A 144,179-nucleotide genomic window follows, 5' to 3' on the forward strand; every position below is an offset into this window, starting at 1 on the left:
TTAAGATTATGAACAATCGGGTTATAATTTGACAAAAATTTTGGTCCTAGATTTAATAATAATGATTTTAAGACGTATTTAGGTATGTCATCTTTGTCTTTGGCTTGGTCTTATTGTTCATATGCAAAAAAAAAGAAGACAAAGTCTTCTCAACTTCAAAAAAAAGTTTTATGTCTAATTTCAAGATTGCATTTGAGAGAGAGGTAGGGAGTCAAGCCCCAACCTCATTCTACCACAGTAGATAGCAGAACCTAGAGGGTTTTTGTTTTTTTTTTGTTTTTTTTTTTTTTTTTTTTTTTTTAAAGATTTACTTTTTTTTAATTTTTTTTTTTTTATTTATTTATGATAGTCACAGAGAGAGCGAGAGAGAGGCAGAGACACAGGCAGAGGGAGAAGCAGGCTCCATGCACCGGGAGCCTGATGTGGGATTCGATCCCGGGTCTCCAGGATCGCGCCCTGGGCCAAAGGCAGGCACCAAACCGCTGCGCCACCCAGGGATCCCCCTAGAGGGTTTTTGATATTGACAAAGGATTTCCAGAGAGTAACTAAAGTCATTATTACTCTATAGTGAAAATGAAATACTATTTATCTTACAGACTTATTTACAAAAAGGATTTTTTACCTGCATGAGAATATGGTAAATTTCAATATGTATTTTTCTCCCAATCTGTGATGACAGAGTCTTAGGCATGGCTGGCCTATATCAAGCTATGTGTCCACACTGCCCTCCTCCCATGCTGCTTGCCAAGGTTGTCCACTTCTTCCTTCAGAGCAATTCCTAATCCCTGTGAAATTTAATGTTTGCTTTTCCACTTGTTCAAAACCTGGTCTTTCCATCATAATCATCCAGTCATTTCTGGGAAAGCTGTGTCCCTTGCACTGTTCTATGAGCCCCTGACAAAGCTGCTCTTGCCCCTGCTTTTTTTATCTGAACTCTCTAGGCTGCAAGGGCACTTGTTCTTCTTTTCTCTCTATGCTATCAGCACTCCTTATAAATTTGTAGCAGTGACAGGGGCTGAAGAAGGGGCACCTTAGGTCCTTTGGCTGAAAATCATTTCCTGTGTGAACTGCAGCTTCAATGCAGAGCTGCACTGGCAAATGCTCCAGCTCCGTGAATGGGTTTCCCACACCCTCCACTACAGCAGACCCCCCGTCCCCTCCAAATCGCTCCAAACCCAATTTTTGGACCAAATTAAGATGCAAAAAAAAAAAATAAATAAATAAAGTTTAAATATGTTAATCAGATAATTAATTCATAAACACATTTTTATTCAAGAGACAATTTGTATATTTCAAGGCCCTCTATCGAAAACTTCATTATCTCGCTCCGAAGAAATAATACAGTACATCAGGAGAGAGGCCATCATGAAAATGCTAACTTTCTGTCTTGACTGTCCTTACTACATTTGCTTGTGTTGGAGTTTTGTTTTCTTTTCTAATCTATAGGGAGTATTTTTTCCTGCTTCTGGAATAATGCCCACCTGCACCCCCATTTCTTTAAGTCTATAGCTACCTGTGGTAACTGCATGGCAATCAATGGACAATTTAGGGCAGTCGGGGTGAGGGCCTGGTGTCTCTACAGGGCTGACTCACATGCAATTCATGAAAGATTGAAAGGGATCTCTCAGCCCCTTCTCCCAGTCCTTCCTGCTTTGCCAAGTCAAAACATAATCCAAACTCCAAGGGGGGTGTAAAAAGGCATTTGCTAATAGATTTGATGGATTTCAAAAGAACACCCTATGCATATATGCATATGTATATGCAAATCTATAACTATATAATTTTGGAGGGGGTGGGCAGCAAAGCAAGGTTTATTGAGCAATACCAAAGTGATACCACAAAGCTCCTGAGGAGGGAGGGGACCCAAGAGGGTTGCCCTACATTTTTTTTTTTTTTGCATCAAACAAGGAAAGGAATCTTCTAGACTTGGAAGGGAAAGTGTGTCCATGGGTCCTCTCCTTCTCCTTGCTCTCTCTCCAGCTCCTCTTTTTCTATGATCTCCCTGTTTCTATCCCTACCTCTCCACCCTCTCTTCCCCTTAATAACAAGCTACCTCCTTCTCCCATCTTGCACATGTCCAAATCTTGGGCCCATTCCAGATGCTAACAGCTAATGGCTCCTTCTGCTGGGTCTGTCACTGCCCATTCCCATTGCATTGGGAGGGAAGAGCGCACACAGTGAGATCAGGCAAGCGAGAAAGGAGAAAGCTGCTCCTGACAGCTGTTAGCCCAGAGCTCACAGCGAGGCCTGGTGTTCCATGGAACATAAATGATTTCACACAACACCAACATCAGGCAAGGTCACTCAGTGACTGTGATGAAGGGAGACAAAACAAAACCACTTCATAAACATGTCTGAGCACAGATAAAAACAAGAACACTGGGCAAACCACAAAATGTTTAAACATCTCCTTCATCTGGCTAACAGGAATGACTGCTTCTTTATGGACTCTAGCCCTAAAGGTCTGCTCCATTCCTCCTACCTCCTCTATAAAAAGTAAGATATTTTGTCATAGGATTTTCACCACTTTCTGACATCACCAGAGAAAAACCATGTGTCATTGATGCTTCACTCCGAAACACCAAACATAAGCCCTAAATCCACAAGGAGCCCCTGAGATGCCCCTGGAGTCCCCATAGCGTGGCTTTCTGCCCACCAGGACCAAGAACCCCTGTTGTTGAGGAAAGGTGTTCTGGGTGGCTTTTGGATGGAGCCACTGATGGTCATTCAGCTTCTCGCAGCAATGAGGGCTGTTGGAGCCTCCATATGATTCACCCAAGGAGCAAGTGCATCGCTAAGGTGAGCTTATATTTTCTTGGAGAAAACAGATTAGTTTCTTATGAGAAAATAATATTCATCCTATTAGTAGAACTTTGATCTTCCCCTTTATGAATCTACAATCATGGTATCACTGCATTAAGAGATGTTTAACTTTTTTTTTGGTATGTCTTACATTACAGTAGCTACCATATTGGCCATAACAGACTCTCTCAGAAACCCAAGATCATTAATATGTACTTCCATTAATTTGATTTTAAAAGATCTCATCTATCTTCCACTCGTCCCTGGTGGTGGAGAAAGGGTTATCTACAGTACATCTGATCATATAACAAACACTTGTTATACTCAAGTCATTCTTATACAGAATTATTTTCAAATGTTGAAGGCTGACCAAAAGCTTTGTATAATTTTTACCAATCTAGGGAGTTACCTTCATTCTAATATTGTTTTCAGAGTTGTTATTCTAAGCCAGTCATCCCCAAGGCACTGTTAGTATTACTTGAGAAGCACAAATAAAGATTTCCCAGCTGAAACATTTCCTTCCCACTAGGCTGCCACTGGGGAAAGAAAGAAATTAACATTTATTGAGTTTCTTCTAAATGTGAAGCACTCTCATAAAAATTTATCTCATTTAATCCTCACAACATGCTACAAGATGGGTACTATTATCCAAATTTTGACACTTGAAGAAACTAAAGGCTAATGGTTTTCTCTGCAGGGCAAGGACTCTGTCTTTTATCTGTAATTCCTCCAGGACAGTTTGGTGGGGAACCTCCTGTAGGTACTCGATAAAAGGTCAGTTGAATAAATGAGCCTTGAAAAGGTTGAGAAAACTGTTTGAGGTCAAAAACTTTCTAAGAACCAAAGTGAAAACTCAAACCCCATTCTGATTCCAAATTCCTAACATATATTAAGTCCCTAAATTATACTAGGCACTAATATTGTGCTGTCTAACAAGTAAACTGACACCATGGTATAAATATAAGCATGGTAGAGAAGTGAAATGTTTATAAATACCTTGCACTTTAATCAGTACCCTGGACACAGAAGGCATGCCATCATGTATTTCCCTTTTCCTAACTGAATAGATCTAACATGAGATTTTTCTGGAGCCATTGCTCTCCAGGATCATGCAGGCCACAGATATTCCTGAGATTTTACATAGTAGGACTAATTGTTGTCCACATATCTTCCTGGCTTGAAACTACAGCATGACTTTCTGAGACTGTAAATCATGTACCCATTGTGTGTCCATCCCTATGGCAGGTATGACCATAGAAGGACCAGAAAAAAAGCAACATTTATTTTATAGTCAGTATGTGCCAGCAGGCCCTGGGCCTGGTCACCTAGCTAGAAGATGAAGGATCTGGAATCCAATCCCACTTCACCCGACTTCCATACCATGTTTTGTAAAGAGTTGAAAAGCAAAACAAAGGTGAAGAGGTAGAGAGTAAAAAGATCAGCAGACAACTGAAGATGAGCCTTACTTCTATCTAAATCAATGAATTTAAGGGCAGAGGCAGGTGGAAAGGAGAGAGAGTAGAGTAAGCAGATGGAGGAGGAGAAATTTTTCTACCTTTTCACTTCCTGACTCCTTCACGGCATGAAGAAGCACCAGCCCACTGAGCTCTTTCAGCCCTGGCTTCCACTCAGCTGGGACAGTTCCAAAAAATCTTCCACATCCAAATATTCGTCACACAGCAAGCTGCTCAGGATCCTCTCACTCATCACACTAGGATGCTACTCAAACCACAGGGCATAACATGGATCCCTATTCTAATGGGCCCCAAGGAGTTTATTGAAATCCTTCATGCTTTTGGAGTGCTTGGGTGGCTCAGTTGGTTAAGTATCTGACTCTTGATTTTGGCTCAGGTCATGATTTCAGGGTCCTGGGATCGAGCCCCAAGTAAGGTTCCATGCTCAGTGGAGAGTCATCTTCTCTCCCTTTCCCTCTGCCCATTCTCTCTCTTTCTCTCTCTCTCTCAAATAAATAAATAAACAAATAAATCTTTAAAAAAAATCTTCAATGCTTTCAACTTTACTTGTAAACAATATCATTTTACTCATGGATAAGAGATATTTTGCCCATAGCAAGCCAAATACATCATCAACAGAGTCAGTAGGATGTGTCTCTTGGGCTATCCCCTGTGCCACTGGCTGTGACATTACCAGACAGCTCAGCCCTTGGAAACGTCTTCATCCTGGTCCGCAGCAAGGTCTGCTTTGGCCCCTGGAGCTAAGCTGGCACCTGGTGGGCACATGTGATTGTAATCTATACCTCAAATAAGAACCCAAGGTCTTTCCCTCTCCTCCCTCTTCCTCTCTGCCTCTATCCTCAATATGTATTTATTTTCTATTTTGGGCCAAATTATTGGACACAGTTATTTCTCTCATATTACCTTGAACTTACTGACTTAAAACAAATTTGTCATCTGGAAGTTCTGGAGATCAAAAGTTTAAAATGTTTTTTTCCCCTAGATTAAAATCAAGGTATAGGCAGGCCTGTGTTTCCTGCTGGAAAAAAATATCTGGTTTTTTTAGCCTTTTTCAGCCTTGAGAGGCCACCTACATCCCTTGGCTCATAGCCCCTTCCTCCATCCTGAGCTAGGAGACTAGTATCTTTCCTTTCTCCTGCCCAGTGAAACCTGACCAAATGGTTATTTCAAGCAGGATATGAAAAACTGAGTGTTGATCAATATATTTCAGATCACATCAGCCAGGCTGTAGGTTTTTTTCAGGCATAAGGCCAATGCCACCCCACTGTGTAATCACAAGCTCTGTGAAATCAGTGGAAGCTATCTAGGTGGCTTAAAGTCTCTCTTACCAGAGGTGGGAGGTGGACAGAGTTAGCTCTATCCTTTTCCCATAGAGGGTGGATTTAGGCTCCCTAGTGCATGGTCATTCTCCCCAAATAAAGCTTTCAACTTCCAAAGAAATGCCCAACTGCTTCAACTTTAACACTGACCCACCTAAAGCAAGAGTACATGAAAAGTGACTTTTTTTCCCCAACGCTTTTACAAGTTTGACATAGGAAAAAATGAGGAGGTTGGCACATAGATGATCTTGATCCTCAGTGGAACCCTAAAGAAAAGGAGTTCCATTTTCACATCCTGTCCTATATAGTCAGTTCTGCTAGAATGCTACACATGTGTTCTCAAATCACCACGTTATGCAAAACCATGCAATAAAACCATGGGGTTACGGGTTTATGGGCATAATACTTAAAGACTTTCCCAGTGACACATTACCAAAAAAGTGTATGTATGTGTGTATATATATATATATATATGACATAATGTTTATATATTATATATATTAAATGTGTATCTATATTTATTAGGCATATATATATATATGCAGCACAGTTTTACACTTGTTAAATGGTTAAGAAATTCATAAATGCTACAATAAATAATGACACTTTACCTTGAAAAAGACCTGCAGTCTGCATGGGGGACATGGGCATCAGAAAGACAGCAACTGGTGAGTTACCATGAACTGGTGAAAAAAAGTGTACCCTAGGTGGCATCTGCCTTTGGCTCAGGTCATGGTCCTGAGGTCCTAGGATTGAGTCCCTGCAGGAGCCTTCTCTCTCTGTCTATGTCTCTGCCTCTCTGTGTCTCTCATGAATAAATAAATAAAATTTAAGAAAGAAAGAAAGAAAGAAAGAAAGAAAGAAAGAAAGAAAGAAAGAAAGAAAGAAAGAAAGAGAAAGAAAGAAAGAAAGAAAGAAAGAAAGAAAGAAAGAAAGAAAGAAAGAAAGAAAGAAAGAAGAAAGAAAGAAAGAAAGAAAAAAAGAAAGAAAGGGTAATCTGAAGGGATAGGAAAAGGAGTGAAGTCAGGTCGGAGGTTGTCATGCCAAAGGTGAATGGGTGTGACTTGTAACACATGCCGTGAATTGGGGTAGCTGGCATGTTTGGGAGGTGTGTGTCTGTGTGCATATATACATGCACACACGTACTTTGTGCATTCCTGGGTGACTGAGTTCAACTAAATGCCGTTTTCTGTGTTCACCTAGTGTTTCTCGTGGATGAAATCATGTGTAAGCAAACATGAGATTCCTGTTATGCTCAAATTATCCTTTGATACATCAATTGTGCTGGAACAAATTTACATTTTCAAAACAAGCATTATAGCAAAACTGACTGTATTTTTATGTGAGTGTTCTGATCAGATCCTCCTGGGGGAGATGTGCTGAAGGAGAGTAGCTTATCAAGCTATTAAACATAAGTTGTTTTCAGTTGTCTGGCATCTTTGGGTATTACTAGACAGATGGTGAGAACTAGGATTCATTCCCTGATATTAAAGGCAAAATCAAGAAGAGATTGTAAAGATGTCTCACAGAGACACAGGAGATAATGTAGGTAAAGGAAAGTTCCAGTGAATTCTTGGTCCAAAAAAATTCCAGCTGCCTAGCATATAATTCCAAATGTCGAACATTCTGGCGATGGCAGAACTTTGGACCCAGCAGAAAGATCAGGGGTTGGCAGCATTCAGGAAGGGAGGGGTGAATAAGCAGAGCACAGATTTTTAGGGCTGGGAAATTATTCTGTATGATGCTACATTCGTGGATACATGCCATTATTTCTTTGTTCAAACCATATAACACCAAGAGTGAACACTAATGTAAACTATGAACTTTGGGTGATAATCATGTGTCAATGTAGTTCCATCAATTGTAGGAAATATACCACTCCAGTGGGGAGGGTGTTGATAATGGGGTAAATTGTGCATGTGTGGACTGCAAGGGACTTTTGGGAAATCTCTGTATTTTCTACTCAATTTTGCTGTGAGCCTAAAGCCTATGTTTTTCCCTTCTTTGATAAGAACTTTAATGTAGACATTACAGATACGTGTGCAGGCCAAGCTCAGACCCAACTCCCAGTTTTCATTAAAAAATCCTTAAGACTTCTTAAAGTGATGTTGTTCCTTGCATAGAGATTTTCTAACCCTCACTGCTCAGTCGTGGTGCCCTGAGAGAAGTTGAGAGCATCCAGAGGAGAGGTACCAGATTTGTATTTCTTACATTGCTCAGACACAAGCATCTCTTACAGGAGACTCTTGTGCCTGAACCAGTTTCTTCTGGAGAATAAACAAGACCTGGTAGTTTCTGTACCCTGCAGAGAAGCAGATGAGCACCCCAGCGTGAGTGCGCTAAGGGAGAGTTAGCAAGCCCAAGTGAAAGTGCATCTGGTGTGGGTTTCTTTTGTAAAAAACAACAACAACAACAACAAAAAGAACTGGAAAGAAGGAGAAGGAATGTGCAGTGCAGCACTTGAAGGCAGAGGACTAACCTAATAGGGAAAGATACTGGACTCAAGTTGCCGAGAGTCCATCCTTGATGAGAAGAAATGGGTTTTCTTAGTGCCATTCATTGATGACCTTCTCTGGCACTCATGCTGCCTTCTCTGTCTTTTGCCCATCATCTTCATAACCACAATGCCAATAGAGTCCCTTACTTTTTTAAAGGAGCCACTCTAGAAAATTTGTCCCAGAGAGCACAGGGACTCCCCCTTCTGGTCTCCCACCCAGTCTCCTTTCCTGTCATAGCCAACATCCCCAGCCTGTTGCTCTGGGCATGAGACCTGTTTTAGCTACTTTTTCCTAAACTTCTAAGCCATCCTGCCATTATTTTAGGTGTAGCTGTCACCAAAAAATAGATGTATCTAAAGGAACTATAATTTTAAAGGGTAGAATTTAAATAAGAATTCTTTGGCCTCTTACCATTATTGTTGTTTTTAAAACTTTGCTTTCAAATTACTTAAATCCTACGTAAACTACATGATCTTACTTATTATCAGTTCAGTTCCACAATTCTTTATCCACAATTTCAAAATTTAAAGCTAAAAGTAATTTCCTAATCTTGGCGCAAACTTACATGGAGGCAAAACCTGCCCAGTACTGCCAGGGAGATATTTTTAGTGTTCATTTCTCTCACTTAGTATGAACAATATTGCATTCTACTACAGAAATATTAATTGACTTGCTTAAGGGGTACTGCCTCAAACTCCACTGGCATGTTACACAACCCAGAGTATGTATAAAATTTTACTTGTTCTAAAGCAAAAATCTTGACTTCCAAAACATATTTAGCCCAAAAGTGATAAGGAATTGAAAATTGAAAACCTTCATGATTTTCAAAATGATTCCTGTAACCAAGAAGCATAAAGGTAAAGCTTTGGTAGAGTCACTGAAGAACCTGCTGCTTGAGTCGGTTGTGTTCTCTCTAAGCACTTGGTTACACAGAACTTCCACCAGACACAAATAACCACATGCCTAGAGGATTCTTTTTTTTTTTCTTTTAGATTTTATTTATTTATTCATGGGAGATGCAGAAAAGCAGAGACAGAGGCAGAGGGAGAAGCAGGTTCCTTGCAAGGAGCCTGATGTAGGACTGGATCCCAGGATCCCTGGGATCACGACCTAAGCCAAAGGTAGATACTCAATCACTGATCCACCCAGGTGCCCCACTAGGGAATTCTGAGATGAAGGCTATTTGAAGCTGCTGTGTCTTGTGATTCAAAGTAGACCTCTGGCTCTGGACTTCAACTTTTCCATACCCCAGGCTCCCATTAGCTTGAAATGGTCAAGGCTGAAACTCACTGGGAAGTCATGGGCTGGTGGTGGCAAAGACCACTCCTCTAGCCTCAATCCCTGAGTGACTCTCTAGGGTGAAGAGAGAGTCTTTATTACTAAGGACTGTTGCAGGAAAGAAAGGTAAAATTCTCTGCTATTTAACCCATTATATTTTGAGGGTGTCTTTGTTAGGACACTTGGCTTTTCTTTGAACTGCTACAACCACCTAGGCTTAGGAGATCACCAACTCGAAATTAGCCCATGCTGACTTAACAAGGTTTTTGGTTACTTTCTTTTTTTTTTTTTTTTTTGGTTTTTGGTTACTTTCAAAAGAGAAAATTTGTCCACAAACTTTTTTTTTTTTTTTAAATTTTTATTTATTTATGATAGTCACAGAGAGAGAGAGAGAGGCAGAGACATAGGCAGAGGGAGAAGCAGGCTCCATGCACCGGGAGCCCGACGTGGGACTCGATCCCGGGTCTCCAGGATCGCGCCCTGGGCCAAAGGCAGGCGCTAAACCGCTGCGCCACCCAGGGATCCCTGTCCACAAACTTTTGAGTAGGTTTCTTAATTTAAATAAGATGGCCTTTCAGTACATCGATTTTTTTTTTCCTCTCTCTCATTGAATCTTAATTAGCATGCAAAACAATTAGCTGGTCAGCCTTGACCCAAATTGACAAAATTGTTTTCCTTTCCTTTGTTTCCAGGCATTTAATAGTAAGTTTCTTAGCTACCAACCTTTCTCAGTTTTTTGTTGTTCGAGGTGTTTGTTTCCTTTCAGGTAAAGTACAGATGTTTGCATTCCTCATATCTGTTACTGTGTAATCTCAATAGAAGGCAAAGGCAAGAAATAATCTTGAATCTCTTTTTTTTTAGAAAACCTTTTTAAAGGATGATAAAAAAAATAAGCATGTACAAAATCCATTCTTATAAATTCTGGGGATTATTACTTTTTTGGTTGATTTCTTGTGAATCCCCATCAGTTCCTAATCAGGTTGGTCTTGATCCACTACCTGTTATTAATATTCTAAAGGCAAAAGTGCTTCCCAAGATGTTGACACTCTATTCAATTATATCAGATTGTCAGGGACATAGTGATGGACATTTTCATCTGCCAATCAGCAAATCCTCAGTCATATTGAGAAAACTATTGGTTGTTTCAGGATCCAGAGAACTGACACTTGGTTTGAAATTTTGTTGGTATGATCCCAGAGTCCTGAGATCAAGCCCCACATCAGGCTCCCTGTTCGGTGAGGGGGGGGGGGGGCTGCTTCTCCTTCTCCCTCTGCTGTTCCACCTGCTTGTGCTGTCTCTCTCTGCCAAATAAATAAATACTATCATAAAAAAAAAAAAAAAGGAAAGAAATATTGTTGGTACCTTCTAGTTGCCTAATAACAAAGAACATAAGATTTTACTATAATGATTCTCAGTTTTATAAGTACTTTGTTGTCATTTTAAGATCTTACATTTTGTTCCCCAAAAACATAAAAAACAATTTTTTTCACCTGTGCAGGTTAACCAAATGTAGAATAAAGAGGGAGAGGAAGAAAGCTCAAACTTGGGAAGGAAAAAAAAAATGAGTCAATTATAACATGTTAATCCTCCCTGCTTGTAATTTTATTCTCTTAGAAATTATTTGCAAATGAATTACATACCTTGCACTGCAGTCCCCAGTATTCCAGTGACCCCTCCTTGATCCCAACACTGTTTCAACAGAACGTTATTTGATATTTTTCCACCTTCCTGGTCCGCTGCTTCTTTAAGCTAAATGCAGAATTTCTTCTAAAGTTCAATACTTGACCCTATGTTCTTGATCCTCAGTCTTTACTAGAATTAAGAGTCGCTGTCTTACAATTTCAGGTGTAAACTATGTCTATGACAACAGTTATTATGTATATGACAATCACTATAAAAATCCTCCCTCAAGCCTCAACCTAGCAACAAAACCTATTTCTATACCTAAAAATCAAAGGATTCGCTACTGTTCTTGTCATATTCACGTACCACATTCTCCTTTAAACTCCAATGCCCAGTTAAACAAACTGGCTTCTTGGGGTGCCCAGGTGGCTCAGTTGGTTAAGTCATCTGCCTTCAGCTCAGACCATGATCCTGGGGTCCTGGAATTGAGCCCCATGTTGGGCTCCCTGCTCAGTGAGGAGTCTGCTTCTCCCTCTTTCCTTCCCCCTAGCTCATACTCTCTCTCAAATAAATAAATAAAATCTTTAAACACACACACACGCATAACTGGCTCCTTCACCTAGGTAATTTCTATTAAAGAATAATACAACCCAGTGGCTAAAAAATAGGTTCTGGAGTTAGACCTGGTTAAATATCTAGTTCTTCCACTTGACAGGTGAGTGGCATTGGCAACTTCTTTAACCTTTTAATGGCAGAGGAAATACTAGGCACAGAAGTTGGCCTGTAATAGGTGTTTAACAAATGGGAGAAACCATTTTCACCTGCGATACAGTAGCCAAGAGAATATCTTATTAGAGATAAAATCCATATGCACAGAAAATATCTCACAAGAGTTCTGGTCTTGATCTTATAAATATACTATACTCAAAGCAATGGCTCAGTGTATCTGAGTGGGCTTGTGTATCTAAGCACAAGTTGTGATGACTAACCATTGGGATAGAAAGCCAGGGCACAGCCCCCAGAGGGCCAAGCCTCCAGGGAAAGGATAAAGATCTGAATTCAAATATAGAACAAAGATATTGTCCTAAGTGAAAGGTCAAGGTGGTAAAGATGAGAAGAAGCATATAAAGTGGAATCTGATTTCCAGCAGCACAATGCTAAGGCCCTACTAAGTACATCATGTGTCTTCCACAGCTTGCTCTTTTTATTTATTTATTTATTTATTTATTTATTTATTTATTATTTATTTATTTATTATTTTGCATTTTTACATTTTTTTCATTCAATTAATTAACATATAGTATATTATTAGTTTCAGAGGTAGGGGTTAGTGATTCATTAGTCTTATTTAACACCCAGTGCTCACAGCATCACAAGCCCTCCTTTAATGCCCATCACCCAGTTGCCCCATCCCCCCACACCCCTCCTTTCCAGTAACTTTCAGTTTGTTTCCTATGATAAGAGTCTCTTATGGTTTGTCTCCCTCTCTGATTTCATCTTGTTTTATTTTTTTGGTTGCTCTTTTTAAAGACTTATTCTTAGCCTCTTCCCTATAGGAGATAATAGGAAAAAATAAATCAAATTGTCCAACTCCTGAAGAGTTAATAGGTATAGCTTTGTACATTCAGTAGGTGAAGGATTATTTTTTCTGCAATAAGATAATGGTTAAAAATTGCATATTTGGAACTAGACCACCTGAGAAAAAGGGAAACAAATATTGTGAATTGCCTTATAATGGATTCATGTTTAAAAAAGATTCTGCACCCCAATCAATGTTCACAACAGCAATGTCCAAGATTCTGCAGATTTTTAAGAGCAGCAAAGAGAAGTAGTAAGAATTTGGAAATAGAGTTTTAATTGAATAAACATTGGCCTATGATAATAAATGAACTGAGGAAAGTCAAAAATACATTTAAGGAAAAAATAATTCCCATCCCAGTGAAGAATTTGTAGACCAAAAGCCTGGAGGCCAGGCCAGCTTTGCAACATATCAGAGGCCCCAAAGCCAAAAGAGGTGTGCTACCTCAATCTTTGAAGTTATTTTTGCTGAAAACCTAGATCCTTAGCTTTAGTTCCTGTGAGCAACAACAGCCTTGGCTGATGATAATTTTCCTACTGGAGAAACCAGTCTTATTTTGATGGTCTTGGTGGGTCTCAAGATTCCTATCTGTAGTATCAACATGTCCAAAACTGATTTCATCTTTTCTCCTCAATCCTTTTGTGTTAATATGGGTACTTTAAGACACAGATACCAAAGGGAATTAAATTTGCAGGAATTTTATGAAGGCAAATGCTGATGAGGTCAATAGTGTGCAGATAATTGTTCAACAACTCGGTCTCAACAAAGAGAAGAGCTAATTTGTAATGTTTGTATATTGCTCATCATAATTACTCCACTTTAGCCCATTTCAAGCTATCAACATAGTGTCCTAGGCCCCAACTTGAGAAGAGATGCACATAAATACTCTTGAGCTGGTCCCAGCCCAGAGTGACCCAGCGCACCCTTTTGTAAGTGAAACAGGGAGGGAACATGCTAAGGTTGCACCCCAAAGTGAAGGAGAGAGGGAAGGAAGGTTGGATGGGAGTTTGAATGACTGCTTGGGCCAGCCAGAGTTGGCCATCAGAGAATTTCTGTCTGTGCCAGGAATGGGTCTGCACTAGTATTCCTTCTGCCCTGGGTCATACTCAAGAGACACCTGCAGGAAGCATGGCTCATGCACAGATGACGCGCTGGATTTCAAAACTCAGCAACTATGCTCTTGGTCAATTACACTCCCGGTAGTTAGAAGTCTTCCAGGTGCATTCTCATGGCTGCCATGCCTTTCAGACTTCTTTCTCCCACTGAAACTTGTTTCCACTTGACTGCTCTTACTTAATAAAGGCTAACCATGGGAACAATGAATTTGATAAAGTTGACCAAAAGCACATAATGAAGAACAAGTCAGTCCATCAATTTAAAAAAAGCTGATGTCCAAAATCAGATGAAAATTCATAAGTGGAAGTCAATCAGTAAAAAGTAGTAAATAAGCCAAATGCTGAATAAAATAAGAAATATAAAATCCAGGGAAAGAGCATTTTGTGGAAGACTCTCATTGAAATAAAGCGACATACACATGAGCACTTACATTTCAATTTAGAATAATAAGCCCTTATTTAAATTTCTGTGGGCAAAACAATATGTGCTATACATGATTTTAAAATAAGTAATTCTAGTGTGTGTACATGTCAAATACTACTTTCATTTATTTAATTAAAGGAATACACCCACATGGATTTGTTTTTTAAATAGATAATAGAGAGCTTTAAAATGAGAGTCCAACAGAACCCAGTTCCTCCCCTCTCCTATTTAGGTCCTGATCTCCAGTATTGTTGTGATGGACATTTTGATGTGTCTCTCAGATGCCCCAGCAAAGAAGGCCTTGCGGTCCTTGTTGCTGGGTGTACCATGGCCAGACTGCAGCTCTGAGCCCCTCCAAAAAATGCCTCAGTGGCAGAGAGCCACCCTGCTCAAGGGAAATCATATGCAGTGACACATCACATCGATGACAGTACATAAAGCCTGGGCCAACTCTGTCCAATTCTAGATGACTCTAGCCCATTTTAGCTCTAGAGCTCCTCTTCTATGTGGCCAGGGCAGTCTGTCACGAGGCTTGCATCCCAGCTAGACTTCACCCTCTGCATATTCCTGCTTCTTTCCCTTCCACTGAAAAGGCCTCAGTCAAACTCAGAGAAGCAGAGAGTAGAATTCTGGTTGCATGGGAGGGAGAGAGGGCGAAATGGGGAGTTGCTAGTCAGCAAGTATAAAGCTTCAGACAAGATGAATAAGTTCTAGAGGTCGGCTGCAACATCATGCCTGTGCTTAACAACACTATATCGTACACTTAAAAGTCTGTAAGACAGTAGATCTCTTGTTGTGTTCTTAACCATAACAAAAAAATAAAAAGAAAAGAGGAAAGAAAGAAAAGAACAGGGAAATACGGATATTTTACAAGAAAATTCATGAAAACATATTTAACAACTTGGAAAATATAAACCAGATTTTAATACGAGAAGAAAAAGAGAATGGAAGGAGAGAAGGAAGGAAGGAAGGAAGGAAGGAAGGAAGGAAGGAAGGAAGGAAGGAAGGAAGGAAGGAAGGAAGGAAAGAGGAAGGAAGAATCTTGATCTCCAGAGCATTCCTTAAAAAAATAAAGAACGTGCATGCAAATCTCCTAGCTGGCATCTGCTCCTGCAGACTGGGACCCAATCTGTGGTAAGAAGCAGCCACTTTTTGAAAGTATCTATTGAAGTACAATTTACATACAGAAATTGGACATATAAATTTCTGGCTCAATATATTTTCCCAAACCGACCGCAAGGTGTAATCAGGTAAGCACAGAATGTTTCCAGCACCTCAAAAGAGACAACACATTTCACAGCTACTCTTGAAAATGTCTAATAAAATTTTAACTGAGTGAACAGTTTTTCAGACGTATGCAAAGAGGAGAAAGAAAGGAGAGATCTTACGCTATTTCCTAAGATAGTGCCCAGAGCTCCAACCCAGATAGTGCCCAGAGCTCCAACCCACAGGAGGTTTAGGCCTTAGATGCAAAGCTTGGGGTATTATGCATAGCATAATATTGCTCTCAATATATTTATATTGCTTGAAACTGACCTGTGAGTGGTGCTCATTAACCTACAAGGTCTAGTTATAAAATAAGTAGGCGTATGGAAGGGCAGCAGGAATCCCTCCCGCGGAGCCTGCAGAGGCTCCATCCCTGCGCAGGGAGCCCGCTCCGTCGGGGCAGCAGCACCAAGCATCAGCCTGGCCCTGCTCCGTGTGCCCGCGGCCCTTCCTGCTCACCATTTACCTCCCCGACTCCAGAAACAGAGGCCAAGGAACCCCTGATGAGGTTCCCGGAGCCCAGGCTTCATTTCCCGGACACCAGAGGGAAGGAGAGTGGCAGCTAGGAGGGGAGGCTACAATCTGAAGCGACAAGAAGGGGCCCAGAGAGAAGACTGAGGAGAAACTTAGCTCCCTCCAGGACCCTCCCTTTACCACACCCCCCTCCCCACACATCACACGCTGCACACCTACGTAGCACATACCACAGACACACACATAGCATGCTACACACACATCACACACACCACACACATTCCACAGGCACATATCACACAACACACGCTACGTACCATATACACCACTTACCACATACCACACACGTGCCACAGACACACACATAGCATACTACACACACATCACACACATCATACATATACCACATACTACATACACCATACACATACCACATGCTGCACATCATACACACACCACATACTATACGTGTGTACACACACACTACATTCCATATGTACCACATACAACAGATACCACATACCACACACGTACCACAGACACACACATAGCATACTATACACACGTGACACACATCATACATACTACACACATTATACACACACCACATACCAGAGACACACACATTCCATACACACACCACATATCACAAACACATATCACACCACACATACACCACACATACTAAATATCAGACACATACACAATTACAAACATACACAACACAACACATACACACATACTACATATCACACAGCACACATACACACCATATTACACATATCACACACCACATCCCATATCCCACAAACACACACATATACCTATGAACACCCCCACACACATACATAGCACACCACACACACACACACCCAACACATACATACCTAACATGCCACATACAACATACCACACACACGCACACACACACAACACACCCATTCACATGCCTCACCCAGGGGGCAATCTGCCTCTCCTGAGCACCCTGGACATTTGTCTTCCATTTGGATGGTGAGCAGATGATTCAGATGCTCTATGAAGAGAGGCTCTCTCTCACCAAAATGAAACCAAACAGTCCTGGTGGAGGCAGAATTTCCCTTTGAACCAAGAATTTGTGAATCCACCATCACGCTTAAAAACACAACCCAAAGAGAAAATACCAGTTCTGGATATTGAAACTCATAAACTTATAATCCAGAAGAGTTTATTATTTGAATCATGAGCTGAAAGAGCCAATGAGTTAAATGGAAGGCAATAGTTGAAATGCTCAAGAATTTTTAGGAAAACTTCCTAAGGAATAAGGCGCAAGAACTAAAATTATGAATGCAGAAGGACCAGCAATATGCTTGGAGGTAGAGCTTCCATCAAGAATAGAAACCAGAACCTCAAGAGCAGGAATGCAAGTAGGAGAGGGCAGTGTTCTGAACTCAGATGAGTAAGTTCATGGTCAGAACGGTAGGAAACAGAGCCACAGAAGGCAGTATTTAAAAGTGCAAATAGAGTCTGGCTAAGGTAGATGCCAAAGCTCAGAAAGGACCTATAATGATTCACACCTATTTCATAGTTACACTTTAGTCAGTGTACTAAATGCAAGTGTTTGTCATTGTCATTTGCTGCAACAGACGCATGAGGCAGATGGGCTGTCAGCGTCATGTTGGTGATGGAGAAAGGGAGGTCCGGGAAGAGTACACACCTCACCCAGGGCTGTGCAGTTAGGAATTGGTGGAACCAGTACGTGAACCTAGGAGGTCTGGCTTTACTGCCTTTGCCCTTTATCTTGGCATCGGCCAACCCACAGGCAGATGCAGCTCGAAAACAGTAAACTGTAGCTCCGGGCCCACTATTGTCTGACACCCTCTAAGACCCTAGCCCTAGTGTTAAACTTTGTAATTTTTTATTTTGTCTTAAAAATGGCTCCCCTCATTTGTTTAAGCTTCAGACTTGCAAAGGTTGGTTCCTTCCTGCAAGCTGTCAGTAAGAAAGCTGTTAACAGGATGTCGCAGGTAAGTAGAGTTCGCGTTATTTACAGAGTCCTGTGGTGGGGGCAGAGGCAATACTTTCCAAACTTCATGTTGTGGCACGCATCTAACATGTTTTTATAAGGCTGTATATGTTTATAATAGGTTTTTGTATGCTTTTTAAGACACATCTAACATGTTTTAAAAGAAAGAAGACATTCACAGCTGGTGGTGACCATCCCAAGCCCCACCCAAAGGCTGATGGGCTCAGCGTCTCAGGACACCTGTAATCTACTGGAGCATCATTGCGTGAGGTGAGGTGAGTGAGGAAGGCTGCATCCCCCAGTGCTTTTAAGGGCTAGCAGAGCTAATGTTTAGCAGAGTTCTTACCAGGTCCTCAGAGCACAGAGCAAAGGTGTAAGGTTGCCAAGGAATGAAAATGAGATTACTACATTACCTTTATTTTTATTTACTGTCTATTAGTTTGCTTTCAGGTTTTTAAGCCCAGTTAACAGTGTTATATTAGTTCCAAGTGCACAATATAGTGATTCAACACTTCCATACATCACCCCCAACTCATTATGACAAGAGCCCTCCTTAATCCCCATCACGTATTTCATGTATCCCCCCACCTGCCTCCCCTCTGATAACCATTAGTTTGTTCTTTATAGTTAAGAGTCTGTTTTCGATTTGTCTCTTTTTTCCTCTTTGCTCATTTGTTTCTTAAATTCCACATATGAGTTTTTGAAATCATATGGTATTTATCTTCTGACTCACTTTGCTTAGCATTATACTCTCTAGCTCCATTCATGTTGTTGCAAATGGCAAGATCTCATTCTTTTTGATGGTTGAATAATATTCCATTATATATATAATAGATATATATTTTTATATATACATATATATTTATTCTTTATCCATTCATTAATCGATAGACACTTGGGCGGCTTCCATAATTTGGCAATTGTGAATAATGCTGCTATAAGCATAGGGGTGCATGTATACCTTTGAATTAGTGTTCTTGTATTATTTAGGTAAATACCTAGTAGTGCAATTGCTGGATTGTAGGGTAGTTTGAATTTTATAATTTTAATATTAATTTACTTTAAAATTAGGTAATATATGCTCACAAGTGTGAAGGTCAAAGGACTTCCATGAAAGATAAGAAAGCAATGACTAGAGGTTTTCTTTCCCTTCAACTGAATTTTATGCTAACACTTTTCCCTCTAAGATAGTGACACCTACCCTGGAAATATTTCAGATTTTGGTGCCAATGTTTTCCAAATTTCACACAAGCTTTCTATGGCTCTTCTGTCCCCTTTCTAACAAATTGCAAAATGGAGTCTAAGAGTGAGGGGCAGGGAGGGGAGGGGGCTAACAAAAATTCATCATGCATTGTGGATTAATTGCTTTCCTGTGTTCTCACATAATCATCATAACCCGTACCTATTTTCCACATTTTTTGAGAAGAGAAAACAAAGGCTCAGAGAGTTAAAAGATTTTGTCAAAGTGAAAACAGTTACCTTGCACTGAAGTTAAGTGTTCCAGCTAAGGGCTGTTTATTTCAAAGCCATAGCACTACTGCCCAATTCCTCCCAGGATAGTTTTTTTTTTTTTTTTTTTTTTTTTAAATAAATGCAGTGCTTCTGGCAAGACCATAGGGCAAGGGAAAACATGTTCTCTCACTTGTCTCAAAACTGTGTCTCTGCATCTTTAGTGTGGAAATGCCAGTGAGTAAAAGCTTTCAAACTACCTGCTGTGCACATAAAACTTTTGTAGGGGAATGTATAACCTGCAAACATGCCCACAGGATCCACAGGCAGCTTTCCTGCCTGCAGGAGACATATTGGTGAATAATTAGAGATACACCCAGAGGTTTATGTACATGCGCATTCATCACAGTGTCACTTATAATAGCTACCAATGGAAAACAATCTAAATGTCCCACAGTAGGAGAGTGATTAAATAAATTAGGGACACTCATATACTGAAATATTACTGCCATTAAAAATCATATTTTCCAAGACAATTACATTTAATCCATGATCCTATATTATTCCTGAATACTGAAAAGACTGAAAAAACAGCTACAAAAAACATTAGAAGGCTAATTGGGAATTTTTTTTAAGATTTATTTATTTATTTGTCAAAGACAGAAACAGAGAGAGAGAGAGAGAGAGCACAAGCAGGGGGAGTGGCAAGTAGAGGGAGAAGCAGGCTCTCTGCTGAGCAAGGAGCCCAGTGCGAGACTTGATCCCAGGACCCCAGGATCATGACCTGAGCTGAAGGCAGATGCTCACCCAGTTTGCCAAATAATATCATTTATTGAATGCAAAATATTTATATGATAAGTGTTATTTAACAAAATGGGCCAATTCTTAGAAAATATATGCTTATATATTTAGGGATAAAAAGTCATATTTTAAAGGACTATCTTATAAGAATGGAGCTCAAAATATAAAATTAAGATAATTTTCATGTTGCTTAAAATACACATGCATAGAAAAAAAAAAGACTAGAAAGACACACACCATAATAAGCATTGGTAATCTCTGTAGTATAACAGAGTGAGATCATACGCAATTTTTAAATTTTATCCTTTGTATATTTTATCATTCTTGAATTTTCCTACTGGGGCCTACTAGTAATCTGTTCCCACACCTTTAAGGTATATGCACAGGGAGAAATTCAAGAATAGAGAAAGGTTGATTGGGCACACTGCTGAGTCACATCACTAAAAGAGCATTGTAAAACCATCCAGAGTAAGATAAGGTGCCAAAGTAAGTACTGGAAGCATAATAGGTCAAAGTTACATTGTTGGAGGAAGGAGTAATTAGGGTAGGAAGGTAGATAAAGACCTCATCTGGATAGCTATTGGATTTTATTGGTTAATTCGATTTCAAGGCAAAAGATGTGTTATATTTTATTTTAATTTTTTAATTATTGTTTTTAACGAGGCTCCATAACCAGTATGGAGATCAATGTAGGGCTTGGACTCATGACTCTGAGATGAAGACCTGGTTTGAGATCAAGAGTCAGTTGCCCAACCAACTGAGCCACCCAGGTGCCCTATAACATTTTATTTTTAAGGTACTCTAGGACACGCAATTTTTTTTTTTTTAATGAAAATATCAAGTTGCAATCCTGTGTGAAAGATCACTCTTGTTGTCCTTTACCCTTGGGACTTGGCATATACCCTCTCTAGCCAAAAGGCAGAGAGGGAAATGGCCATGTTTCTGGATTCCATTTTGTAATGTGCACTACAAAAGGCTATTGTGACTGGCTATCTCCTGGGAAAATTTCCCACTAAGGAAAGGATAAAAAAAAAAGAGATTTGGGAAGGAGAGAGGGTGTTAATAAGAGAAAAAAGGTGTGTGTATATATATATATATATATATATATAAAAGAGAGAGAAAAAAAAGGTATAGCTTGAGTAATAGTTAGCACGTCCCATGTGGGGCACCAAAGACATGAAAATGTCTTTGTCAAATGTTCAAAGGCAGAGGCAAAGAGACCAGGCCCTGAAGCAAGAGGATGAGTTTGCCAAGCAAGGGAGTGCAACCCTCAATTGTTCATTCCAGCTACTCTACCTCCCATCCCCACCACCACATCTGCTTGGCTTAGAGTTTATGTCTGGAAGTCTAGGTGAAATTTTTCTTGCAATTTTTTCACGGTTGCTTATGCAAACTAAGCAGAGTAAAAATAGTGTGGATCCAATCTTCCCACACACACCTGATTGGTGGCAGGCCCAGGGCAGACAATGATCAGAACGGGATGACTTTGCCAGAGGAAAAAAATAGGCTGGTTTCCTTGATAATACCAACCCCTTTGGGACAAAGGAAAAGAAAAAGTAGTTATCACCTCAGTTACACCACAATTTAATACAATGCAAACTAAGTTAAAATGTATGTCCTTTATATTCGTTTATTAAAAATTTTTAAAATCAGTGTGGGTTTTTTTTTGTATATAAGAAAGACACAGTTCAAATATATTTAGTGTTTGCTGTTGATGATTTGTTTCTTAGCTTTTGAGGTGATAAATCAAGAAATAAAATTAAAGAGGCACCTGGTGACTCAGTTGTTGAGTGTCTGCCTTTGGCTCAGGATCATGATCCCAGGGTCTTGCGTTAGCGTCCTTAATCAGGCTCCCTACAGGGAGCCTGCTTCTCCCTCTGCCTATGTCTCTGCCTCTCTCTGTGTCTCTCATGAAAAAATAAATAAAATCTTTAAAAATAAATAAATTAAAAATGGGGAACAACTACAAATTGTTCAAAGAGAGTGTGATTGGTTCCCCTTTACAGTTCTCTAAGTATATGTGATGTCAGGGTGAAAATGCAAACAATGAACACAGAGAACAGAAGAGGGCGTGATTTGGGACCCAAAGTCTAGTTCAGATCTGCTCCCCTGCCTGTGAGAGCAAAAGATGAATATGCATAAGTTTGAAAGAGGAAGTAGACCTAGATTAACAAGGGTGAATACCATCCCTAAAATCAACCCAGTTAACCTCCCTCGGTTACTTACTTCCCTCCCTGTGATTTTCTATGCTCACTAACAGCTTCAATTATCCATTTCCCCCCAGCTTAGTCTCTAATTTAAAGACAAAAATCTGTGATAAACATTTTTCTTAATCTTGTAGTTGTAAATTAAATCCTATCAGTTTTCTTGTCCAAGATTGAAAACATAGACAGTGACTTCTGTGAGTGGGAAGAGGTGGTAAGGAGGGCCCTCTGTGATTGGTGCCATTCTGCAATGTAAGAAGGAATAATTAAACAAATCTGCAGAGAAAACAAAACAAAACTCTGCAGGGACAGAGCACTAAGAATCAGGAGCATAAGTGCAGGCCTCCAGCAGAAGGTTATCTGCGACCAGCCAAAAGAAGGTCTGCTCACAAAACTTCTTCACAAACCCTAGAATCTTGGGATGGAGAGTAGACTTGATTTCACCTTCTAGTGATGAAAAGCCTTCTGCTCATAGCAGTAGCAAAAGCACAGAAAATAACCTTATAAAAACATTCAGTGAAGTCATTTGGCACCCGCAGCCTCAATACATTTATTGAATAGAGACTTTGATCTGTGATCTTTGAACATACTCACAAAAGGTTCCAGCCTCTTGTGGTTATGGTAACGTGAATGATACGATGATACCCACACCAATATTGCAGCTTTCTGAACACATAAGCCTTCCTGAGTACAGATACTCCAGGCACCATGGGAGGGGAAGAAAAGCAACTTTTCAGTGGCACTGAGTTATTAATATCCCTCATGAGCCCTTAAAAAGGAGAACCCAGGCATCTGCTCCCTCTGAAACCCAGCCCCAGCCCCAGAGGAGTTAGGATTGCCCCAGATTGCACAGCTCTACACATAGAACAAAGACACATTCAAATTAGCAGAGTTCTTTAGAGTCAAATAAATAAATACACTCAAAAACATGACATATATTTATAAAACTGGCCTATGACAGTGGGGTCGGGGATAATAGGGGCAAGTTCTATCTCTACAGTTTTAGTGACCATCATATAGGTGGGACAGTCTAAATAATGAATTTGGTTAAAGACAGGATATGATCAGCCTTCTATGGTGTTGAAAGTTGGTTGTCCCATTTGGCTGTTGATTGTGGCTCAAGTTAATGGAAACTCTTTGGGGAGGCTTTCCTTTCAGATAGTCCAATGTTAATAGTGTTGATGCATTAATCACCTTAATTAATAATCATCTATTGCTCTTAGACCTCATCCTTAGTGAAGGCTCGGGGCATCTCCCTCAAATATAACTATTCGGTGAACAGATGATAAGAGGGCCTGTGTTCGTCCCTTCATTTGGGAGGCAAGGGGAGAAGATAGGCCTGAGAGCCTCTTGGAAAGAGGTGGGAGGGAAACTGTAGATGAGGGACTCATCTGTCACATTGTAGAATGCTATATGCCCAGACTCATAGTCTAAGAAAACACCAACCTTATGCACAGGCTCTCTGACATGTTGACCTTTTAAAGGTGATGAGACCCAAAGACTATAATCATCTCCAATTTTTAAGCCTATAAGTGAGAAGAGGTCCCCTGGTGGCTTTGGGAGATTGCCCTTTCTGCTCACTGAGTCCTTGCAGATGCCAACTTCCCACTCCGTCTTGTTGCCCACCTCCACCTCCCAGTAGTGTCTCCCACAGGTGAAGATCTGAGCGCCCAGCACAGTTGCAGACTGGTCAAATCGTTCTGGATTGTCAGGTAAGTGCTGTCGGATTCCTCCGTGTCTCACACTCTTCAGATCCTCAGACAAGACAAGGTAGGCATTGGCTGTAGCTGGGTCCAGAGTTATGTCCGCTGCAAGAGGAGAAAAGAATGAATCCTCCCTTGCATTCTGGAAAACCCTCTTAAATATGTGGAAGCTAAATTAAATTCTTAGTTTCCAACCCTATGTTAAAAATATAATCTAGGTGATTATGGTGAGGATTTGTATTTCACCCAGGACAGAATCTCTGAGCCCTTCCTGCACTATTTCGCAAATACTAAGAGAAAATTTCTAAAAAGACACAGAAGTGAGTCATGGGGATGGTGATGTTTAGCCTGCCTGAGAAGCGAGAGGAATCTCTGATGTAACGGCATGGAAGTTGTTCTGTTTACAGCATAGGTTTAAAATTCAGAGCTAATTAGCCACACAGGGCATACTCTGTCATTTGTATTCACTTGAGCCAGTGTTGGTTGTGGTTCTCCAGCTGGGGGGAGAGAGAGACAGAGGCACTCACCTTTTCTGAACTTCTACTTAGGTGCCAAGCATTTTCTGTACATGATCTCATTTAATCATGGCACTTCCCCCGCCCACATCTTTATAAAAGTGGAAACTGAGGCTCACAGAAGTTAGGGAACTTGACCAAGATTACAAAGTCACTGAGTGTTTGAACAGCAGTTCCCGATCAGCATGTTTCATTATGTCAGGCTTTTTTTTTTTTTTTTTTTTTTTTTAAGATTTTATCTATTTATTTGACAGAGAGAGGGGGAAAGAGAGTGCAGTCAGGAACAGCTGCAGAGGGAAAGGGAGAAGCAGGGTCCTCACCAAGCAGGGAGCCCAATGTGGGGCTCAATCCCATGGCCTGAACCAAAGGCAGATACTTAACTGACTGAGCTACCCAGGCATCCCCATTATGTCAGGCTTAGAAACAGCCTCATATGAGTTAGTGAGACCACCTGTGACCAGTGCCATATTCTGAGAGGTCACAAGAGAGGCCTCCAACCATCACTGACCACCGAGACAAAATTAAGTGCCCCTATTACATAATTTCATACTTTTATTTATAGATCAAATCCTAATCATCACTCATTATTTGAGATGAATGTCTGTCTCAATTCCACGGAAAGTTCTATAAAAGCAAAGGCAAACTTGTCTAATCCATCACTGTAGAAAAGCTCAGAGCTGAACATCACAGTGCAGGGCATTTAGTGGGCAATTATCAAATATGTACTGAATCGAAGCCCATTAGACCTTCTTCTGAAGGTCAGATCGCCAACAAGGTAAAAGTTGAAAATGAAAGCTAACCTCTCTTGGTCTTAGCAAGCCTAAATATCTAGAGCATTCTAAAAAAAATAGTTTGAGGGGTGCCTGGGCAGCACAGTTGGTTAAGCATCCAACTCTCAGTTTAGATTCAGGTCATGATCTCAGGGTCTTGTGATCAAGCTCTGCCTCTGGCTCCATGCTGGGCATGGAACCTGCTTGAGATTCTCTTTCTCCCTCTGCTCCTACCCCCTCCTGCTCTCTCTCTCTCTCTCTCTCTCAAATAAATCTTTAAAAAATGTTTTAAAGATAAAAAAGATAGCTTGAATGTTGCCTCATTAGGACTTAAAAGTAAGCTTAGGACTTAAGTAGCTTTTATGCTGACAAGAACAGAGGCAGAAATGCAGAACCCCCTGAGGATGTGTGTGTGTGTGTGTGTATGCAAGGGGATGAAATGGACAAAACAGAACAATAAAACAAACAAACGAAGAGCCAGGATCCCTTAGAGAGGAAGCAAAGGCAGATGAAACATCAGTCAAGTCTGCTCCAGACTGCTCCAGAACAGAGGGCTCTGTGCCCCCAGCCCTCCCTGAGGTTTCGTGCTGACTCAGGGTGCCTTTGCTGAGAGCCTGGCACCCAGATGGCGAATATTCTATGTCAGAGGAAACTGCCTAAAAGCTCAGTTTTGCGTTCCTTAGTATACCCTGAAGTTAACTCCACAAATCGCTGGAGGTTTGACAAATCGGGCTGACTTACTGCTGAATTTTTTTAGCATCTCCCTCATTCCAGTGATGCGGCACAGAGTCAGTCCCGTGGTGGTGGCCTCTGGACACTGAAGCAAGAGTGGCTCACTCCTACAAGAGGGCAAAAACAGTCACTCTGTCTCCCCTGCACAGACCACGTGACCTGCTCCAACATGAGAGTCCAGCTCATTTTACCCCAACAGCATGGACACCCTCATCCCCACGGTGACCACCTTATGTCAGCAGTAGGACCCCTTTATCTACAACACAGAATGCAAACCTACCTTTCCAGTGTTCCTTTCATATCCTGAGGGTGTAAAAGAAAGAGGGTTAGTATCTGTGCACTTTGACCTCTAGCAAAGACGGAATCCAAAGACAAAATCTAGTCCTTGGTAATCTCACAGAATCCCCTTTCCATGGCTCTAGAACACCTTGAGTGGGCCAAGCGTGTGGTAGGAAAACATCCCTAGCTTCCTCCAGGGGTGGGTTCCTGTGAACGGGAGAGGGTTCTCACAATGACTAGACTACTTTGTCCATTCCTCATGTCATCACTTCATCAGGAGAACCCGATACTGACAAAGGAGCCCAAGTACTGATCTTCCTATCCAACCTCGGGAAGTCAAGGCTCAGAAACAGGAAGTGGCTCTGGGAGTGCTGAGGTGCACCCTGTGTGCAGGTGGAGTGTGTTGCTGGAAACTCACCAAGTCAAATAGCAGCATTCTGTGGAGCCAATCTAGGAGAAGAACCAAAGCTCCACGTGGCTCCCACAGGCCCCAGAAAATGCAATAGTAGCCCAGGAAGGCCACAGAACAAGGATGGTGAAAAATACAGGCACGGAACTGAATTCCTCGTTCAGATCACCTATTAGCTACTTGACAGACAAATTACCACAAGTCTGAATTATGAAACAAGTGCTACGATAAACCCACACCATAAAGAACAATCACCTGTAGTGCATATACAGGTGTATATGTAAATAACTTCACCAGCTCTTTGTGAAGGTGAAATGTAATGTGCCAGCAGCACATAGTAAATGCTCATTAAACGTAAAATAATTGACAAAGCTGAAGTTGCAGACCGACAGGCACAGCAGAAATTGGAGTCATCATCAGGATTGGTTTGGTTAGGTATTCTACTGGTTTTTGTTTGTATTTTTTCCTCTGCCACTTTAAGACTTTATTTATACTATAGAATATTAATTCTTCAGGAAGATTATTTTGGGGCCAGAACTTAGTTTCTCAGGTAAATAAAGAAAAACTTATTTTGCATGGCTTGAAATATTATGGGTTACTACAGTGTTGTTGTTGTTATCCCATTGATTTTCCCAATATTCTTACCTCAAAAGATTCTATAATGGAGCTCTGACACGTAGACTCTATCTGTTCAATCATTTTGCTCAGGCTTCTTATTTGTTGGGTCAGCTTGATCTCATTATCCCTTAGTTTCTTCATGTTCTCTCTTTCTTCCTTTTCCAGTAACTGGAGCTGCAGCTGCTCCTCCTCCTTCAAAAACTGGTGCATTTTTGCATATTCTGACACAACAACCTGTTTACAGGCCTTCGTCTCTTCCTGCCATCAACCCACACACATGCATGCACACATACATACAGAAATGATATAATAAAGTTAGCACATAGATTTTTAATCCTTACAGTCCTAGAGTTCCTCTGCGACAAGTCTTGAAGCCTGACACACAACATATTTCCCATTAAGTAACTGGGTAGATACTGTGATACTTTAGAAGGTATGTACGCTATAGACAGAGTAGTACACAAAATCAAAATTTCTATTCCCAGAAGGCTGTCATTCTAGTGGGGAAAAAAATAAAAATAAACAACTATGACAGGTGGGGATCCACATCATGATAAAAAATAAATAAAGTAAGGACAAAAATATGAAAAAAGTATGTGTCCAGTTATTCAATAAATATCCAATGAAATTCGGCACTGAATCACACCCTAGAAACAGAGATGCACATCACATATACTCCCTTTAAGAACTCAGTTTATTGGGACAATCAGATGGACACACATATTTTTTAAAATATCTACACATTTAGCTCTTTGTTAGACCCTCAAGTTCCAATTTGTGACTAACTCAAGCATTAGTGCAGGTGTACTAATCCAAACTATTATTTGGTCTTTATTTCCCATTCCCATTGTCTTTATATTTTTATTTGCATTCTGTTTTTTCTGCAAAGCATTTGAAATATTCCTTTTTTGTAGATTTTCATCCTATGTTGTCTATAACTTATAATTTTAAATAATTATAATCAGAGCCATAATAGAGGTGGCCATCAAATTTCAGAGGTGGACTATGAATGGGGCGGGGAAGAAAGCAGGCCTGGGGATGGGGGAATTGTTTGAACTGAGTCTTGGGATAACCACGTGGACAAGCAGAGTAGGAAGCCCAAAATAAGGACATTGCATATTGTAGGATTGTGATTAGAAAAATTTGCCTTGGTATTTCCCCTGGTATTTCACTAAGTATCCCTTTAGCCCCTCTCATAGTATAATCTACAAAACCCAAAAGTGAGACAGATACTGACCTTGCACAGTATTACTCTCTCCTTCTCATGGGTTAATATAACCTGAGTTTCCTTTCTCTTTTTATGCAAAAGATTTAGGATTTCCTTGAGTTTCTCCTGAAATAGAAACAAATTCTCTGTGGCAGATGAGCAGAGCACCAGCTTGTGAAGAAACCTTGAGGACCAATAAAAACAAGATGAACAGGATCTAACACAAAGGGTGAAGCAGGATCCACGCCAAGTTTGTGGTCCAGTGCCTGGAGACCACCACCCATGGTTGTCACCAATAGAGAATATTATGGGAATAAGTGATGGAACATGAATTGTATTCTGTGGTTTATATTGAGCAGCCAATCTTACTTTGTGACGCTCCTCAGCCTCACTGGAGGGATGCAATCTGTTTATTCCATGACATTGACTTGAGAAAGCATTTACACCCTGCTCATCATCAGAGGACACCTTAGTGCCTGCCAGCATTCTCCCAGAGGCATCTAGTTCACCCTCACTCTGCAGCACCTGGGATCGGAGCTGCTTGCCGATGCCAGCCAACCTCCCCAAACGCTCATTGGGCTGGAAGTGTGGGCTCTCCAAGGTCCTCCAGCACTCGGGACAAGACAAAGGAGTGTTATGCTCCTCCCAGCTCCTCAGGAGACACAGGAGACAAAAGCTGTGCCCACACTCAGTGGTCACAGGGCTGGTGAAATAGTCCAAGCAGATGAAACAGGTCAGTTCTTCCCTGAGATTCTCCATCAAATCTGATGTAGACATTTTCACAAAGAAGGACATCAAGGCAAGGTCATGCCTCTATTCTGGGATTAGAGAAGTCCTCCCTGAGGTTTCTATTGCTTTGAGTAACAGGTGGGTGATCAGTTGCTATGTTGTTGATACAAGAAACTCTTACTCTCCTCTGTGCCTGATTTTACCAATTGACATATAGTCTCCCAACACAAAGCCAATTATGACTTAATGTGGAATCCTTGTACACTGGGTTCATCATCAACCCCAAACTTTTAAGGAATTCTCACTGTGCAAGCCACATGCTGAGGGTACTTGCTCCTGACAGAGTTCTCCTTCCAAGAATGGGCTATTGTGTGTGTGTGTGTGTGTGTGTGTGTGTGTGTGTGTGTAGCACCGGGAAAACATTTAAGTACGTTGATTTTAGGATGGAAGGTTAGGTAATTTGGTATAAGCCAGTACAAAGATTTAAGTTATGATAATTTCTAATAATATCTGAATTGGAAATATGGTCCAGATCTTTTAGAAAACCCCACTAATGGAATCTAGTTGAGAAATTGAAGGCAGAAAATTGTAATATATATTCCCTCTCTCATTAGGCCCTTTTAACGTGCTTGACCAAAGCCTAAAATCTTTTTTTGCTCCTTAATCAGGTACTGTGAGCTTTTATCTAATTTTATTCACCCCAACAAAAGAACGAGTCCATTGAAATATTCCCTGACTTTAAATGCACAAAGGATTACCAGAGTTATATTTATTGCTCTGCCCTACAGGACCAAGATACTCACCTCTCTGCCATCATAAAAACCACGTAAAACATCCTTCTTGTTTGAAGTTGCCTCAAGAGTCCACAACACTATGGACTGGATGGAAAAAAATTGCACTTTAGTATAAATATAATTTTGTTCACTTATTTTCACTCTTTAAAGTAGGTCTTCTTAAACCCCCTATTAGTTCTTACTGAACAGATATCCAATGTGCAGACATTTTTAGACCTAAGAAAAAATAAATGTATAGAGACTGTGGACCATGACCACTGAGATTATGAGTGCCTTAACCTATAAATTTGCATTGCCATATGCTCATGAGACAGTACTAGTCATGGCCCACCACCTGCTCACTGTCTGCCAGAAAGTACAAACTTAATAGCTCTTGCTTGGAGTCTAGCCAGTCTCACCCTCCCATGAAGTTCCTCATACCTTATTCCTGTTCTTACCCTGCCATGCTCCAGCACTGACAACCATCCATGGGTCTCCATTACCCACACTATTTCGCTAATTCTCTTCTAACTTTTATGGTTCCTACTAATTCTTCTTCCCCACTTATCTCCAGCAGGATGTTGGGTGTTTTCGTATCTTGAACTTTTGTAAAAATAAATTCTGGACTGAGAGGGTTTTCATCCATTTTCCTTTCTCCTAGTAAAAACTCATCTTCCTGAAGTTATTAATCCACTTGTTTTAATTATATGTCCTTTCTGTAGCATTTGTGATTTTTCTGGGATGAGAATTTACAAGAACAAACAACAACAACAAAGCACAGTAGACTTGTACTAATATAAAGATAGGTAGCACCAGATTGGGATCATGAAACCTCTACACCTTGGATGGCTTCTAGCCTAGTAACTGAGGTATAGCTTCACAATATTGTTTAGGAGTTAGTCTTAAGTAAGGGTCTTGCCAAAAAAAAAAATCTATAACAACACTAACTGCCTTCGCTGGAAAAAGGATATATGAGCTACTACCTACATTCAGTGTGTACACAAGCCTAGAAGAAGACTTTAACACTAACCAGGATTATTAGAATAAGCTTTACAATAGAGATATGGTACATCACAGATCCTGCATTCCAATTTGGAATGGGGAAACTGGCATGTTCTAAGTTCAAGTCATACTGATCTGCTGCTCCAACCCACATCCCTCTTCCAAGCAAACTCTTTACATAAACTACTTAATACAATAACCATGTCTTATTCATCAGTGACTAGAATAATTCTTCACATATAGCAAGGACTCAACTTCTTTGTAAATAAGTTTTACATGAAAAAAATAGAGGAACCATACTATTATTGAACCACAGTCCTTTAATTAGAAACCAAGAAATTTTATAGTCCAACTACCTTCTATAGATGGTGGAGAAAATTGAGATTCAAATAAATTGAGGTGGTCCTGACTAATTGCCTACTATACGAGTCAGGTCCAGACTAGGAAACTGGGCCTTTTACCTCCCAGTCATTCTCTTTTGTCCACATACTACATTACATCTCACTTATTGACTTGTAAAAGGTTGAAATTTTCCATTATCTCAATAAAATGAATATTGCTCCAATGTTTCAGAAGGACAGCTATTATTATGGTGTGATGCTGTGACTGGTATCTGAAATCATTGGCCACGCTCATTATTGGGGATGCAGACTTCTTTACCATCTCTCAAAACACACTGAGCTTAATTCATAGATGAAGAAGTTCGTGGATAACTCATAGATGAAGAGTGGGCCAGCCATCCCAAAATACATTACACCAATCCTCAGGGCACTACACTACCAGACATGATTTCTGAGACTGACGACTCAAAGAGCTTCTCCTCTGGCCTGTCTCCTGTTGAGGGGGTGATAGTAGGAATACCCTATGGTCTCCACAGTCACAACTGCCATCTATATGCTATTAGCATTGGAGCACAAAGAAAAGATTAATCTTAAAGACAGAGTGAGAGCTTATTTATTGGTAAAGGCAGTGGACTGGATGAGGACTTATTTGAAAAACAGATTGTTTGAAAGCCTGGTTTTAAAAATATGTCTGTCATTTCTTATCAGTGTGGAAAAGATAGATTATCCAACAACTGGTTTGGAACAACTGGGGGTAGCCATCTGGAAAAAAAAAAAAAAAAAAAAAGACAAAGTTGAATCTTTACCTAACAACTTATACCAATGTGTATTCCAGATGTGTGTGTGTGTGTGTGTATTTTCCCCACTCTAGTCATAAATTTATACTATTATTTCATTTTGTATTGCTTTTTTTAAACCTTATTTATTTATATTATTTTATTCTTGAATGTGTTTTTGTTCTAGAGTACCCCACATCTATTTAGCAAGTAAGGAGCATATTTGTTAAATATGTGGTCAATTATTGTGTCCAAAATATGAAGCACATCATAAGAGGAGATAATTGGTAACATAGAAATTTAAAATAGACTACTTAGAAAAGGCTTTTTAAAGCATGCTTCAGAGCTTAGACACCACTAAAGAAAAGATTAATAAATTTAAATAGAAATTAAACACTTTTATACAGCAAAGTAAATAAAGTAACTTTATTTTTTTAATGACAATCTGGGAAAGAGAACTTGGAACACATGCATAAAATATCTAATCACAAATTACAAAGAGGACTTACATGAATATATACTTAAAAATAATAGTTCTTCTTTTTTAAAAATAGCTCTTCTTATAACTATATAGCCATTTTAGAAATAACAGATCAGGGATCCCTGGGTGGCGCAGCGGTTTAGTGTCTGCCTTTGGCCCGGGGCGCGATCCTGGAGACCCGGGATCGAATCCCACGTCGGGCTCCCGGTGCATGGAGCCTGCTTCTCTCTCTGCCTCTCTCTCTCTCTGTGTGACTACCATAAATAAATAAAAAAATTAAAAAAAAAGAACAGATCAATATGCATACACTGCATGATATGATATCCATTATATGATATTAAGGGGAAATACATGTTTGCTCCCACAGATAGTTTATAAATAATTTAAAAATAGGTTATATATGTATTTTTCCCTATAAAAAATGAGGTCATGCTATAGGTATTGAAAATGTATCTGTGTACATGAAGGCATAGAAAGAGTATGGATTTGGGGGCACTTGGGTAATTTGGTTAAGCATCCGACTCAATGTCAGCTCAGGTTATAATCTCAGAGTGCTGAGATACAGCCCCACATCAGGCTCTGCACTGGGCATGGAGCCTGCTTAAGATTCTCTCTTTCCCCCTCTCCTCTCCTCCTGCTTGCACTTGTACATACTCTCTGTCTCTGAAAGAAAAAAAAAAAGAAAGAAAGAAAGAAAAGAAAAAGAAAGAAGAAAAGAAAGAAAGAAAGAAAGAAAGAAAGAAAGAAGAAAGAAAAGAAGAAAGAAAGAAAGAAAGAAAGAAAGAAAGAAAGAAAGAAAGAAAGAAAGAAAGAAAGAAAGAAAGCATTTCATGGATTTGACACCAAAAGCACAGGCAACGAGAGCCAAAAGCAACAATAGACAAATGGGACTACATCAAACTAAGAAGATTCTGCACTACATAGGAAACAGGAGAAAATATTTACAAGCCATACATCAGAATGGGTTAATTTCCAAAATATACAAGGAAGTCCTATAAAAAAAAAAACCCACAACCAATTACCCAATAAAAAAATATGGGCTAAAGACTTAAATAAACATTTCCCTAAAAAAGATACACAAAAGACCAATAGGTATATGGAAAGACACTCAATGTCACTCATCATCAGGGAAGCATAAATCAAAACCACAATGAGTTATTACCTCACATTTGTCAGGATGGCCATTATATATTTTTAAAAAGTGAAAAAAAAAAAAAGTATTGGTGAGGATGTGGAAAAACTGGTACTGTTGTACACTATTGGTGGGAACACAAAATGGTGAAGCTGTCATGGAAAATAATGTGGAGATGTCTCAAAAATTAATAATAGAACTACCATATGATCCAGCAATCCTGCTTCTAGGTATTCATCCAAAAGAATTAAAAATGAAGTTCTGGAAGAGGTATTGGCACTCTCATGTTTATTGTGGCCTTATTCACAAAAGCTAAGATGTGGAAACAACCTAAATGTCTATGTATGAAAGGATAAAGAAAACTGGGGGATATATGCACAGGGGATATTATTCAGCCTTTGAAAAGAAGAAAATCCTATCATATGTGACAACATTGGATGAACTGTACAGACATCATACTACATGAAAAGCCAATCGTGAAAAGATAAATACTGGATGTTCCACTTGCAATGAGGTGTGTTATTTTAAAACAGACTCAGGGGAGACTGGCTGGCTCAGAGTGGGTGGAATGTGTGACTCTCAATCTCGGGGTGAGCACCACATTGGGTGTGGAGATTACTTTAAAAAAATAAAAATCTTAAAAAAACAAAAATAGAAAAATAGACTCAGAATCAGAAAAGAAAATGGCAGTTGCCAGGGGCCAGGAAAAGGCAGAAATGGGGAGAGGTTAATCCAGGGCCATAGAGTCTCAATTATACATAATAAAGAAGTTCTAGAGATCTCTTGTATAACATTGTGCCTGTAGCTAACAAAATTATATGGTACACTTATACACTTATATAAATTTACATATATAAGTTTTTTTAAAAGAAGGTAGATCTCACGTTTAGATTCTTACCACATTAAAATGAAATTTAAAAGGAAACATATGGAAAGATACATACTGCCATAGTGGAATTGGAGAATTGGAATGCATCACTTTTACTTCTTTATTTTATAAATTTTTGTATAAAAGTATAGTTTCTTTCTTTTCTTTTTTAATTCTTAATGTGTTTTCAACACTTTGGCAGTAAAGGAATACTGGGAATAGGGTAGGAGCAAAGAAATGTGAGGTGTGACTTGCAGTAAACCAATTAATGAGGTGATTTTCTTCAGGTTAGGTATACAAATATCTCAGAGGATTGGTTTCAGCTGTAATATAATGAAATGTTTGTAGTGGTTTTATGATTTCAACATAGTTTTTATGTAACTAATACATACTGAACCTCTATTATATATAGACAAAGAGCTCAGTGCTCAGCAAGTGATATAAATATGACTAAAAATTATTTATCTTCTTTGGGAGCAGGAGATATGAGTGCAAAAAAGAAAAATATCAAAGGATTAAAAGATGTGTGCTTTAAGCACATGTGGTAGTATTTAAATTTATTAAATTTTTGGCATTTTCAAAAAAAAATGGCATTTTCGTGGAAGGAATATTTCCTTCTTGCTGGAACAATCAGGGAAAACTCCCTGGGAGAAATGGCATTTGATTCAAACCAAAGGCTTAAGTACCTTTCAAACCAAGGGATCGCTACTATTTAGAAGTGAGAAAACTCTTGGAAAATTTGAAGACTACATTCTGACATTGGGTCAAAATATTACAGTAACAAAAAGTCTAGATTGTAACATTCTTTTTGTCTCAGACATATTTTTTAAAGACCAGTTAAGGTTGGAAATATTCACCTTTCTTATTCTTTATAGGTAGCACGTTGGTCCTACCAGCAACACCTGGGAGCCAGCTCAGTCAGGGAAGGCGCCCTGGTGCTGAAACTTCATGCATTCAGTTAAAAGCTACAGCCAAGCCTTGCCTGCTGACTCACGCAGGTGGGGAGTTAGCTTCCAGAGTTTTGACCACAAACAAACAAAAATTTAAGGTGAGGTGGTTTTTGTTTGTTTGTTTCTGCGTGAGAGTAGAGCCTTTTTTGTTCAGCCCTTTGCTTTATGAAAAGGTAACTGTTGGAAATGTACTTTCTCTGGGCTTCATGCTGGGTGTTTTATGTATTTCGTCTCCAAAAGAGATAAAAAGGGAAGCCAAAGAGCAACTGTACGAGTTAGATAGGGAAGAAAACTTTATAAAAGCCGTTCAAACAAATATTGACAAATAATAATAAAAAGATGTAGTCTAAAGTGAAGATGGACTACTGAGAGAATCTAACTTCTTTTTAATGAGGATTGTGGGGCTTAGATTATTACAGATAATTTGAACTACCCTGTGAATAGGGTTCCTATTAGTAAAGGTTAAGACTAGATTTTTCTTAAAAAAAAAAAAAACAAAAAACAAAAACAAAAACAAAAAACTTGAGAGTGCAAAGTTTACTCACTTTTGTCCTACTTCTATCATAGACACCCTCTATGAGATGTCCATCACTTAATTCTTCAGGAATTATGAAACATCTTCACACTCCTGGTGGTGTACTAATATACCTGGTAGATTAGATAAATATGAACGACCATCCCATGCTAATCTAGTATTTTATGGGTAGGAAAGTGATGCCTTTGCGAATACATGTGGATATTCATCCTTTTAATGGGGAAACCTACTTTTCTCTTAAGAAAATCTTAACGTTTGTTTATAAGACTCTTAATCTCTCATCATAAACCAGTATTTTTATGGAGGGGGGAAAAAAACCCACGAGACTGGCTAATACAAATACAGTGTGCTGGCTCTGTGTCAGGCACCGTTCTCAATACTTTAATATATTTACTTATTTAATCCTCCAGCAGCCCTGTGACGTCGGTATTCTAGCACCATTTACAGATGAGAAAACAAACTGGTTGTGAACCTTGCCCTAGATCCACAGAGGTGGCCTGACTTTGGAGTCCATGCCAGTACCCACAGAGCAAGGCTGCCATTTCCACAGGATTGGACGAGCCACAGATATTAAACTTAAAGTGTTCATAACTGTGGCCAAAAACAGGTTTGCTGATGGCGCAAGGATCCGGTCAAGTCCAGCACTGAAGGTGGATCAGGCTTAGAGTCTCCTCCTCCCCCATCCATCTAATGTAATTGGCTCCAGATACTGCCAGGTGGCGCTCCTCACAAGTTTATGTGTCCTTTGCAGCCCCAGATGTTGGGGTCAGAGAGAGCACTTTGAGGCATCAAAGTTTAGGATATGGTTTATTTATTTTATCTGTTGCCAAAGCTATTACAATATTGATTATATTCCCTGCGATGTACTGAGACACAGCTTTCTCAGAGAGCGAGTGGGATTTATTGAGAAGAAACAAAATTGGCACCATCTTCACTGTCCTAGCCCTTCCTTGGCCTGAGGCCCGATCTAAAAACTACCTGTGGGACTAGGGTGCCAATAGAGTTGGAGAGAACCTGAAAAGGTGTTCCTCAACATGGGAACTCATGGACTATGGGAATTCATGCCATTTACCAGGCACTGTGTGTCACCGGGGGAAATTATTGCATGCCCAAGAATTAAGAGCTAAGTGCCTCTATGGAACTGTGACATTGGGAGTGGGTGGGGAGGCATCATTGCTGTGATCGTGGCTGAAAAAACTAAGGGGAGCTAAAGAAGGACTTTTAGGACTGAAGTCTTTGCTGGCAGGGCAGCTAGAGACACAAAGCCTATTTTGCTGTCACGGGGCTGAGCTAGGATTTAGGTTTCATATATGCTTCCTTCTAGGTACCCCATCATGCCTCCTTTAAAATCCTTCCAGTCAGGGAATCCCTGGGTGGATCACCGGTTTAGCGTCTGCCTTCAGCCCAGGGTGTGATCTTTGAGTCCCGAGATTGAGTCCCGCATCAGGCTCCCTGCATGGAGCCTGCTTCTCCCTCTGCCTGTGTCTCTGCCTCTCTCTCTCTCTCTCTCTCTCTCTGTCTCTCATGAATACATAAAATCTCAAAAAAAAAAAAAAAAAAAAATCCTTCCAGTCTTCTACTTCTCAAACTTAGCTGCATATGTGAATCACCTGAAGTTAAGCACCTGAAGCCAATGGCTGCCTCTCAGAGGTCCTGATTGAATTGCTAGTGCCCTGATTGGAATAGAGTAATTGGACACAGCATCACCTAAAACTTGTTAGAAATGTCAACTCCTGGGCCCCAACCCAAACTGACTGAATCAGAATCTTTGAGGCTAAGGCCCAGGAATCTGTGCCTTCACAAGATCTCCAGGTGATTCCAATGTTTGGATTTTAAAGTTTGGAAACCATAGACAAAGGTGTCACAGTGATTACAGTTCTCCAGGTAATTCTACTCTGAGAAGAGATTGGAGAACCAAAAGTTTAACAAAACTGTACTTCACAGATGAGGTTCCAGGGGCAGCTGCAAGTGAGTTCCCAGTATAATGTAGATGGTGAAGAGCTTCCAAGAGAAGTCTAGAGCAGGGCATTTGAAATCCCAGACAACTTTTCAACAGAAAAGAATGGCAATTAAAAACACAGCCGTGAGTGACTGAGAAGATGAAATAATGTGATCATGAGTTGATGTTGAAGACAAATCCCCGATCCTGTAAAATAATAGGTTGGAATGAGTGATTTTTTCCCTTCTTGATCTTTCTCTGCCTCACTGAAAAGGACAATGGCTGCCTCCAACCGACCAGATCTCCTGGAAGAGCTGACTTGTTCTGTTTACACTATTTGAACCACTTGCAATTGCAAGTGGATGCAAGTCTTGCTATGAATGTCTCTTAAGAAACTGGAAGGAAAGCCCCCGTAGCATCTACCTTAAGGTCAAGGAGATTTAAAAGTGAGAGATTAGAGGTGTAACCTGCAGCTAGGGATGATGGCTGAGATAACAAAGTCCTCATGAATTTAAAGACCAATATGTGATTCTAACCAAAAAAAATCTGAAGAGGTTCTGTGTGGCAGATCTGATGTTCCTTTGTGAGATTTGTTTTCTTTCTTGGAAATGTGAGTTTCACGATGTTTACCATTGAGAATGCCACAGGAATCTTCAAGGTAAGATTGCCTTGTCTTTCAAAATTCCAGAGGTTCTTTATCAATCTTAATACTTTGGGTCTTTGGTGTGATACACTTTTAAAATCTTTTTCTATCCCTGACCTTTCAATCATGGAGGTTTGGGGGCACCAAAGGATGCTTTCTGACTAGGAGTCAATGTCACCCTGTAATTCCTGCCTACGTTTGCTATAACATATATTTTTATATAGTTCAAGTCTAGCAACCTCCAAGAGGAGTGAATAATTATTATTATTATTTTTTTTTTTTCAGAATGAGGTCCAAGAAATCCTGAGTCTTTTATCAAGGCACTTGAGTCTGATAAGAAAGCAGGTCCCTTGGAAGAGAGGAATGAGCAGGTAAGTATGCATAGACTCTGCTAAATCAGAATGGACACACAATCAAGAAGTCTTTAGTGAATCCAAGTCTGTAGTTCCACTTTCACCAGAGCATTCAAACACCAGTTTGCTCAAATGCGAGGACCTGAACTGTAGTAAAGGCTGGAAAAGTTCTGTCTCAATGAGATGATCATAGAAGATGGGTGAAATTCAAAGTTAAACTAGCTTGCAGACATCCTTGGAATGACAGTAGGTCTGGAAATTGACTGTCAGGCTAGAAATTACATGCTCTACAATGCAAAATGAGAGGGTTGTAGCAAGAATCACATTGGTTCAAACAGGATTCTTTGCTAGCATGTTGAAAATTTGCTCCAAGTAAAATCATCTGAAGGCTAAGGATACTGACACAGAAAAGTGCAGCAAGCCACCAATGTGATGACCTGTCCACTGCCATGATGTCCTTTCACCTTATACTCTTCCTGGCTCAGTTTAACCAGATACTATCTTAGAGATGCTTATTTGGTGGTCCCTGTGTGCGTTTTGTCTTTGCTTCACCACCTCCTTTGCCTCAGCCCTTCCCAAAGCCTGGCAAATAATTTTATTCTTCGAAAAAGTTGTTGAGATTTTTTTGTTGTTGTTGTTATTGTTCATCATGTATTTTAATCTACTCCATGACTTTTTTCTTTTAAGGACTGTTAATATTTTTAAGAGCATCTGGTTCAAGTTGCATAGGGATTGAGTATCCTGCTCCAATACTTATAAAAGCACTATTAGTGTATGATTTGGCAGAGTGAGGGGTTATATATATATATTTTTTAGGAAAATATGTCACATAACAAATGCTTGTATATAGCAAATACAGCATTTCATCAAGATCAAGCTAGATTTATTTATTTATTTATTTATTTATTTATTTATTTATTTATTTTTAAGATCAAGCTAGATTTAAATGAAAAGGACACTTAAAGAGTCAAGGGAAAAAGTCGTGTAAAAATCTATCCAGTTATAGGTGTATGTTAAGAGCAGGGAGGTATGTCTTAGGCTTCAGCAGTAGAAAGCTAAGGGGTCAGTAACATAGTAAACATGAAAGTGCAGCCAGGGCCTCTAACAAGATCCCCGCAGGTATCCTGGCATACATATCTGACCGTTTTGCCACTTGAAGCAGGCTGCAAAGGAACTGCTAAATATAAATAAAAAACACACTTAGGATGAGATTTATCAGTTATCGTGTCATCTCTGGTTCCTAGGTGGCAATGGTGGAACTCTCTGGGTATCTAGCCTCTGTACTCACACGGAACTGAAGCTCTAGCCCAGTGTAACTTCACTTAATCAGGAAGCTAAGTATTCTCTAGTGGGTTAGCACCTTTTTAACCAAAGAAAACTATAACCAGACTCTTCACATTTTTGTATTGAACATGGGAAATCTACTCCATGTTCTTCATAATATGCAAGAGAATGTGGCTTGTAATAGTAGCCACGTCATTCCAGGAACAACCTACAACTGAGTCAATATTTTTATTCTAAGTAGAGATCTAAATATATACAAAGAATTGTAGTGTTTACAAACTTCAGGTTCACTGTTTTAAATAACTTTAAAAAAAAAAATTTATTCATGATAGACACAGAGCAAGCGAGAGAGAGGCAGAGACACAGAGAGCCCAATGTGGGACTTGATCACCGGTCTCCAGGATCACAGCCTAGGCCAAAGGCGGCGCTAAACCGTTGAGCCACCCAAGCTGCCCCATTAATAACTTTTTAAAAAAGATTTTATGTATTTCTTTGACAGAGGGAGAGAGAGAGAAAAAGAGAGAGAGAGAGAGAAAGCACAACCAGGAGGAGCACCAGGGAGAGGGAAAAGCAGGCTCTCATGGAAGAGGGAGCCCAATGTGGAGATCATTCCCATGCTTAACCAACAGAGACACTCAGTGCCCCAAATTCACTATTTCTATAAGCTAATTTACCACAAGAAATTCTAAATTCTCATGCCTAAGGAGGTTTTAAATCAAACCATTGAAGTAGTCAAAGATACTGACTAGATTAAATTGATAGTGATAGCCTGATTACATGAAATTGTTTAGCCCGACAAATGGGACCAAACATCAAGCCTTTTGTGTGGTAAAGTTTGCTAGAATCCTATAACAAGACTAAACTAAAAAGCAGATACTAAAAAGCAGAACTTCCTGAGTTTGGAAGTTTGGTATTTTTAAAACAAAATAGTCTAAGTGCCTTTGAGGCATACTCTACCCCCAGCTTGTGTTCTATTGGAAAGCCCATAGGCAACACCATGTGAAAGTCTAATAAATGGTTTGGGAAGATTGAGACCAAGCAAACTAGACGATAGGGGGGAAAAAACAAAGAATGTGTTTGTTCTGTACTTGATAATAGCTTTCCCTTCCAACTACCACTTTAAAGAAGAAATCAAGCTTCTGCTTAGCTGTTTGCCCAACAAGTACCTTAAAAATGAATCCAAGAGATCAATGAAAGCTACCTCAGCAGGCTACAGGGCATCTTCACTTTCCCTGCACCTCCTCTATTTCCTACCTTCTTAACTTCAGCTTCCTTGGGGGGAGCATTTCTAGACCTCCTTGGGTAACGAAATTCCTCCTTTCCTATAGAAGCCTCCCGGTCCTTGTAGCTCTCCTTTGGAGCCTTCGTGTTGCAGTTTATTATTTTCTTTAATTGTCTATCTCTTGCATTAGACTGTAATTTCCTTATGTCCATGTTTTTTCAAACTTTTGTCCAGACACGCTGACAGAAAGGCTTTTGATATGGGTGCTTCATAAGCTGTGTGTCCCAACTTTGCCAGGTGAAGGTATTCAGAGTCATTATTTTTTTAATTGTGGTTATCATTCAATAAACTGAGAGCAATGCATACACTAGACAAACTAACCCGTGACAGTAAGAAAATGCTTTCTTACACCATTGTATTGTAACAATTTCATGTATATGGAGCAGATAATTAAATAATTCGATCAAAAAAATGGCTGGATGAGAAGTGCAGCTTTCATCTGTAGGTTACAATTCTTTGTAAGACTCCCTTTGAAGAATTGTCACTTCTTAAACTGGACAACCATTGCTAAGAATATGTACTTGTTACTAGTTGTAAGATTGAGACCTGCTGCTAACTTCAACCAGCATAGATTTTACAATTGACTAATAATCAAATAAGAAATCTTTTTATAAATGGGTGAGAAGTAAAAGCTGTTACCAAAGGAAAAAAAAAAAGTTATGAGAATCTTAATATCTGTAGGAGACTTGTCAATAAGAGATATTTCTGCAGAAACTGGTTAGAGGATAAAGCTGCTGAAACCAATAGCAATTCACTCATTTTACTGAACATGTTAAGAAATTCAAGGAACTTTTAGGTGAACAGATAAAGTAGGGTGAATCCTTAGAAAATAAGAAATTAAGTCCTCTGACCTTTTGGTTCAGGGGAGGTTACTCCCCTCTAGGGGAAGTATAAATTTTACTGATCATGGAAAAAAAAAAAAAAAAATCCCAACTAAGAAAAAAATCCTAACTAAGAATTCTTTTTCCAGGTTAAAATCTGTCAAAGCTATTTTAGGTTTGTTTTTGAGGCTATCATTGTGATCTAATAAAACCTTGTTAAAACAGAATTCTTAATGTGTTCCTCATATCCAACATAAGCTGTAGAAGTCTCTTGAAAAATCCATTTCTAACCCTATTTCTCAGGCACCAAGTGGCAGTACACAGTGTCTCTATTAGTTTTATCTTGCTGTGTAACGAATTACCACAAATTTAGCAGCTTGAAAACACCCATTTATGAGCTCACAATTCTGTATGTCAGAAATCCAGCAAGCCATGGCTGGGTCCTCTCTTCAGGATCTCACTAGGTTGAAATTAAGGCGTTAGCAGGGACGTGCTCTCACCTGAAGTTCAAGATCTTGTTCCAAGCACATTTAGATTGTGGGCAGAATTCCATTCCTTGCTGTTGTAAGACTGAGGACCCCATTTTCTTATCAGGTGAGAGTGGCTCTCAGTTCCTAGAGGCCATTCTTAGATCAGTGACACATGTGCCTCATCTGTCTCCTAAGCCACACATCCCTCATGTAGAATCTTTCTCCCCATCAAGAGCCCGCCCCTATTTACTGGCTTACGTGATTAATTCAGACCCATTTAGGGTAGGCTCCTTCTCAGGGTCTGCTGATTTGGGGCCCCAATTACATGTGCAAAAATCCAGAGGAGTGTTTGAAAACCTGGGAGGTGAGGGGGGAATGGGTGAGAATCTTAGGGGCCAACTCAGAGTTCTTTCTACCACAGTGTCCATTTTGTATTGTTTCAGGCAGGATTTATTGAGGAGCCCAGTGAGGGAAGGGAATAAGGAAAAAATATTTTATTTGCATTGTCTAAACACAGTAACTCTATCTTTGTTCACAGACAACCCTTTTAAGATTACTAACTTTCCCAAGTTGGTTTTGAATCTTGACTTTACCACAAAGACAGTTAGGATGGATGAAAATTTTCAGGAGAGGTTCAGCAGTGGTGCAATTGGGCTATCTCAACAAGAACATAGGTAGTTCTGTCATTTTACTGCTTCGCCAAGATTGGAGCAATTAAGAAAGATCGAAGCTTATTCACATAGGACTAAGATCAAATGGAACTGTTCATGACATATAGGACCTAGATATAAATAGTGTTTTCTTTTCCTACTCTCTCTTTCTAGAACTGCCAGTTTTCAGAGAATTGTTTGGGTTTGCAGCTTACCAATATATTCTAGTCCTTTCTTAAAGCCAAGTGGTTTAAAAAGCACAGATGATCTGAGTTTTTCACCACTTTTCCTTGCCTAAGCTCCTCCTAGCATCCCTCTCTGGCAAGGGCAAATACTGAAGTCCTGTCTCATGCCCCTGGAGCTGACTGTAAGATCTGGTCTTTCACACTGGAGAAAATTCTTTGTCTGAGTCTCTGAAATGATGGGCATAAATGGCAAGTTTCACACATATTTTCTTGTAGTTCTTACATAGAGGTCTTTCCCCCCTAGCTTCCACCTTTCTTCCCTAGCTTCATCTCCTATACCCCAGCACTTCCCCTAAAAGTATACAAAAATAAAGATAACCAGAATGATCACCCTAAGTCCCATATCAAGCCATTTGTGCTGGGTCTTCCAGATCTTAACTTTGGCACAATCGATGTATTAAAGGAACCCTCAGCTCTTGATGAAGGATAATTGGAAGAAAGGCAGGCAGGGACGAGCACCCACCCCTCAAGAGTAAACCACTCTTAAGAGATTTTACACCGTCCTGGAAGGAGCCCTCTACCGTTTCCCTTGTGATAGATAGCAAAAAGTTGATTGAATGACAGGCTCATGGAAGGTTAATCAGAATAAAACAGTGGCCAACAAGCTCATAAAAGCCCCTAGATTTACAGGGCATCTGGGTGTCTAAGTTGGTTAAGCATCTGCCTTCAGCTCAGATCATGATCCCAGGGTCCTGGGATTGAGCCTCAAATTGGGTGCCCTGCTCAGTGGAGGGTTTGTTTCTCCCTCTCACTCTCCCCCTTCTTCCCACTTGTATGTTCTCTCCTCTCTCAAATAAAGAAATAAAAATCTTAAAAAAAAAAAAAAAGAATCCTAGACTTTGAAACCCCATGGCAACCTTCTCAGATCCCCTCCCTCTTGGGAGCATTGTTCAATAAACTTTGCTGTGTTTCCCATCACTCTTCTTCTGGTTTACCTCTTCATTCTTCAAAATGGCATGACCAAGAACCAAGGGCACTAAAGAAGAAATCCTGTAACACTAGGAGTAACAGGAAAAAACTAATGGCAGGTTAAGTAAGGTAGAAGTTCTTTTTACTCATCTACTATGTGGAAGGCACTATGGATTCAGAGACCTAGACTCCTATTTATTGTTTCTCTGACATGTATAGCTTTTCCCTTATAGGATATTTGACCCAAGATAGCTGCTAGAGCTCCTGCTATTATGTTCACCAGGCTCTGGTCAAGTCTATTTATAAGGTTGCCTTTTACTTAAAGCCAATAGTTTGGACAATCCTTTATAGCATTTGATGTCAGTCTTTTAACAAGTATACTTCCAGGTCCTGAAAGATGCCCTAGTTATCAGATGACTTTAAGGCATGGAACAGACTTTTTGAGTCCTTGTTTTATTTGAAGGCTTAAAGATGCATATCTAGTAGTGATAATATGCATGTACATCTTAATATCTTGATATGGGGATATTATTGAAAAAAAAATATTTCCTTCCTGAGTAGGGACAAGATAGAGACCAGTGGTTCTCTATCTTGAGCTTTTCTATCTTGAAGTTCTAAGATAAGCATCTCATTAATAAAAACACTAAGTGCCTCAATATAAATTAGTTACCCTATTGTGTACTAAAAGAAATTTAAGGGGCATAAAAATGCTCTATTTCTCATTTCCCTATAACTCCTCTGGACCTCCTCTACCACCTCAGTTGCACATTCCTTTTATAAGAAGGCAATGTTCTTGACTTGAGGAAAGAAAGGATATTCCTGCAGAGAGAAATTTCTTGTTACCACCTTGCTCTTGTGTTTCATACAACTTCTCATATAATGCACACATGTAAACAAAAGACAGTCATAATGATTCTCATTTTGCAAGTGATATTCAGTATTCAGTGGCATGATGAAGGTCATGGCAATGAAGTGGCACAGCCAGAACCGAAATCTACTTTAGTCTGACTTCATCAGTTAGACATGACACTCTTCTCAATGTGTGGCTTTTGGCAAAAATCCGACCTTCATTTGCTCAGGGTCCTAACTGACCCCAGCTATGGCCAGGCCCATTTGTTTTGTTGAAGATATTCTGTGGTTAGAGCAGAGAGGGCTGGTCCCTGTGTTGAACTAGAAGAGGTAAAGGTGACCTCTTCATCTTACCTAGGAGGACAATCTTCCTTTCCAGGAGTAAAAAACTGATAGGTTGGGTTTAGATAAGCACTGATCCACAACAGAAAGGCAACTGTACTATCAAAGCAGTTTGCCATGGGGCAGCCCGGGTAGCTCAGTGGTTTAGTGTGTGATCCTGGAGACCTGGGATGGAGTCCCCTGTATGGAATGGAGCCTGACTCTCCCTCTGCCTATGTCTCTGCCTCTCTCTCTCTCTCTCTCTCACTCTGTGTCTCTCATGAATAAAATTATGTCTTTAAAAAAAATAAGTAATTTTTTAAAAAAAGTTTGCCATGAATGTGTCTTCTTAAGTAATATTTTAAGAAAATAGTTGAATGGAGACTTCTGGACCTTTTGGAAGCAGGTCAATGAAAGCTAAGCCCTTGCTTCTGACAGAACCGCCTTGGAAAAGAAGGCAGAGAGCAGCTAGCCCTATCTGAAGAATAACAATGAAATGGCTGATCATGAAGCATATCTCCATTCCTTTCTGAAATGGGATGAGGTGGGTCTACTGCAGCAGAATGAGCCCAGAAGTAACTAATAATAACTTGTTTGGCACCAGTCATATTTGTCCTCCCCAGAAGCTAAGCATATGATACTTGGGGCCCGTGCTGAGGGAACCAGTGGCTAACAAATGTGAAAGGACTGAAATAAGTTGCAAGGACCATGACTCAATCATTTTATTCTCTGACAATGGAGAAAAAAATAATTTTTTAAAGATTTTTATTTATTTATTCATGAAAGACACACAGAGAGAGGCAGGCTCCCTACAGGGAGCCTGATGCAGAACTCCATCCCAGGACCCTGGGATCATGATCTCAGCCAAAGGCAGATACTCAACCACTGAGCCACCCAGGTGCCCTCTCAATTTTTTTTTTTTTTTTTTTTTAATCAAGAGCATGCCTGTGTAAAAAGTTAACACGTGAAATGATCTGTGCTCTCTATAATGTTGTTACCCTAGGCCTCCAGAAGAATCTTGTGATAAACTGTAATGCAAACTTGAGGCATTTTCTCTTTTAAACTGGCAAAGTACTTGATTAACGCTTAATAAAGGTAATGAAGTATCATGAAATTTGGCATCAGACAGTCTGTGACTCAAACCCTAGATCTGTAATTTTCTGTTAGGAGTACTTTGGGTCAATTACTTAACCTCTGAATCATCAGCTTTATCAGCTGTAAAATGTGTTCTGATACCACCTGTCTCACAGGACTGTGTGATATATAAATGTATAAAAATTGCTTAGTCCACTATATAACACAATTACTAGGATTAAGTTGAAATATTCTTCTAGAATTAATTACTCATTGCTTAAAAATCTAAAATAGGCTTTAAGAGACTATAAGATGTGAGAATTTTGCTTGATGTTTTGCCTTCTGATGTGAAGACTATGAAGGGTTCCTGTCAAAATGAAATCTTATGAATTATGAAGCTTGGGATCATGAGAATAAATGACAGAGTAATTGGTAAAATCTTCACAGTAGTTGGCTGCTTCAAAGCTTGGAAAAGACTGGGGAGAAAAAAAGAGTAAAAAGGAGGTTGTTCTGGCTGAGAAGGAGAGGGGCACAGAAAAATGAGTGTGGTGTATCTGAAAGAGCCTAGGGAATCTGGATTTAGGAGAGGGAGTGTGTAGGAGCGTTGAGATAAAGGGAAAAGATGTATTTAAAATTCTATAGGGTAGAGCAAGGTTTTGGAAAATCAGATAGCAAATGGTGGAATTTCTCATTGTCTTGTCAGCAGATTAAAAAAAAGAAAAAAAAATCACCGTAGTTTGATTAGCAGGAAGTTGACTGGTGTGGTGAAAATCTTCCAGAGGCAGAACTGTAAAATTTAGGAAGTTGTTCAGATTTCCTCTCCCATGAGGCCAACTATGAACCATTGGATTGTCCCCTGACCTCCCGTCTGTGACACATTCCTCAAGCTGTTATTTCTGTTCTTGACTTTTCTATCCACAGTTAATGTCATGATCACTTCCTTCAGTAAATATTGAAAACTAACAATGAATTTAGGTATTATTCTCTAACGAAAATACTTAATGATTTAAGATAAAATGGTATGGCTAAAGGGAAAACACAATGAGATTCTAGGGTAATGCCTTGTAGAAGGATTTCTTCCTGTGAAATTACATATATAGTTAATTTAAAAGGGGTGGGGGCTATTATATAGCAGGTACCGTTTAAGACCTTAGAGATAGAACAAAATATTGACCCACCCAAAGAGGTTAAACCTCCCAGCCAAGGTCACTGGCTATTCAGCATTTTCTAGAAGCTCATTAAAATGTAAATTAAGACTCCACCCAGATCTATCAAGTCAGACTAGGGGTGGAGCCCAGAAATCTAATTCAATAAACTCAAATGATTCTAATGCTCACTGAAATTTGATAACTGCTATCCCAGATTTATTATGTGGATAGAATTTGAAACTTCACAGATTTCCTACCTGATGGTGATTGAGGAGGACCAGAGAGCATCTGAACAGATGAAAGCCCTTGGGTCACCACTATTCTGGCTTTTTCCCTGAAGGGAAATAATCAAGATTACAAAAAAAGGTGAGCTTTTCTCTGAAGACCATTTTCTTGCTCATGGTTTTCTTTAAATGTTTAGACTTGATCTTAACGTTTATGGAAACTTTAATGTGTATATGCAATGTAACCGAATAAAAGAATAAATGAGAAAGCCAGATCAGAGAAAAAAAAATGAAATGAAGAAAAATGAGATAAGTGTTGGTAACCGTTTAGCACATAGTCAACATTCGAGAAAGACAAATTGTTCTCCAGCTTTTCTTTCTCTTGTTTTCTGTAAAAAATAATCTCTATTCTCTCTGTTCTCTGATTTCCCTTTAACTATGTGATGATTTGATTTAAAACATTTCTTAAAAAATATTTGTTGAGCATCTAGAATGTCAGGTGCAGATACATCTAAGGAACTCTGTAATTTCTTGTGGATGGAGAGTGAGCAACAAATACATTTGTTCATACATAAAATTAGATATGGAAGAAAACGAGAGAGGATATGAATGGTGGGAGGGTATTTCCATTTGGGTACTTCTAAAAGGGCCTCTCTAAAGTGGCATTTGAGCTGAGAACTGAAGAGAAGAAAAAAGGAACTAGAATTATAAAAATATGAGAAAAGCATTGCCAAGTTTAAAGAGCACAGATGAATTTATTATCATACCTGGAATGGACAATGGCCAGGGGAAGCTGGAGGTGACATTATATGTAAGTAGGGAGATCACAGAGGATTGGTCAGCCACTTGGATTTTATCCTAAATGTAATGGATAAAAAAGTTGTTAGAAACCTTAATTTAGGTTTAAAATAGTACTCTGGTTGAACCAAGGAGATGGAAGTGCGAGTGGGGGAGGGCTGAACATAGACTAGTTGAGCTGTTCTAAAGGAACACATTTTAAAGTGAGCTGGGGAAAGGAAGGTATTGTTTGAAACTCTGAATACTGTTTTGGATATGGGAATATGGGGCACTTATTTGACATTTAATTGCAAATGAGTTGGAAGTCTTGTATTTAGGTAGAAGATTAAATTGGAGGAAGTGATTTTTGGATAGGTGATCATCTGCAGAGACAACTGGAAATAGAATAAGGGATCAGAATTGACCCTTGAAGCACCCCAAAACATAGAGGTACAAAAGGATGTGAGGTCAAAAAGGGATGCTGAGAAGCAGACCAGTAAAGTGGGAGGGGTATCAGATCTCTAATCTTGATAGCAAAGAGAAGGAAATGTTCCAAGGAGAGGGTCATGGTCAACTTTATTAACTGCTGCTGAGAAAGTCAAGTAAGATAAAGCCAGGAGCAGCTGCTGAATTGTAAACGTGTTCATTTTACAACCGATCAGTCTTTTCAGTTGAGTTGTCTAGGACATGTTCAGGCAAAACACGGGAAACTACAAAGAAGGTTGAAGACTCAACTGGCAAAAAAAGGAAATTGGAGCAAATTCAAAGTGGATGGCAAGTAGAGAGAAAATATTTGCTATTTGTGTATTAACAAGGGAGTGATATTTTCAATGTATAAATATCTCTTAAAGGGAAAAACCTAGTGAAAGAAAATGAGTAAAAGGCTGAAACATGGTTCACAGAAAAAGAAATAAAAATGGTTCTTTAGCATATGAAAATAAAATGTAGGGGCTCCTGGGTGACACAGTCAGTTAAGCAGCCAACACTTGATTTTGGTCATGATCTCTGGGGTCAAGATATCGAGGTCCATGGTGGAAAGCGCAGATTTGGCTTGAGATTCTTTCTCTCTCAGTCTGCCCCTCCTGCTGCTGCTCAGACTCACACACTCTTTCTCTAAAATAAGTAAATAAATCTTAAAAAAAAAAAAAAAAAAAAATGAACTGAACGTATGTAAAAATACCATTTCTCACCTACCAAGTGGGCAAAAAGTTTGACATCTTTCTCATATGTTGCTTGGAATGCAAAATTGTGCAACCTTGTGGTTGGGACTCCAGCAAAATGTGCCAAAATTATAGATTAGGTATATTTTCATCAGGAATCCCATTTCTAAGGAATATACCCTTTAATACAAGAGTTCTGAACTTTGGTCTTTTGTGCTTTGCACTCAAATTATTGATGAAGACCCCAAAAAACATTTGTGTGTTGCACCAATCTGTAGTCACTGTATTTAGAAATTAAAACTGAGTTTTTAAAAACATGTGTTAATTTATTAAAAGTAAACATAACATTTTTTTAATGAGGAATCCCCTCTGAGCAGTTACTAAAAAGAATGGCCTGGTTTTACAATTTTGGAAATCTCTAATTTTTGGTTCATCAGATAGCTATTACTATCTGCTCCAGCATTTAATCTATTGCAATGCTATTTTACTTAAAATATATGAAGAGCATCTGTCCTCACACAAGTACATTGTTAAAAAAGGAGAACATATTCTAATAGCCTTTCTCCAATAATTGTGACTTTTCTTCCTGAAGTCATCAATGAATGTTTCCTTATATTAAAATCCATTGGTGTATCTTATACTCTGCATCCACATTTTACCCTTGCATAATCTTATAACATCATGTGTTGGTCTTTCAGAAAATATTGGTTCACTGAGTTTTCAGACTTTCCAAATGTTGACATATTTCAATATTCAATATCCAAGTCACATTTGTTAATATCACCACCAATTTTATCAGAAAAGAAGCTATCAAAGTCTTGGGGAGCTGTCAAGCTTACAATAGTGGATACAAGTTTTCCAAAGCCAGAATTTTATCATTGACAAGATGCTCAGTTGGTTTCCTTGAAATGACGAGGTCACTCTGTTAGTGTTATCTTCCAAATTGCTACAATCCTGAATAACCACATTTGTCTCATTTGTTCTTTCAACAAAAAATGTGCTATGAAAAAACATGGCTAGTATGGTGTATAATTCAGTTAATAGAAAGTGTGTTTTCTCTGGATAACCACTGTAATCCCGTATGCATCCTAAGTGCTTTATGCATAATTTTCCATTTTGTCACCCAGAACGGTAACTAAATCCTGTACTCCAAAGTTGAATTGTCTTGCTTCATCAAGAAATTAAGAATACCCCTAAGTAGAAAAAAAAATTTGCAAGTGTGTAGAAATTGAAAAATACAATACATGACAACAGTTGGTATTACTTCCTTGACTAATGTTAAGATGCCAACGGTTTTATCTACTATCAGTGTAAATGTCAGTAAAAAAAAAAAAAGTGAATCAGGTCTTGGGAACTGCATTTTGAAAACTGCTGCTTTAGTATCCTAACAAATAAAGTCATCCTATATATACAATTAATTAGCTTCAGAATCATAAAATGTTGCATATTCCTAAAAATAAGGTGTGAAAGGGGCAGCAGGTGTAGTCGGAGGCCGGGTTTCAGGGGTAGTGAGAGCATGAGGGGGGCGAGAAGCTAGTGAATCCACAAAGGCAAGTCTGGGGGTCCTGAGGCCTGCCAGGGTCATGTGCTTCCGGAGACACTGTCTGAGGAGCTGGTCAATGAGATGGAACCGGAACAAACGGAAATAGGAATGAGGAGATACATAGATGCTATTAGTACTCCGTGCTGTGGTGTGAATGGCCGCTGCGGCAACAGCTGGAGATGGGATTAGAAAGAACGAGGGCAAGGCCAATTCACTGGGGGAACAGTTTCCCCAATTCCCCTTTTAAGATAATTACAGTGTTTCTGGAGAAGAGAGATTTTATTTTTTTATTTTTTTATTTTTTTTTGCTCAAGGGTTATCGGGATTGTCGGGAAATGGGGATGCAGGAGATTAAGGATGCCTTGTTCTGTTTCTCTAATTTGGAAAAAAAAAAAAAAGGAAGAAGAAAAAGAGAAGGCAGTTTCCCGTTAGTATTTTTGGAAGTGTTTTTTTTTTTTTAATATATTTTATTTATTTATTCATGAGAGAGAGAGAGAGAGGCAAAGACACAGGCAGAGGGACAAGCAGGCCCCATGCAGGGAGCCCGACGTGGGACTCGCTCCCGGGACTCCAGGATCACGCCCTGGGCCGAAGGCAGGCTCTAGACCGCTGAGCCACCTGGGCTGCCCTTTGGAAAGTTTTTATTTGGGGGGGTTGCCTTTATATATTTTTAACCGATTATCTTTTTTTTTTTTTTTTTTTCCGATCATCTTTATTCACGGGCCTACTCTCAGTCAACACGTGCCCTGGGCTGTGCGCACCACACTCCCGAGTCGCCCCCACCTGAGGGGCTGCACCCTAACAGGAGCTGGAAAATGGACGCCTCCTTAGACTTGGCCCCCGGGTGCCGCTCCCCCTTAAGGAGGCACTGGAGAGCGGCCGGCATATAATGGTCGGTGCAAGCCCCCAGAGAGGGCGTGCGTCCTTAAATGCTTAAGGCCTGGCTTTGCCTCCCTTGAGGTCCCGGATGTGCCTCCCAAGCTTATCCTTTAAGGGAGTACCTTTCCTTCTTTCTTTTTTTCTTTTCCTGTCTTTTTCCTTTTTTCAACGCCTTATAGGAAAATGGTGTGCTGTGTGCTCACTCGTGACCATATTCTCCGCCATTGGCTCTAAATTCTCAGGAAACTTGAGAGCCCCTCCAGTCTGCGGCTGAGCACCTGGTGGCTGCGGACCTGCCAGTCGGGGTGGGCGTCAGGGGTCAGGGGTCAGGGGTCGGGGGTCGGGGGTGGGGGGGCGGAAAGCGCCCACCTGCTCTGGTGCTTGGCTGCTGTGGACGCGCAGTGAGGCAGGCCTGTGCGACTGCCCCCAAGTCCGCGGCCCTCGTTTCCGGTCCCAGTGCACGTGGGCGTTCGCGGCCTGGAGGCCCGGGCCATGTCCCGAAGGCTCAGCGCCCAGCGAGGGCAGAACATCCCAGAGGATGCCTGCTGTGAGGAGCACCGGGAGCCGCTGCGGCTGTTCTGTGAGGATGACCAAGCCCTGCTCTGCGGCCGGTGCTTCCGCCCCGAGGAGCACGAGAATCACGTGGTGAACGGAGTGCGGGAGGCTGCAGACCGTTACAGGGTGAGCTTCCGGCGGGCCCGCGGGGAGCCTCCTGCGGCCCCGAGCGCCCGGCCCCGACAGGGTGAGCCTCCTGCAGGCCCCGGAGTGCCCGGATGTCACAGGGTGAGCCTCCTGCAGGCCCCGAGCGCCCGGATGTCACAGGGTGAGCCTCCTGCAGGCCCCGAGCGCCCAGCCCCGACAGGGTGAGCCTCCTGCAGGCCCCAGAGTGCCCGGATGTCACAGGGTGAGCCTCCTGCAGGCCCCGAGCGCCCGGCCCCGAGCGCCCGGCCCCGACAGGGTGAGCCTCCTGCGGCCCCGGAGTGCCCGGATGTCACAGGGTGAGCCTCCTGCGGCCCCGGAGTGCCCGGATGTCACAGGGTGAGCCTCCTGCAGGCCCCAGAGTGCCCGGATGTCACAGGGTGAGCCTCCTGCAGGCCCCAGAGTGCCCGGATGTCACAGGGTGAGCCTCCTGCAGGCCCCGAGCGCCCGGATGTCACAGGGTGAGCCTCCTGCAGGCCCCGAGCGCCCAGCCCCGACAGGGTGAGCCTCCTGCAGGCCCCAGAGTGCCCGGATGTCACAGGGTGAGCCTCCTGCGGCCCCGGAGTGCCCGGATGTCACAGGGTGAGCCTCCTGCAGGCCCCGAGCGCCCGGCCCCGACAGGGTGAGCCTCCTGCAGGCCCCAGAGTGCCCGGATGTCACAGGGTGAGCCTCCTGCGGCCCCGGAGTGCCCGGATGTCACAGGGTGAGCCTCCTGCAGGCCCCGAGCGCCCGGCCCCGACAGGGTGAGCCTCCTGCAGGCCCCAGAGTGCCCGGATGTCACAGGGTGAGCCTCCTGCAGGCCCCGGAGCGCCCGGCCCCGACAGGGTGAGCCTCCTGCAGGCCCGGAAGCGCCTGGATGTCACAGGGTGAGCCTCCTGCAGGCCCGGGAGCGCCCGGATGTCACAGGATGAGCCTCCTGCGGCCGGAGCGCATGACCGTCACACGGTGAGGCTCCTGCGGGCCCCAGGTTGAGCCTCCTGCAGCCAGAGTGCATGGCCGTCACACGGTGAGCCTCCTGCAGGCCCGGGAGTGCCCGGATGTCACAGGGGGAGCCTCCTGTGGGCCCTGGAGCGCCCGGATGTCACAGGGTGAGCCTCCTGCAAGCCTGGGAGCGACCGGCTTTCACAGGGTGAGCCTCCTGCGGCCGGAGCGCATGGCCGTCACAGGGTGAGCCTCCTGCAGGCCCCAGGTTGAGCCTTCTGCAGCCAGAGTGCATGGCCGTCACAGGGTGAGCCTCCTGCAGGCCCGGGAGCGCCTGGATGTCACAGGGGGAGCCTCCTGTGGGCCCTGGAGCGCCCGGTCGTCACATGGTCAGCCTCCTGCGGCCCGAGAGACTCGTCGCCGTAGGGTGAGCCTCTTGCGGGCCCTAGAGCGCCCAGCTGTCGCAAGGTGAGCTTCTTCTGAATCCCAGAGCTCCAGGCCGTCACAGGGTGAACCTCCTGCAGGCTCAAGAGTGCCTGGCCGTCACAGTGTGGGCATCTTGCGGACCTCAGAGCGCCTGGCCGTCACAGGGTGAGCCTCCTGCGGGCCCCAGAGCGCCCGCCCGTCGCAGGGTGAGCCACCTGTGGACTCCAGAGCCCCCAGCCGTCATAGGGCAGCCTCCTGCGGGCTCCGGAGCTCCCTGCCGTCACAGGGTGAGCGTCTTGCGGGCCCCCGAGCGCCCGGCGGTCACAGGGTGAGTGTCCTGTGGGGCCCGGAGCGCTCGGACCCTGGCTGCCTCCTCTTATTAGCTGATCTGGAGGACAGAGCTTGCCTTTGCCATTCCCATTCCTCCCAGCAGTGTCCTATCAGAGAATGTTAAATGAATACCATATTTAGACAAACTACAGAGCAAAGCCGACCTCGGGCTATTGGCCTTTCAGCTTCTAAGATTAAAAATCTAAAGTTTGGGGGTGCCTGGGTGGCTCAGCGGTTCAGTGCCTGCCTTTTGCCCAGGAGATCCTGGAGACCTGCCATGGATCCCACATCCGGCTCCCTGCGGGGAGCCTGCTTCTCCCTCTGCCTGTGTCTGCCACTCTCTCTCTGTGTCTATCATGAGTAAATAGAATTTTTTTTTTTTTAAGATTTTTTATATAAGAGTTCTTGCTGCCCCTGGGCGGCTCAGTCGGTAAAGCATCTGATTTCAGCTTGGGCATGCTCTCAGGCTCCTGGGATCAAGACCTAGGTAGGCCTCCTTGCTCAGTGAGGAATCTGCTTGTCCCTCTGCCTCTTCCTTCTCCTCTGTCTCGTGTGTCAGTGCACTCTCTCTCAAATAAGTAAAATCTGAAAAAAAAAAAAAATCTAACTGTTCTAAAGCAATTACTTTACCTGGAATTCTGTGATCTATTTCTCTGCAGAAATTATTCCAGGGGATATTGAACACATTGAAGAAGAAACTTGAAGTAGCGAAAAGCATATTGGCTGACGAACAGGAAAGAATGGTGATGATTCAGGTCAGTGCTTATTTCTAGTCTGAGCAGGGAATTACCTATAACGTTGGGCAGCAAATAACATAAAGTCAGAAGATAAATAACAAAGCAGGGAAAAAAATACTTGAAATCCATAGGTGCAAACAGTGTTCCTTTCTTTACGAATAAAGAGTTGTTGAAAGTCAATAAGGAAAGACTAGACACTCGATAGAAAAATGATCGGAGAAAGGAGATTTCACAGAAGAGAAAATGCTACTGTCTTTTGAACTATAAAAAGATCCTGAACTTTGCTTATGGTAAGAGAAATACAGATTAATTCTTAAATGTGTGAGATGTCATTTGCAACCCTTGATTGACAGGTAAAAAAGATTGATAACACCATTTATACCAATGCCACGGGGGAATGAGCATTCTGAGTACCATTGGTGGCCACATAAACCCTGAAACCATTTAAAAGGCAGTTTGAGAATTACTATCCAAAATAGGGCTAGTCATCTGTTATGCCCACATTTCACTTCTGATTTTACACCTTTTCTTCCTGTTTAGCTCTATTCTGTGCCGGTATCCCAGCTTCTGGGTCTTCATCTTTTCCATTTTTAAAGAAAGTAAATGGCCACATGAGAATGGTAGAGGAGGAGAATTGACTGGCTTTCCAAGAATTTTTCAACTAATCCTCATTTTTTCAGCCTGAAGCACCATATATTCAACAGATTTTGGGGTCCCACTGTTTGCCAGGAACTATACTAGGTGCAGGGGATTTAGCAACAGGAGAGGAAAAAAAAATTCTGCCCTTGTGCAACTGAAGGTGAATAAAACAAGGAAAATTGGGATCCCTGGGTGGCACAGCGGTTTAGCGCCTGCCTTTGGCCCAGGGCATGATCCTGGAGACCTGGGATCGAATCCCATGTCGGGCTCCTGGTGCATGGAGCCTGCTTCTCCCTCTGCCTGTGTCTCAGCCTCTCTCTCTCTCACTGTGTGCCTATCATAAATAAATAAAAATTTAAAAAAAAACAAGGAAAATTAATGTTATATGGTAAATATTATATGTTCTTCAAAAAAAAAAATGATGGGATGTGCTTTGAAATGAAGTGACCTTGTTCAGAAAGTGGCATTTGAGAAAACTCAAGCTGGTCAGGAATTCAGTTACGCAGCTTTGGGAAGGATCTGGTGTGTACTCAGTTGGGGCTGGAAAGGGTATAGAAGCTGGTAGATGAGCTCAGGAGATAAAGGGGCCAATTCATATAGGGCAACTTGAATAGGTTTTTTGTTTTTGTTTTTAGATTTTATTTACTTATTTGAGGTGAGAGAGCATGAGCTGGGAGGAGGGAGGAGAGGTAGAAGCAGACTCCTTGCCCAGGACCCCGGGATCATGATCTGAGCTGAAGGCAGATGCTTAACCGGCTCAGCCACCCAGGTGCCCCAGGGCAGCTGACTTTATTTATTTATTTATTTATTTATTTATTTATTTATTTATTTATTTATTTATTTCACTTTTTTTTCATGACACAGAAATAGAGACATAGGCAGAGGGAAAAGCAGGCTGTCTTTGGGGAGCCCATGTAGGGCTTGATCCCAGGACCCTGAGATCACTATCTGAGCCAAAGGCAGATGCCCAACTACTGAGCCATCCAGGCGTCCCAGGGTAGACTTAAGTGAAATAGAGAAGAAACCTGGGGAAAGTTCTGAACACGGATAGCTTGGTCGAATTTCCATTTTCACAGAAGCACTCTGGTAGCTGAAGTTAGGACTAGACTATTGAAGAATGAGAACAGAGGTGAGAATACCTGCCAGGGGACTGTTGCAGTAACCAGGGGCAGGGGCAGGGGCACGGTGAAGGTGGGGGTAGTGGGCAGCCCGGGTGGCTCAGAGGTTTAGCTCTGCCTTCAGCCCAGGGCCTGATCCTGGAGACCCAGGATTGAGTTCCATGTCAGGCTCCGTGCATAGAGCCTGCTTCTCCCTCTGCCTGTGTCTCTGCCTCTTTGTCTCTCTGTATCTCATGAATAAATAAATAAAATATTAAAAAAGAAAAAGAAGGCGGGGTAGTGGTAGAGGTGGTGTGCAGTGGTCAAGTTCTTGATAAATCTCAATTCCATGGAGTCTCGTGAGATGAAGTATTAAGCTGGCTACTCCCAACAAACATCTCTAGCTCAGATTACGAAGTGATAAGCTTGCAGTCCATCTTCCTACTCAGCATTTCTCTATCATTGTCTTTCACTTGTCTAAATGACAACTCAGAATCTGCATATCCATAAACGAGCTGCTAATACACTCTCCACCTGTGGGACCCATCCCTTATTTATTTCATTTTCTCTGTTTTGGCTACTTCGTTCTTCCAGTTGCTTTGTCTAAAAACCTTGGAGTCACCCTTTCATGCCTGTTTTCTCACACTCTCCATTCAAAGTATCAGCAAAAGCCATTTGCCCCATCTTCTAATTTTCCTTGTCTCCTCATCTTTGTCACTGTGATTGTAGATTTCTCAGGTTTTTTTTTTTTAAGATTTTATTTATTTATTCATGAGAGACACAGGCAGAAGGAGAAGCAGGCTCCATGCAACGTGGGACTCGATCCGGGGTCTCCAGGATCACGCCCTGGGCTGAAGGCGGCGCTAAACCGCCGAGCCACCTGGGCTGCCTGATTTCTCAGTTTTTAAGTCAATTAACATTTCCCCATCTTCATTTGTCCTCTAAGATTATGTTGATGGGTTAGTTGATCTTGACTTGAAACTTTCTCTGTCCTTTGTATTTATTCCTCTTATTTCTTCCCCTGTACCTTATATTTCCTTGTGTTTATATTGGAATTGGAGATGGAAAGTGACCATAAATATTTATCTGTGGGGTTGAACTTGAAGTCTATCATATCTGTGTTTGATGAAGGGAGAAGAGCAGGATTTTAAAGAGATGATTGAGTCTGAATATAGGATAAGGTTCCGGTTGATGGTTGAAGAGGAGATGAATGTTCAGAGCCAGCAAGGGTGCATATTCAACCCCAGCATGAGGGAAGACAATCAGAATCAGCTGATGGAGTTTGCCACGGAGTTGAAGGAGAAGTCCCAGGAAACACTACAGGTGAGATAGGGAAAACTGCATGCCCATAGTGTTTGGGAAATGAGAGAAAGAAGAGCTGAGCATTATGCTGATTCTAGAATGAGACATCCATTGACAACCACACATGCATTGAAAGAATGTATATATTCTCCCAGCCGTTCTATATCTGATCATTGATCTTATAAATACACTTATGTGCATATAAAAAGATGTAAGAATAAGGGAATGCTGTAGTCTTTGAAGCCAGACTGATGAGGTTCCTATCTGGCTTCTGCTATTTTACGAGTATCTATCTGGCTACTTTAACTTGTACACGCGTTTAACCTGTGACTTCATTTCCTTAGCTATAAAATGGGGATAACACCCCTAGTTTATAATACTGTTGTGAGGATTGAGTGTGATAATCTACATGAAGCTCTTTAAACAGTGTTTGTATGTATTATGTAGTCAATACTATTAGGCATTATTATTAACATTACGATAGCAAGAGATTAAATGCAACCTATATCCATCAGTAAAGGACTCTCAAATTAGATTATGTATTTTCAGTGGAATGCTTTACAGCATTTAGTAAAGATAACAAAGCTTTATGTGTACAGATAAGAAAATTGTCTCCGAAAGCATATTTATTAAGAAAAAAAAAAACAAGCTGTGATACCAGCAATAGGGTATAATGTGCATCATTTGTGTTCTTGAAAAAACAGCTTTTGTGCTTACATGGAACATCTTTGTACGGATAAAAAAACATCAGTGGCTTGATTATTTCTTACTAAGTTATTAAATTATTAGATTCAAATCTTAAGGATATAGGAAACTTCTTAACAAAATGGCACAGGAAAATAATGTGATCTGTTTTAGTGTCGTTTTCTGAATAAGTGGACTGCATGACACTCCTTTCATGTCAACATAAATATATTGTGTCAAAGAATCAAGTTTCAGTTGAGGTGTCTTAACACAGGGGGTATTGGGCCTTATCTAATCATATGTATTTCTGGAGTGGCAGGCAGCAAAGTGGGTTTAGGAGGTGGTTGAATTAGTGAATAAAAGAAATTACCACTTGTTAAATACTAATAAGGAGATGCTTTTGCAGAGACTGAATGATTTGGGGAAAGAGAACATGAATAAACTGAAGGAGAGTGAAGTCAGGCTTTCTGAACAGATCTGCAGCCTCCAAAGAATCACTGCAGAGCTAGAAAAGAAGTGTGGGGAATACACCCTAGCATTGCTCCAGGTAAGATTCCAGAAATCTTCACTACAGGATTTGAGAAATAAGAAGTGGACAGTATCCATTAGGGATCAGTTCTAGAATAGTCAAGGGTTTTCAAACATACATGGAGGCTGTATAGTTATTTTCCAGGCATCAAAAGCATTATAAATTGTCTAAAATTTTAGTGTAGTGGAGAGCTAATTTAATATGAATTCTCGCCTTGAGGCTATCAATAATGAGTTTGAATTAAGGTGTCCCTTGATAGGGTAAAAAATTGGTTAGTCGAATTATGTGTGATACATCAGTACAGTAGAATATTTGCAACCAGAAAAAAAGAATGAAGCAACTCCATAGTGGTAAAAGTTATTTTCAGGATCTTTAGTTAAAGTAAAGCATGCGGAACTGCTTTTTGTTTGGTTTTGGTGAATATGTGTCTATGTATAGACATATGCTCGTTAACATTCACAGACTGCCTTTGGCAAAATAAACATGAAGATTAGAACACAAACATTGAGCGGTAACCTTGGAAAAACAAGGGTGAAATTTATTTGTATAGTATTGCATATTTTAAGCCTTGTAACATGCATTACCTTCCAACAAGTAAATTATTATCTTTTTAAGACTCTATCCATCTCCCCCTGCCGCTGTGCTCATGTTTATAAAGTGAGGGCTCTTATTTTAGAAGCACTTACACATAAATCATTAGGTTCTCTACTAGGGCCAGACATACTACCAGACAGGTAAGGTAGGTGTGATTCAGTTATGCTCAGCTTCTGACCTAGCGCCATCCACCATCCCCAGTTTATTAGCAGGCTTCTTCACCTCCTCAACTCTTGTTATCCACAGCATAAAAAGCAAGTAAAGGGGCAGAGTTTGATTGATGACCATTCTGGGTAAGATGGCTGAGGTGAGGTATGGACAATATGTCCCTTGGGAAATGGAGATCAAAACCACAGTGAGATAGATCCTCTCAACTGTTAAAATGGCTATCAGCAATAAGAGACGGTGGGTGCTGCTGAAGATGTGGTATGAAGGGAGCACTTGATACCAAGTACCAAGGGATTCCTACTTGGTAAGAATATAGATTGGTCCGACCCCTACGGAAAGTGATAATAGAGATACCTCAAAAAATTAAAAATAGATTTACCATATGATCCAGCAATTCCGCTTCTGGGCATATGCTCAAAGGAAACAAAAACAGGATTTCAGAGAGATGGATGCACTCCCAATTTTGGAAATAACCCAAATGCCCATTAACAGAATGAATGGAAAAATGTAGTATATATACACAGTGGAATATTTTTCAGCTATGAGAAAGGAAAATATCCTCCCATCTGTGACAACGTGGGTAGACCTTGAGCAACTATGCTTTAAGCAAGATAAGTCAGAAAGACAGCTATTATGTGATGTCACTTACATGTGGAGTCTAAAAAAGTTAAACCTGTTTAAAAAAAACGGAAGTAAAATGGTACTTAATGGGGTAGTGGTGGAGGGGCATTGGTAAGCAAAATGGTGTTTCTGGGTAAAACCTTATAATGAATAGTAGTAAACCATAGAGATGTAATGCATGGTATAAGGGATATATCAAATGATATAGTATTATGATTGTATGATATAGATATTGCCATGTCAGCAATCATTATAATATTACAAGTGTATCAGAATAACACACTATACACCTTAAACTTAATAGCACATGTCAAATTTCTACAATAAAAGAAGGAAAAAAAGACATCCGGGTTAAATATAAAAGTTGCCAGCATATCATTGGATTCATCAGGTGTCAGATTCCATATTAAATGACTATGTAGTCCATGACTATAATAAAATGAAAAAAAAGAACCAGACATTTCCTTTGGGAATACAACAATGAATTCAACCATTTTTCTGCCTTCTATTCAGTGTTAAAATTTGATATCTGAGAATTAGCACCACAAAGCTGGGGAAATTACATACAAATCAAGTTTCATTATTAGAAGATAGTTTTCAGGAGCGCAGCTCGTAAGAGGTGTGGCTTGAATAGTGTAACCTTATCTCTTTTTCATCCTGTAGAATGCGAGATGCTCTGTGGAAAGGTAAGTTTTCCTTTTGGAAACATTGGGATGGGATTTAGGGTTTGATATGTGAGCATACGGGAATACAGATGTTGGCCTAAGTGAGGATCAGGAGGTCATGTAATGACATCCATCCTCTGAATGTGGGGGCTCAGGGTCTGCACAGGTAACTGAGATTGTCCTTTCTTTAATAGGAGCGAGTCACTACTGCTTCAGTGTCTGGAGCCTGCCCAAATCACAGACCTGAGTTTATGCCAAGTGACAGGAATGAGTGGAATGCTCAAAGTTCTCCAAAGTAAGTTGACACACATTCATGATTACAAGGCATTTGATTTTGTATTTGAGAACCAAGTGAACATCCTACCATAAATAGAAATAGATTCCAGAGAACTTAAGGATTTAAAAAGACTGGAGAGTTTAATATACTATACACATTGGATAACTATCAAGAAAATAATTGTACAATCTTTTGTTGAAAGGCTTTCCTTTGCATATCCTTTCCCACTTTCCCAAGCCTGAAATATCCCGAGCAGAGTCTAATAGGGGGAAAAAAAAATTCTAGGGAAAAAATGTTGGCGCCTGGGTGGCTCAGTCAGTCAAGCATCCAACTCTTGATTTTTGACTCAGGTCATGATCTCAGGATGCTAGGATGAGTCTGTTGAGCTCTGTGCTCAGCAGGGAGTTGGCTTGAGGATTCTCTCTCTCCCTCTTCCTCTGCACACCCCCCCCCCCCACATGATCATGCTCTGTCTCTCTGTCTCTCTCTCTCTCTGTCTCAAATAAGCAAATAAGTCTTTTAAAAAATGGCAGCATGTATAATGAAAGACTTCCTACCCCATAGTTCTGCCTTTTCTGGAATGTCCTGTCGCTGGATCCATACAATGTGTGGCCTTTTGTGTCTGGCTTTTTCCACGTAGCCTAAAGCATTTGAGGCACATCCAGGTTTGTTGTGTGTATCAGTAGTTTATTCCTTTTTGTTATTGTGTGGTACTCCATTGTATGAATATACCACAGTTTATTCTTTTGCAATTCCAAGGCCACTGAGTGTTTCCAAATTTATGCTGTAAATAAATTTGCAGTCTTATGGACATGACTTCATTTCTTTTGGTTGCATATATAGGAAAGAGATTATAAAATTTGTTTTCCAAACTGGCTGTGTCATTTTGCATTCCCACTGGTAATGCATCAGATTCAGTTGCTCTGCATCCTCACTAGCATTTGGTATTGTCATTCATTCATTCATTCATTCATTTAAAGCAGACGTAATAGATATGTAGTTGTATATCACTTTAAATTTTAATGAACTTCTGAAATAACTAGTGATGTTGAGCATATTTTCATGTGTTTATTTGCACTTTATTGTCTCTTTGAAGTGTATCTATAAACATTTTCACTATTTTTAAATTTTCTCTTGTATTTAGTGTTGTGATTTCTTTATATATTCTAATTACCAGTCTTTTATCCTATATTTTTTGCATATGTTATCTCCCACTCTGTGATTTATATTTTTTTTTCTTAAGGTCTTAAATTTTAATTCTAGTATTGCCATCATACGGTGTTACATGCTCTATTTCCAACCATGTTGTTGCACAATGGCAAGATTTCATTATTTTGTATGGTTGAGTAATACCCCCTCTTTATCCATTCATCAGTCAATGGATGCTTGGGCTGCTTCCATCTTTGCTACTTTAAAAAAGGGATGCATTTGTCCCTTAGAATTAGTGTGTTTGTTTGTTTTTTTTATTTTGAGGGGCAAATACCCAGTAGTGTGATTATTAGATTGTAGGTAGTTCTATTCTTAAGTTTTTGAAGAACTTCGATATTGTTTTCCACAGTGGCTGCACCAGTTTGCATTCCTACCCACAGTGCACAAATGTTCCTTCTCCATATCCTCACCAATACCTCTTGTTTCTTGTGTCGTTGATTTTAGCCATTCTGATAGGTGTGAGGTGATAATCTTGTAGTTGGGATATGCATTTCCCTGATGGTAAGTGATGTTGAACATCTTTTCACGTGTCCGTTGGCCATCTGTATGTCTGATTTGGAGAATGTCTGTTCTTGTCTTTGGCCCATTTTTTAATTGGATTTTTTGGTTTTTGGGTGTTGAGTTGTATCAGTTTATATATTTTGGATCCTAACCCTTTATCATATTTGTCATTTGTAAATATCTTCTCCCATTCAGTAGGTTGTCTTTTATTTTGTTGATTGTTTCTTTCACCGTGCAGAAACATTTTATTCTTTTTTTTTTTTTGAAACATTTTATTCTTGATAATAGTCCCAATAGTTTATTTTTGCTTTTCTTTCCTTCGCCTCAGGAGACCTATCTAGAAAATATTGCTATGGCCAATGTCAGAGAAATTGCTGCCTCTGTTCCCTACTAGGATTTTTATGGTTTCTTCTCTCACATTTAGGTCTTTTATCTGTTTTGAGTTTTTTTATATAGTGTAAGAAGGTGGTCCAGTTTCATTCTTTTGCATGTAGCTGTTGAATTTTCCCAAAACGATTTGTTGAAGAGTCTGTCTTTATCCCATTGCATATTCTTTTCTGCTTTGTTGAAAATTAATTGGCCATATAATTCTGGGTTTATTTCTGGGTTTTCTATTCTGTTCCATTGATCTATGTATCTGTTTTTGTGCCAGTACCATACTGTTTTGATTACTATAGCTTTGTAATATAACTTGAAGCCTGGAATTGTGACACCTCCAGTTCTGTTTTTCTTTTTCAAGATTGCTTTAGCCATTTGGGGTCTTTTGTGGTTCCATACAAATTTTAGGTTTGATTGTTCTAGTTCTTTGAAAAATGCGATTGGTATTTTAAAAGAGGTTGCTTGGAGTAGTATATATATTTTAACAATATTTGTTCATCCAATTCATGAGCATGGCATATTTTTCCATTTCCTTGTGTCATCTTCAATTTGTTTGATCTGTGATTCCTATTTTCATTTACCTAATATTGTCTTTTGAAGATGTTTGCATTTTTTATATCCTAACAAATCCTTTACTACCCAAACAAAGATTTTTCTTCTAGAAGTTTTGGTTTTTACATTTAGGTCTGTTACACTTTTGGAATTATATATGACTCAAAATCTGGTGCAACTCCCCACCCCTGCCTTTTTTGTGCATGTGTATATCCAGTTGTTCCAGCATAATTTGGCAAAAACACTGTTCCTCATTGAATTTACTTGTTAACACTTTTGTTGAAAATCAGTTGGCATGTACAAGCCAGGTCTACATTGACTCTAATAGGTCCATTGATCATTGTGTTTATCCTGTTGCTAGTACCACACTGGCTTGAATTTTACTCATAGGAAGTCGTAAAATTGGCATGAGAGTTCTCCAAATTTGTTCTTTTAAAAATAATTTTGGTGAGGGACACCTGAGTGGCTCAGCAGTTGAGCCCAGGGTGTGATCCTGGAGTCCCGGGATCGAGTCCCACATCCGGCTCCTGCATGGAGCCTGCTTCTCTCTTTGCCTGTGTCTCTGCCTCTCTCTGTGTGTGTCTCTCATGAATAAGTAAATAAAATCTTAAAAAAATAATAATTTTGGCTAAAATCAGCTTATTGGCTTCTATAAGAAAATTGGAGACTTCAACTGGTATTGCATTATATGTATAGATTAATTTGGGATAAAATGATATATTTTTATTTAGGTCTTTGATCTCACTTATCAGTGTTTTGAACTTTTCAGCAAACCCATATTGGGCATACTAGATGGATCCCTAAGTATTTTATTTTTATTAGTGCTAATATCCATTTCTAATTGAAATTGTATTCATTTCTAATTTATTGCTAGTATATAAAAATATTTGTATATATTTACATTGCATCTTATGACAATGCTAAATTCATTAGATCTAGTGGCTTTTTTATAGATGCTTTGGGATTTTCTACAAAGATACTCAGGTAATCTATTAATACAGGCAGTTTTATTTCTTTCCAATATGTAAGCCTTTTCTACATATTTCTCACCTTGTTGTACTGGTTGTAGGACTTCTAATGTTGAATAGAAGCAGTGAGAAACATTTGTCTCATTGTTGATCTTATAGTACAAGAAAGCATTAAGTCTTTCACCTTGAACTTTGATTTTGGCTATAGGTTTTTTATAGTTGCCTTCCATCAGGTTAAGGAAGTTCTCCTTCTATTCCTGGTTTGTTCAAACTTTTTATCATGAACAGATGTTGAATATTAGATGATATTTCTGTATCTACCAAAATATTCCTAATTTTTCCTTATGTATTAATATGGTAAAATATATTTTTTCTTATGTTGGCCCAGCCTTGCATTCCCAGAATAAACTCTTGGTAATGATGTTTTATCCATTTTACATATTACTGGGTTCAATGTGCTAATTCTGTAAGAATTTTTGCATTTATGTTTTTAAAGATTTTTTTAATATTTATTAATGAGAGGCACAGAGACAGAGAGGCAGAGACACAGGCAGAGGGAGAAGCAGGCATCACGCAGGGAGCCTGACGTGGGACTTGATCCCAGGTCTCCAGGATCAGGCCCTGGGCTGAAGGCGGCAGTAAACCACTGAGCCACTGGGGCATTTATGTTAATGAGGCATTGATATGTAGCTTTCTTTTAATCATCCACAGACACTTTAATTTTATTTTCATTTCTAGATAATCTGTTCTTTGTCAAATCCATTTGGTCTTGCTTTTTTAGCTTCTTATATCCTATAGACATTTTTTAAAAATAAATTTATTTTTTATTGGTGTTCAATTTGCAAACATATTTTTTAAGCTTTCTTTTTCCTTAAAACATGTATGCAAAAATTATTTTAGCTCTGTGCCTAGTAATTCCAATATCTAAAGTTATTCAGATTTATTTCTGCTAGTGTCACTCAGTAGTGCCTTCTCACTCTGGGTGGGGGTTTGATTTTTTAACAGCAAGCTTTGCTTTTTTCCTTGGATATTCTTTTTAGAAATTGAGTCCAAGAATGAATCTATGCATTATTCCAGAGAGAATTTGCATTTGTTTCTGCTGATCTTCTGGAAATACTAAAAGCCTGGGACAACTCAAATTTAAATTTCAGGGCTTATGGCTTTTAAGACCACCCTAATAATGATAAGAATTGGGCTTGAAGTCCAGAAATTGAAGTTCATTTGGCAACAAAACTTGCCGTATTAGATATTAAAGTGGGAAATAACAGACTACTCTGGGCTTTATGGTTTAGCAACTGAAGAAATTAAGCATGCTATTAACTGATGTAGAAACCAGAAAGGGGTAGTTTGGAAGTTCCATTTTGGACATAGTATGTGTGAAATGCCTGTGTTATTTCTAACTGGTATTTGGTAACATCTTTATGAAGTAAGCCTTAAATATATAGAAGGTATTGAAAACTGAGGCTAGGCGAAGTCACCTAGGGAGAAAGGAGTACAAGTTGTAAAAAGGAAGAGCTAGTCTTAAGCCCTGAGAAATCACAATATTTAATGGTTGAGGAGAAAGAGAGAAGAGAAGGAACAGTTCGAGATATGAAGGCAACTGTCACTTTCATTCAAGTGTAAGAAATCACATTGAGCTTCCTTGTTCTCAGCTTGATTTTTTTTTTTTTTTTTTTCTGGAGGATTCCCACAGGTTTTTCCAGCCTCTACTAATATGTTCTTTTGATTTACCCAATATCAAGAGCCTGCTGGCAACAATTTCTAGGCATCTGTGTCATACTCTGGTAATATTTAAGGTGAGAGCATTTCAGTCCCAGGGAAAAGCCAGGAATCCCAGGGAATCAAGGCCAGTAACAGGGAAAAGCCTGCTCTGTTAGGAGATTTTAATAAATCTTTAGGGGAACAAAGCCTGGAGTTCAGGCTTGGAGATCTTTATGGGGAGTAGAACTGGCCCCCAGCTGGTACATGATGAGGATTGGATACTGTTTTTACAGCCTGCCAAAGTTCCTATCTGGTCTGACAGGTACTTGTAAACCTTTGTGTAGTTCGTTACTCTTCCTCCTCAGATTGCATCTCCTTCCATTCTCCTATCCACCTTTTCTTCTGTGATGTCCAGTTCTTGAAACAAAGCTCAGAAGTTCCCTTTCCTGAACTAGTAGATAGCCTCTTCCTTTTCTGTGCCTGTGACTTGTACCCATTTGTTGGCATGCCTCTTCATGTTAGAAATCCTCAGTCTTTGGTGGTGGCATGGATGACTTACTGAATGCAACTGAGTTTCTCTCTCCCTGCAGGAGCTGTCACTTTGGATCCTAATACAGCTCATCCCTGTCTGGTCTTATCTGAGGATCGGAGAAGTATATGTCTCAGGAATGTCCAGCAGGATGTGCCTGACGGCCCCGGGAGGTTCATCTTCGAGGCCACCGTGTTGGGGGTGGAGAGCTTCACTTCAGGGAGGCACTACTGGGAGGTGGATGTGGAAAAGGCAACCAGGTGGCTGTTGGGGATATCTGAAGACTCTGGCAGTGGACACAGTGACCTACCCACTGCTGCCAGAGATAAAGTCTTACTCATAGGTTCTAGGATGGGAACTAATTACACGTTCTGGGTCTTTCCCCCTCTGAAGAAGGTCTCCTTGAGGGGAGAGCAGATGCACAAAGTTGGAGTCTTCCTAGACTGCAAGTATGGGCAGTTATCCTTCTATGATGTGACAGATAGATCTCTCATTTATAATTTCTCTTCTCTTACCTTCCGGGGAGCTGTCAGACCCATATTTTCTCTTTGTATCCCAACTGGAGGCACAAATTCTGACTCACTCAGTATTTGCTGTCCTCATGTTGCGTCTTGTGATGTTACTGTTAGCCCACAGGCTTCCTCAGCATGAAATCTAAGACTACTAGGGGCCAGGAAGTGAAGAGCTTGACTTTGTAAAAGGATCTATATAAAGTAATCCAATAAAAGTTTCTAACACTTGATTGAGTTGGAATACAGTTCATTACCCCAGAGCTTTTACATTCAAGAGGCTTTCAACACCTATTTAGTGAAAGAGGTTACATTGAACCTGAGTCATGAATGATAATAATGGAAACACCCTACACTAATTTGAACAATAAATGCATATGCAGCATAAAATTGGGAGCTTACAAAATAATATAGTCTGGAAGTTCTAGCACTAAGTTAAGTACTCTTGCAATTTCTGAAAACATGATTAAATATAATCAAGACTAGGTTTGAGGATATCCTCTCAGTGACATATGAAATGAAGACATCTTATGACTGATCCTATTACTGATGGTGTCAAGACTTCCTAATATCATTCCAGAGAACTTCATTTCCCTGGGTACTCTATCTGGGTGGGGAGGAGGTGTCACAGAAAATACAAATATTTTAAAATTATTTTTTTCAACGTATTCTACTCCTGTCTTACAAGGAAAATTAGATTTCTTAAAAGAAGCCTGATAATTCAATGCTTTGATACAAGCAGTATGTGTATTGTACTTTCTCTCATCTTTCTCTGTTTGATGATCCACTGAAAAGTTTTTTCCTGCAGCCTTGCTTGGGTGGTTCTACAATGCTGAGAAGATGACAATGTTTAAAGAGGGACTTTTATGTAAAAGATTTGTCCTACTTTATTTCCCTTAATATTTTTAACAACCTATAAGTATATATTAATCTTATTCCTCATGTAGAAGTAGACACAGAGGTGATTTAATGTTCCTAAAGTCACACAGCTATTAGTGTTCAGTAAGTAACCAGGATAAGGAATTAAGTCTAGATCATGGAATCAGAAAGCCAGCTCTGTCTCAGGTCCTGTTTCTTAAACAGTAGGTTCCTGTGTATGATAAGGTAGGTCGGTGGTCTCATTCAAGTTTCCTAAAAAATGCAAGCTGGTTTCTACAGGAAGTGGTGGAAACATTTATATTTGTTTATATATATATATATTTATATTTATTAGAGTATGAAGGCACCTGGGTGGCTCAGTTGGTTAAACATCTGCCTTAGGCTCAGGTCCTGATCCCAGGATCCTGGGATGGATCCCCATATTGGGCTCCCTGCTCAGGGACCCTGCTTCTCCCTCCTCTGCAGCTCCCCCTGATTGTGCTCTTTCTTTCTTTCTCAAGTAAATAAATAAGATCTTAAGAACAAACAAACAAAAAAACAAGTCAGGGAGGAGCAGAGGAACATGGATGAGCAGACTGCTGAGTGTAGGGCCAGGAGTGGGACTCGATCCCACAACCTGAGCTGAAATCAAAAGTCTAAAATCAAGAATCGGAGGCTCAACCATCTGAGCCACCCAGGTACCCCTGGAACTGATTTTTAATTGACTATTTAGAATTTTCAAAATTTGCTTTTACTGTATCATACGGATAATTTGTGTGTGGGTAAAGATGTAAGTTTAGAAGAAATATTTGCACATCTTCACAGCAAATCACAAGAAGCCTTGGGGGAAAAATAGCCCTGATCTGAGAAGTAGGGGGTTAGGTTAGGTGAGTGATTGAAAGTAAAACAATTATTGGAAACACTGAGATTAAGGACTTGGAGTAGTGGCTCTCAAGCCTCTTTACAATTTCCTGAGTGAAATGATGCATCATGTAGGCAAATGTGAGAATTAATGTCTCTAAGTCTCTACTGTCATCTTCAAATTTCTCCTGCTTCTGCAACTTAACTATTAAGAACTATTTCAAAAACTTAGAAACCAGGAGAATACAGTATGTCCTTTCAGTGCTGCTCTGGGACATCAACAAGCACAAAAACATTATTTAAATTCTCTAGAAAAATGTATCTGCATTTGACTTTGGTACTTACCATTAGACGAGAACCCAGATACTGAAGTTTAGGACTTTATTTTTTATTTTTATTTTTATTTTATTTATTTATTCATTTATTTTTATTAATATTTTATTTTATTTTTATTTTTATTTAATATGTATTTTTATTTTAATTTTATTAATATTAATAAATAATATTTATTATTATTTATTTTATTTATTTTATTTTTATTTTTATTTATTTTAGTAATCTCTCCACTCAAGAGGGGGCTTGAGCTCACTACCCCAAGATCAAGAATCATGCTCCTGGGGCAGCCCGGGTGGCTCAGTGTTTAAGTGCTACCTTCAGCTCGGCCTGATCCTGGAGACCCAGGATCGAGTCCCATGTCAGGCTCCCTGCATGGAGCCTGCTTCTCTGTTTGCCTGTGTCTCTGCCTCTCTCTCTCTCTCTCTCTCTCTCTCTGTGTATGTGTGTGTGTCTCATGAATAAATAAATAAAATCTTAAAAAAAAAAAAAATCCTGTTCCTCTGGACCAGCCAGGTACCCCTGAACTTACATGTTATATGAGGATTTGTCTGGTAGGAAAACGACCCCCTGGTTTTATTGCCCTGTAGAATACTAACCAGTTTTGTATCTAACCTAAACAATCTTACTTTAACATCCTTTTCGTAGTTTTGATGATCTGTAAATTGCTTCTCATTCCTCTTGGAACCAACTTTTTCTGATTCCCTAACAAATTGCTGAGTTGAACAAAATTTTGACCTGTTTCTGTGTATATTTGTATGAGAATCATGTGATTAAGCATTTGAAAGAACAGCTTTGACACAGCCTACTGACCCTCTGAACAGAGATGCCCCAAGCACCCTTGCAGCCACAAGGACTGCACGTGCAAAACTCTATACTTTAGTTACCACTGCTCCATCCCCATTTTTTGCAAACTCTGGCTCATTCTTCACATCTTAGTATAAGTGTTACTCTTAAAGGAGCCTTCCTTAGCATCCTTAACAAGAATGAATCCTGGGGCATCCCTTGTACCAGGTTCTTGTTATGGAAAGCCCAGTTGCAATTTTTAGATTTGGGCAATTCTTCGATTGCCTTCCCCATGAGACTGTAAACTCCTTGAGAGTAAGAACTATGTCTGTTTCTGTTCATCCTTCTAATATTCTGGTGGTAAATACCCCTGAGCATGTAAATTCTCAAATATATACTGAAAGAGAGGAAAAAAGCACTGAGTAGTATGGTAGCTTGTGGGGCTGTTGGGTGATGCCAGAATGTCAGAGTCCTGGAGTGGAGAGATGTACCTGTGTCAAAACTAAAAAATGAGTAAAGAATATTCATATGAAGTGACTTAGTTGGCTGAGGCAGCCATAATAAGTACCACAAAATGGGTAGCCGGAACAACAGGTGTATTACCTCCTAGTTCTGGAGGCTAGCCATCTAAAAATCATGGTGTTTTTAGAGTTAGGTCCTTCTGATGACAGTTGCATGTCACTTTCCTAGCTTCTGGTGGTTTGCTGAGAGTCTTTGGTGTTTCTTGGCTTATTGATAACACCCCCTTCTCTGTCTATATCTTCACTTGGCATTCTCCCTATGGCTCTGTCTCTTCACATGACTTTTTCTTTTTAATGAGGGAATGAACCATTTATATTGGATTAGGGCCCACACTACAGTATGTCTTCATTTTAACTTAATGACCCTATTTATAAACAAGGTCACACTCAGGTACAGGGAGTTAGGACATCTTGTGCATATGGCAGGGGAAGTAGAGACAATGACAGTTCAACCCATAGTAAATTGGTTTGTCTAGAAATTTTTAATGTGCAGTAGCAGGTTTGCAAATTCGGTTTATCCTAAAATCACCTGAGGAGCTCTTAAAAATCTGAATATTTAAGCCACCCCTCTTGACACACGCCAATTACCTTCAAGTTTTGGGTTGGAACCCAGGCATCATTTTTCCAAAGCTCCCTTGGTGGTTACAATATGCAGACAAGATTAAGAAGAAAATTAGTAGAGACAAGAAACAAAACTGGTTTGGTCAGGGTCAAAGCCTTTTGTGTGGCTTGCAATTGCATGTCTTAAAACTTAAGGACATGGTGATAATACTGGGGAGGTGGACTATTTGGTTTTCAGATGAGAGGAAGTTATACATAGTCTCTAGTGATGAGCAAGTGTGCGTAGTTCACATGACTGGGACTACCAATCAGACTGCTGTTTAAGGAAAATTGTTGGTAACGTATAATTAGAAATTGCTTTAGGAGACCATATGTCTTGGAACTCTGGGCTAAGTAAGAGAGCCTCAGAGCCTCCAGTGGTTGGGAACACCTGGATTATCCAACCACGCTGGGGAGCTACTGCTACCCTTAAAACACTTTACATATGGCAAGGGTTTTTTTTTGGTTGGGGTACTTTTAAGTTAAAAACCCAGTTTCATTCTCTGGTTATAACTTGGAAATAGTGCTCTACAAATGTGTAGCAAAGTCCAGCTGTGAGGCTCTTTATAGCTGAACTACTGATACCTTTCTGGGTTAAGAATAAGGGAAGGCTCACAGCTGCTGCCAATCTAGACCTACTCCTACCTTCAGTTGAGAGTCAGGGCAGGCTGCTTGAAATCATCTGTCTGGGAATAAAAGAAGGAAAGGTAAGTGACCTCACTGCAGTTAATTTTCTTGATCTTGTATAAAGCAAGGAAAAGATAAAGAGAAGATAAAGAATTCATGGAGAAGTCATTTGAGGTTCTGATTTCTTGGCTTTTCTGATTAGAGTGTGATAAACATCATCCATCAGTGGTCCATGGAAGTTAAAAAGCACATAGGGAATGTGAAAAGATGGAGAAGGTTACAATTTAGTTGTGTCTTGACAAATTGGAAAGTTGAGAGAATGGGAAATTTGCCCTGAAAAGAACCTAGTGTCAGGTTGGAAACTTATACCCACAAGAGAAGAAGAATTCTCTGCAGCAGATGAATGGGGTAGGATGACAAAAAGGATATTTAATTTAAATATTACATATTAAGGTAATTTAAGTTTGTAATCTATTGTCTGCAAGGTAAAGTTCTAAATACTTTATATGTATCATCTCATTCTTTTAACTCTAAGAGGTAGATTTTTTACTTCTAATTTACAGAGACAGACATGCTAAAAATCACCAAATAGTAATACAGACTTAAACTGGCAATTTAATCTTTCCACCCACACAGATTGTATCTCCCTAAAGGTATTCAGTCAGATAACTGGGATTGACTGGAAGGAAAGGTGGGGGAAGTAAAAGCCTGATAAGATGTAAAGGTGAAATTCACATTTCTCAAAAGTGGTTGATGGAGAGTTAAATGAATTTTGTGAAAACAGTTTTACATTATGTATTTGTAGAGTAAAATTTTTAATTAAAAAGATTACAACTGAGGTGAATTTTTTTCTGAATATTTTAACGAGTTTGTGTTTATTCTAATGAACAGTCTCTAGTCAGCTAGTCTGCATTGTGTTTCTTTTTTCAGATAGAACTATGTGGTCATTCCAGATACTTGAGATACTAGTGGATTTTTCTCTGAGAAGGTGGGTGGATCTGAGGGTGGAAGAGTACTTGTTATAACCTCCTGAGCTTTTGTTCTTTGGCCTATGAAATTTCTGAAGCTAAAAGCTATTCCTACATTTGATGTTGAAATTTAGAACTTCAGAGATGAGGAACTGTAAGTGTAATTTTTCTCTGAAAATATACTATCCTTTTTGCCATTGTGGAGTTAGGTGGCTTGCTTTGGAGGGAAAGGCAGAGACACTAGTTTCCTGGGGCGAGTAATTTGAGGAATTGGAAAAGGTGTATGATATGCTTCACCTCTTTAGGACCAAAGCCTCTTTAAAAACCTATGAAAAAAACATGTGAAAATCCATCAAGAATATCTTCCCCACCCTCAGAGCCCACAAGGTTCCCAAATGTGCCAACCTCTCAGGCATCCCATGCTTTATGTAAGCTTCAGGGTTCACTTTGTTTTGATTTACTCTGGAGTCATCACTGGCTCCTCTATTTCACTCCCATTCTACATTCAGTCTGTCAGCAAGTGCTGTTAGCTCTTTCATATATATCACAATTCAAAGTTGTTTTTTTTTAAACAACTTTCGTCTTACCACACTAGTCCAAACTAGACGGCTGTGGTGGCTTTCCACTCTTGTCTTCGTTAATCTACTCTCCACAAGGAAGACCTCCCCTGAACGTTCTATCTCATTCTCTTCCTCTTTCATTATTTCCTTTATAGCATCAGTAATTACCTGGATTCATATTTATCTATCTTCTCTCTCAGGAATGTAAACCGTGATAGCAAGGGTTTTGAATGAATGGTGAACAATACAATCAACAAATATCAACTGATCGGTATATGCCCTGTACTTTACTTAAGCGAACAAAACAAAGATCCCTGACATCAGTGGACAGATAAGACAGCTTGACATTGGAACTTTGGAGTATTATTTTGTCTAAGGAACTCTCTAAGAATTGTTTGTTTTGTCCATAGATCACTACTAATGAAATAGAGTTCTCTAATATCCTTTTATCATGATCCAGTGGACCATCAGGTTTTCCCAAGCATGTCTCTGAATATGACTTAAAAAAATCAGAGCTTAGTTTTTTTCTGATCCAATAGACCAGCTTTCTGGCTCAGATCTAAAGCCTGAGATAAATACGGGGCCTGGGGGGAGGGGGCAGGGGAGAGATGGATGCCTAATTGACTTGCTTCAAATAATAGAATTTACTGTGAGGAGGGGTTAAATCTTTTCTGTCGTTAAGAACAGATATTTGTTTATACATGCACAACAGTTTATTCTTACTGCATAGATGGAATAGAGCAATTCAGGCCTTGGAGGCAAAGATCACAAAAAGTGTCTACTAAAGAGAAGGCTATAGCTACTCATAAAAATGGATCACTGTAGGTTAAGATTTTGTACCAACTAGAAATCCCAAGAGCTATTACCCTGTTAGTTCATGATGGTTGCTCTGGGAAATACCCCAGTGGCTTTCACATGAGTATCAAAGTCCCAGGTGTTCTGTTTGGCTAATGGTTTTTCAGTCCTGAAGCATTTAGTGTTCCTCTCTTTGGTTACTTTTCTCTAAACTCATTTCTACACAAGATTTAAAACTTCAGTATCTAAGAGAAGATACTACATATCATTAGGTGTCATAAGTATCCATACATATATGCACACATACAAACCTATATAATACCAGTAGCTAGTTGAGAACGTGTTGGGGTTTATTCTCCCAGTGAAGGGTTAGTGGCGTATTCTTTTTGACAATACAGCCTTACTTTTATAGCATATAACACAAATCATGCATTTTCTCTTTGGAAAATATGTCTTATTTACCTCTGTCCCACCTTAAACACTGTGGAAGTCCACAATAGCTATTCATTAAGTATTGGTGAATGGTGGACGTTTTGTTAAAAAATAAATGGACTTTTAATGTGTTGGTTGATGTTATGTTACAGAAAAGAGAGAAAAAAAAACTTTTAAAAGTTAAGGCTTGCAAACTGGACAATGAAACATAGGCCCCTAGATGGTTTCTAGAATGCTGGCAATCAGGTTTATCCCTTGCCCCAAGGCAGACTTGAAAACCAAAAGGGAAGACCTGATATTCGGTGTTTCTTATGGTTTCCCAGCTACTTTTTAACTACCCTACTCATAGATAAAAATGAACAACAGGGGCACCTGCTTGGCTCAGTCGATTAAGCATTGGACTCTTCATTTCGGCTCAGGTCATGATCTTGGAGTGGTGGTCTGGCCCAGGGTGGGCTCCATGCTGAGTCTGCTTGGGATTCCCTCTCTCCCTCCCCTGTTACCCCTCTCCCCTTCCTGTTTGCACATACTGTCTCTCAAATACATAAATAAAATCTTTTTTTAAAAATACCAACAAATGAGTTAAGAAAAATATGGAATGTATAGACAAAGACGAATAGTAGGAAGTAGAATTTGAAGGAAAACCTCAAAACCATTAATTTCCTCAGAGAAATGAAAAGATATTCTAGAGATACTGTGTACATATAAACAAGAAATAAAGAACTCTTCTATATAAAAAACAGCAGTAATGAAATTCAGTAAAAAAGGTTGGAAGAAAAAAAAAGGAAATATCCTAGAGAGAAAAGCAAGAAGATGAAAAACATTTGAAAAAGGTAAATCTAATCCAGGGAGTTTACTTCTGATCCATGGGAATTACAAGGAGAACTGAGAAAGTGGAGGGAGCAGAGGAAAATTATATACACATTTTAAATTGATGGATTTTACATTGAAAGGGTCCCTCACGTGCCAGTGCAATGAGTGAAAACATCCATACCAAGTTAGAACATTATCAGGGATCAGGAGGATAGAGAATAGGTCACGCATACAAAATCCAATTTCAGAATGGCTTTGGACTTACCAATATCAGTACAAGAAAAGTCAAAGGAGTCCTGCCTTTCCCAGTTCTGGGGAGAAATGCTTCCAAGCTTACATCCCATTCCTAGCCAAGCAATCAATTTAGTGATGCAATATCTCTGCTCGCAAAGCCGTAACAGAATGCTCTATTAACAGTGAGGGAGGGGAGTACCACGGTAAAAAAGAATCTCAGAAGTGGTAAGTAGAACACAGCAAAGAGGGAAGGGAATTACCAAAATGATGGGGAAGGACAGAATTCCCAGAATGTCAGCAAGTGCTTGCCCAAAGTAGAACAAAGACTCACAGAAGGATGTGGAAAAAATAAATAGAACTTGATGGATGTCTGACCATCAAGAGCTTGATTGCTCCAGAGGAAAGTTGAAGGGATGAGTGACTAGTACATTTGAAAACATAAGGAAAGAAAACATAGGGAAAAATGAGGCAATTGTTAACTCTACAGAAAACAATGTTGATTATTGAAGAGTATTTATATTTGCTCAGCTGAAGGATATTTCTTAGGTCCAAAAGTTCACAGTGAAAAGTGATTTAACCAAATGTTAGCATGACTGTATTGGAATGATGGGGCAGGGAGAGTTTATCTGGGAGGAGTAGGGGATAATATCATTCTGATTTCTTAGAGTAGGGAGCTACTGATAATGCCTAAAAAAGAAGCATAAAGAAATCTGTTGATTCTGCAAGTACTGAGGTGTTTGTGGCTGGGTTGCAGGCATGGAGGGAGGTGGAAGGTTTGCAGCTGTAGTTTTCATTGTGATTTTTAAAAAATTATAAACCTTAATAGCATGTCTTGATCTTATGAACTAAGGTATTTATCTGTAAAAAGTAAATGCAAAACACCGGAGAATAAGGGGTGTACTGTAACCACAAATTTAATCCCAGAGGTTCCCTGGGGTATCAGATTATTTCTATGACAATTAGAATATTAAAGTATTCTAACTGAGGTGTTATCAAGACCTTCGGAGCTCGTGAGAAAATGTATTTAATTCCAAAGAAAAGGAAAACATACATACTTCAAATTCACCAATTTAAAGAGGGAAATTAGAAAAAAAACAAGCTAATGGAAGGCAAGGAGGCAAGGCACTGAATGCCCAGGGAGCTCCTCAGACAAGCTTGAATGCTGGCAAATAACGTGAAAATTTGTAAAGATAAACTATCCACCACTGTAGAGTTGCAGAAGTTCACACTTGTGAGAAACTTAATAATAGGAAGGTCTAATACAAAAAAAGTATTCTTATAAGAACATATCTAAAGAAAAATAAAACACATGGAGATGTTCTAGTGAGGATTTGGTACAGAGACCCAGTGTTCAGCTACTGGCTATTTTGTAGTGATTTTGGTCTCCACCAATAGTACAGTGTTGCCTTAAATGTGGGTCTAACAAAAGACTTGTGCTTTTTAGGCTAATGGTTTCCAAGTTTGATAGCTGTAAGTGAGTAGTAAGCACTGGTTTGAATCCTGGATGGATGAGAATTGTTTTAAATATTTAAAACTAATAAAATAAATGTATTACTCTTAATTAATATTTGACAAGTTGATATGATGTGATGTAATTTATATTAAGTTAATAGTGACAATTAATATGTCCTAAATTAATAAAATTACAATTGTGGGAATACAGTGATCTGCCAGGAACTCAGAATAATAGGAGATTGGGAATAATAAACTTCGGGGCTGACTGACTTTTCTACCCCTCCTTTTGCAGGCTAACTATGTGTTCTGACACTAGATCCCAACATTTGTAGAATTTCTAGAAGTGGAAATGTGAACAAATCGTGTCTGTATTTTTGAATGGTAACTTAAGCACTGCATATAAGGTTTATGATTCAGCTTAAAACTGCACTTTGGGATCTATCATGAGACTTGTACAAAGAATGTCAATAGCAGCTGGAAGATGCACCATGTCTGCCCTTGCTCTTCGTGGCTGCCTTCCTCCAGTGAAGTTTCTCTAGTACTGACAAAAATAATTGGGGAATGTCCTGTGACCTTACTAGGGGTTTGTGCATCTATTTCTGCGTGTGCTCCTGCCAGTGTGTAGCTCACTGAACATGGTCTCCCTTTGCCATAACTGCATCAAGTAACAGGCAGCACCAAATGTGCTACAACTCCCATAAAGAGGGGCGGTGAGTTGGAGTCTGTTCCAACAGCCCCACCATCTATCTGAAGGCTGGTCTCTGTTCTCTGTTCTCTCCACCCTCTGCCACACTCCATCCATCCTCCCCTCCCTTCCTTTCTCCACCTTGACCAGGGCAGGGTCTTTCATTGACCACAGATGGTGCTTATAGTTCTAGGTACTCATCCAAACAAGAGCACCCGAAGTGGGGTGAGGGGAGAGGAGATATCTGTTTTTTAGATCCTTACAGGACTATGACCACTGCCTACCCTCACAATTAGACTGCCAGAAAGCAAAATTATGTTTATTATATTTAATGCAGTAATGGAAGATACATGGGAGTGTGGAGCTGAATAAAGGAAACCATTTGAAATGGAACCATAAGGCCAGAAAAGGCACTCTCATGCCATACTACTCCTTGCAGCCCACCGCAGATCCCTCAGGAAGAAGCCTACAGTACCCCAACTTACAGAAGGAAGGTTTTCTCTTCGCCAGGCAACAGCTTAGCCAATTAGAGACTGTCACATTAAGCAAATGAAAAGCCATTATACTTCATACTCCCAGTTCACTTGAATGAATTTTTTGTGTATAACAGCCCCACCCAACTCCACTCTTTCCTCTTTTTAAAGAGTGCCCTCCTTTATTCTACAGAATAGTGTATAGTTTTGTGGGGGTTTTCGTGGCCCGAATTGCAGTTCTCTCCTCCCAAATAAACTCATTTTGCTAGTAAAATAAGCGGTAGTTTTATTTTTAAGGTTAACAGGCTACAAGTAGGGTCTCAAGGGGGGGGGGGATTAGAGAATAATATTTATAGGGTTTTAAGGGCCTGTGTCAGGTAATTTCTAAGGTGGGTTTTGCAAGGCAGAGAGTTAATAGAGTTTGAGCCTAGATTGTGACATCACCGCATTGGATCACAGTGAGGCTAGGGGTTTAAGCAAATATTGATGAGCATGCTGTTGTTCTTGCTACTCAAGTCATTTTAGGTGGTTCATAGTCTTATCTTTCAGGAGTAAATTGCCTAAGGTCAGTTGCTTTGGTCTTAGTAATGTTTAACATAGGGGTGGGACATTATGTTGTTTTCAGTTCTCATCTCTTAAGCATAAATTTTCATAGTAGTTTTCAGAAGACTGCCCTTACCTAAACTGGGTCATGCACAGACTTAGATAAAATAACTTAATGTGCTTCTCTGTATATCTCTGGGTGTGTGGAAAGATAAGTGTCATAAAAATTAGATCACATTAGAGATGCTTTTTTTCTTCCTTGTTTTTATTTGCTTAGTTTGAAAGCATTATCAGCCTCTTCCAGTTCCTGTTTCTCCCACTTGAAGCCAGTAGACTTCTTTAATCCTAACCCTGATAGTTTCACTAGTAGCCCCCAATGCGAGAGCCAATTGTTGCATTCTCAGGAATTGTGCCAGCCAGTTGACATCACACTCAGACCTTATAATCAGTCATGCTGAATGTGTATGTACATGCTGAAAATTAGTGCTGCTCACCCTCAGCTGGTTGTTAAACATTTACCACTACAGCACTGCCTATAGGTGCCACTCTTTAACCAAGTATTTGATTTTCTAATTACTATAATTAATTTTTCAGAAAAAAATCAAAGAATTGTTAAACTTAAATATTCATTTGCTATAAAGAACAGCATTTCCTGTATGCCCTTGAAGGTTATGAGGGAGGGGAAAATTATGAAAAACATAGAGGTGCTTCCGTTTTCATACATTTAGAAATGGAGCTCAATTAGGTTTTGGTATTCTTTGGCACTTTGACCCATCTATCTGGTAGGTGTTCTTTTTTTTCAATATTCAAACAATATTATTGTTTTCAAGATTTCATGGGACTTTGAGCACGCTGACTGGCTGGTGAAAAAAGCTAATGAACTCCTACAGGTGGATCATCTTCTCCAATTGATTATTAAAAACTTCATCTGAGGGTGCCTGGGTGGCTCAGTCAGTTAAGCAGCCAACTCTTGATTTCTGCTCAGGTCATGAGCTCAGGTCTTGGAATTGAGCCCCAAGCAGGCTCTGTCCTCAGTAGAGCGACTTTTTTAAGATTCTCTCTCTCCCTCTGCTCCTCCCCCTACTTGCTTGTGTGCACAATCTCTCTCTCTCTCTCTCATATAAGTAATCTTTTATTTTTTAAATTTCATCTATATTCCAGTTTTTTAAATGAGGATGTGTATGATAACACTCCTCCTCTGAGCACCTTCTGAATTGTACATTGCATGCCCTTTTCCCATTCTTCCATCCATCCTGCAGTTTATCTTTCAAAATAATTGAAAAGCACCTGAAAAAAAAATGCTTGGTAGCTCATAGGAGCTCAATATTGGCAGCTATTGTTATGCAATTAGAAAATTATTAAATATATTAGGCACTTAGCTTACCTAGGATTGCCTGCTGTAACAGATGATTTCCAACTGATTGGCTTTAAACCCTAGAAATGTAGTCTCCCAAATTTCTGGAGGCCAGAAGTCTGAAATCAAGGTGGTATTGGGGCTGTATTCCTTCTGAAGGCTCTAGAAAAGAATCTTTCCATGCTTTTTCCAACTCCTGGCAGATCTAGGTGTTCTTGTCTTCTGTCTGCATCATTCCAATCTCCACCTCCATCTTCATATCTTCATATGGCCTTCTCTTCTTTCTCTCTGTGTCCCTTATAAGGACACTTGTTACTGGATTTACTGCCCATAGGATAACCCATTATAATCTCGTTTCAAGATCCTTAACTTACTTCAGGGTTCTTATATGCACTGGCAAAGACCCTTTTACCAAATAAGGTCACAGTCACAGGTCTTCAGGGAATTAGAGCACAAAGATATCAATTTGAGGGCCACTGTTTGACCTACATGTAGGACCTAGACCTAGAAACTGAAAAAAATTCATTGAGCTCAATAGAAGTTTACAATTTAGACAACCACATATCTAGACAGTTACAATCTTGAAGAATCATATACAGGTATTAGCAGGACACAGAGAAGAAATGCCTTACCTCATTAGAGTTGGGGTGGGGATGGGTTGCTGAAAAATCTTAGAGGCAAGTAGCCTCTAAGCAGAAATTTCAAGATGAGTCTGAATTTTCTAGGGCAATGTGAGTGACTTGGAGAAGGCCATTTAGGCCAAACAAAGAGTACCATAAAGTCAAGAAGAAGAAAAGTAATTGAGTAGGAATTGTTTGAGTAGGAAAATCACTAGGAGCTCATATTGCTGGCATATAAAATTGTACATTAGTAGGTGGTGAGTGAAGGGAAAACAGGAAGTGATGTGGCCCCTCAAACATTAATGTGCAATGAAATCATCTAGGCTTGTTAAAATGCAGACTCTAAGTAGATTTGAAATGGTCCTGAAATTCTGCATTTCTGGAAGTTCTGGGTAATGCTTGTGCTGCTTAGCTACAGAGCACACTGAGTAGCACAGATTTAGACCAGTGAATTGAAATCCTACAATTTCAAGTGCAAAGAAGAAAAGGAGGAAACAGGGCAGTACTAACAAGGGTGACCTAGAGAGGCTTTCCATTCCACAGAAATATTGCTAGTTGGAAACAAAGGGTCCATTGCTGCCAGATCTTCCCAGAGAAATACAAATCAGTATTTCTATTTGAAGTCAAATAAAATTCTAACAACCAAAAAACAAAAAAAAAAAAAAAAAAAAAAGTTGGTCTACTAGTTTTTGACCCTGTGAGGAACTTTGGTTTCTTTTAGGAACCCTTATGGGGGAAGCTGAGATAGGGATGGCCTGAGGGCACTGAGATCTATTATTAACTCTTGGGACACCTGGGGTTATCCCAACAAAAGGGCAGAATTAGCAGGTATCCTAAAGCAAATTCCAGTTAATGAAAAGAATGACTTTAGTCTGAGGAGATAGAATGACCTCTGGACATTGTAGGATCAAAAAAAGAGGAGTGAGAAAGGACCCTCTTGATTTTATCATAAACTGTAGAAAAATGGGATTTTAGCGCGGCCAGTGTGGGGGGTGGGTGGGGTGGGGGTAAAGGTTTACCCCAGGCATAACTTGGCTTTGGAAGGTTCTTGACAGATGGTTTTTCTTCTACATGATAATCCTAGTGAAGAAAGCACCAGAGAAGGGTTTAAGTGTAAATCCTTCAAAATCAAGAGCAGCTGTACCCAATTTTAATTGGACTCTGAACATTCTCAATGATAGAATGTGTGTCTGGCAAAGAAAGGCAAGCATTACTTTCTTCACTTAAAGGGGGAACCATTCTGGAGTGTCCAAGCTCTGCCGTTGGCATAATCAGGCCCCCACTCTTTCGCACATCCCATTTCCATTCTGAGGAGTAGGGAGCTAGGGAATTGAGACCAAAATGTGCAGAAGAATATTAGATTAGATTGCCTGCTTGGTCCTGAGTCTACTACATCCTCTTCATTAGATATGAATCCTTGAGGGAATTATATAACCTCTCTTGTACCTCAATTTCCTCATCTATAAAATAGAGAGTAATAATATATCTCTCCTTGGGTTGTTAGAAAGTATTAAATGAGTCAATAAGTCTAAAGCTCTATGTGCTTGGCACATCACAAGTGGAAACCCATGCAGGCCCTGGCGTGATGGATACCAACTGCTGATTGAGTTTTGACAGCCCAACATGCATTGGGCGATTTTCAAGGGTTGAAGCCATAGAGAGGACACGTATTTCATTTTCAGGAGATTGAGGATATTCTGGGTCATTTTAAGAAGGGATTTGAGGACCAGAGACTGACTCATAAGGGGAAGAGTTTCCCTCAAAGGAAGTTCCCAAGTCTTGCTTCATCTTTTTCTCTGATGTACATATAGGTTTACACCCACACACAAAAAAACAATAGCCAGAAGCTGCATCTTCATATAATTGGCTACATCATAGAGAAGGATGGTCTTCTTATCACTGAATATGTGTTCCTAGGTCAGTCTGTGTCCCAAAAACATTCCAGTGCCTGGCATCTGGGAAGTATTTAGTAAAAATGCCTGGATTAAAGATTGACCTATAGTTTCTGCAAACCCCTTTCATTTAAGGTTTATCTCTGTTTACTCAGAATATAAAATGCTTTTACAAATACATTGTAATCAGTGACTTGAAGGAAGTTTTGGGCCTCATTCCATTTTCAGTATCTATGGATAGTTTAAGAAAATCTTTGACTTTCAGGAAGGAGTGAAAAAATGTAGAACATTTTTGAAATTAAGACATTGGGAATAGTACCTGTTCTTGGTACAGCATAAGCAGTGTAATAAGAGAAAATACCATGGACTATAGATATCACTGCAAAAATATGGTCCATGGAAAATGATGTAAAATTTCAGAAAGCTTTCCAGATTATAATTTATAAAGTTATACCAATTTCTTTTTTTTTAAGTTATACCAATTTCTAAAGATATTTTTAAGTTGGCCTCTATTCTGTGATGATTATATAAACATAAGAACAGTATAAAATAGGATAAAGGATTCTTTCAGGATATTTAATATCCTTTATTTGGAAATATCCAAACTAGAAACAAATGGTACAAATATTGTAGATATCCTCTAGGTGAGACTTAGCTTCAACTGTTTAAAATGGGAAAGGGGGAGTGGCTCACTGATGATGACAATGCACATGATCTCTGAAACAATAAGGAAGAGCAGTTTGAACATTCTTAAAAAAAAAAAAAAAAAGCTTTCTCTTGTTAAGGTGGTGTGGTGGACAGTCTGTAAAGGGACCTCATGACCCCACCTCCTGGTATTCATGTGTGTGTGTAATCATCCCCTTCAAGTAGAGGCAAGACCTGGGATTTGGTTTCTAACCCACAGAATACAGTGAAGGTGACAAAATGTTGTATCTGTCATTATGTGATGTAAGATTGTAACATTTATCTTTCTCAGAGGCTTTCTCCCTTGCTGGCTTTGATGAAGCAAGTGGGCTTTGTGTGGTCAATAAGACCAGGAACCACGGGAAGCCTCTGGCCAACAGTCAGCAAGAAACTGAGTCTCTCAGAGCAAGACCCATCCAGGAAGTAAATGCTTCCAATAATCACAAGAGTTTGGAAGTGAATCTTTCTCTAGTAAAGGTTTCAAAAAATAACTGAGCTCTAGTTGACATCTTGATTATAGCATTGCAGAGCCCTGAGCTGAGCCATTTCCAACTCCTGACTTGTGAGATGACAAATGTTTTAAGATACTAAGTTTATAGTAAAATTGTTATACTGCAATAAATAACGAATGTAGGTATATGTTGTTATGACTGTTCTTAAAGACCATGATGATATTAATGTGTTAAAGGAAAGATGAAGGTGAGGAATAGTAGTGTCTTTTATATAAGAAGACTAGCCCTGTGTCCAAAGGCTCAGATACTGCCACTCAATCATACTCCAATCCTCCACTTTTATGCCTCCCATATTAGAAACTGGCTGAGACTAGAGAACTTTCTAGGTTAAGTTTTCAGTGTTAGGAGAGGCTTCCTAGCCAAAATTTTCTTTCCTTTTTCCCTCAACTTAAAATAAAACCTATAGCAAAGTTGAAAAGAATCTCAGTGAACATCTACATACTTCGTATTTTGCCACATTTGGTTTATCACATTCTCTCTCCACTGAGACAACATACACATTGAGGCTCTAGTTTTCATTTGGCAAAATCAAACAACTCTGTGTAGTCCTTAGGGGACTGCATTGTATTCTCACGGGCATTGTCACAAACTAGCCTAGATCTAGGCGTTGACTAGGAGAATAATTCTAACCCCTTCTCCTTCTCACCCCTTCCCTCTCCCCAAGAAAGAAAGGAATTCACCTGGGAAGTTTCCATTTATTCTGTTCTCTCAGAAAGGGTTTGGAGTAGAATTGTGTGGTTCCAGTTAAGCTGAGGAGGTATCTTTTTGTTAACAATGTGCTATGAACTGTTACTCCAGCCTTTGTTGAATGGGTAAGAGGGTAACAAAACTTTCCCCACACAGGAGGAAGGAACTAATATTTCATCTTTTTTCATACTTTGTCAGGACCAACTCCTTATGGTAGCTCATAAAAAACACTGGAAGTTTGTGGTGTTAAATGTCTGCGAGCTGTCCTTATGAAAAAAGAGAAACGAGAACTAGCCCCTGAGCTCTGCCAAACCAATGCAACCATCATTAATTTGCTATAGAGTGTTTCTTGCATTTCTCTTTCCTCTGTTAAGGTCTGTTTATGTAACTGGAAACATACTATGTATAAAGTACATTTAATTTCTTTTGATGACTAATTACAAAGCTATGTGGAAACTTTTTAAAATATAGTTTTTAGATGGGTAATACATTTTCCTACATCTGCTTTTTCATCCAATCAAGTATCCCTCTCCAGAGAGTCTGTAAATAACAAGCATGTAGTATTTCTTTTTAATAAACCAATTATAGCATACCTTTCCACATAATTTTTCACAAAATAGTATATCATGGAATTCCTCTTATCTATCTATCTACCTATTTTTCTTTATTCTTTGGTACAACTGCTTGTGTATTAAAAACATATTTACAGTGTTTTATATACTAGGCTCCCTGTCAATAAATTGTTTTCACATTTTTATTATAACTCACAATGTTACAATAGTCTTGTATGATGTAATTTCATATAATACATGTTCAAGTATATATTTAGAGTGAATTTCCTAGAAGTAGAAATATTGAGTCAAAAGTACATACCTTGGGGGATCCCTGGGTGGCTCAGGTTTAGCGCCTGCCTTTGGCCCAGGCCTGCCTTTGGCCCGGGGCGCGATCCTGGAGTCCTGGGATCGAGTCCCGCGTCGAGCTCCCTGCATGGAACCTGCTTCTCCATTTCTGCCTCTCTCTCTCTCTCTCTCTCTCTCTCTCTCTCTCTATGTCTATCATAAATAAATAAAAAATTTTTAAAAAAGTACATACCTTATAATTCTTATATATGTCATAGTTCTCTGTAGAAATACCAATGTACATTTTCATTCACAATTGTCTCTTTCCCTTTATTCTGACCCATAGTATAATCTAATCTTGTTGACACATTTATTTATTTATTTTTTTTTGGAAATACACATACAGAATATAAGTGTGTAGATAGGTAAGCGATACACACACAAACACATATATATCCACACAGATGACTATAGAACAATGAAACACTTGGGAACGCATCACTGATGCGTTGAAAGAAAAAAATAGATTTCAAGTATCTTAGAAGCTATCTATGGGCTTCTCTCTATTTTTCTCTTCCTCCTTTCCCAAAATAATGACAATTTTAAATCTTGCATTTATATCTCATGTATATTTTTGTTCCCTTTTTTTCTGGATTTATAGATGGTATCTATGTACTAAGGAAGTTTCCCCTGTGTCAGACTATTTGCAGACTTTTCTTAGTTTTGCTTTTTGTGTTTTTTTTTGCCATGCAGCTGAATTGTCTATAGTATGTGGCTTGTGTGCTATGTTTAGAAAAATCCTCTCTACTATGACATTATGTTTTTTAAAATCCCTTTTCAATTATTGATTTTCCTTTCCTATTTTCAATTGATATCTTTGAATAGATACTTTTCCAAATTTTGGAATTGGTAAGCATTTCTTAGAATACTGCTTCCAGCATGGAATTATATTTGACACTGTTTGGGGCTATATATGGAGTCCTTTCCAGAATCTCCATTAGTAGAGACTCATTGTTGAATAATTTAAAAAGCTAACCTCGGGATTTCTGTTTGCCTGATATTGTAGCTGGATTTTCCGGAAAATGGTTACTAACTCAGAAATTACATCTGGCCTGGAAATATCCTGCTGGATTTGAATATGCTGTTTTCATTTTTAAAGAGTGTTAATACCAATTAGCATAGAAAATTTTGATTGACTACAACAAATTCTACCACCTGGAGATAAACCACTGCTAACATTTTAATGTATTTCCTTTCAATTTATTCCTCTGTGAATGTATACATATTTTTATATTAAAAATAAATTAAGATTGGGATGTTTTCTATTTGATATCCTGATTTTATATTATAATTTGATATAAATATCTTTCTGTGTCAGTACAAATCTAAATCATTTTCATAGCTATATGGTTATATCCTATTGGTTTGCCATAAGTGAATTACCCAAGTTTTGATTGGATCCAATTAAGTTGTTCATGATTTTTGCTTATCTGTCCATATACTAGACAATACAGCCTAGCTTCAGTCACACATAGTTCATTTGAGATGGAGGCTACAATAAAATGCTTTTCAAGGGTGCCTGGGTGGCTCAGTCAGTTAAGCGTCTGCCTTCAGCTCAGGTCCTGATCCCAGGGTTCTGGGATCCAGTCCCAAGTTGGACTCCCTGCTCAGTGGGGAGTCGGCTTCTTACTCTCCATCTGCCTCTCCCCCTGCTTGTGTTCTCTTTCTGTCTATCTGTTTCTCTCTCTCTCTCTCTCTCTCAAATAAATAAATAAAGACTTTTTAAAAAATGCTTTTCAGTTGGGGATGATAAGTAGAAACTTTTTGGCAGATATTCAGAACAGAGTCAGACAATTTAAAAATAATCTAGCATTTATGGTCAGTGTTAAGAAGAGCTCTTACATTAAAAAATGTTCCTACTCAATTACTCAAGCCATATTAAAAGAACAAATCCAGCCCGGAGAAGTTCACCATGTTGAATGACTTGTTTGTTTTTGACGAGGAGGAACATCTGAACTGGTTCAGGAACTACTCAGGCCTACGGTCAGTGAACGTGTAAAACCCAATCCCATTTGTGGAGCTGTGCCTCTAGAACTGCACTATGCAACACACAAGGCACTAGCCACATCTGGCAATTAAAATTTAAATTAATTGAAATGAAATAAAAAGTTTAGTTTTTCAGCCAAACTGGCCACATTTCAAGTGCCCAGTTTGTGGCTAGTGACTAACACAGTAGATGGTGCCATCATGGCAGAAGACATTGTTCTAGAAAATTAAACAGAGCATTTTGCAAAATACAATGGGACCAGAGATTGTATGGGGAATATCCCATCAGAAGGCTATTTTTGTAGTCCATTTGAAGATAGTGTTAGTAAAAAGGTGAAAAGAGATTTATATGAGATGATGTTCAGTTATTATAGGGTATAAAACATGATGCTGTAACTTTTAACTTGGGAGACTGGGAGATAGAAATGTCATGAAGAGAAATATAGGACACATAAGGAGCAGCAGGTGTAGGAGGAAAGATCCTCCAGGAGCATGCTTCACTGAATATCGGGGGCTATCCAGATAAAGCAGATCAAAGCATCAGTGCTCAGAATGAGTCTTACAGTCATGAGTGGATTTTTCAGGCAGATCAGACAATTATTTTCTTTTTTTTTGTTTGTTTTTCAATTTGATTTTTATTTTACTGACTGGATAGGCACAATCTAGTAGGAAGCTTACTTTAAAAAATGTAGGTAAAATTTATGTTGAGTACACTAAACAAATATTAAACGTATGACTCAATTGTTTTTTATACATTTGTGTACCAGTGATACTACCACTTAGTTTTAGATTCAGAAAATTTCCATCATACCCCAGGGTTGTTAGCACACCTTCCTAGACAATACCTAACATCCCCCAAAGTAACCACTATCCTGACTTCTGTTATAAGATTAGTTTTTTTTTTTTAATGTTATAAGATTAGTTTTGCAGGTTCTTGAACTTCACATAAATAGAATGACTTCACAATATTGTTCATGAGATTTTCCATGCTGTTTTTTGTATCAGTAATTTTATTCTTGTTGGTTTGCTGTGTAATACCCCATAGCATAAACGAATCACAATTTATTCTCTATTGGTAGACATTTGGATTGTTTCCAGTTTTTACCTGTTGTGAACAAAACTGCTATAAATGCTTGTACACACATTTTTTGGTGGACAACGTGCATTGATTTCACTTAGCTATATACCTGAGAGTGTAACTGCTGGGCCATAGAGTCCTGAAACATGTGCAAAAAGAATGATGCACCCAAAGGTTCATATCCATCTCACATCTTGACACTTATTATTAATCTCATGACACCTGTGTGTGTGTATGTGTATGCATGCACACATGCATGCAAAGATCCATAGTATTTTGTAGATGTAACATTAGCAATAACTAAAATAATGGAAGGCAAAAATAATCTCACTGAAAGCCACAAACCCTCAAAATAATACAATATATAGGAATTAACAAGAAATTAAAAGACTTATGGAGAAGTTAATGATAAATTTTATCTAAAGATCTTAGAAGTGGGAAGACACACTATGTCACACAAATGGCAATTCTCACCTAATTTCTTTTTTTATAATGATTTTATTATTTATTTATTTATTCATGAGAGACTCGGAGAGAGAAGCAGAGACATAGGCAGAGGGAGAAGCAGGCTCCTTGTGGGAGCTTGATGTGGGACTCGATCCCAGGACTCCAGGATCACCACCTAAGCTGAAGGCAGATGTTCAACCACTAGCCCACCCATGTGTCCTTCACCTAATTTCTAAAGTGATTTCAAATATAGTCCTTTCAGGATGTTCTTGAAGCACAACAAATGGTTCTAAATGTATGGGGAATAGCAAATGTGTAAAAAGAGCTGATCAATAGTAACCAAAAAATAATAATAATGAGATGGGAACTTCCAGCTGGGTATAAACAAGAACTTAATCAGTAAACAATTTAGAACAGTTGGCTCTGCATTTAGGAATAAAGTACATATCCTTACCTCAAACTCAATAACAAATTCCAGATGGATTAAAGATACAAATGCAAACAAATTAGTCCAAGAGTGTGAACGACTACTGAAAAAAATAGCTTCATAATTTTGGAATAGAAAAGGCTTTTCTAAGCATGCCATACATCCTGGATTCCATAAAATAAAGGTTAAAATATTTAAAACTACATAAAGACAAATGGCAAACTAGGGAAAATGTTCTGCAACACATATGACAAAGTATTAATAGTCTTAATATAAAGAGCTCCAACAAATCAATAAAGACAGAGGTACTTGGGTGGCTCAGTTGATTAAACATCTGCCTTTGGCTCAGGTCATGACCCTGGGGTCCTTTGATTGAGCCCTGCACTGAGCTCCCTGCTCAGTGGGGAGCCTGCTTCTCCCTCTGCCTCCCTACCCACCCTCCCACCCTACTCGTTCTCTCTCTCTTGCTCTATCTCAAATAAATAAATAAAATATTTTTAAAAATCAATAAAGACAAAAAAATCCAATAGAAAAATAAGTAAAACAAAAAAAAACTAACATAAAAAGTTATTTTACAATGACAGAAATAAAAGTAGACAAATAAATATACATTTACCCTCAGTAATAATGCATGGAATACAAATCCAGTATTAAGAAGACAATGATTTTTTTTTTACATGTACAAATATTTATAGTGCCTTCTTGCCAAGGTTATGGGGAAACAGATAGTCTCATAATTACTTGGAGATAATGTATTTGAGTACAATCTCTTTATAGGGTAACCTGGAAAAATCTACTTAAATGCATTGGTTTAGATCCAGCAAATCCACTTCTGGGACTTACCCCATGGAGATAATTGGACAGGTGCATAAATGTGTTAGAAGACATTCATTGTAACACAGTTATAAGAGGAGGGAATGTCAATGGGGAAGAGCCAAATAAATATTATGTGATGGTTAAACAGAAGATGGATGGATAGATGGAAAAGATTACTGAAATATATTTTGAGTGATGAAAGCAACTTCCAGAAAAACTTCTAGCTCTCTATGTATTGCAAATCCTGAGCTAAACAATTTACATGGGTCATCTCATTTAAACCTCACTGAGGATTCCCTGGGTGGCGCAGCGGTTTGGCGCCTGCCTTTGGCCCAGGGCGCGATCCTGGAGACTCGGGATCGAATCCCACGTCGGGCTCCCTGCATGGAGCCTGCTTCTCCCTCTGCCTGTGTCTCTGCCTCTCTCTCTCTCTGTGACTATCATGAATAAATAAATAAAATCTTTAAAAAATAAAAAAAAATAAAAAAAATAAACCTCACTGATTGTCTAGTGTTTCAAAACACTTTGTACAAATACATCTTAATAAAAACCTGCCTTAAATGTAAAAGAACAGCCAAGGCTTTCGTGGAATAGTTTCCTGACTTTTATGCTTCAGTGATGTTTTAATTCTTAATGAGTTGATATTCCTTTTAAAGTATTTTTTTTTTTACTTTTATGGAATTTCCCAAACATACTCAAAGTGAGAGAAAAATGAAATTAATCCTCATATGCCAGCAACTTAACCTCAGTAAGTGCCAGCTCACTGCTAATCTTGTTTCACCTATCCACCTACTCCTGCCCTACTGGAGGACTCTGAACCAGATCCCAGATGTCCCATCACTTCATCCACTGACACATCCAATTGAATCTCCATAAGACAAGGCTGTTCTTCCCTCATTATGCCATTTTGCCCTTGAGATAATGGCTCTATCATTTTTTTTCCTGTGCTTTCAAATCTACTCCATGCATGTAACAGCTTCCTAGTGTTCTATAGTATGTATATAGCATGGAATTTTTATAACCATTTCCCTCTTGTGATATTTCAGTTGTCAGCTTTTTCACTGTAACAAACAGTGCCGCAATAAATATCTTTGTACAATGCTTTTTCTTTTTCTCTTTTTCCCTGTATATGTTTGAATCTCTTTCAGATACCTAGAAATGAACTTGTTGGACACCTAGCATTTACCAAAAATTTTAAAAATTTGTATATGATACTTCTCTGCTCTTCTATGCTTCATATGTCCTCAGTCGGCTGGTGACTTTTCTCCTATTCAGACTAGCAGCGGAAATCTTTATAATGACCTATAAGGACCAGTGTGGTTCTGTCCCTCATATTCCACACCCTTACCACCATGACTTCTCTGATCTTGTCTCTGATCTTGACTCAGCTCCTCATTCTGCTGCAGCAATACCAGTTTCCTTATTCTTCAAACATGAGGCAGGCTCCCACTCTAGGCTCTGACACATTGTATCTCTTTGGCCTAGAATGTTCTTCCTACAATAGTTCCATGGCTCCTTTCCTTATTTCCTTCAATCTAATTCTCAGTAAAAATTTTATTTTATTTTTTATTTTATTTTACTTTTTTTTTTAATTTTTATTTACTTATGATAGGCACACAGTGAGAGAGAGAGGCAGAGACACAGGCAGAGGGAGAAGCAGGCTCCATGCACCGGGAGCCCGACGTGGGATTCGATCCTGAATCTACAGGATCGTGCCCTGGGCCAAAGGCAGGTGCCAAACCGCGCGGCCCCACCCAGGGATCCCTCAGTAAAAATTTTAATTAATTTTTTTAAAAGCAGAAATCCAATTCTACAATATATATATATGAATTTTTTAAAATAAAAGCCAGAAAAATTATAAAACAGATGAATACTCCATACACGTGAATGCCTTACAAAATAATAAAACAATCTAAATGATAGTAATTACATCATAGCATTACTGGTATATAAATATATAGATTCATCAATGCAATAGAATAGAGTCCAGTAAAGAACTCAGATACTTACAAGAATCTAGTATTGGATAAAATTAATGTTCAAATCAATAGTGAAAAGATAGATCATTCAACAAATGGGGTTGCAACAAGTGAAAATACTTCAGGAAAAATCTAATTGTATCCATACATCACACTTTGTGCCAAAATAAATTCCAGTGATCACATATTCACACTTGAAAACTGATGTCATAGAAAAACTAAAAGAAGACACAGAAGAATACGTTTGTAATCTTGGATTATAACTTCTCAATATGATTCCAAACTCAAAATCAATAGAAAATACAGACTGACTTGGCTTAAAAAATAATTGAGACTTTCTTCATCATCAAAACATGAAAATAGTAAAAATGAAAGGTATGTGTCAAATTAGGAAACAAATACATACCTCACATCATAGACAAAAGGTGAATTTACTTAATATATAGAAAAATATGCCAATAATACGTTTCTAGAAAAAGAAATGTCAATAGTTCTTAAGCTTAAGAAAAAGAGGTTCAAAAAAAAAAAAAAAGAGGTTCATAATAAGGGAAATGGAAGCTAACTCTATTGACATACCATTTGACATACTATTTCTTACTCATGAGACTGGCAAAAATCCAAAACTTTGAGAATTGTTTTTGGCAGGGCTGTGGAAACATAGGCACTCTTCTGTCACTGTTTGTAGGGCTGTGAAGTTCCTTGTACCCAACCACACTGGACTTCTTTCATATCCATCCTTAGGCTCTTCCTCCGACGTTTTCTTCATGTGGTGCTCAGGAACTATTTCATTTGTGAGAGCCAAATTTAACATCACCTGTTGAAGGAAATCTCTGTCCTTACCTCCCACCCCTAATTGTTCTGCCATAAGTGCTCATAGTTCTCTTTCATAGCATTTCTCATAAATGGCATTTATTAATCTAGTATTTTTTTCCTCTCAAATCCAAAATTTATAAGGTCAGATTAATAAACATAACTCTCATTTCTTCGAATACTCAGCACCTAGTAGGTACAATTGAATGGGAATTAAAGAATACACTTTTGCTCACATGTGCCATTTAATTCACTTCTCTTAGCCTCTGTTTCCTCGAGAAAATACATAGGTCTTGGGGATATTGTGACTATTGATGGATACCATAATTTACATAACTCTGGATACATAGTAAACCCTCAAAAAAGGAAAGCTATTCTAATATTTAATTATGATCATCATTACCAAGGCAGCATGTTACTTGTTGGCATGTGATTGATCAACATTTGTCAAACATCAAACCTCATCCTTATCTCTGCTTCACTAGTGTTGCAAGAGCTATGTTCTCTCTAAACTCTTATTTACTTAATTTTTCTTTACTGTGACTGACTTCTTAAAATTAACTGTCTGCTGTAACCTCATACTAAATTAATCTCCACAAATTATGAGTTTTTGTAATATATTTTTTGCAATAAATCATTATCTAATAAAAAAAGTGTTTCTGGTGACCAACTAAAATCATCATGAGAAGGAGCTACTTGACTCAATCTCTGGAGATTGCTGAGATAGATAATGCCTCATGTTTATTATTTTCTTTCTTTGCATGTCTCAATTGCACCTATTAAAGTTATTTATCTCTGTGTTTATCTTCGTCATTAACTGGGATCTCTAAGGGCAAGGATTGTGACTGTAAATCCTATTGCCAGTGATTACCAAGATACTTTCCCAGAACAGCAGCTCAATAAATGTTTGCTAAATGAATTAAACAGCTTTTGAGTACCTACATTGATTAAAGAATGTGCTAGGCATGTTGGCAGAATTCAAAGAATATATTATACGTATACAGTTAATTTTCATGAGTGTTAATTACAGTAAAGATAAATAACTTTCAGCTCAAAATTACACTCCAGCTATATCTTAAAAAACAAGGATATGAATTATTAACAGGTGTATGTTAATGTTTGTGTTTGCTCATGTAGAGATTACATGTAAGCATTGTATAACATTTAGACATTCTTGCAATGAGAAATCTAATCTCTGTTTCCATTCATCCGGTTTGTTTATCTGGAAATGGTCTGGTACCAGTTTCTCCATTGCACAACTCCCTGGAGATATTCTGTGCATATGAAATTAAGATTTTGATTTAAGATTTAGGGAAACTAGGACACCTGGTGGCTCAGCGGTTGAGGGTCTGCCTTCAGCCCAGGGTGTGATCCCAGGGTCCCAGGATCAAGTCCCACATCGGGCTCCCTGCACGGAGCCTGCTTCTCCCTCTGCCTGTGTCTCTGCCTGCCTCTCTCTCTTTCTGTTTCTCTCATGGATAAATAAATAAAAATCTTACAAAAAATTAGATTTAAGGAAATGGTGGTAAAAAGCATTTTAGGAAGAGAGAATTTCAAATGCAAAGGCAGTAAGTAAGTTGGGAAAGTGAGAAAAAAGGTAATGACTTAAATTACAATAGAATAGAAAATAGTAAAAATAAGTCGATGATATATAATATTCCTGGAAATTCATAGAAATGAAAGTACAAATGTCTTTAAAATGTGAGAATAATTAATAAGACATGTTTATTAACATACTTTATATGTTATTTGCATTAATTTTTTGAACTTGAACATCATATAATTCTTTTCTGGTATCAGGAAGAAGACAATTATTTTATCAAATTTGTATGCACATTAAAAATACTTTGTTATGGCAAATTTCAAACATCCACAAATTTGATAGGGAACATAAGCAGTCTTCCTGCACCCTTCAACCATCTTCGTTTCTGGCTAATCCTGTTTTATCTAAACTCATATCTGCTTCCCCTCTTCTCATTATTTTGCTGCAAATCTCAGCCATTATACAATTATATTTGTGTTTCTGTAGATCTCTGTAAAAGGTAAGGACTCTTAAACAGAGAATATTTCACTTATATTTAAAAGGAACATGAAAGTTGCAATCTGCTACCATTTTTCAACTCATTAATGGTAATGATCTCAAAGTCTAATGACCTTGTTAGATGAATGGATAAAGATGTGGTTAGATATATGCAAGAGAATATTACTCAGCCATAAATAAGAACAAAATCATGCCATTTGCAACAACATGGATAGATCTGGAGAGTTGTAATGCTAAGTGAAATAAGCCAGTCAGAGAAAGACAAATATCATATGATTTCACTCATTTGTGGAATTTAAGAAACAAAACAAAGGAAAAAAGAAAAGAGAGAGAGAAACAAACCAAAAACCAGATTCTTAACTATAGAAAACAGATGGTTACCAGAGTGGAGGTAGTAGAGGATGGGTGAAATAGGTGATGGACATTATGAACACACTTATGATGAGCACTGAGTAATGCATAAAGTTGTTGAATCACTGTATTGTACACCTGAAACAAATATTACACTGTATGTTAACCACACTGAAATTAAAATTTTAAAAAATTACTCAGATTCTAAAAAAGACGTTTAAAAAAAAAGTAAAAACTCATGGTCTTCTTTTGGCAACTATGAAGGAAAATGGTGCTCTTAAAGATTTTCAGTGGAAGTATAAATTGGTATGTCTATGAAAGGAAACTTGCTAATATCAATGAGAATTTTAATGCATTTACTCTGGCCCAGCAATTCCACTTCTAGGACATTATTGTCCAGATACTGGCACATAGGAGCAATGATAACCCTACAAGAACATGTATTGCAACATTGTTTAAAAATCACATAATCCTGGTAGCCTAAATGCCCCTTGTAGGCTGTTCAAATCAATTGAATACATGTTCATTCAAGGTATGTTTTCTCATCTTTATAAAGACAAGAGAGTTTTCCAAAAATTAATATGAAATGACCCTAAAATATATAAATACAAAAGGTAAGATAAAGGAAATTTATATAGATTGTTCCCATTTGAGAAAAAAGGATGATTATGGTGTGTACAAACACACATGTATCTGCCTGTCTGCAAACACACAACATGTTTAGCTGGACTTATGATACCTCTGAAAAAAAACACAAAAGAAATTGCTAAAGTGGTAATTGCCTCTGGGATTAGAAACTAAGTATATGGAGAGATAGAAGGGAAAATTACCTTACACTTTCTACCTGCTTGTAGCTGTTGAAATTTATACTTACTGAGTCAATAAATATTTATTGAGTACCTACTAAATGCCTGGCACTTAGGTAGTTGCTGGAGATAGAGTACCTACTCTCAGCGAGTTTACATTTTACATGTATGTATTATAAAACCATTTAAAGCTCATATAACAAGAGTGCCTGGGTGGATAAAGCTGTTAAGCATCTGCCTTTGGCTCAAGTCATGAGTCTAGGATACCAGGATCACCTGGGGTGGCTCAGCGGTTTGGCGCCTGCCTTTGGCCCAGGGCATGGTCCTGGAGTCCCGGGATCGGGCTCCCTGCAGAGAGCCTGCTTCTCCTTCTGCCTCTCTCTCTCTCTCTCTCTCTCTCTCTCTCTGTCTATCATGAATAAATAAATAAAATCTTAAAAAAAAAAAAAGAATGATCTAGGATCCTGGGATCAAGCCCTCTCTCTGTCCCTCCCCCTGCTCATGTGCTCTCTCTCTCTCTCTTTCAAATAAAATCTTAAAAAAAAAAAGCTCATAGGACAAATTTGATCAATTTGGTTAAAATAAATAATATTTTTATTTCATCTATGTACATATATAAAATAATAAAAAATAAAATAAAAGAGCCCTTGATCTTTTTCAAAGATGTATCTATTTGTTAGAGAGAAAGAAAGGGAGAGAGTGTTCTTATGCATGCATCGGGGTAGGCAGTGGCAAAGGGGGAGAGAAACTTAAGCAGACTCCGTGCTGAACACCAAGCCTGACTCAGGGCTTAATCTCACCACTCTAGAGATCATGACCTGAGCCAAAACTAAGAGCCAAGGCTTAACTGACTGCACTACCCAGGTACCCCATACCTTGCTCTTTTTCAAATCTAAAACTACTCTAGTTTTTATAATAAAACACAAGCATTAAAAACAAAGTTGTTTTTACATCAATTTTAAATGCAAGTAAGACTGCATATTTTAAATTATTTTTATTGTAAATAAATAATAATTTAAAAAAAACTTAGAAAGCCAAACCTTAAAGTTAAGAAGTTAGGGCTCGGATAAAGGTTGCTGGAGTTTGGATACTAGACTTAGAAATTTAAGAATGAAAATCTCAAATATAGTGAATTAATTCAAGGATTATCACAGTGGATTTTTTTAACAGCTTTTTTTGGGGGAGCTGAATAAACAAAGGAGATAGTGTAGATGAAGTAGAATCTAAGAGAGATAGGGTCAAGAGATTTCAAGGGTAAGATCTCAATCATGATCCTAAAGATATAAGTCTTCTTGACTCTGTGGTAGGATGTGCCAGAATGAGAGGGAGAATAAAATGTAGAGCTCCATTTGGAATATGTTCAGTTTCAGATGATTTCAAGACTTAGAAATAGCTAAGAATGGGGATAAAAATGACTGGGGGGAAGCAGACAGGTTGGGGTTTGAGATTTGGTTGGGGTTTTAGTCATACACAAGGTAACCATGGTTTGACGAAGGTCAGGCCCACAGAAAGAAGATACACTTTTTGGTGTAAAAACTACAAGAGAAGCCATTGAAGATAGAGGGGCAACAAATGGATTAAGGAGAAAATAAGATGTTGAGGGACAAAGCAATCAAGGAAGTGCGTTTTATAAGGATAATATAGTTAATGGAGGTCATTGTGCAGGGGCAGAGGGGATAGATAAAAGAAAATCAGCCACTAGTTGTGCCATCTGAGGTATTTGCTTTAGAAAGGCACATTTTGGAAGTGTTCTGAGATGGGAAGGCATTAAGCTAGAAGTTAAATAGTAAGCTACCAGGGAAGACAGGAGCCCGCTTCTCCCTCTGCCTGTGTCTCTGCCTCTCTCTCTCTCTCTGTATGTGTGTGTATGTATGAATAAATAAATTTAAAAAAATCTTAAAAAAAAAGAAATATAGATTATTATGAGGTCAAAATAGAAATGACCGAGGGAATGTTTGTTTCATACATTTCTTGCCCGTCAGTTAGCTAAGAGAAAGTATCTTAACTTAAATGTGCTTTGTGGTGTATCAGGAGGCTCATAATTACTGGGATAATATTCCACACACTATACACTAGTACTGTATTTAATGTGATTGTTCTCCTTGTTCAGTTGATTGAATTAAATTCCTTTTTATTTTATTGAGCTGTCTAATTGCTCCATTATACTTTCTATGTATTCCCCAAAAGACCAGTTTCCCTATGATAGAATACAGTGCAATAGCCCACGGAGATGAGCAAAGCATAGGCATATTATCCTTCCTTTACTTGAAGTAGAAATGTATTTGTTTTTGTGTTAAAATTAGATTGGATAGGGAGGTGAATTCTATTAAATTAAACCACAGAGAACTTACATAAATATGGATGGAGGGAATGTTTGTGAGGTGACTTTCCAGTCGTGTGCTGACATCTGAGAAGGAGAGATGCTTAGCAAAACTTATTTGGGGAAGTCTAGGAAGTGGCCTGAGCCATTACAGTGCCCTTGAACATAATGTTTTTGGACAGCTTGGGGGCATTGGATCCCTATGCCATTGAACTGATGTAACATAAAAGAAGGGTACAGTTTGTCTCTTGCTAGCTTTAAGGATCATATCTACAAGCAAGAAAGATGGATTTGTTAGCCATATCTGAAGATGACCAAAGATTATCTAGTTCAGGTTTTTGTTTGTTTGTTTGTTTGTTTGTTTGTTTCAACAATATAATTAAGGGAAACTGGGTGGCTCAGTGGTTAAGCGTCGGCCTTTGGCTCAGGTTGTGATCCTAGGGCCCTGGGATCAAGTCCTGCCTCAGGCTCCTTGCAGGGAGCCTGCTTCTCCCTCTACTTATGTTTCTGCCTCTCTCTCTGTGTCTCTTGTGAATAAATAAATAAAATCTTAAAAAAGCAAACCAATATAATTAAATCCACAATCTTTGAATGTGGGTGCAGATCTTTCTGAATACTTCAAGAATACCTGAAAAAAAAAAAAATTAAAAAAGCTTACCCCCACATTCCTGACTTAAATGAATGTTAACTTTCTATTTGAGAGACAGAGCTTCAAGTTAATTTGGGAAAGATGACCAAAATGAAAAGGAAACAAAGAAACCAGCTCACTTTCTATATAATTAAAGGTGGAGTCAATACAATGTGAAAACCAAAAACCATCAGGAATAGCTGAAACTACTCTGTCAGCAGAACCAGAGCCCTTGTGTGATAAGAGTTTTTCACTTCCAGGAGTACATGGCTCATTAAGTGCTTCCCAAAGAGAAGGGGACAGGCTGTTGCTGGGAAATACAAAGAGCTAGTAGTTCTTGCAGGCTAGCAGAACATGTCATTTACAAGAATGTACAAACCGGAAAGTGTAGTCTCCTGAAATCGAGAGTTGTCAGTCAGTATGTGCATATATATAATTTTAAGTTAGAGAATCTCCAAAATAGAATAAACCAGCAAAACAAACAGCAAATGTCATAGACAGACCTAGATCTATCTATATAAATGGTGTCTACAGATTTTTTTTAAATTTTTTTTTAAAGATTTATTTATTTATTCATGAGAGACACACACACACAGAGAGAGAGAGAGAGAGAGAGAGAGAGGGGCAGAGACACAGGCAGAGGGAGAAGCAGGCTCCATGCAGGGAGCCCGATGTGGGACTGGATTCCGGGTCTCCAGGATCAGGCCCTGAGCCGAAGGCGGTGCTAAACCGCGGAGCCACCCAGGGTTCCCCTGGTGTTTTGTTTTGTTTTTAAATCAGAACCTTCCTTTTAGCCGGAGGTGCACTGTTAAATTTCTAAATTAGTTAAACTAACTAGTTTTACTGTTGTTGATAATGATCATTCAATACAAACTTTAAGGAAGTGCAGTGATTTGGTTACAATGGTCTGCTTGTTTTCTCTTCTGTTTATCAAGTGGATGGTTCCTAGGTTCCTAGTATTTGCTCTGGTTGTTATTATTGTGATTTTTATCTTTATGGAATCCCAAGTTTTCAGATCTATAAAGTTTCTGATTTCTGGGCTTCAGTTTTTCCGTAACAAGATCAGAGATCTTTGGTCAATCTTCAATTTTGAAGTCATATTTATGGTTAGATAGGTTAGCCAGAGAATGCCTTAAAGTTGACCCGTTCAGATATAAACTCAATACAACTTGTTTGCTTTTCTCATAATGAGTAAATAATATTGAATTCTGCAAAAGACAGTTCTTTATTCTTAAAATTTTGAGGAGTGTTAGGTATAGAGACTTTAGGCAAAATATACTTGAAGAGTAATCTGGAAAAATTTAAAGACTCAGGAGTAGGTCTTAACTTGAATAAATCTTTATTCAAAATGTATTTTTTTTTAAAAAAAGCAATCCTTGTCTGACTTTATCAAAGTTATCACCTAACATTTTCTTGTAAATGTTCCTTGCAGGTGTTTTCAGATATTCTCCAATCATTTAATTAGTTATTTAAAAAATTTTAAACATAAATAGAATTGCACTATATACAGGGTTCTGAAACTTGCCTTCTTCACTAAATAAATCTTGCCCAGCATTCTGTATGCATACAAAGAGATCTACTTAATTGACTTTAATGGCTCCCTAGTATATATATTCTGAATGTTCCACATTAAGTTGAGCAAATCTCCTCTTGATAAACCCTTGGTTATTTTTACGTTTTTGTGACTATAAATATTCCTGTCTTGATTATCCTTCTATATTATATTTATTAACTTGTAGAGTCTGTAGAACATCTCTCGTTGTAGAATTGGTGGGGCCAAAAGAAAATTTCAGTTTTAGAATCTAATTTTTAAAATGTGTTGATGTTTCACTCTTCTTGCAATTTTCTGATATTTAAAGGTATATTCTCAAGAAGCTATTAAATACATTTATTGAAATCAGTAAAATCTCATTTACAATCATTAAGTAATAAACTCTTATTTGAATAAAAAATAACATAAGTTTAGTGAATGTGGTAAAAACATTTTATTATATATACAGATGATGAAATTACATCTCAGTTTAATAGTAGAGAGACTATTAAATTTAATGGCAGGGCAACTAAATATTATATGGCTCCTAATGTGCTATTATATATATATAGTAAAACTTATAAAGTACACTAGCCAAAAATGTTTACCCTATAGCTTATGAAATCCTACCATCTCATTTTCATATTACAGGGAATATAGGTGATAAAGAAAGTTAAATGATATCATGAGGAGACAATTGGACAGATCTAGAAAGTGAGACACTATAGCAACTAGACCAGATTCTTCAGTATGTCGATATGATTTTAAAACAAAGAGGGGGGAATTATTCTAGATTAAAAAACATCCTAAGAGACAGTAACAAAATGGGAAAACTTGATATTTATTGCATTTTGGTTTAAACAAATATCTCTTGTGCCAGGAAACAAAGACATGCTCAAAAACCAAGGAGACAGGAGTCAACATGAAGATACTCTTACTTGTGAAATTTGGGACAATTTCACATAATGACAGAAATGGATTAGAAAAAGTTAATAAAATGGGGCTCCTGAGTGGCTCAGTTGGTTAAATACCTGACCATTGGTTTAGGCTCAGGTCTTGATCTCATGGGTCCTGAGATTGAGCCCCAGATGGAACCCTACATCAGGCTCTGTGCTCAGTGGGGAGTCTACTTGAAGATTCTCTCCCTCTGCCCCTCCCTCTATTCTCATGCACACACGTTCTCTCCCTCTTTCTAAAATAAGTAAATCTAAAAAAAAAAAGTGAATAAAATAAATTCAGATCAAGGGGATTAAGATATATAAACACCTAGTTATAAAATAAGTCACAGAGATGAAAAGTACAGCACAGGGAATATAGTCAGTAATATTGTAATAATGCTTTGTGACAGATGGTGACTATACTTATGGTGAGCGCTGAGTAATATATAGAACTGTTAAATCACTATCTTGTACACCTGCAACTAATATAACTTGTATATTAGTTATACTTAAATTTTTAAAATGAATAAAATAAATAAATCAATGAGTCCACTGTGGCAGAAAAAATATTTTTTAAAAGATTTGCTTATTTATTTGAGAGAGAGAGAGAGAGACAGAGAGAGTGCACACAGGATGGAGGGCAGAGGGAGAGGGAGAAAGAGAATCCCAAACAGACTCCCTGCTGAGCACAGAGCCTGATGGCAGGCTCAGCTTCACAACCCTGAGGTCATGACCTGAGCTGAAATCAAGAGCCAGTGGCATAACTGAGGACCTGCCCAGGAGCCCTGGGGGGGAAAAAATGTTTTTAAATAGGAAGAGGGGAAAGAGTTCTCTTTTGAAGAAAAATACCAACTAATAGATATTCTTTAATTACCATATTGTAACTGCCATCATAATAATTTCTTCTGACAAGGATCATCAATGAGCTAAAACCAATGAGTGAAAGATTACTGGGGAACACAATAGTCACCTAGTATCAAATTATCAGCCAAAAGATAGGTTATTAATTATAAAGATAAAAGAATACTTTTCAGTGATGAAATCTAGAAAACATCATTTTAACCAAATAGTCAAAGTTAACATCCTCAATAGTAGGACAAGATGGTATAAGCTTCCTAATGTGACACCCTGAGAAAGACACAATCACATGAGTGGTATTCCTGCTAGAAATGTTTCACTGGAATCTAATTAACATCAGACAAATTCAAACTGAGGGACATTTTACAAAACAACTGCTCTTTTAAAATATTAATGTCATAAAAGAGCTTAAAAAAAAAGCCTAAAAATTCTAGATTAAAGAGACCTGACAACTAAATATAATGTGTGTATCTTGATTAAATTTTGGGTTGGAGAGAACAACAACAAAAAACCTTAGCTATGTTAGGGCAAATGGGAAAATTTAAATATAACAGTATATTTAATAATTATGTTACATTTATATTTCCTGAATGTGAAATTGGTGATGTAGTTACATCAGAAAATGTACTAGTCCTTGGGAAGTGCCCACTGATGTATTTAGAGATATGTCTTATGATGCCTGCAGTTAACACTCAAATAGTTCATCCCTTCCTCTGGCCCTACCAAAAGTGTGATTAAATATTTGTGTGTGTATATATATATATATTTTTTTCAGTGTGTGTGTGTGTGTGTGTGTGTGTGGGTGTGCAGAGAGAGAATGAGCATGCAAATGTAGCAAAATGTTACCAATTATTTCTATATGAAAAGTATATATGGATATTTGTTTGCTAGGGGTTCCATAATAAAATACCACCAGCTGGTTGGCTCAAACACACCAATTTATTTTCTCACAGTTCTGGAGGCTGTAATGCAAGATCAAGCTGCCAGTGGAATTGGCTTCCTCTGAGGCCTTTCCTTGGCTTGTAGGTGGCTGTTCCTTTTCCCTCTTCACACGGTTGTCCTTCTGTGCATTTAGTGTCTGTTTGTCCAAATTTCCTCTTCTTATGAAGATACCAATAAGATACGATTAGGGCCGAACCCAATGGCCTTATTTTAACCTGATCACTAATTTAAAGCCCTATCTTGAGAAACAATCACATTCTGAGGTGCTAGGAGTAAAGGCTCCAACACATAAATTTTGGAGGGATACAATTCAGCCCATAGAAATAGGTATTCGCTGGATTGTTCTGGCAACTTTCCTGTAGATTTGAACATTTTCAAAATAAAAAGCTGGGGGGGAAATGAGGACCCAGCTGGTTCCCATATACTTCTCTAAAATCAAATTACTTTGAGAATCAGAAACATTTTGGTATGTACTTGTGGCTAAATTAGTTAGACAAACCTTAAAAGATACTATAGAAAGGAATTTTTTTTTTTTTTTTTTTGTTTTTTAGAAAAAAGAGAACAGAAGCTGGACTATGTTAGTCAATTTCTGTCAGTATAGTGTAGGAAAGGAAAATAACTCATACCAACAATCTTTCTAACCCCCATCCTCTAAATAAAAACATTCTAGAAAGTGAAGCACAGGTTTGAAATTCAAAATGAAAAACTCTCCTATGACTTTTTCTGAAAAGTAATTTCTTTACTAACTTATTACATTTAACATCTCAGTGAAAAGGGATATTCTTAATATACAACAGGTCGATATTATGATACTGCTAATGGTTATAATCAGTCTTCAGATTTAAAAAAATTCTATTTGGGTTTTTTTCCCTATTATAATTTAGTGATAAAATAAATGAATATAATTGCATTCACCTTTCATTTCTAATTCCTCTTGATATTTTTCAGTCCTAAAGCTTTTTCACCTCAAGCTGTGATTTGTCAGGTTTTATAACCTCTGAGTATTGTCAGTGTTGCGTATGTGTGGATAGGAAACCTCTAGGGAAAATCAACGTTCTGTAGAAAAAGGCATTGGTGATTCAGGAAGTGCTGTTCATTCTTCTAAGTGAGTATTGAACTGATGCCCCTGCCCAAGAGGTGCTATCTTTTTGAAAATGACATAAAACAGAGGTCTTAACTTTAGTATGAGACTCTTTCATAAAAAACATCCAGAAACGACCTCAGGTTCAGATTTCATGAGAAGTCTTAAATTTTTTTAAATGTGTATACTGAAGTTTTAATACTTCAGAAGAGGAAAGGAATTTTACTGAGTTGCAAAGATATCTTTATTGCCTGATTGCTTTTTCAAAAGGAATGCTTTTCCCCCCCCGATTTTATGGTTAGACCTTTTTCATTTAAAAAAAATCTCAGAAATCAAGGTATAAATGAAATAAAAATTCATTCATAATTCCACCATCCTGAGATGAGAATCATTCATTAATTAATGTATTGTTCTATAGCTTAGTAAATTAAGAAAAATAATAAATGAAATAAAAATTCATTCATAATTCCACCATCCTGAGATGAGAATCATTCATTAATTAATCAATGTATTGTTCTATAGCTTAGTAAATTAAGAAAAATAATAAAGCACTTATTCTTTTTTTTTCTTTTGTATGAACTGTACTTCTGGATAACTAAAAAGTTAATTCTCTATCTGTTGTCAAGATTTCTTATTTCTTGATTAATATATTTTAAAGTTACTTCTCTGTGGATACTGCTTTAGTAGTGTTCTACAAATACTAACACAGGATGCTTTTGTTGTTTGATTCTAAATTGTTTAAAATTATTCTTATTTTGTTCAGAACAACAACAACAAAAAACCAGCTCAGCATTATTCTTTCAAGGGCAATTGGATGTGATCCTCTGGTTTTGTGTATCAACCAGGAGCAAGTCTTGGCTTTGAAACTTGAAGACTCAAGCCCTGTACATGTTACTGTCTTCTGGTATACAGTTTTTGCTTTGCTTCCTTTCCCTTTTTAGATTATTGGACTCATTTCCAGAGTCCCTATTTTTCCTGTTTCCTTGTCCAATTCTTCCTTCCAATGTATCTCATTTATGCTCATTATAGTTGGATAGTACCAGATGTTCCAAATTTATTTGACTTCTTATACTGTCAAAATTCCCAGTTGCTTAAGCACCTACATTTGAGTTAACTGGTGTCCCCAAAAGTGATCAGAAAAAGTATTTATATAGGGTATGAAAGACTTACCATTGAAATAATTTTCCTAGGCATCACCCTTTGTGTTAGCAAGGCTACTTAGCTACTTAGTTACTGTCATAAAAGTTGTGAAAAGGATGTTATTTGATTTTTGTGAAATACTCAGGTAATATTTGACTTCCAAATGTATATACTTTTCCATAAAGGGTATTAGTGTAATAGTATTAATTTAAATTGTGTCATTTTCTTCCTGTAGGTAAGGAAGGTTTAAGTTAACCTTACCATATGAGCCAATGGATAGAGCCAATAACTTTGTGGTGTCTCAGTTTGTGTTCTCCAATTTCAGGGATCCAGCCTCTTTTTGCTTTCTTTTGTGTATGTGTATGTGTGTGCTCTTTTCTTATCTTTTGCATCTAGTATGATGGGAAACTTCTTCATAATGGTCACTGTGACCTGTGACCCCCATGTATTTTATTTTAGCCAATCTCTCCATCACTGACCTTATATTTTGCTCCATTGCAGTACCCAGGATAATTTGTGATCTTTTCAGGAAGTGTAAAGTCATCTCCTTTGGGGGTTATATTAGCTCAATGATGGTGTTGGAGGCAACAAGATTTGCTGCTCATAGCCATGGCCTTTGACAGTCATAGGGCCATATGTAAGCCTCTCCACCACCTGACCATCAAAAGGCCATGAATGTGCATTTTGATCTTAGTGGTTGCCTGGACCATTGGTCTCATTGGCTCATTGGCCTCCTTGGCTTCTGTGGTAAACTTGCCCTTCTGTAGCCTTTAATGTATTGACAGCTTTAACTGTGACATACTGTGGTTCATCAAATTTGCCTTCACAGAGACTTACAACGTAAGCTCATTGTCACTGGTTCAATGGGTTCAATTCCTTGGTTGCTTTCTTCTTGCTCATCCTCTCTCACCTTCATCCTGGCCACTCTTCAGAAACACCCCTCAGGTGGTTATCCAAAGCTCCTTTTACTCTTTCAGGTCACATTATTGTGTGATTTTATTTCTTTGCCCACTGATTTTTTTCTATATGTGGCCCTCTCCTTCAAAACATCTGGATATTTGATATAGTTTTTAGCTCCTTTTCTAAATCCAGTCATCTACACCTTCTGGAACAGAAAGATGAAGATGGCAAAGAGGGGAGTACTCAGTCAGCTTATGGGTTTTGGGAAAAAAAATCATTCGATGGCTTTACAGAAATTTCCAGGTGACTATTGATAATTTTTTAAAAAAGATTTCATTTATTTCTTCATGACAGACACAGAGAGAGAGAGAGGCAGAGACACAGGCAGAGGGAGAAGCAGGCTACATGCAGGGAACCTGACGTAGGACTTGATCCCGGGTCTCCAGGATCACACCCCAGGCTGAAGGTGGCGCTAAACCGCTGGGCCACCAGGGCTGCCCTAATAATTTCTTTGATCCCTGATGGCCTATCTTCATGCAGAAGAAAATATCTTTCCAAGATCTTACTTTATTCTTTCATTTGGATCATATCTTTCTCTTTCTTCATTTTGCTTAACTTTCTCTGTTGGTTTCTATGCATTAGATAAATTATCCACTTCTTCCAATCTTGAAGGAGTGGCCTCATGTAGGAGATGAATTGTTCAACTTTATGTTCAACTTTGCCCTAGCTCCTGGTGGTCTCTCAGAACTTTGTGATTATTCAAACAGCCTATTTTATTTTTGTTGCCCCCCAAGCGTTGAGGATGTACCAAAACCTGCCAGTGTCCCAAACAGGACCACCTAGAGTCAGCCTGATTGGGAGCCAGATCCTTAGGCAGCATCTTTAAAGTTTGCAAATATAGTCTAGTGGGACTGCAAGCCTAAGCCCAGCAAACCACCAATGTCAGGCAATCTAGAGTTGTCCCCAGGGGGTAGTCACAAATATCAGGGATCCAGATGAGTGTATAAGCTCCTGTGTCTGGAACATACTGGTAAGCTGCAGCAAGGCAGTGGGGGAGTGGAAAGATGGAATGCACCAGCCTATATTCCCTGAGAGCATGAGAGCAGGGAGATCTGTAGATACTTACCTGTTAGTCAAATCTAATGCCTGCCACTCAGACATCATCAGCCTTAGGATAGGCAAATAAGCTATATTTTTCTTTTCTTTCTTTCTCTCTCTCTCTCTCTCTTTTTTTTTTTTACAGAGAAGATGGGTATGTCAGTCTGGTGCAGTGCCCTGGGGTTGGTAGCCTGCCAAGAACAGTTTCTCTTTTACAGCCCCATGGGACCTAGGAGCCTAGCACCCCTCCCACCTCTAACCTTACTCATAAAGAAAAACAAAAACAGTATCATCTCTGAAACTTGGAATACTTACCAGGTTTCTGTCAACATTGTAGTTGACTATCAATTATCTATGGCTGTAATAAACCATTTTGAACCTTGGTGTCCTAACATAATCATTTTTTTGACTTATTATCCTTTGGATCATCAGTTTGGGCTAGGCTGATTGGGACAGTTTTTCTACTGTTCTTGGAAGGGCTTATTCATGTATGTGAGGTCAGTTGCCCATTTTCTGGCAAGTCACTGGACTACTTTGGTCTTGATTTACCCAGATGGCCTCACCCATCTTTCCTCTGTTCGGCACTGGTCTTGTCCTTTAGCAGGAAAATCTGAATTTGTTCACATGCCACAGGTCTCCAGAAACAGTAAAGAAGTGACTGCCCCCCCTCGAATTCTCTTAAAGCCTGTGCATCATGTTTGCTAATTTTTCAAAGTTAAAAGACAAGTCCTAAGAGGCTAAGCCCAGATTCAAGGGTAGAAAGATAGTCTTCATTTTTTGATGACAGAAGATGCAAAATCACATTGCAAAGAGGCATACATAAAGAATGGGGAAAATATGTAGTCATTTTTGCTAGGTTAGCTTGAATATTTACAACAACCTTGAAAAAATAAGGAAAGAAAGTTCAGGGAGTTAAAGTTATTAATCTAAAATTAGACAATATCTGGGGGGACACTGATGTCAAAAAATAATGTATGTCAGTCACCACAGACTATATTTTTATTTTCTTTTTTCTTTTGTTCTATACCATGTCACCAAACCACACAGCTACAGCCACCACTAATCTTTAAATGCACACATGTACACACACACATGTAAACAATTGACAATTTTGCAATGTGTAAAGATCTACACAAACATAACTTAAATTACCTGGGATCCCCTTCCTTCCAAGATGTTTGATGACCCTAAGTTCCCTCTGAATAGATGTCCTTAGTGTCTTCTGTCTAAACATTTATTCAGCAGTAACTAATAACACTGTATTGCAAATTTCTATTAGACTGTAAGCTCCATTGCAAGCATTTGGTGTGCTCTGTTGTATTTATCAGGTGCCTAAGAGAGAAGCTTGTCTAAAGGTATTCAGCATATGTTGGTTGGATAAATGAAATTAACTCTTGAAATGTAACTTTCTTCACTTAAAGATATAAGAGAAATAGCTTAGATACTAATGTTTAGTTGTAGCTGGTGTTTTCTCATAAATATATATGAAGAACCCTGTAATGCACATAAAATAGTGGAAAAGGACAAATCTCCCATAGAAAAGAATTCCACATAACTTACATAAATACCTCCACCCCATTAATGAGGCAGAGCTTAATTCCTCTCTTCCTTGAATGGCTTCTGCTTAGTGACTTGTTTTCAAAAACTAGAGTATGGAAAAGAAATAAGAGAAAGAATCATTTGATAGGAAAGAAACCTGGCAAACATTTCTCAGGCAGGTGCTTAAGGCTGACTGACATCTTCAGCAATGTCATGTTGATAGCAAGTACTCTGATATGATATGCTAAGAATGGCCCTTCATCTTGATCTTCATCCCAAAAACACATAACTCCAGTCTAATCATGAAAAAAGCACCAAATCGAGAGTGGGGGCTTTCTACAAAATACCTGGTCTGTACATCTCTAAACCATCAAGGTCATCAAAAACAAAGGAAGTCTGGGAAATTGTCACAGACCAGAGAAGACTCAGGAGACTTGACAATTAATCAGACATTAGGGAAAAACTAATTTCTTAGTCATTTCGGGGTGCTTTAACAAATTACTATAGACTGGGTGGCTTAAACCACATTCATTTCTCATTGTTCTGAAGGATGGAAATCTAAAATCAGGGTGCCAGTGTGGTCAGGTTCCTGGTGAAAGTCCTTCCTCTGTCTGGTTTACCACAGCCACCTTCTTGCTGTGTTTGCACATGATGGAGAGAGAGAGAAGTCATCTTTCTTGTGTCACTTTTTATAAGGGCACCAATCCCATTCATCAGAGCTCCACCCTCATGACCCCATCACCTCTCAAAGATTCCCACCTCAAATATCATCAAAGGGAAGATCAATGCTTCAACATACGAATTTGAGAAGTAGAGGACACAAACATTCAGTCCATAAACTAGTGAAATGCCAGAAACAGTGTATAGTTAATAGTTAATAGTATGAATATTGGTGCTTAGTTGTGACAAATGTACCATTATATTGTAAGATGTTAGCAATAAGGGAAATTGAAGACAGGGTATGTGAGATCTCTGTGTAGTATCTTTCTAAGTTTTCTGTAAATCTATAACTATTGTAAAATAAAAGTTTACTGAAATTTAAAAAGCTACATCAGCTAACAACAACAAAAAAAGAATATATTCACTTTCAATTCTGAAACAGTTAATTTTCTGAAGAAATGGAGGAGTTTATTGAAATAATATATAGCACCTTGAGCCTTTCTTATAAAGTGCTACATAAGCCCATCTTAAATTAATAAAAGTCATAAAACATTAGAAGTTATGATTTGTTTAGAGAACAGATCATAGTTGAAAATGCTGTCTCTTTTTCCAGTTAATAATGACTTTTCCAAGAGATGACAAAACAATAAAGAATTGTGAGCTGATCTCAATCTGCCAAAATTATGTTAGCTGGTAGGAGACTGGGTGGCTGGGAAATTGGTATGAGAGGGAGACTTTCCATTGTAAATCATTTTGTATATTTCAAATTTTGTACAGTATGCACACATGTATTACTACTTACTCTTAAAAAGTTAATTAACAGTTGGCTCTGTTTGAAAATCACAAATATTACAACTGAAACCTTGTATGTAGGTGAAAATCGGCCTCTCTCAGCCAAAGATGACAAGGTTGAGCCTGATAAGCTATAAAGTCAGTGGCCATGTAAATTAAGCCAGTGAGTAGAATGCCTTTTGATGCCTGGCGGAATTTCAGGATTGACACTACCCCAAAATTTGACTCATGCCAAATAATACAGCCAGGGTTTAAAAAAAAAAAAATCAAAAAAACAAACAACAAAAAAGTCTAAAGTCTGGAAACTTTTTACTGTGAGAATTAAATATTAGCAGAATAAAAAGTCGATTTGATGGTATTAGCATGGTCCTTTAGCAATTAAGTAAGACTTTTAAAATGCAGTTTTATATTTGCAAGATAGAACCTATCCAAAAATATCACCCTAATGCTGGTGGTCTTTGAACAGAAGATTAATGTATATTCAGGCTTCATGTGTTTTATAATCATAGGTTTGGCAATTTTCATTAGCTTTTAAATTAACAAGGCAAGTTATGAATCAGAAGATTTTTCAAATTACTGTGCATGTGATCTTATTTACACAAAGGTTTTTCAAGACCCTGCAGAAAATCTAATGTATGAAACTTCAGTTCTATTTTTGAGCAGTTGCTAATCACATGGTTACTGTATCTCAGTAGTTTAGGAAGTTCTTATGATGATGATGATAAGGAAGACACTATTCTTTCATGACTATTGGCCCATGAACAAACAAAGAGAATCTTGTAGAAATCTGACTCCCAAAGAACTAAGAGTTTTTAAGGACTCACAGGATTTTAGAGTAAGATTAAATTTTAGGGATCAATTTGGTCAAATCCCTTTGTTTCACAGATGAAAAAATCCAAGGGTCATAGAAATTAGATGACTTTTTCATGGTCATCCATTAAACACTTGCTGAAGAGGACTAATATCTACCGTTTCCCCCCAAGTTCTCTTGCAAGGAACGTATATATGCCTATCACTAAATACACATATGTCATTCACTGATATTCTCAGTACAAACTGTGACATAAAAACATTGGGAAAGAGAAGAGGTATGGAGGAAGTGAATAGTTCATTACAAATGAAGTCATAGGAGAAATTTTGAGTCCCATGAGAAAGGAACAGGAATTAAGCAAGGGAGAAAGAAGATGTCTATCTAATGTCTCATAAAATAAGCCTCTATTCCTTGATTCCATGACAAATATTCTCTAAATAATACATTCTAAATGTGGGTTTTCATTTCCAGTGAAGTATCTCTATCTAAAATCCAGGATAGGCTCTATCATTTTCAAGACCTTTCCTCATTCAAGTTAATTTCATCCTTGCTCCCCTCTTACATCAACACTGGATGGGGAAGTCAAGTGTGGAAATCAGGGAAAGGGGCATGAAGCTGAGCTGAGAGTATCAAGAGCCCATTCTAGGAGTAATGGCAGTAAGGGAAGTTCTAATTAATAAGAACCCAGGTAATACCAAATAGTGGACTGAGCATTCCAGTTCTTAAATGGCTGGTATAAGAACATCTGTTCTCCATATCACAATTTGCTTGATGCACTGGTGTACCTGGAGTCGTGCTTTTATTAGCTGTAACTAAAATAATTCTTTGCTCTCTGCAATTATTAACACTATTTATAAGCCGCTTCTCTTCCGTGCAGTCTTGCCACAATCATCCTCAATTATGTGGCTTTATTTTGATCACTTATGCAAAATTATCCTTGGACTCTGTATTTAAAAATGCAAATCATGCATCCTACTAATTCTACTAATTAGATACACAGATGAACAGTGGTTTCTGAACAAAAGGCCTCTGTGATATTTATTTGAGTTTTTGTTTTTCTGTTTTTTTTTTGTTTTTTAAGGAAAAATATCTCCATATTTTCTTGTTGGCCTTGCTTTTTTACTTCAACAAGAGTGAGAGAAATGAATCCAATGACCTCTCAGCAATTCCCTTCTTCAGTATCCTACAGTGGGTACTTGACATTTTGATGGAGGGGTTTGATGTCACAGTTTTTATATGTCAATTTTGACTCAAACTGAGAAAAACAAACTTTTTTTCTCAAATAGAGAAAGCTCTATTTTTCCTGCATATGTAGTAATCAACAGAAATCTTAGAGTTAAAAATGGAGACTAGATTTCATTGTTTATTTATATATGTCCTGAAATGCCACTGAAAACATAATTATGAATAAAGAATGTGAGAGATTTCAAAGAATTTTTTGAAAGAGAATAATAATGGTTGAGAGCTCAAGTCTAGCACCATGGGAAATAAGGCATGATAAGTAACCTTATCTTCAGTAAGTTCACGGCACAGGTGGAGAATAAATCCATGCATGTGAAATTTTAAAAGACAGTTGACAATTAAGAGCTATATTGTATTGTAGGAACCAAGAATGCAACCAGTTTGAAAAACTGTGGCCCAAAGCAGAAAAGAGTGCTTCCTGGAGAAATGTTTTCACACCCTTTTCTCCCCACTTTCCTCCTTCAGAGGTTTATACTTCCAGGAAAATTACTAATTTGTTCTCTCACAAAGAACACATGAGAACACTACAAAGAAAAAAAAAAAAAAACTCTAGTGGTTAAAAAAATTATAGGAAAGGCCATCTGGAATGAATCATCATTTTGTTGGATGTGATGATGGTATTATATTGTTTTTTAAAATTTTCCTCATCTGTTAGAGATACATATTAACATATATACAGATGATACGGCATGTCTGAAGTTGCTTTAAAATACTCAAAAACAGATTTTTGGTGTAATAAAGGAAGCAAAAGAATAGAACATTGAACATTAATGAATCTAGGTAATAGATATTTCTCTATGTTTTAATCTCAATTTAGTAAAACAAGAAAGGAAAGTAGAAAGAAAGGAAACAAAAACATAATCCAGAGCAAATGTTACACTGAAATGCAAGATTAAAGTCAGAAACAAAAAAACAAAACAAAACAAAACAAAAAAATAAAATAAAGTAAAATAAAGTCAGAAACAAAAATAGAATGTCCTTTGTCATCATTATTTATTTGACATCTCTAGAGTTTCACTGTGGAAGGAAGCAGGTGGCCTAGGCCAATTCTCTGTTTTCCCATATACATTTATGCATATATATATAATATGTATATATATTCTCTCTCTATATATAAATATATACATATATAGTAACAAAATAAAATATAAAAACATGAGAGGATTTGTGGAGATTGCTAGTTGACAGCTGATATCCATTTTCTTTTTCTTTTACCCTGGTAGAGACACTGTCTCACTGTTAGGTGTGGCCATATAACTAAGTGCTTATCAACGGAATGAGTGAGAAACTAATTCATGAGTTTTAGGGCTCATTTTCTCCTGCCCACTGGCCATGACACAAACATGGTAGCAATGCAACCTCCACCAGGTGATCTGTGATGGAGGCTGAGGTAAAACTCTAGAATGGGAGGATCTTGCATCCCTGAGTGACCACGTGGAGCACAGCTGCCAATCCTCGGGGCCTTCACTGAGACCATAGAAAAGAGAAATAAAGTTTATGCTTTATTTAATCTAGTGGGCAGAGTATTCTCTTTTTAGTGTCACTGCTTTAGAGATCTGTCCCTATGTAAAAATGTGTACCGAATCACATTTCCACAGAAAAAGATCACTGAAATCTTTAATGCACAGAGAACTAGACTTATTTTTAAATGTGTATACTTAACCTATTTGAGTACTCATTTAGAGAAATTACATGTTAATATTTAACATCTGTAAGTTACATAGTTCATATTTATACAGCTGCCAAAATCTTTTAATATATAGTAATTTAAATATTTTTTTCTTTGTGGTAATATTTTGGTGCTATTATCTTTATCTTCATTGAATATAATGAATTTTCCATCTTTCAACGGTGTAGCTGAGCTTAGGAATTGAGTAACACATACTATTTATTTATTTATTTATTTACTTGAGAGAGAGAGAGGGAGCTCCAGCAGGAGCAGGGAGAGGGATAGAGGAAGAGGGAAAGCATACTATATATGTATATATTTATATATATAGAGAGAATATCCTTGCTGAACAGGGCCCCCCCACTTGGAATCATGGCCTGAGCCGAGAGTTGCTTAACCCACTGAGCCATCCAAGCACCATGAACAACATATACTTTTTTTTTTTTTAAGATTTTATTTATTTATTCATGAGAGACACACACACAGAGGTAGAGACTTAGGCAGAGGGAGAAGCAGGCTCCCTGCAAGGGAGCCCAATGTCAGACTCAATCCCAGGACCCTGGGATCACAACCTGAGCCAAAAACAGACACTAAACCATCGAGCCACCCAGGTGCCCTGTTACACATACTTTATGTTTTACTAAATCTCATTTGAAATTCTGAAGAAAGACATAAGGCTTCTTGAGTAAAAACTTATTAATTTTGTGAAACAGAGATATTATTCTTAGTAGATAATCAAACTTAACTGATAAATGACATATTTTTTTGCTAGAGTAGTCACATAAAAAGAATGATTTTAGAAGGAAAAGATAAAAACTTCAATTAAAACATAATTTCAATTAGAGTGTCTAACGAGATTTTCAACAGTAATTTTGAAAACTTTTAAATTTCTGTATATAGACAGGTATTTTTATTTGATTCTATTTTGAACTTAGTTTGAAGAAGTTAATTATACTACACTGGATGTAAGTGATGTCTATCTTGAATGGATGATAAAATTTTAAGTTGAAAAGAGTTTAATTGAACAAAACAGTGTATTTAACTAAATAATTTTGAGTGCTTGAATCTCCTTTCCTTGTGATCTTGAAAAAAGTAAGAAGTAAATGTGTTGTAGTTATTATAAAAAATGATGTCTAAACCCAAATGTCCATTTATAGGGATCTATTAAGAAATTAATACATGTCCATAAAAATATAAGAAAGCAGCTGTATGAAGAATGATGCTTTCAAGGCACTAATAGGGAAGACCTTTAAGACAGAGCATTAATTTAAAAAATCAAAGGGTAGACAGAAAGGGTATAATATGCTGCATTTGCATAAAAATAATGGGAAGGGTAATTTTCTTTTTTTAACTATATGAATAAATTATTGTATAGTTTTGACAAAAATTAGAAAATAAGAAATTGTGCTAAAACATATCTGTAAGAAGAAGCATTAAGAAATTGGACTATTTCGGAGTTACTTACTTTATCAATAGGTAATGTGTTTAGTGAAAAAGCGAATGTTTTCTATCCTTCACAGGAATGAAGGATGGGGGGGGAGGCATGAAATTTACTAGAAAACTATGAAGTAGTAGAATACTTCTTTAAACGGATACTTCAGAAACTGGCTATTTTTTAGAACACTCACTTTCACTAATATGGGAATGTCACACCTGTCCGCTCATAGGTTTTTGCATTACCTTTCATCACAGATGAATTTCGAGCACTTTATTTACCTCTTCACTGTCTCTGTTTTCACCATCCTTCTCTATTTGCTTATTACCCAGCAGGACTTGAAAGAGAGCAAGTTTCAGATTTTTTTATGACACAGTGGCTCACCTATTAGGATATCTTTCAAATCAAAGCAATTCTCCTGTCCTTCCTGAAGGAGAGTCAGCAGGAGGTTTAGATCTGTACAATCTTCTATTGTTTTGTCTCATCTTCCTAGAGAGACTTGTTCTTTCATTTGGATCATCCTCCTGACTTCTCAGATTATTACACATGACTATATTCAATTTAGAATCAAAGACATTTTAGAAAAGTCATTTTTTTTAGCTTTACATATATATCCTATCCATTTCCATGCACCAATCCATGCAAAGAAATAGCAAGGTTGTGACAGCACATATTTTGAGACTATTTTAACACTTTTGGGGGGTTTTGCCTGGAAAGTTTTATAATTTCTTTTGTTTTCACATAGGAATTTAATTACCCATTTGATACTTGTCAAATATTGTTACTTGGATTTTGTTTCTAAATATTAGGATTTTTTTTTTCTAATTTACCTAAAAAAATAGCAGTCATAGTAAACAAAAAAAGTCAAATTTTTTCTTCAGCAATCTATACCTCGCTTAATTAATAACTGATTCATATTGAAGAATTTTAAACTAGTTTAATTTTAACTAGTTCAAATTTTTTTCAACAAACCTCAAGAATGATGAGTATACTACCGGCCCAGTCTTTAGCATCAAAACTCAAAATTTAGGGATGCCTGGGTGGTTAGGGGTTGAGCAGCTGCCTTCAGCTCAGGGCATGATCCCGAGGTCCTGGGATTGAGTCCCACATTGGGCTCTTGCACGGAGCCTGTTTCTCTCTCTGCCTAGACCTCTGCCTCTCTGTCTCTCATAAATAAATAAATAAAATCTTAAAAAAAAAAAAAAACTCAAAATTTAAAGGTTTTTTTAATAGGTTTTTTTTTTTTTTTTTATGATAGTCATACAGAGAGAGAGAGAGAGAGACATGGGCAGAGGGAGAAGCAGGCTCCATGCACCGGGAGCCCGATGTGGGATTCGATCCCGGGCCTCCAGGATCGCGCCCTGGGCCAAAGGCAGGCGCTAAACTGCTGCACCACCCAGGGATCCCTTTTTTATAGTTTTTAATTAATCACTAAACCATATTGATTTTTACCTAAACATCTCCATTTGAACTACTACAAGAACCACACAACTGGGTTTTATGCCTCCAGCCTTTCTTCATCCAGTCATTCTTATTAAATTCATTTTTCTCAAATTCTACTTTTATTATGTCATTGTCTGACTCTAAGTCACTCAAAAACCTTACTAACAACTTTAATGATACTTTAAAATATTTGAGGTGGAAAAAAAAAGATTTGAGGTGAATGAAACATAAATGTATCAAAAAACAAAATTTGGTTATTTGATTAAATAAATTGAAGAATTAATGGCTCTTTTAAAACTAAAGATTTGTTTATTTTCCTTTCCTCACCTGTTATCTGAGTTGAGCTTGTTGGTAGACTTGACTGCTTGGTCAGTGTGCTTGCAGTTATTTTAAAGCATCTTCAAATTCATTTGCACTTTCAAAAGGTGGAGTCTGATTCCTCTCTGCTTGCACAGGAGCTGGAATCAGTGACTCTCCTTAAATGGAGGAAAGTGGAAGTGATGCTGTGTGACTTCCATGGGAAGGAGAGCTTCACTTGGCTTTGTCCTCTTGGCTTAGTCTGGGAGAAACCAACCACCTTGTTAGAAGGACAGTCAGCCCTGTAGAGGGGTCCCTATGTGGAAAGGAACCAACTTGCCAGCTTTGTGGGAGAGCCAACTCAGAAGCAGATTCTCTAGCCTCAATAGAGCATTCCAGATGATTTTAGCTCTCTAACCTCGAGTCTTCTAGCTGAGGACCCAGATGCTGTGACACTAGGCCCCCACCACTGTTCCATGACTGAACTCCTGACCCACAGAATCTTTGAGATAATAAATGATTATTTCAACTTATTATACAGCAATAAAAAACTAACGAACTCCTTGAAGCTCAGGCCATCACTGTGCTAGACATTAAAGACTCTATATAATTAAGGTAAATTTTGCCTTCAGTGGTGTCTGGATTTTCTGTAATCTTCATATCAGTACCTGTTTCTGATTGAGGGCTTCTGGCTTTGGGCTTTGTTATAACAGCCCAGGTAGGTAATTTAAAGCTCCTGGTTGTATAATTTTATCTATATCTCTTATATTTCATATATAAGATTATTTCATGACCTTGTTTTACATCTTACTATATGTGTGCATGTGTGTCTACATACCTATTTTACAATGAAAATTTGTTTTTAGAAAAAGAAACAATATATTTCAAATATTTCAAATTTTTATATAATACTATATTTCCTTTTAAAATACTGTATTATTTTATAAAACTATGCATGTTCATAATAAAACATTTAAGCATTAAAGACAAAATTTACAAGGATATAATCGTGGCTCATACAAATATAAAAATGAGTGAAGATTTTTTTGATCTCTTAGTTTATAAAGGAATCAAGATATTATGACCAGTTTAAAGGAGAATTCAAGGAACTACATATATATGTCAAATAAAAAATGTTGTAATTGATTTACAAATAAATGGAAAAACTAGTAGAATTGGCCAGTATCTCTACGGCAGTAATTGTTTGCATTCCACCTGACACAGTTTGTATTTTTATAGACAAGATTAATTTACATTACTATCATTCTTTTTTTTTTCCCCCCTCAAAACATTGCCATTTTTTAAAAACTGAGGTCACTACCTTGTACGATATTTCCAGCTCCACATTGGTCTAATTGTTTCCTCAGGTTAGATTCACAAGAAACAGTTTGATGAGATTATTCTCTAGGTGGTATGGAGACTAATGTAGTTTTGTTGGCCAGATACCAATTTTCCACTGTTATAGATAATGCTTCCGTGACTAACTTTTCACACTTGTGTGATCATGTCTTTGGGATGACAATTCCAAACTTGAAGGTGCATTAAGTATCAACTGGGGAATTTGTTGAAATTGCAGATTATCATAAATTGCAGATAACTCTAGATATTTTCATTTAATAAATCCTAGATAAAACCGAGGCATCTACATTTTTTATTACCACTCAAGATTTTTCAGGTTGTATTGGACGGAGGAGTACATTTGAGAAATCACTTATTTAGAGAAAACTACCTCAGAGGCTTATGGAGCAGAGCCTACATACATTTTAAATTTCAGCATGTATTTCCAACCTATTTAGCAGAAGGCTCCCATTCCCCTAAACCACAACTGGCAATGTTGTGGTTTATTAATTTTTGCATGTATTTCTAGTTTACTACCAATTTTACTGTTGAAGTAACATTTAAAAATATTAACTTTTTTCTGTTTAGAAACTAATGTATATACATAGAAGATCTATAAAGTATTTTTACTTTTATTTCTACCTTAAAAAAAAGAAAGATGATGATTGGAAAAGTCTCACTGGAAGATTAAAATATGATTTTATTTTTCCATAGCTTTTCCCTCAAAAGCAAGATTTAAAACTTCCAGTGAAATGCATTATTTATAGAGTACTTATCAAACACTTATAGAGTGCTCACTGGGTGCCAGGTACCATGCTAAGTGCTTTACAAATATTGATTCATTTACCTGTCCTAAAAACTCTGTAAGGTAAATACTAGTCTCATCCTTATTTTTCAGATAATGAAGCTGGAGTGTGGAGTAGTTATTTACTCCAAGAGAGTTACTACTAAGTAGTGGAGTCAGAATTCTAATTAATTGAGAGCCAGGGAGTCAGAGAGTCCTAGTAGTGTATTAAAGGGTTTCAGAGGCACCTGGGTGATAACAGTCAGTTGAGTGTCAGACTCTCGGTTTTGGCTCAGGTCATAATCTCAGGGTCATGAGACTGAGTCCTAAGTATTAGGCTCTGCACTCAGCATGGAGTCTGCTTAAAATTCCCTCTCTCCTTCTTCCTTCCCTGCTCCCCTGCACTGCCTACTCTCTCTCTCTAAAGTAAATAAATAAATCTTTAAAAAAAAAAAAAAAACTGTTTCAAACTTGAATGTATCTAATGACATGAATGAGTTGGTGCTAGCCCTCACCCACAGTGTTTGCTTGAGGGCTTTAGCATTGGTGCTCCTCCTCCCTCTTAAGATGCAGGGAGGTGTTTTGAGATCCCAGGAGAGGTAAAAATGAAATAGGGACACATCTTCCCCCTAGAAAGGGACACATCTTCCCATTTCTTTAAACACACACACACACACACACACACACACACCAGAGTGGTTCTCCAACACGGAAGATGTAAGGGAGCCAAGAACACTTTGGTAACACAAGGGTTTTACAGTTTAAGAATTTTGGGGAGCTCCATCTTGCATAGAAAAGATGCTAGCTGCCCACAAGAGGAGGGAAGTAGTCCCCAGAGAACATAGATTCCTAAGTTGTTCTTGAATACAAGGAAATACTCCACAGGAATTTTCTGTTCAGTTATAAAAGATTAGGCATATATATTTTGTCTCCCTAAATTATATAATCCTAATTATGTTATGATAGGACATCATATACACTGTTCAACCTACTGTATATAGCGCACAGAGTGTCATCAATGAACACATCATATCAACTCTTTAAAAATGTTAGTGTTCAGATGGGTCAGATTTTTTTTTTTTTTTAAACCATCTGGTGGCTTGATTGGGAATTTTCAAAAAATACTTGGGGAAGATTCTGTGCAGGCTTAGGTCCTAGCAAGCAGGTTAAGCAAGCTGAGTAAGATGAGCTGATAAAATGGCTATAAACGCTAACAGCCCTCATTTTACACACAGGCTGGTAGGCTCTAGGGTCAGGGCAGCTGTGTATTTTTCAGCACACATGGAGTACCAGAGACATTGAAGTGACACTATCTTAAAATATATCTAACAAATGGAGTTAGGCCATGGTGATTAGTGAAAATCCTAAAGATAGTATAGGAACAAGTAGCAAAGCCATTTTAAGAGCTGATAATTTTACCAGTGGTTCTCAGAAATTCAGTATAGCAGCACAAGGGTTTTGTTTTGATCCACAACTGTGAGATAGGTACTTGGCTACTGACAATAAAATACCAAAATTGTAAGTTATATTATTCATAAATTAGAGTAATATTTGTAGTACTCACTTGTTCTGGATTTCTTGAGTAGGAAATAAGAGTTTCAGCTAGTACACATGCGCGTGAAAAGGACAATCTTCTGGTTTATATGATGTGACTTAAAGGATTTGGGGAATGCCTTTTGATCTTCAATCCTACGGTCCTCCCAACCCACTCCTACCTCTCTACAACCTCCTACATATTGATATTTATTTTCTTTCCCCTTTGGTTTAAAATTATAGACTTAAAATGTGCAAGGGTATTAACCCAAGTAGAAGCTACAAAACTTCTACAAAATGAGTTGAAATGTAATGAGTCATGAGCCAAGTTATAATTTAATTAAAAAGCAAAATATTACCAGGAGGGGAAAACCTTGGGAAAAGGTGTGGCAATGAGTAATTAGCAGCAGAATTATTCTTGGGACTTTGGGAAGGAGTAGGAGGGATACTCATGAATGAAGGAAACTCAAGACTAGCAATCTATTTGGCATCCAGAGTTATGGAATAGAATAGCAAAATGAATTCTAATCTTGGCTTTGAAATATGGCTTTGGAAAGCTTCGTAACTTTGAATTTTCTCTTCCAAAGGAAAAAATTACATAATATTAAATATTTTAAGAGAAGCATGTCTCTCACTGCTAGTAGAAGTATAGAGCCTTCTAGACACAGCCTTTCTAGAGTTCAGTTGGCAAATATATTATCATGAAATTCATATCATGCCATGATGCTAGCTTCGGAAAGCTTCATAACTTTGAATTTTCTCTTCCAAAGGAAAAAATTGCATAATATTAAATATTTTTAAGAGAAGCATGTCTCTCACTGCTAGTAGAAGTATAGAGCCTTTCTAGACACAGCTTTTCTAGAGTTCAGTTGGCAAATATATTCATTCATGAAATTCATATCATGCCATGATGCTAATTTTCCAGGAAGGTAATACCCTTTTTCTACATTTGCTACTTGTTATTAAGGGTTCAATCTCTGCAAAATTTCATGGTATTTATAGTTTTGTTCCTGATAAACATGGAAAAGATTTCTGTCTAGTATGAAAACCCAAAGATTATGGTTTATTGTTCTGTAAGACATTAACCAGGTCAAAAAAACCAACAAAACAAACAAAAAACCTAACCTACTAATATTATTCTAATATTTCTTTTATTTTCCCCCTAAATGCCTTAAATACTAAGTTTCTCAAATGCTTTTGGAACCAGCTTAGTGATCTTACTGATTCCTTCATGATTGAATTTGACAAATGTCCAATTATATATTTTTATTTATATTTATATTTATATTTTTATGAGAAGCATGTTTTTAATTTTTAGCCATAGGTTTATTGATCCTTTGACATTAGGGTTTTTATAAATAGCATTTAATAAATAACAACAAAAGAAAAAAAGAAAACAATACCTACCCAAGTTAGCATTGTCTCTTCCAAGCAAAGGGAAAAAACCAAACTGGTTAACGCTGTCTTTTAAAATCTTAATTTTAATGAATTTTGCATTTTTTGTCTTCCCTGAGTTGATGATTTCCATATGTCCAGTGAATAATCTAAACATTTCTAATTTATCAGTTTTATTCCTCCTCCTTTGAATTTTTATCCTTTAGTTTTCCTCAATTTTGAAAAATGTTTTTCATAAGAGGTCACTATTCTTTTATAAGGTTCATTTACAGGGTACCAGGGTGGCTCCATCAGATAAAAAATAATACAAGGTAAAAAATAATATAAAATATCATCTTTCTATATCCCTGGGTATAAAAGTTGTAGTGCAGAACTTTTCTTTCAGGAAGTTGCAAATATTTTACCCACCAAACACTGTCTTATACTAATATAAGTTCTCCAATCCTTTAAGAATAAAATATTATTCAAATAATTTTGTGTATTTGTATGTACTTTGTGTTTTCTCTAAAAGTTATATATGATGGGGATCCCTGGTGGCTTAGCGGTTTAGCACCTGCCTTTGGCCCAGGGCGTGATCCTGGAGTCCCAGGATCAAGTCCCATGTCGGGCTCCCTGCATGGAGCCTGCTTCTCCCTCTGCCTGTATCTCTACCTCTCTCTCTCTCTCTCTCTGTGTGTGTGTGTCTCTGATGAATAAATAAATAAAATCTTTTAAAAAACAGTTATATATGAAATTACAGAGAGTAAACAAATACAGATTTCAAATTATATTAGTCTACTAGGACTGCCATAACAAAATACCATAGACAGGATGGCTAACACAACATAAATTTATTTCTTGCTGTTCTGGATACTAGAAATCCAAGATCCAAGGAGCCTGCAAAATTGATTTCTGGTGAGAGGTCTCTGGCCTATAGACAGTTGTCTTTTTGGAATCTCCTCATATGGCCTTTACTTGATGCATGTGTGAAAGAAAGAGCCTCTGATGTCTCTTCTCTAAAGACACTAATCTCATCAGGTCAAGACTCCAACCCTTAGGACTTCATTTACCCTTAATTATTTTCTTAGAGGCCCCAGGTCCAAATACTGCCACACTGGAAGTTAGGGCTTCAACATGTGAGTTTCTGGGGATTGGGGGGATAAAAAGATTCAGTCCATAACATAAGTTTAAATAGGTTTTCAAATATCTGAAGTTTATTTGGGGGCTTATTGATAATGGAAAAGAAAATACTAAAAATTCATTTTGAAACATCAGTGAACTTTTGTTAACTGTAGAAAGTACAGGGCTAAGGCAAGAGTATATATTTATATCATTTCCTCTTCTTCAACATCAAAATGATATCACACTTATATCAATGTTTAGCAAATGATGGTGTATTTTCTGCATATGTGATTTTTAAACTGAACAGAAGCTTACACTACATAAATATAGGGAGACCAATCTGGAATTTTTGAACTAATTTATTAGATGGTGAAAAGTAGTAGTTCAAGACTATTTTGTTTTTTTCAACACATTGTATCTTTCTCTTTTTTCTTTCTTTCTTTTTTTTGTTTTTTGAGGAGAGGGAGAGAGAGAACCTTAAGCAGGCTCGACACCCAGCGTGTGAGCCCAACCCAGAGCTCGATCTCACAACCCTGAGATCATGACCTTAGATGAAATTAAGAGTCAGCTGTTTAACTGACTGAGCCACGCAGGTGCTCCTGAGTATTTTTCTTAAAACTACCTTTCTTTTGATCAATAAACACTTCCATGGTACAAGCTTATACCTATTTTTCTTTACCTCATGAAACAGATACTTGGCTTTGCCCTTGGCTTTATCATGGAGCAAAGCTTTGTCAAACAAACAAAGCCTAAGTAATATTCATACTTGCAGTGAAACAGCACCAAAACTAGCACAGTAAACACAAATCAGCGTGTATGACATTTTGTTTGTTTTTGGTGATAAAACAGCTCTTCTGTTCTTCATTCAGTGCTAGTATAAACAAATGAACTTTACCTAAAGTACATACTCCTCTTGAAAATATAAGTGTGTGATATGAAGATCTAAATGTTCCATCCATTTCCTCTAATTTTTAGAAGTTCAATGAATAAAAATAAAACAAATGGACAAAAAAAAAAAAGAAAGAAAGAAAGAAAGAAAGAAAGAAAGAAAGAAAGAAAGAAAGAAAGAAAGAAGGAAAAAGACTGGGCAGCCCTGGGGGCTCAACAGTTAAGCGCTTACCTTCGGCCCAGGGAGTGATCCTGGAGTTCTGGGCTTGAGTCCCACATTGGGCTTCTTCATGGAGCCTGCTTCTCCCTCTGCCTGTGTCTCTGCCTCTCTCTTTCTGTGTCTCTCATTAATAAATTAATTAAATCTTAAAAAAAGATTATTTGGGTAGGATCATTTATATTAAAAACAGGATTATTTTCTTTTCAAAAGTATTACTTACTTAGCAAAAAAATTAACATATTTTCTTTATATCACAATTCATTTAAAATTAAAGCACTGAGATAATAAATATTTTAAAGTAAATATACAAAAAAAAACCCTAACATACATATTTAAATGAAATAAAGATAGCTGTGGGAGTTAGTAGTAAGCACCTGTTATTAGCTAGACATGAACTTCAGAGCACAAATAATTCAGTGCACAAATAAGATTTGAAATATAAAAGGAAGACTATCTTTAAGACCTAGAAAACATATTTGCCCTGAATGTATCTCAAAATCAGGAGCTCAACAAAATCCTTGCATTGAAAATATATTCTTGACATATATATACACACACACATACAAATATGTATACATACACACACATATATACAGAAAGGCTCAACTTTTTATTCTCTCTAGCTTTTTTATTAATTAATATTTTATGTTTTACAATACTTGTAGGTTCACAGCAAAACTGAGGAGAAGGTAAGAGATTTCCCATATACTTCTTGCCGCCATGTATGCATAGCTTTCTGTATATCAACATCTCCCACCAGAATAATATGTTTATTACAACTGGTGAATCTATGTCGATACATCATAATCACTCAAAGTCTATAGTTCACATTATGGTTCACTCTTGGTGTCGTGTATTCTATGGGTTTGGACATGTGTATAATGACATATTTCCATCATTGTGGTATCATGTAGGGTATTTTCACTTCCCAAAAATCTTCTGTGCTCTACCTGTTTATCCATCCCTCTCCAACCTCTAGCAACTACCCATCATTTTACTCTTCTCCATAATTGTCTCTTTTCCAAAATATCGTTTGGTTAGAATCATCTCGTATATAGCCTTTTCAGATTGGCTTCTTTCACTTAGCAATATGTGCTTTAAAGATTCTCCATGTCTTTTTATGGCCTGATAGCTCATTTCTTTTTAGCACTAAATAGTATTCCATTGTCTGGATGTACCACAGTTTACTTACCCATTCATCTACTGAAGCACATCTTGTTGCTTACAAGTTTTGGAAATTGTGAACAAAGTTGCTATAAATATCTATGTGCAGGTTTTTGTGTGGGCATGTTTTCAACTCCTTTGGAGCACAATCCCTAGATCATATAGTAAGAGTATGTTTAGTTTTGTGACCAACTACAAAACTGTCTTCCAAAGTGACTTTACCATTTTGAATTGAACCAGCAATAAATTAGTTCTTGTTGCTCCATATCTTCGTTAATATTTGGTATGTTAGTGCTGTAGGATGTGGCCATTCTAATGTGTGTATAGTAGTATCTTGTCTTAATTTTCATTTACCTGATGATATATGATATAAAAAATTTAAAAAAAAATTTTATATATACTTATTTGCCATCTGTACATCTTTGGTGAAGCGTCTCTTAAAGGTCTTTGCTCTATTTTTTAATTGGAATATCTTCTTGTTGTTGATTTTTAAGAGTTCTTTGTGTATTTTGTATAACAGTTCATTACCAGATACATCTTTGCAAATATTTTCTCCCAGTCTGTCTTATTGTCTTGACATTGTCTTTTTCAGAGCAGAAGTTTTTAATTTTAATGAAGTTCAGCTTATCAATTATTTTTTTTAAGTTTTTTATTCATTTACTTTGAGAGAGAGACAGAGAGAAGGAGCAAGCGCAAGCAGAGGGAGGGGGAGGGGCAGAGGGTGAGAGAGAGAAGCAGATTCCCCACTGAGCAGGGACCATGATGTAGGCTCAATCCCAGGACCCTAAGATCATGATGGGAGCCAAAGGCAGACACTTAACCAACTGAGCCACCAGGCACCTCCAGCTTATCAATTATTTCTTTTTTTCTTGGTGTTGGATCTAAAAAGTCATTGCCCTACCCAAGGTTATCTAAATTTTCTCCATGTTATTTTCTATGAGTTTATACCTCGTTTATACCTTTGCCCTTTACATTTAGGTCTGTAACCTATTTTGAATTACTTTTGTGAAACATGTAGGGTTTGTGTCCAGATTCCTTTTTTTTTTTAATGTATGCATATTCAGTTGTTCCAGCATAATTTGTTGAAAAGACTTCCTATTCCTATTGCCCCTTTGTTACAGATCAGTTGACTATATTTATGAAGCTCTATTTCTGGGCTCCTTATTCTGTTCCATTGACCTATTTGTCTATTCTTTCACAAATACTACACTGTCTTAATTATTCTAACTTTATAATAAGTATTGAAATTGGGTAGTGTCAGTCTTCCAACTTTGTTCTCATTCAATATTGTGTCAGTTGGGTATTTTGCCCTACCATATAATCTTTAGAATCAGTATGTTAGTACCTGTGAAACAATTTGCTGAGAATCTGACAGGATTGCAATGAATCTATAAATCAAGTTGGGAGGAACTAACATCTTAACAACAAGTCTTCCTACTCATGCACATGGTATATCCCTCCATTTATTTAGTTCTTTTCGGTTTTTATGCATCAGAATTTTATAGTTTTCCTCATATATATCTTATACATATTTTATTAGATTTATACCTAAGTATTTTATTCTTTTAGATGCTAGTATAAATGGTATTGCATTTTTAATTTCATGTTTCATTTGTTCATTGCTGCAATATGGGAAAGAAATTGACTTTTATATATTAACTTTGTATTCTGCAACCTTGGCATAATTGCATATTTACCTGCCTATATTTAACAGCAAACACATAAAAAGGTGATATATTAGCCATAGCAGGATCAACTATTTCCATTTTTAATGAATCCTAGGTCAGGACTTACTTATATTGTGGAACATTATTTCATTATTGAAAATGGAGAGTATTATTACCTCATGTATATTATGACTATGTAGTCATGTATAAAAAAGTCTGATCAAATGAAAAAGTGTCTCTTTTTTTTTGTAATTATTATTCAACTAATTTGTTTCTTCTTGGATTTTCAAGCCTTGGAATTTCAGGACAGCTGTGGCATATATATGAGTAAAAAGTGTGAGAAAAAGCATAGTTGAAATAGTGTCAGGAGATTTGGGTTGTAGTCCAATGTTGGCTTCTATTTGCATGCCCAAGAACAAATCCTTTTATCCTCTGTGCTTGGGATAGTGAGGATGTATGAAAATAAGCAAAACAAAGACCTTTATTGTAGGTGCTGGATGAACTACACTAGTGATATTAATAAAGCTCACTATCACCGAAATTACAGATACCCCATCTGCATCTGAACATGGAAAGGAAGAACTCACTGCTCCAAAGAGTGGTCAAGGAATCTTTGTTAAGCGGTCAGAGGTGAACTTAATCTTTAAAATGTGAATTTTGAGGGATCCCTGGATGGCGCAGCGGTTTGGCGCCTGCCTTTGGCCCAGGGCGCGATCCTGGAGACCCGGGATGGAATCCCACATCGGGCTCCCGGTGCATGGAGCCTGCTTCTCCCTCTGCCTATGTCTCTGCCTCTCTCTCTCTCTCTCTGTGACTATCATAAATAAAAAAATAAATAATAAATAAATAAATAAATACGTAAAAAAATGTGAATTTTGAGAACTGATTTGCAGTTTTAAATATTAGTTAATAGGATTGTACATATGATTGAAAAGCAAGGCCTTCTGTGTCATTTGAAATGAAAATGAATTGTGCAGCTAGTAGCCTAACTCAATTTATCATGACAGGTAAGTCTTTCCAATATCATTGTCCAGACTTTTTTTAAATTAGCTAATAGACAGAAGTAATTGGGGTCAATTACTATCCTTTGGTAATCCAATTAATTATCTTTCTATCCATTTTCTTTCTGGTACTTAGCTTGAAGAAGTAGATATTAGTGTTTTACTTTAAATTTACCATTTTGACTAAATGCAAATAATTTTCAGTTGTTATATATAAAGTTAAAGCAACTTTTTGACTGCCAATATTTTCATTTTTTTAATTTGAAGACTAATCTCATTGGTTTCCATAGACCTTAATCCTCTAAAACTGATAGTAATAAATAATAATAGTATCACATATACCAATGTTTTAAAGAATTTTACACGTTGGCTCTAATCACTCACAAATAACCTGCCATGATTCTGTCCTTATTTTACTGATAAGAAAAATAAATAGTAAATATTTCTCTCTAAATAGTTGAGAAATTTGCCCAAGATAACCCAGACAGTAAGTGGCAGAGCCAGGATTTACAACCATATTCACAGACCAAAGCCTTTATAGTGTTACAGCTTCTCTAATGAAGTGGCTATTGGGCCTCCATTTTGAAAAGGCCAATGTTAAATTTTTGAGAAATACCATACAGTTTAATTTTTTTAATACAAAAGTAATTATTTTAAGCATCTAAAGTATAACTTAATATGAATATTCTAGAGTCTATGGAAAATATTTTGGGTTTGAAGTGTGTATAGTTTTGCATATTGTATATTTTGGCCTGGTCCATTATATACTGGGAGATCAGAGGCGCTAAGTGTCTTCAACTTTGTTTCCTTAATCTAGATATGGAATGCAATAATTATGATATGAAACATTAAAATTTGAATTCTTTGATCCCATAAGTACATTGGTAAATAAATTCTGTTTTACAAAGAAACTTTTTATCTGTGCAGCAAGATCTTTCATTCTCAGATCCTCAGTATCCCATTCTATCTTAAAATCAAACTCAATATCATAAGGCAGGTGGTTATTGTTTGTACTTCACAAATGAGAAATTAAAGTACAAAAATTAAGTGTATTGCCCAAGGCCACACAGCAAGAGAGGAAGACCAGTCAGAATGTCAAGTCTCTGAATTCTCAGCATCAGATTCTACATTATTCTCCTCAGAAGAAACTACTGTCCTCATTGAATATCTTTCATTGTGTTCTTCCTTCCTTCCTCTTCTTTCTTTCTCTCTCTCTTTCTTTCTTTCTCTCTTTTTGTGTTTCTTTCTTTCTTGCACATCTTTGGAAGCATTCTTGACAAGAGCCTTGGCTATTTTTAGGAGTTGTGGGATCAATTTAAAGTGCATTCTTAATAATTTATACACTTATTTGTATGTATTTGGGACTTTTTTTTTTTTTTTTTTTTTTTGGTGGTAGAGAGGAGTAAGAGTCTGAGCTGTATGCTGCATTTGAATTTCCTCATGGGCAATGAATAATAATTATGTGGTTGCCAAATTAGTTCAACTATTTTGAATGTTAAGCAGGCAGACAAGGGCAGAGAGGTATTCCCCCAACTCTGACAAGAAACTAATGACAAAAGCCTTTAACCAAGGGAAAAATAGCTCTGGAGTCAGTAAAAAGGTCTTTAGTTCAGAATAATTATCATTAGTAAGTGATTAGAGTGGAGCTTTTTAGAGAGGACTGCTGGAGTATGTGCCTCTGAATCACCTAGGGGCATTTGTTAAATCCTAGGCTCCACCCTCAGCATGTTGAATCTGAATTTCTGGGCTGGGTCCCTGAATTTATAACATCATCTAACTTCAGAAGGAACCAATGAAACAAAAGTAGGTAACAGAGCAGAATGCTTAATTGTTTCCAAGTGCCTAAAATTTTCAATTTTAAAAATGTCATGGATGCAAAGGGAACACAATTTAAATACAGCCTGCTCATTGCTGACTTCCCTCCAAAGACAACAGCAAAAAAAAAAAAGGTGACTTTACAGTGAAGTAATCTGTGAAACATCACCTCAGCTAAGTGATCAAGGCCAACCTCAAGTGTGGTAGTAGTGCACAATGAAGTAATGATAATGGCACTTTACCTCAGTGGTCTTCCTTTCCAGAACATGTGACCCCAACCTAATCATGAAAAACAGCAGAGAAATTCCAATTGAAGAGCATCCTACAAAATACAGGACCAGTACTCTGAAAAATTGCCCAAATCCAAAGTCATCAAAGGCAAGAGAAATCTGAGAATCTTGTCATAGCTTAGTGTGGCCTAGGGAGACACCAAAGGAGAACCTAAGGACTAATTGTAATGGGATATGCTGGGTGGGTTCCTAGAACTGAGATAAGGACGTTAGGTAAAACTTAAGAAAATCTGAGTAAATTGTGTATTAATATTATTTCAAAAGCTGTTACAAATGTACCATACCAATGTAAGATGTTAATAATCAGGGCAATTGTCTAGAGTATATGGGTGTTTCTGCTATTTCTCAATTTTTCTAAATCTAAAACTGTTCTAAAAAATGCTCTGGCTTGGTTATGGTAACTGGGGACATTTTATAGTAAGTGAGGGAGAGAAAGACAAGATTTACCTGGCACTTTGTGCCAAGGCTCAGCAATTTTTGAAGGTAGGCTAGACCTGGGTCAGGAGCTATTAGCCTGCAGGTGGGACATTCTGATGGGAAGATACAATAGTTGGTCAAGCACAGAAAGGAGAGAGCTGTTCCTCCATGCAAAGAGATTTAAGCTGATTAAATGTCCCTTTTAGGGGGAAAAAAATCGAGTGCTCTTATTTTTTATTTTTTTAAAGATTTATTTATTTATGATGGACACACAGAGAGAGAGGCAGACACAGGCAGAGTGAGAAGCAGGCTCCATGCCAGGAGCCCAATGTGGGACTCGATCCCGGGACTCCAGGATCTCGCTCTGGGCCAAAGGCAGGCGCCAAACAGCTAAGCCACCCAGGGATCCCCCTCGAGTGCTCTTTTAAATCCGTGTTTCTTGAATCTGATTTTGAGAAGGAAGCGTTGATGTTCATTGAGGAGTTACTGTGTATCAGCCCTGTTCGAAACATATAGTATGTGTTAACTCATTTCATACTTTAAATTGGCCCATGAGACAGACATTGGATTAACCCCATTTTACAAGTGAGAAAAAGGAGGCTGAGAATGGTTAAGTGATTTGTAGGGCCCTCTACAAATCAGGGCAATATCCACGTCTGGCCTCCACATCTGGCCTCTTTACTTTTCTATATTGTACTGCTGCCAAGTGGGTTTGCCCAGTGAGCATGTAGTATAGTCTATGACAAGGGTTGAGAAAGAATATCTTATGTCATTGGAGGTTCATTTCCCCCTTCTTTCTTTTTCTCATATTTCACATCCAAGCTGTTAGGAAATCCTATGACTCTACCTTCAAAGTAAAGAAAGAACCTGACTTCTCTCCACCAACTTCCTCCACTACCACATTGGTCCAGCCTCCATCAAAGTTTGCTTGATTATTGTGTTTAAGTGAGTTTTGACAAATACAAACAGTCATGGAACAACAAGAATCACCAAATAGAGTACTTCCATCAATCCCAAAACCTTCTTCATTCCTCTTTCAGTTAATCCTTTCATCACACCACTAATATCTGCTGGAAAGCATCTGGTAACTACTGATCTGATTTCTATCACTATAGATTTGCCTTTTCTAGAATCTATTTTATTTATATGGAATCATACAATATCTATCTTTTTGCATATCACTTCTTTCACTTAGCAAATGCTTTTGAAATGTGTTTATGTTGTTAGATGTATCACTCAGTTTCTTTTGATTACACAGAATTATTCCATCTTATAAAGATAACACACTTTGTTTTATCCGTTCATCAGTTGATGGACATGTGGGTTGTTTCTAATTTTTGTCAATTTTGAATAAACCTGTTATGACGATTCCAGTGCAAGTCTTTCTGTGGACATATTTTTAATTTCAGTTAGTTAAATACAAGTGAGTTTGCCAGGTCTTATATGAGTACATGGTAAATAAACTTTTTAAGAAACTGCCTAATTTCCAAGGTGGTTGCATCATTTTGCATTCCTCTTAACAATTTTTAAGTGTTCCAGTTACTTCACACCACTTTGTAATGCTTGATATTGTCAGTCTTTTTAAATTCAGTCTTGTAGTGGATGTGTATCAGTATCTCATTCTCATTTTATTTATTTTTATTTACTTTTAAAGATTTTATTTATTCATAAGAGAGGCAGAGAGAGACACAGGCAGAGGGAGAAGCAGGCTCCATGCAGGGAGCCCAATGTGGGACTTGATCTCAGGACTCCAGGATCATGCCCTGAGCGAAAGACAGATGCTCAACTGCTGAGCAACCCAAGGGTCCCTCATTCTGGTTTTAATTTGCATTTTCCAAATAAATAACAATGTTGTGTATATCTCTATGCACTTATTTCCATTCATATATATTCATGATGAATTTTCTATTCAAATATTTTGGCCAGTTTTTAATTAGGTTGATAGTTATTTTATTATTGAGTTTTAAAATTTCTTTATGTATTTTGGATACAAGTTCTTTATCATATAAATCCTTTGCATATATTTTCTCCTAGTCTGTGGCTTGTCCTTTTAGATTTTGTCCTTTTGAATTTTGATGAAGTACAATTTTCAGTTTTCAATTTTTTATTTTTATTTATTTTTGCAATTTTCAATTTTTTAAAGTACTTTTGGCATCTATCAAAAAAATCTTTGTTAAGAGGTAAATATTCCCCAAATTGATTTATGGGATTCATTGAAATCTGGATCAAACCTTAATAGACTCTTTGGTAGAATTTGAAAAGATGGTCCTAAAAATATTCATGCAAGTGCAAAGCACATAGAATAACAAAAATAATGTTGAATAAGAACAAAGTTAAAGGTCTTAGATTACCTGAAGTCAAGATTTATTATGAAAATAGAATAATCAAAATAGTATTGTGTTTCTGTACGAATAACACAGAAATGAATGGAATACAATAAACTCCAGAAATAGACGCATACACACATTCAGTTGATTTTTGACACAAGTGTCAAGGCAAAGGGAAAAGCTAATCTTTTCAACAAATAGTGCTGAACAATTAAATATCCGTAGATTAAAAAGAAAGATGAAAGAAAGAGTAAAAAAAGAAACTCAATTCTTAGCTCATAAGACAGAAAAATGACCTTGAAATGGGTCATACACCCAAATGCAAAAATAAAACTATAAAACTTCTTGAAAAAAAAGAGAGGCAAAAACTTTGTGTTCTTAAGTTAGGCCAAAACAGAGGTTAAAAAACCATGGCCAATAGGCAAAATGTGGCCTACTGCCTTTCTTCTAAATAAAGTTTATTGAAACCAAACCATGCTCAATTGTTTCCATATCACCGATGACTTTCATGCCATAGGGATGAGTAAATTGAGTAGTTGCAACAGAGATTTTTTGAACGATAATGTTTAAAGTATTCATAATCTAGACTTTCACAGGGAAAGTTTGCTGGTCCTTGGGCCAGAATTTTTTTTTTTTAATTTTAAATTTAAATATTTTTTTACTATTTTTTTTAATTTTTATTTATTTATTTATGATAGTCACAGAGAGAGAGGCAGAGACACAGGCAGAGGGAAAAGCAGGCTCCATGCACCAGGAGCCCGACGTGGGATTCGATCCCGGGTCTCCAGGATCGCGCCCTGGGCCAAAGGCAGGCGCTAAACCGCTGCGCCACCCAGGGATCCCTATTTTCTTTTATTATTTATTTTTAAAAGTTTACTTAAATTCAGTTAATTAACATATAATGTATCATTGGTTTCAGAGGTAGAGTTCAGTGATTCATCAGTCTTATATAATACCCAGTGCTCATCACATCACATGCCCTCCTTAATGCCCATCACCTAGTCACCCCATCCCCACACCCCTCTCCCCTCCAGTGACCCTGTTTGTTTCCTATGATTAGGAGTCTCTTATGGTTTGTCTCCCTCTCTGTTTTTGTCTTGATTTTGTTTTTCCTCTCTTGCCCTATGATCCTCTGTTTTGTTTCTTAAATTCCACATGAATGAGATCATATGATAATTGTTTTTCTCTAATTGACTTATTTCACCTAGTATAATATTCTCTAGCATCATTGCAAATGGCAAGATTTCATTTTTTTTTTTGATGGCTGAGTAGTAGTCCATTGTATGCATATACCTCACATCTTTATCCATCTGTCAATGGACATCCCTGGGCCAGAATATTTTAAGTGGAAGTCTGTAACACTTGGAGAAACCATCTGAATGCCTATAATATCCTACATGGTTCTGTAACTCTTGACCTTTCCCCCGTCTCTGTGTCTATCTACTCTATCCTCTCACCTCAACCCCTAGCCCCTTGCCATCTCGGGGCTCCAAGTGAGCCTAGGGGTTTATCCACCTAGCACATAATTCTTGCCTTAGGGCCTTTGCCCTGGAAGTTTCTTGCCTGAAATACATTTTCTGCAGATATTTACTTGGCCCTTATACCTACTTCAAGTCTCAGATCAAATATCACTATCTTAATTCAGCCTATATTTACCACATTTTTACCTTTGTAATTCATGCCTTCTTATTCCTCCATGATTTATCTTAAAGCCCATTCTACTTTTTTCCTTGATTCCAGCCATAGCATATATCATCTTCTAATGTCTATTTCAATTTGCTTTTTAAGAGTCATTCCCAACTCTAGCCTTCCAGAAGATAAGCTCCACAATTGCAGGGATTATTAGCACTAAGAGAAATTTTCCATGTTAGGTATGTTTCTTATATATTTCAGCATATTTAGCTTTTATGGAGACATTTATCTAATCCATATTGTCAGCTTTGATGGAAAAATATCATCCTTATGTATAATTACTTGGCTTAATAATAGCTTCTTCCATCTACTATATGCATACTAAGAGGTCAGGTGTAAAGACCCACTTTATCTTATTATTCAATTCTCACAATAACCCAGAGTCATAAATTACTATCACAGTGTTACAGAAAAGAAAATTAGGGCTTTGGATAAGTTGGTTAATTTGCTCATTTCTACATAACTTATTAACTTAAAGACAAAAGTTTCAAACTGGATCCCCAGTCATGTCCTTGACAGTGATAAGTCCCATCCAGCGTTTCACATTCTAGGTACACTAAAGTCGAGATCATAATCCATAGATACTACATCAGAGAGCAGCCATCTGGATTTTAGGCAGAGTCGGATAGGAACAACATAATTCTTTCTAAAACTTGTGATTGAATCTTATTTGATATTCTACAATTTCTTTATTCTGATATCTCAATTCAGATATTCATTAAAATATTCATTTCAATCCAAATATTAATTTTAATGGGTATATTGTTTATTAATATAGTAATTAATTATTAATTTGAATATTAATTATAGGTCCAAAATTCCTCTTTCAGAACCCTTGAGGCCAGTTGTGGTTCAGTATACACAATGGTTTTTAAGAACATAAGACAGTACAAATAGGACATATCAGTTCTGTGAGAGAGATTTGGGGCAATTTTTGATGTTTGACTTAGTATATACAAAGATGTAAAAAATTTAGAATTCAGTTGCTACACATAGTAAATGATTAACCAAAGTGACCAATTTTATGTGGGTTCTATGGTGTAAAGTGAGAACAGTTACCAAGCTTTTCTTAAATAAAAAGTTAGAGGGATGCCTGACTGTCTTTGGTGGTTGGGCCTCCCACTGCTGACTTAGGTTCATGTCATGATTTCCCAGGTGAGTTCAAGCCTTGCGCTCAAGCTCCATGTCATGCCCCACGTAGAGCTCCACATGGAGTCCTCCCCTGCCCCTACCAGACATAGCAGTGAGTCTGTTTCTTTCCTTCTCCCTCTGCCCCTCCCCCTCCTGAGTGGTCTCTCAAATACATAAGTATAAAAAAAGTTAGAGTATGCAGTTCTTTGTCAGAATTATAAAATAATTTAACTCTGTAATATAGAACCCATCTCTTGTTTATCCTAATTTATAATTTATGGAGTGGTAAGAACACCTAAAAGAGTGATTTCAGGATCAGTTCTTTTAAAGCAATTCATTTGCTTCATTTTGATTTACAAATAAACCATTCCATATACTCTAGAACTAAGTAACTTTTCTCTGATCCCTGTCTGTATTAACATCATCTATTATTTATTTTCAGCCAAATTGTCTGGGTATTTGATGTTTCGGCTAGGTTAGTGACTTCTGGCCAGGACCAGAATAAACTGATAAAAGTTGGTTTCAGCATTTTAATGATTCACAACGTCTCCGATGCAGCAAAAACTTTGCCATCCTTGGATCTTGAAATGAACAAACTAAAATCAATGTAAAGAAAATAATAAGTAAATAAATTAAATAAATAAAATCAAGGTAAACTATGTCAAAACCTTTTTCCAAGTGGTAGGAATGATCTTTGAGCAATGTTAGTCAAGTGGTGGGTAGAGAATGCAGTCTTCAAGGCACTCTTCATTCATTTAGCCTTGAGCCTGTTTACTTCTGTAGCAGCATTGCTTGCCATCTACCCAGGCTCCCAGTGTGCCTTTTTGTAATGAAAATGCCTGCATAGGGAACCCTGGGTGGCGCAGCGGTTTGGCGCCTGCCTTTGGCCCAGGGCGCGATCCTGGAGACCCGGGATCGAATCCCACGTCGGGCTCCCGGTGCATGGAGCCTGCTTCTCCCTCTGCCTGTGTCTCTGCCTCTCTCTCTCTCTCTGTTACTATCATAAATAAAAAAAAAAAAAAAAAAAAAGAAAGAAAATGCCTGCATAGCCATGGGACCTTGGAAAATGTTCTAGGAATATTTGGGCCCTCTCTCCACCACTATCAACCTGCACCTTACACCTAGCTCCTGCTCATCTTTCATTTCTCTGCCTAATCATAAATTCCATCCACAATCTAACACCTGAGTCTGCTTTACATGCCTCTCTTAATCGCTCAGACCTCAGTCATACCATTTGTTTTGTTTTTTTTAAGTCATACCATTTGTTAAACATTAGGCGGGGAGGGGCAAGCTGGCGGAAGAGTAGGGTCACCAAATCACCTGTCCCCACCAAATTACCTAGAAAACCATCAAATTATCCTGAAAATCTATGAATTCGGCCTGAGAATTAAAGAGAGAACACCTGGAATGCTACAGTGAGAAGAGTTTGCGCTTCTATCAAGGTAGGAAGACGGGGGGAAAAGAAATAAAGACACAAAAGGCCTCCAAGGGGGAGGGGCGAGGAGCCGGGCTGAGGCCGGGGCGAGTGTCCCCAGGACAGGAGAGCCCCGTCCCGGAGGAGCAGGAGCTGCACCGACCTTCCCGGGCGGAAAGGGGCTCGCGGGGAGTTGGAGCAGGACCCAGGAGGGCGGGGATGCCCTCGGGTTCCCGGGGACACTAACAGACACCTGCGCCCCGGGAGAGTGCGCCGAGCTCCCTAAGGGCTGCAGCGCACACGGCGGACCCGGAGCAGCTCGGAGGGGCTCGGGCAGAGGAAGAGGCTCCGTGCGGAGGGGGCTGCGCGGCCCCGGGAGCAGCTCGGAGGGGCTCGGGCAGAGGAAGAGGCTCCGCGGAGGGGGCTGCGCGGTTCCAGGAGCAGCTCGGGGGGCTCGGGCGGCGGCTCCGCGGAGGGGGCTGCGGGGCGGGAGCGCGAATCCACCAGCGCAGGCTCCGGAGCACAGGGCGCCGGGACACAGCCCAGGATCCGGCCTCCCCCGGGACAGGCAGAGGCCGGGAGGGCCCAGGACAGCGAGGACGCTCCTGCCCCAGCTGAGCAGATCCGCGGCCCCGCCCCGGAGCCTCCAGGCCCTGCAGACGGAGTTCCTGCCGGAGCTGAATCCAGGGCTCCAGAGCTGCCCCGCCACTGGGGCTGTTCCTCCTGGGGCCTCACGGGGTAAACAACCCCACTGAGCCCTGCACCAGGCGGGGGCACAGCAGCTCCCCCAACTGCTAACACCTGAAAATCACCACAACAGGCCCCTCCCCCAGAAGACCAGGAGACGGACAAGTTCCAGGGGAAGCCAAGGGACTTAAAGTACACAGAATCAGAAGATACTCCCCCGTGGTTTTTTTTGTTTGTTTGTTTTTTTTTTTTTTTTTTTTTTTTGCTTTTTGATTTCTGTTTGCTTCCCCCACCCCCTTTCTTTTTCTTTTTCTTTCTCTTTTTCTTCTTTTTTTCTTTTTTCTTCCTTTTTTTTTCTCTTTCTCTTTTCTTTCCTTCTTTCTCTCCTCTCTTTTTCTCCTTTTCCCAATACAACTTGCTTTTGGCCACTCTGCACTGAGCAAAATGACTAGAAGAAAAACCTCACCTCGAAAGAAAGAATCAGAAACAGTCCTCTCTCCCACAGAGTTACAAAATCTGGATTACAATTCAATGTCAGCCAATTCAGAAGCACTATTATACAGCTACTGGTGGCTCTAGAAAAAAGCATAAAGGACTCAAGAGACTTCATGACTGCAGAATTTAATCAGTCAGAAATTAAAAATCAATTGAATGAGATGCAATCCAAACTAGAAGTCCTAACGACGAGGGTGAACGAGGTGGAAGAACGAGTGAGTGACATAGAAGACAAGTTGATGGCAAAGAGGGAAACTGAGGAAAAAAGAGACAAACAAAAGACCATGAAGATGGATTAAGGGAAATAAACGACAGCCCGAGGAAGAAAAACCTACATTTAATTGGTGTTCCCGAGGGCGCCGAAAGGGACAGAGGGCCAGAATATGTATTTGAACAAATTCTAGCTGAAAACTTTCCTCATCTGGGAAGGGAAACAGGCATTCAGATCCAGGAAATAGAGAGATCCCCCCCTAAAATCAATAAAAACCGTTCAACACCTCGACATTTAATAGTGAAGCTTGCAAATTCCAAAGATAAAGAGAAGATCCTTAAAGCAGCAAGAGACAAGAAATCCCTGACTTTTATGGGGAAGAGTATTAGGGTAACAGCAGACCTCTCCACAGAGACCTGGCAGGCCAGAAAGGGCTGGCAGGATATATTCAGGGTCCTAAATGAGAAGAACATGCAACCAAGAATACTTTATCCAGCAAGGCTCTCATTCAACATGGAAGGAGAGATAAAGAGCTTCCAAGATAGGCAGAAACTGAAAGAATATGTGACCTCCAGACCAGGTCTGCAAGAAATTTTAAGGGGGACTCTTAAAATTCCCCTTTAAGAAGAAGTTCAGTGGAACAGTCCACAAAAACAAGGACTGAATAGATATCATGATGACACTAAACTCATATCTCTCAATAGTAACTCTGAACGTGAACGGGCTTAATGACCCCATCAAAAGGCGCAGGGTTTCAGACTGGATAAAAAAGCAGGACCCATCTATTTGCTGTCTACAAGAGACTCATTTTAGACAGAAGGACACCTACAGCCTGAAAATAAAAGGTTGGAGAACCATTTACCATTCGAATGGTCCTCAAAAGAAAGCAGGGGTAGCCATCCTTATATCAGATAAACTAAAATTTACCCCAAAGACTGTAGTGAGAGATGAAGAGGGACACTATATCATACTTAAAGGATCTATCCAACAAGAGGACTTAACAATCCTCAATATATATGCCCCGAATGTGGGAGCTGCCAAATATATCAATCAATTATTAACCAAAGTGAAGAAATATTTAGATAATAATACACTTATACTTGGTGACATCAATCTAGCTCTTTCTATACTTGATAGGTCTTCTAAGCACAACATCTCCAAAGAAACAGGAGCTTTAAATGATACACTGGACCAGATGGATTTCACAGATATCTACAGAACTTTACATCCAAACTCAACTGAATATACATTCTTCTCAAGTGCACATGGAACTTTCTCCAGAATAGACCACATATTGGGTCACAAATCGGGTCTGAACAGATACCAAAAGATTGGGATCGTCCCCTGCATATTCTCAGACCATAATACCTTGAAATTAGAACTAATCACAACAAGAAGTTTGGAAGGACCTCAAACACGTGGAGGTTAAGGACCATCCTGCTAAAAGATGAAAGGGTCAACCAGGAAATTAAGGAAGAATTAAAAAGATTCATGGAAACTAATGAGAATGAAGATACAACCGTTCAAAATCTTTGGGATGCAGCAAAAGCAGTCCTAAGGGGGAAATACATCGCAATACAAGCATCCATTCAAAAACTGGAAAGAACTCAAATACAAAAGCTAACCTTACACATAAAGGAGCTACAGAAAAAACAGCAGATAGATCCTACACCCAGGAGAAGACGAGAGTTAATAAAGATTCGAGCAGAGCTCAACAAAATCAAGACCAGAAAAACTGTGGAACAGAGCAACAGAACCAGGAGTTGGTTCTTTGAAAGAATTAATAAGATAGATAAACCATTAGCCAGCCTTACTAAAAAGAAGAGAGAGAAGACTCAAATTAATAAAATCATGAATGAGAAAGGAGAGATCATTACCAACACCAAGGAAATACAAACGATTTTAAAAACATATTATGAACAGCTATATGCCAATAAATTAGGCAATCTAAAAGAAATGGACGCATTCCTGGAAAGCCACAAACTACCAAACTGGAACAGGAAGAAATAGAAAACTTGAACGGGCCAATAACCAGGGAGGAAATTGAAGCAGTCATCAAAAACCTCCCAAGACACAAGAGTCCAGGGCCAGATGGCTTCCCAGGGGAATTCTATCAAACGTTTAAAGAAGAAACCATACCTATTCTCCTAAAGCTGTTTGGAAAGATAGAAAGAGATGGAGTACTTCCAAATTCGTTCTGTGAGGCCAGCATCACCTTAATTCCAAAACCAGACAAAGACCCCACCAAAAAGGAGAATTACAGACCAATATCCCTGATGAACATGGATGCAAACATTCTCAACAAGATACTGGCCAAAAGGATCCAACAGTACATTAAGAAAATTATTCACCATGACCAAGTAGGATTTATCCCCGGGACACAAGGCTGGTTCAACACCCGTAAAACAATCAATGTGATTCATCATATCAGCAAGAGAAAAACTAAGAACTATATGATCCTCTCATTAGATGCAGAGAAAGCATTTGACAAAATACAGCATCCATTTCTGATCAAAACTCTTCAGAGTGTAGGGATAGAGGGAACATTCCTCGACATCTTAAAAGCCATCTACGAAAAGCCCACAGCAAATATCATTCTCAATGGGGAAGCACTGGGAGCCTTTCCCCTAAGATCAGGAACAAGACAGGGATGTCCACTCTCACCACTGCTATTCAACATAGTACTGGAAGTCCTAGCCTCAGCAATCAGACAACAAAAAGACATTAAAGGCATTCAAATTGGCAAAGAAGAAGTCAAACTCTCCCTCTTCGCCGATGACATGATACTTTACATAGAAAACCCAAAAGTCTCCACCCCAAGATTGCTAGAACTCATACAGCAGTTTGGTAGCGTGGCAGGATACAAAATCAATGCCCAGAAATCAGTGGCATTTCTATACATTAACAATGAGACTGAAGAAAGAGAAATTAAGGAGTCAATCCCATTTACAATTGCACCCAAAAGCATAAGATACCTAGGAATAAACCTAACCAAAGATGTAAAGGATCTATACCCTAAAAACTATAGAACACTTCTGAAAGAAATTGAGGAAGACACAAAGAGATGGAAAAATTTTCCATGTTCATGGATTGGCAGAATTAATATTGTGAAAATGTCAGTGTTACCCAGGGCAATATACACGTTTAATGCAATCCCTATCAAAATACCATGGACTTTCTTCAGAGAGTTAGAACAAATTATTTTAAGATTTGTGTGGAATCAGAAAAGACCCCGAATAGCCAGGGGAATTTTAAAAAAGAAAACCATATCTGGGGGCATCACAATGCCATATTTCAGGCTGTACTACAAAGCTGTGGTCATCAAGACAGTGTGGTCCTGGCACAAAAACAGACACATAGATCAATGGAACAGAATAGAGAACCCAGAAGTGGACCCTCAACTTTATGGTCAACTAATATTCGATAAAGGAGGAAAGACTATCCATTGGAAGAAAGACAGTCTCTTCAATAAATGGTGCTGGGAAAATTGGACATCCACATGCAGAAGAAGGAAACTAGACCACTCTCTTGCACCATACACAAAGATAAACTCAAAATGAATGAAAGATCTAAATGTGAGACAAGATTCCATCAAAATCCTAGAGGAGAACACAGG

The 144,179-nt window shown here is 38.4% G+C and overlaps 2 protein-coding genes across 20 annotated transcripts; one reads left to right on the forward strand and one right to left on the reverse strand.

Annotated features, from left to right (window-relative positions):
- Positions 1–23,186: 23,186 nt before the first annotated feature.
- On the reverse strand, positions 23,187–53,411 carry TRIML1 (tripartite motif family like 1). Of its 9 annotated transcripts, none has more exons than XM_025471722.3 (10): positions 53,070–53,411; positions 49,109–49,199; positions 48,375–48,451; positions 47,701–47,756; positions 30,075–30,149; positions 28,573–28,668; positions 27,363–27,593; positions 26,310–26,332; positions 26,039–26,136; positions 23,187–24,117 (listed from the first exon to the last, which is right to left on the reverse strand). In XM_025471722.3, the coding sequence occupies exons 3-10, from the start codon at positions 48,403–48,405 to the stop codon at positions 23,567–23,569; spliced, it is 1,161 nt and encodes a 386-aa protein (XP_025327507.1). In that variant the 5' UTR covers positions 48,406–48,451; positions 49,109–49,199; positions 53,070–53,411; the 3' UTR covers positions 23,187–23,566. The 9 variants fall into 9 exon arrangements, with proteins under 9 accessions (XP_025327507.1, XP_025327506.1, XP_048950862.1 ...); XM_025471721.3 differs by lacking the exon at positions 53,070–53,411 and adding an exon at positions 52,823–53,023; XM_049094905.1 differs by lacking the exons at positions 49,109–49,199; positions 53,070–53,411 and adding an exon at positions 52,823–53,023.
- On the forward strand, positions 53,081–68,967 carry TRIML2 (tripartite motif family like 2). Of its 11 annotated transcripts, XM_049094900.1 has the most exons (9): positions 53,755–53,802; positions 53,844–53,860; positions 54,811–55,033; positions 55,736–55,831; positions 58,681–58,872; positions 59,942–60,082; positions 62,111–62,133; positions 62,307–62,407; positions 68,289–68,967. In XM_049094900.1, exons 1-9 carry the CDS (start codon positions 53,770–53,772, stop codon positions 68,876–68,878), a joined length of 1,416 nt encoding a protein of 471 aa, XP_048950857.1. In that variant the 5' UTR covers positions 53,755–53,769; the 3' UTR covers positions 68,879–68,967. The 11 variants fall into 11 exon arrangements, with proteins under 11 accessions (XP_025327510.1, XP_048950853.1, XP_025327509.1 ...); XM_049094898.1 differs by lacking the exons at positions 53,755–53,802; positions 53,844–53,860 and adding an exon at positions 53,459–53,523; XM_049094897.1 differs by having other exon boundaries at positions 53,772–53,860.
- The last annotated feature ends 75,212 nt before the right edge of the window (positions 68,968–144,179 follow it).

The sequence above is a fragment of the Canis lupus genome, chromosome 16 (assembly GCF_003254725.2).
Source record: "Canis lupus dingo isolate Sandy chromosome 16, ASM325472v2, whole genome shotgun sequence".
NCBI classification, from domain to species: Eukaryota; Metazoa; Chordata; class Mammalia; order Carnivora; family Canidae; genus Canis; species Canis lupus.

What these genes read in the sequence shown, in the direction of transcription:
- TRIML1 (XM_025471719.2), bottom strand. Translation starts at nt 29,337, where the DNA reads ATGTCCTTCTTTGTGAAAATGTCTACATCAGATTTGATGGAGAATCTC. An exon ending in AGAGAGTAATACTGTGCAAG is followed by an intron (nt 27,594 to 28,572) that starts GTCAGTATCTGT and finishes GGTTGATGGCAG; the next exon opens with GAAGAGACGAAGGCCTGTAA. An exon ending in GATGCTAAAAAAATTCAGCA is followed by an intron (nt 24,118 to 26,038) that starts GTAAGTCAGCCC and finishes CTCCTCTTGCAG; the next exon opens with CGGACATAACTCTGGACCCA.
- TRIML2 (XM_049094896.1), top strand. Translation starts at nt 53,193, where the DNA reads ATGTCCCGAAGGCTCAGCGCCCAGCGAGGGCAGAACATCCCAGAGGAT. An exon ending in GAGTGCCCGGATGTCACAGG is followed by an intron (nt 53,484 to 55,735) that starts GTGAGCCTCCTG and finishes ATTTCTCTGCAG; the next exon opens with AAATTATTCCAGGGGATATT. An exon ending in AATGCTCAAAGTTCTCCAAA is followed by an intron (nt 62,408 to 68,288) that starts GTAAGTTGACAC and finishes CTCTCCCTGCAG; the next exon opens with GAGCTGTCACTTTGGATCCT.